The sequence below is a fragment of the Coregonus clupeaformis genome, chromosome 31 (assembly GCF_020615455.1).
Source record: "Coregonus clupeaformis isolate EN_2021a chromosome 31, ASM2061545v1, whole genome shotgun sequence".
Classification (NCBI taxonomy): Eukaryota; Metazoa; Chordata; class Actinopteri; order Salmoniformes; family Salmonidae; genus Coregonus; species Coregonus clupeaformis.
Window position 1 is genome coordinate 14,672,732 of NC_059222.1, and position 133,329 is coordinate 14,806,060.

The 133,329-nt window shown below is 43.1% G+C and overlaps 4 protein-coding genes and 2 long non-coding RNA genes across 7 annotated transcripts; 4 read left to right on the plus strand and 2 right to left on the minus strand.

Annotated features, from left to right (window-relative positions):
• The first annotated feature begins 40,308 nt into the window (after window positions 1-40,308).
• rab4a (RAB4a, member RAS oncogene family) lies at window positions 40,309-45,535 on the plus strand. Its single transcript, XM_041858963.2, has 8 exons — window positions 40,309-40,452; window positions 40,936-41,016; window positions 41,476-41,590; window positions 42,055-42,117; window positions 42,466-42,620; window positions 43,236-43,331; window positions 43,512-43,656; window positions 44,812-45,535. The coding sequence occupies exons 1-7, from the start codon at window positions 40,437-40,439 to the stop codon at window positions 43,625-43,627; spliced, it is 642 nt and encodes a 213-aa protein (XP_041714897.1). The 5' UTR covers window positions 40,309-40,436; the 3' UTR covers window positions 43,628-43,656; window positions 44,812-45,535.
• Window positions 45,536-55,117: 9,582 nt separating this feature from the next.
• On the plus strand, window positions 55,118-56,222 carry LOC121534083. Of its 2 annotated transcripts, XR_005994536.1 has the most exons (5): window positions 55,118-55,177; window positions 55,429-55,575; window positions 55,696-55,841; window positions 55,950-56,086; window positions 56,211-56,222. It is a non-coding gene; the product is annotated as an uncharacterized LOC121534083 (long non-coding RNA). The 2 variants fall into 2 exon arrangements; XR_005994535.1 differs by lacking the exon at window positions 56,211-56,222 and having other exon boundaries at window positions 55,950-56,204.
• Window positions 56,216-57,281, plus strand: LOC121547611. The gene is made up of 5 exons (XR_005996534.2): window positions 56,216-56,293; window positions 56,384-56,495; window positions 56,584-56,807; window positions 56,899-57,070; window positions 57,203-57,281. It is a non-coding gene; the product is annotated as an uncharacterized LOC121547611 (long non-coding RNA).
• A 7,750-nt stretch (window positions 57,282-65,031) lies between these two features.
• On the minus strand, window positions 65,032-67,911 carry LOC121547615 (actin, alpha cardiac muscle). The gene is made up of 7 exons (XM_041858964.2): window positions 67,819-67,911; window positions 66,891-67,027; window positions 66,404-66,728; window positions 66,158-66,319; window positions 65,830-66,021; window positions 65,550-65,731; window positions 65,032-65,401 (listed from the first exon to the last, which is right to left on the minus strand). The coding sequence occupies exons 2-7, from the start codon at window positions 67,017-67,019 to the stop codon at window positions 65,258-65,260; spliced, it is 1,134 nt and encodes a 377-aa protein (XP_041714898.1). The 5' UTR covers window positions 67,020-67,027; window positions 67,819-67,911; the 3' UTR covers window positions 65,032-65,257.
• Window positions 67,912-83,724: 15,813 nt separating this feature from the next.
• On the minus strand, window positions 83,725-89,145 carry abcb10 (ATP-binding cassette, sub-family B (MDR/TAP), member 10). The gene is made up of 13 exons (XM_041858965.2): window positions 88,183-89,145; window positions 87,749-87,949; window positions 87,395-87,597; window positions 86,735-86,869; window positions 86,420-86,566; window positions 86,054-86,189; window positions 85,798-85,893; window positions 85,436-85,645; window positions 85,246-85,325; window positions 84,953-85,133; window positions 84,698-84,741; window positions 84,576-84,610; window positions 83,725-84,407 (listed from the first exon to the last, which is right to left on the minus strand). The coding sequence occupies exons 1-13, from the start codon at window positions 88,625-88,627 to the stop codon at window positions 84,155-84,157; spliced, it is 2,166 nt and encodes a 721-aa protein (XP_041714899.1). The 5' UTR covers window positions 88,628-89,145; the 3' UTR covers window positions 83,725-84,154.
• Window positions 89,146-89,538: 393 nt separating this feature from the next.
• Window positions 89,539-120,780, plus strand: urb2 (URB2 ribosome biogenesis homolog). The gene is made up of 10 exons (XM_041858966.2): window positions 89,539-89,630; window positions 90,376-90,515; window positions 90,632-90,808; window positions 90,956-94,295; window positions 96,365-96,525; window positions 96,843-96,953; window positions 97,869-98,111; window positions 115,925-116,021; window positions 119,103-119,242; window positions 120,290-120,780. Exons 2-10 carry the CDS (start codon window positions 90,390-90,392, stop codon window positions 120,485-120,487), a joined length of 4,593 nt encoding a protein of 1,530 aa, XP_041714900.1. The 5' UTR covers window positions 89,539-89,630; window positions 90,376-90,389; the 3' UTR covers window positions 120,488-120,780.
• The last annotated feature ends 12,549 nt before the right edge of the window (window positions 120,781-133,329 follow it).

The window sequence follows — 133,329 nt, forward strand, 5'->3', positions numbered from 1 at the left end:
TGATGTATCTTTTACAGGTATGTGATACCATCCTGAGTCATGCCAAAGAGAGGTTCTCCTTCACCCAGCACCTCATCAGCGCAACACTATTGCACGGAGAGTTGTTCCCACAACACAGTGTGAAGTTCCCCGATACAGCGCTTGAAACAACCGTGGAGGCGTACCCCATGTTGAACAAGGCCAAGCTCAAAACCGAACTGTCCCTCATCTATGAGAACAGTGAGTTCAAGGCTTGTAGTGGTGCAGTGCCCCTGTACCAGTTCTTCATGGAAAACAACCTTCAGAGCACTTTCACAGAGACTGCCAGCCTCCTCAAGATCCTCATCACCACACCCATGACAACTGCTGAGTCAGAAAGGTGCTTCTCTACACTGAAAAGGATCAAGACCTTCCTGAGAAACAGCATGACACAGGATCGCCTGAACGCTCTGGCCATGCTCTCCATGGAGAAGAAACTTGTCAGGGACATTCCTGACTTTAATCAAAGGGTCATTGAGAGGTTTGCCACTCAGAAGGACAGACGGGCAAAATTCCTGTACAAATAAGATGACAGACACACACACACAGAGCAGCTCTGGCCGCATGTTTCTTTGTATATAGTTGACCTTAGCATAAAAAATCCAGTTATATATGGTACTCTAGAAAGTCTTAATAGTGTCTTTGCTAATATTACTGTATATATGTTGTTTTGTATCAATTAATTGTTGCAGTTCTGGAGCACATTAACAATTAGTCACATTTAGTATGATCATAAAATACTGTATGCTATTCTTCCAGTCAAAGGTTTGAGTTCATCCACTTGATATCCATTTCTATATTATACATCCTTTTATACAGTGTAAGATTTCCTATAAACTTTATAATAATTTCATGTTATTGTCCACTTTCCACTCTGTTCTGACAGCATGCCTGTTGCGTTGCCTGTTTACTACCAATGGTGAAAAGTTCACTTTAAATGCAAATGAAAGGCTTGGGTTTGTGTAATATGTTTTTGTGTAAGAATGCCTCAACTTTTTAATATTGGCATTAAATAATTACTGAATGTTTCACTGAGCACTGCTGTCCTGCAGTTTGTGTTAAAATATATCGCGATGGTTACAGGAAAAAAAAAGTATGGCACAGCCCCACCGAGAATATTTTTCACCAGCCGCCACTGAATTTAGATGTGTTTTCATGTACCGTCTGACCCCTTTTGAAACATGTTTATGATTTACAAGACATTGTTTATTACATTATCATCAAGACACAGTCTACATCTTGCTCACTCTTGTGTGTTTTGGAGTGAGAGTCAGAGAGCGGAAAAAGCCTAGGACATGACATAATCTGCCAAGCACGTCCACAACAGATCTGTTAGATGTTTTTATTTCCACATACTGTATCTTATCTCCCGTATCCAACACACACACCCTGCCATGCCCTGTACTCCCACCCAACCCCTCACCCCTCACCCCTCCCAGCCCAATACAATCAGGCTGATAAGTGGGACGGACATTCCAACAACACGACTCAGGATTTGTTCTCCCAACGGATTGGAGGTTGAAAAAACAACAGTGGCGCTCTTCAAAATGTCAGCCACTCAGTCAACACGCCATCTCTGCCTGAGGCTCTGCTCTCCAAGAAACCCAGCCTGGTCTCATAGACTAGACGTAACATAGTAAACATAAATCCAGGACACTCAAATTAGGGTGATATGTCACGTTTTGTGTGGTTACATAAGACAGATGGTTACTTAAGGCAAAAACTAAAGTAGGATGGTTGGTAGGGGTGGATGGGTATAATGCGAAAGTCTAGCAACCCAAAGGTTGCGAGTTCGAATCTCATCACGGATAGCTTTAGCATTTTAGCTAATTAGCAACTTTTCAACTGCTTACTACTTCTTAGCTCCTTTGCAACTACTTAGCATGTTAGCTAACCCTTCCCGTAACCCTTTTAGCAAATCCTTCCCCTTACCTTAAACCTTTAACCTAACTCCTAAACTTAAACCTAACCTTAACCCTAACCCCAGCCTAATTAACGTTATCCAGCTATCTAACGTTAGCCAATTAGCTAGCTAGAATTCGTAACATATTATATGTTTTGCAAAGTTGTAACATATTGTACATTTGGAGAATTTGTAACATATAATACGATTATGTAATTCGTAACATATGATATGAAATGGGTGATGGACATCCACAAATTAATACATACCATATGAAAGTAACATATCATGGTAAATTGAGTGTCGTATTTACATACAGAACAATACGAAATGCTCTGAGACCAGGTTGAGAAACCAGCTCCAGTTGCATGGTTAGACAAGAGGATGAGAAACACTGGGGGGAAAGCAGAAGACAACTGAGGTTCATGAAAAAAGCAGCAGTTTATAAAGACAGCATTTCAACAAATTATGAGTAAGAGCGTCTGCTAAATGACGTAAATGTAAATGTAATGAGTCACTTGTTCCAATGACTGATGAGTCTACTGCAGACTAGACACACATTTTCACATTCAATCCTATAAATGCTAGAGGTGAGGCTAACAACATACATCCTAACAGAGGCTAACAGAGTCCCATCCTCACACTCATCATGCATTCTTGTAATGGGAGGGTGGAGCCCGTAGCATGTGCCACATTGGGGACAGAGGATGGTTGGCCATGAATGGAGGGAAATGAAGGCAGGCTGTGATGTTGTAGACCCTCTAATCTCATCATCTTTGTTGTCTACTGTTTCCATGTCATCTTTATGCTCCGTTGACTCCACCAGGCTCTACCCTAATGCTCCCTCAACGTTTCCCTCGTAAGATTATAATTACAGCACAATGGTCCTGTTCCCCCAGCCTCACTCCCCCTAATGCTTAATGAAATCTGAAAGGTCAGTGCGTTCTGCAGTGTAACGCTCTTTAACGTGTTCGCATGAAAGTGGCGGCGAGGACTTTGTAGTCTCAACGGCAGAGCAGCACATCTGCTGTGCTTTAGGGGTGGCTTGAACCCAATGGAAGCCTCTGAGCCTCTTTCCCACTCTCTACAGATGTATTTGACAATTTAAAACACAATACAACCACACATTTGGATAATGCATTTACAATAATCGAGAACGACACAAAAAAGTTTGAAAACGTATTTCCATTGTGGTCCTCTTAAGTACATGGTAAAAAATTAACAAACATAAACAGAGTTGCCTAGGCCTAGGCTACACAGTAGACCTAGCCTACTAGGCATACTTTGGCTACACATATAACACATAACAAAACAAAGGACGACATTGTCATAGCCTAGAGCAGGGTTCTTCAATTCCGGTCCTGGAGGGCCGAAACACCTCTGTTTTTCATCCTCTCCTTCTAATCAGGGGCTAATTCAGACCTGGGACACCAGGTGAGTGCAATTAACTACCAGGTAGAAATAAAAAACAGAAGTGTTTCGGCCCTCCAGGACTGGAATTGAAGAACCCTGGCCTAGAGCATTACATACAGACATAAAAATAAAACAAATATATTGCTTGATCATTAGCCAGCTTTTTACATTCTTTTTAAATGAAGTTATGGTTGGTATGGCTTTGAGTTGCTGTGGTAGTTTGTTCCATTCAACAGCGCCGGTATATAAAAAAGGTGTTCTTACCAGATACACTCTTACATTTAAAACAGGCAATATCAGAGTCTCTGGCTCTGGTGTTGTATTGGTGAACATCTCTAATGTACGTAAATTAATTAATAATTACTTCTATCACTATTACTAATAATACAGTGGTATTCAAAGTCTGGGTCGGAACTGCAGTGGGGACACTCCAAAAAATAAATAAGAGTACATATTATTGTATAGGACAATATACAAACGTTTTTGAGAAATATCATTTGAAAAATACAATTTTATTGAGTAAATGTATTTATTGGTTTCTTTTCATTTTGAAAATGTAATGAATTAAAGGTTATTTGTTGATGTAAAAATCTAAATTGATCGATTTTAAGGTTGTGTCATTAGATTCGGGGTGGGGTGGGGTCGCGAGACATTCTTGCAAAAAAAAAAGGGGTCTCCACTGAAAAAGTTTGAATACCACTGCTCTACAGGAATGCTTTGAGAACCTCCTCAAGCAGACCAAGCGGCAGTTACACTGTTATACTAGATGTTACACGAAATGTTGAGGATCTGTACTACCAAATAAAGGGAAATGTTACAGTGAAGTTCTCTTTTGGATGGGAGGTAACTGGTAACTGTGGCCTGCTCAGACAGAAGCTTTGAGGAATGATAAATTGTTTTGGTCATCAGGTGGTCAACTCTCTTACGATCAGGTCTTTAATGTTTCCCATGGAAGTGTGTTGGTGGGTTGGGGGGGGGGGTTAATCTCAGCGAGGGCGACTCCTAAAGAGGACTCTCATTGATTTAGTAAACAAGAATTCAAAGCTTCTTCTCATTGAAATCAGCACATCTGATGATGAAGAGAGAATTACTGGTTGTATTGTTTTTCCAAGCACATTTTGTCTGTTTGAAGCCAGCTCACTAATACAGCACTTATACATCTTTAATCTGGCTATCGCTGAGTTATTCATTACCTTTTAATAAATCAATTTGAAGAGAGTCCTCATGGGGAAACTATTTCCATTGACTATCCTACCCCACTGATAGCACATACTTGTCCACAGTAGGGGAGAGTGGGGTAAGTTGAGCAACTTTTTACATTTAGCATCACTCCGTCAAGGGAAATATAGTATTCTTTCTAACAAAGATATCTACCTATATTTCAGGATGTTGTGTATCCCTGGAAATAATCAGAATTAATGTAAACATTACAGTTGTGAAAAAATTGCTTGTCCAAAAAAAGTGGTCTCTTGGCATGGGATATGGGGTAAATTGAGCCGTGGGACAGGGTAAGTTAAGCCGTCTACACATTTCTGTACTAAGTGAAATATTACCACTACCTTTTTAAAACCAAGTCTATCTTTATTTCCCAAACACAATTAAACACAATCACAATTGCTTTTTTTGTCATTTAATCATTTAAAAACACTTTTAACATAGGCCAGGCCCTGTTGTCACCTCATATCCCAGCGATAATGCCTTTCATTATGCCTGGGAAGAAAACACTTTAATTTGCTCAATTTGCCATTGGCTCAACTTACCCCAAGGCAAACATTTTGACTATATTAGCCCACACAGCTACAACAATGCACTTTCATGCTAGGTTTAGGACCTCATATTGAAGCTTATAAAGACCGCAACTGATGTATAGAGCAATTTTTAAATGATCTACTTTGGATTAGATACCAGCATCTAACACAAATTCATTTGACTTGGTGAAAATCAGTTTTTTGGGACCCAACTTGCTTACCACTTTTACCATGTGGTTTCTTCTTTCACACTCTTCCTAAATATTTTGTAAAATGATTAATTTTGTGTGTGGTTTCCTAGAAACAAGGGTGGCTCAACTTACCCCTTTGGCTCAAATTACCCCACTCTCTACTACCAACCTGGTCTCAGAGAATGTAGTATTATTCTGTACGAAAAATCCAAGACACTCCATTTAGTATGATACACTACATGACCAAAGTATGTGGACACCTGCTCGTCAAACATCATGGGCATTAATATGGAGTTGGTCCCCCCTTTGCTGCTATAACAGCCTCCACTCTTCTTGAAAGGCTTTCCACTAGATGTTGGAACATTGCTGCAGGGACTTGCTTCCATTCAGCCACAAGAGCATTAGTGAGGTTGGGCACTGATGTTGGGCGACTAGGCCTGGCTTGCAGTCGGCATTCCAATTCATCCCAAAGGTGTTCGATGGCAAGTTCTTCCACACCGATCTCGACAAACCATTTCTGTATGGACCTCACTTTGTGTACGGGGGCATTGTCATGCTGAAACAGGAAAGGGCCTTCTCCAAACTGTTGCCACAAAGTTGGAAGCACAGAATCATCTAGAAATGTATTGTATGCTGTAGCGTTAAGATTTCCCTTCTCTGGAACTAAGGGGCTTAGCCTGAACAATGAAAAACAGCCCCAGACCATTATTCCTCCTCCACCAAACTTTACAGTTGGTACTATGCGTTGGAGCAAGTAGCGTTCTCCTGGCATCCTCCGAACCCAGATTCGTCCGTCGGACTGCCAGATGGTGAAGCGTGATTCATCACTCCAGAGAACGCGTTTCCACTGCTCCAGAGTCCAATGGCAGCGAGCTTTACACCACTCCAGCCGACGCTTGGCATTGCGCATGGTGATCTTAGGCTTGTGTGCGGCTGCTCAGCCTTGGAAACCCATTTCATGAAGCTCCCGGCGAACACTACTTGTGTTGACGTTGCTTCCAGAGGCAGTTTGGAACTCGGTAGTGAGTGTTGAAACCGAGGACCGACGATTTTTACAAGCTACGCGCTTCAGCACACTGCAGTCCCGTTGTGTGCGCTTGTGTGGCCTACCAATTCGCGGCTGAGCCATTGTTGCTCCTAGACGTTTCCACTTCACAATAACAGCACTTACAGTTGGCTGGGGCAGCTCTAGCAGGGCAGACATTTTACGAATTTACTTGTTGGAAAGGTGGCATCCATTCTGTGACTGTGCCGCGTTGAAAGTCACTGAGCACTTCAGTAAGGCCATTCTACTGCCAATGTTTGTCTATGAAGATTGCATGGCTGTGTGCTCAATTTTATACACCTGTCAGCAACGGGTGTGGCTGAAATAGCCAAATCCACTAATTTTAAGGGGTATCCACATACTTTTGTATATATAGTGTATGTTACGTTTCGTATGTATTGGTATGTATTAGTTTGGTATGTATTAATTTGTGGATGTCCATCACCTATTTCGCATGATATGTTACGAATTACAATTCGTATTATATGTTACGAATTTGCAAAACCTACAATCTGTAATGAATTTGCAAAACGTAGGATATGTTACGAATTTGCAAAACTTAGGATATGTTACGAATTCTAGCTAGGTGCTAGGTGGCTAATGTTAGCTAGGCTAGGGGTTAGGGTTTAAGGTTACGTTTAGGAGTTAGGTTAAATAGTTAAGGTTAGGGTTAACTAAAAGGGTTAGGGGAAGGGTTAGCGAAAAGGGTTAAGGTTAGGGGACGGGGATGGGTTAGCTAACATGCTAAGGGATTGTAAAGTAGCTAAAAAGTAGTAAGTAGTTGAAAAGTTGCTAAAATGCTAAAGTTGTCCGTGATAAGATTTGAACTCGCAACCTTTGGGTTGTTAGACATTTGCGTTAAACAGACACTGATCCACTCCGAAGTAACCATCTGTCTTATGTAACCATACCAAATGTAAACATATCATACTAATTTGAGAGTCCCGGATTTACATTTACTATGTTACGTCTAGTCTATGAGACCAGGCTGCCTCTACGTAAGTCAGGCCCTTTTCACACTGCAGATCTCCCATTCTAAAAAAGGGTCTCAATAGGGACACCAGTGCAACAATTGACTTGTAGATCAGTAGGCTGACAGCTGCAGCTGCCCCATTTCGTATTCACATCTCAGATCAGGCAGCCCTTGCTTGGTCACCTTTTTTTGCGCAGTGACCGGGGTTAAACTTAATACACATTGTCCATTGCAGGGTGCAATTTATCATGGTGTCCTTGGTCCTCAGTGCCCCAACCATCAAACATTTACCAGCCAGTGTCACCCAGCTCAAAGCCACTGCCCTCTGCTCAAACAATGAACTAGAGAGGGTGGAAGAAGGGGGGGTGAGAGGTGAGGGGTTGGTGTGGTAGACAGAGAACGGAGAGGCCATTCCTGTTATTGTGGAACCCTCAACTGGACTTTGTAACGGGCTCGGTCTTGCTGATAATGATGACACACAAACTAGATATTCCGTCCCCCTGCCCCTTCAAACACAGGGTGTGACATGACAGTGACAGGATGGAAATCTACCCCGGCTGGCGGTTTACAAAACAGCTCACATGACAACTTCCTGTTTCCTGTCTGACCTCTTAGGATTAGCAGTGTCAGGGTTCCCATCAGGGCCCAGAATGCTCCCTGTGACCCACAGCAGACATGCCAAGTGATTCTTAGCTCTCTTTGTGTGTGTTTAGTGAACGCTGAAGCGATCAAAAAGAGCTAAGTCCCACCCCATTGCCCTCCTCCTCCATGGGTTAGTCTCTCGCTGCTCTCTGTCCACTGCCTCCCAGGCTGTCCGTCCCCCAATATTGATGTGAGGGGGAACAATGGCAAACTCTGTGTACCATGAAGGACTGTGGGGGCATCGCCGCCTGAAAGAAGGCATTCAACTTGGGGCTTACAGAGCAGTAGGAGGGAATGTTTCTTTGTCTCTTCATTTTCTTTCTGGTAATGTAACTCTGTGCCAATTTAATGGACATATTGTAGGAATTGATTAAAATGGCTATGTACTGTACAGTACATGCATAAATGCTAAAACGTAGTGTACTCGCAGTTTGCCCGAATGAACCTCTAAGCTACAAATCTACTGGTCATCATAGCACATCTAATCCGAGTGTTTATTTATATTACATAATACAAAATATCACACATCTCATAAGGTCTATGAAGCAGATAGTGTATTTTAATGGGGGGTCCACACATTGCAGTGACTATGCACATCAAGTCTTATTTGCTTTTATTTGTCTTGAGCATATTCAGCAGACTCTTACCTTCTAGCTGAGTGGCCTTGAGGAAAGCATTTCAGTCATAATTCTCTCTAAATCTGGACTGTTCTGGGCTTGAGAGGGGATGTACTTCCCTGACAAACTTGTTATCCAAATAGGTTTAAACAAAACGACAAACTACTGGTTTAGAGTGATCTTGACACCAAACCATTTCAAGTCATTGTAACATTATTAATGTCCAGGCATTACAAACTGTGCTAGGCCTCAGCTCCCCATCGGTTCCACAGGAGTCATTCTTCTGTAGGGTAAATATGGGTAAATACCATTAGAGTTGGCCAGTTTGCCTGTGGGAAACACAGTGGCCCAGTATATCCCAGAAGGGGTCAGCCATTTCTGCAGGCAGCTCAACTGAGAGCCATCATTGTTAATATACTGCCAGGAGTCTCAAGGTCTCCACCAGTTTAAGTAACAAGTACTGTTTTGTTCAATGTAGTATCGAATGACCATGAGTCATCTATCTTGTATGGATGGTGTCTTTCCTCAAATCAGTCTCAACTCTTAAACATCGCCAAACAACAATCATTCTTTAGTTAGTTTGGTTGTTTGGAATGTCTGTCACAATGCTGATACTGTATTGTTGACGGTCTGGTCCCTTGTGGCCATCTGTTGTTGAGAGCTGGTTGTTTTGGAGGGGCTATTTGTTTATTGTCACACAATTATTTCAAAAACATTTCTACAGTAACCTTAACTACAGATGGCTTACAGCACCCAAGTCTGTGTGGTGAATAAGAGAAAGTATCAAACATACTAACATATCATCTGAAGAATAAATTATATTAGTTAGTTATATTAGTTATATATACTGAACAAAAATATAAATGCAACTTGCAACAATTTCAAAAATTTTACTGAGTTACAGTTCATATAAGGAAATCAGTCATTAGGCCAGGCCCTAATCTATGGATTTCACATGACTTGGCAGGGGCGCAGCCATGGGTGGGCCTGAGAGGGCATAGGCCCACCCACGTGGGAGCCAGGCCCACCCACTGGGGAGCCAGGCCCAGCCAATCAATATGAGTTTTTCCACACAAAAGGGCTTTATTACAGACAGAAATACTCCTCAGTTTCATCAGCTGTCCGGGTGGCAGGTCTCAGACGATCCCGCAAGTGAAGAAGCCGGATGTAGAGGGCTGGCATGGTCTGCGGTTGTGAGGCTGGTTGGACGTACTGTCAAATTCTCTATAACGACGTTGGAGGTGGCTTATGGTAGAGAAACTAACATTCAATTCTCTGGCAACAGCTGTTGTGGACATTCCTACAGTCAGCATGCCATCTGCACACTCCCTCAACATCTGTGGCATTGTGTTGTGTGACAAAACTGCACATTTTAGAGTGGCCTTTTATTGTCCCCAGCACAAGGTGGACCTATGTAATGATCATGCTGTTTAATCAGCTTTTTGATATGCCACACCTGTCAGGTGGATGGATTATCTTGGCAAAGGAGAAATGCTCACTAACAGAGATGTAAACAAATTTGTGCACAAAATTTGAGAGAAATTAGCTTTTTGCGTGTATGGAAAATTTAGAGGATCTTTTTTTTCAGCTCATGAAACATGGGATCAACACTTTACATGTTGGTTTATATTTTTGTTCAGTATATAGTTACATAAATCGGCCCACACAGGTAAAGAAACATCATTTACACCTCCATCCCCTTTCTCTGTTGCTCTTTCTCCGTAGCTGGAATGTATTATCATATCCCAATTTAGATATTAGACCAGAAATAGATGTGACAAATAGGAGCATAGACATTGTCCACCGCCCAGTCATTACCATTGTCTACCCAGACCTTAGTTTTTCTGTGTGCTCTACCCCAGGGTCTGACCTGACACAGATGCTAGCCTCTCTAATCACTGATTCGCAGAAGAAAAAAAATCCCACATTTTGGAACAACATCCTGGCTCTGAGTGTGTGATGACATTTTTAGAATCCAAGGACAGTTCATTTCCCCTCTTCCTGGTTTCTATTGTTTTCTAGTGATGCCATTGGTCCTCAGGGAGGAGCACGTTCCATGGCGTTAAACCAGCTTACAAGTTGTAAAAGGGAAGGCCTCCGATCTGATTTTCTGAATCTACAGTAGGCCTTCTTCATAGGCTGTTCACTGTTGCCACAGTACGGCAGAAAGTAAGTAGTTTAATGTTACAACATGCTGGTTGCAATATGGCCGAACTGCAGCATGAAGTAGGAGTCAACATGATAAATTTTTCCACTAGAAATTGATCCCGTCAAACTATTTTCTGTTGCAATGAGAAACTATTTTAGTGAAAGGAGGTCAGGAGGTAGAACGAGCAGGAGGGAAAACGGTTGGTCATCAGGATAGAAAACTACTGACTGACTGAGGCCCTGCCTGGTGGGGTCCTACGCTAAGTCCTGGGAATAAAGGCTGTTGAATGGCTAATAAATAATGATTGGCGTGGCCTTAACCAATGAGAAAACTAAAAGCAGTTGGGTCTTGTGAGCTGGCCGTTTTTACAGCTGCCCCCAAATGTGTTGAACGGATTTGCTTAAACTGTTAGGCCAGCTAATGGTCGGTAGCTTCTTGAGGAAGGGCAGGCAGCTGGATAAGCCGAGCAACAGGCCTGACGTAGGTTCTGTCCTTGACTTGGATCACCACTGTTCTCACTTTCCCGTCTGTTCCAGGGATAACTGACTTGACAGTTCCAATTTGCCAGAGCGCCCTAGGAGACTGATCGTCCACGATCATCACAACAATCCCGACTGCAAGGTCCTCCTTATCCTTGTGCCACTTCTGACGGGCTTGAAGTGCAGGTAAGTAGATCCATGTGAAGGAGTGCCAGAAATGGTCGGCTAAAATCTGTCTGTGTCTCCATTTTCTTCGACTGAGCAGTTCGGACTCAGGGTAAACCACATGTGGTACACTCTTAGAAAAAAAGGGTTCCAAAAGGGTTCTTCGGCTGTCCCCATAGGAGAACACATTTTGGTTCCAAGTAGAACTCTTTTGGGTTCCATGTAGAACACTCTGGGGAAAGGGTTCTACATGGAACCCAATATGGTTCTACCTAGAACCAAAATGTTTCTACCTGGAACCAAAAAGGGTTCTTCAAAGGGTTCTCCTATGGGGACAGCAGAAGAACCCTTTTAGGTTCTAGATGGCACCTTATTTTCTAAAAGTGTAGTGACGAGTCTGGCCGCCCCATGAGAAGAGAGTTAGGAGCGATTGGATCTGGATCTGCGATGTCGGGGGACAGATATCGCCAGGGCTTGGAGTTCAAGATCCGTTCTATTTCGATTAGGACAGTCCTCAGCACTTCTTTGGAGTCTGTCTGCGCGCCGAGGGGGTTTGCAGGGCAGTCTTGATGGATGTAATCTCCCTCCCCCAGCATCCTCCAAAGTGTGGCTCACTTGGTGGGTTGAAGGCGAAGTGTGGGTGGAGAGCCGTGAAGGCCTCCTGTAGCTCTCGCTCTCTTCCCTTGATATTTGTTCCTTGATCGGACAAGATCTCAAATAACTTTCCTCTGCGAGCGATGAAGCATCTCTACGCCATCAGTAACGAATCCGTATCCATGTTCATCAGTAGATCCACGTGTACTGCCCGGGTGGTCATGCACTTAAAGATGATGCTCCATCTCTTTTCATTTATTCGGCAAATCTTGATAACAGTAGGGAGAGGTCTTCTAGGAAGCTCGCAGACTGGACATGTCTGAGAACTTTAAGTTCGGCTTGCTTGAAGTCGTCGGATGAGGGACTACTTGCCACCCGTAGTGACTGCACTGTTGCTTCCGCCAGCTCCTGAAAAGTGTTGGACTGGGCAACATCATGGAGAGACTACTTAGTGTTCGCTGACAGGAGTCCACAGAAAGTAGGCTTCAGCAGCTATTTTGCTTCGTCAGGTCTTCTCAGCCAGGATCACTGGGCCTACCACAGAAATGGAGGACCTTGACTCCAACGATTGCATTCTGAGAGCTGAGACAGTGTCTTGCCGCATGTGATATTGTCAGCTGGATTGCTCTCGGTGTCCACTTAACACCAGGCCTGGGGATCCGTGAACTCCTGTATTTCTGCGACTCTTGTGCCTACAAATGTTTTGTACCTGACTGGAGCCAGGTTAAGACTGTTATAGAATCCGACCAGTATGTGACGTCTTGGATCTCCAGGGTGAGTTCTCTTCTGAGGACCACGGCCAGCTGGGCACGGGTGAGTGCAGCGCAGAGCTTGAGTCTTGGCATCGACTCTTGCCGTTTTGGATCTTGCTAAAAGGAATGCCACCTGGATTTGTCCATTGGCATCTTCAGTGCGGAGGAACGCGACAGCACCTTACGCACACTCTGAGGAATCACTGAAGAAATGGACACTTCTTGTGCTGGCTGGGAGGTCCATGTTGGTGCTGATGTAACACCTTGGCAGTGTGACCTAAGGCAGCTGTGGAAGTTTGTTCTCCCAAGTAAGCCACGCTTGGAGAAGATCTTCAGGTAGGTCTGGGTCATCCCACCCTCTTTTCTTGTCCCAGAGCCTCTGGACCACAACCTTGGCCCGTGTGGTGTATGGGACAATGAAGCCGAGTGGATCGTACTGGCTGGCAAGGATCCGATATACACACCATCCTGGGTGAACCAGAGCTTACTGCTCTCCGACCTGGACTCTTGAGGTAGGTGTCCGATGACTGCTGGAAGGTTGCTGGCCCACTGGCGTAGATCGAATCCGCCCTCAGCAAGGAGGTGCTTCATCTTGTTCACCAGTTTCTTGGCTTCATCTGCAGAGGGGAGGCTTTGTAGACAGTTGTCTACATAGAAACCACGTTCTACAGAGAAGCACACATCTTCTTCGGGCTCACTGTGGTCGAACACATGTGTCTGAAGGGTGAATGTGGCGCAGCAGGGACTACATGTTGTCCCAAAGGGAAGCACCTGCCACTCGGTAGACATCAGGGTGATCATTGTGGTTCAGGTCTAACCACAGATGCTGGTCTTCGGGTAGCAGGCGGACTTGATGGAACATCCCTTTTATGTCGCTCCTGATGGCCACAGAGTGTTCCCGGAAGCGGAGAAGGACTCCTAGAAGAGTAGCTCCCAAGGTTGGTCCAGGAAGGAGTTGTTTGTTCAAGCTCTTGCCTCTGTAATTGAAGGAACAGTTGAAAACGACTCTGTTCTTCCCACTGTGGTGGACCATATGATGGGGAATCATGGCCGTAACTACATATGAGGACAAAAAAATTATAATAACAAATGAAGTAAGAAGTAAGAAGCTAACGTTAAAAGGAGCCTACCTCAGCAGGAGCAAAGAATACGCTACTAAGTTCTCATAATAACTTTCCTTAAAGAGAGTAGGCTACTGAGAGTCTGAGACAGACAGTGACGTGGCTCTCAGTGGTGAGGCTGAGCCAGGCTACAATTCATGCAGGAGGAAGCATAGGCGAGAAAGAGAGAGAGGAAGCAAGCAGAGAGAGATTCATACAGTGGTTCCCAAACTTTGGGTCGGGGACCAATGTGGGGTCTCCTTAGAAAATGTGTACTAATCTTATCAAACAAGTTAGGAACTTAAAAAAAAGAAGAAGATATGTTTCAATATTAACATCTCCACATGGCCCATCTTCCCTATAGGTACATTAAAATGCTATCAAAATGCAAACAATACAGTTCTAAAAATGTAATATGTTTTTGTTTCGTCGCTGATGCTAAGTGTCAGTGTGAATAATTTGTCATATTTCCCCCCTTCCAGGGGTATAACTTTACAATTGTATAGCTACTAGGTTGGGGTCATCTTTGCTTGTTTTTGCTGTTCTCCAAATAGCATTTTAAAGTTTGCTAATTTTATAGAAATGTAAATGTGCTTCAAATTTTAAAAAATATATATCCTGGCGACACATACAAACACATTCCGGACATCACTAAAACTCAAACCCTGGTTTGGCCCTGTGGGAAATGTACCAACCTTGGTACTCTTTGACTGCTGCTGGGGGTACCTTCTTGACGTGGCCAGACTTCACCAACTTGTAGACTGCTGCTTTCTCTGGATCCTCGGACAGGCACTTCTCTGTCCCTCTCAGATGAGCCAGTACTGCAGTACTTATTTTAAAATCAAATCAAATTGTATTGGTCACATATACATATTTAGCAGATGTTATTGAGGGTGTAGCGAAATGCTTGTGTTCCTAGCTCCAACAGTGCAGTAGTATCTAACAATTCACAACAATAAACACAAATCTAAAAGTAAAAGAATGGAATTAAGAAATATATAAATATTAGGACATGCAATGGCGGAGTGGCACTGACCTTTCCTCCGGAGACTGGTACTGTACAGAGGAAGGCCCAAAAAATGGTCAAAGACTACAGTCATCCAAGTCATAGCCTGTTCTATCTGCTACTGCACAGCAAGCGGTACCGGAGCGCCAAGTCTAGGTCCAAAAGGCTCCTTAACAGCTTCTACCCCCAAGCCATAAGACTGCTGAACAATTAATCAAATGGCCACTCAGACTATTTACATTGACACCCCCCCCTTTGTTTTTACACTGCTGCTACTCACTGTTTATTATCTATGCATAGTCACTTTACCCCTAACTACATGTACAAATTACCTCGACTAACCTGTACCCCCGCACATTGACTCGGTACCGGTACCCCCTATATATATCCTCACTATTGTTATTTTATTGTGTCACTTTCTATTTTATTTTTTACTTAAATATTTTCTTAACTCTATTTCTTGAACTGTATTGACGGTTAAGGGCTTATAAGTAAGCATTTCAGAGTAAGGTCTACACCTGTTGTAGTCGGCTCATGTGACAAATTAAATTTGATTTGATTTGATTTGAACCACACCTCAGTTCCGTCCATCCCTTGCTCCCTAGCTGATCCAACATGCCAACCAAGACGTGCACCCTCAGAGCGAATCTTCGGAATGCCTTGGTGTCCCCACTCTTGATGTTGGGGCTGTCCACCCCTTTCCTGCAGTCAAATGACCAAATCGCCCTCTAGTGGCCTCATGGGTGGAATGTTATTAATATTTCTCATAATTTCATAATTAACTTTTTTTTAATTGCGAAAATCTGGTGTTTCTATGTCAAACAATGTTGTTTTATGTGATGTATATAAAGTGTAATATTGGGATGCAAACTCAAAATGTAATAAAGTTCAAATCTATATCTGACATGGTACAGGTGTTTTCTTTTTTTTAGGACCATAACCATGTGTGTGAGGTGTATACTTTTGTTTCAAAGTGTCCAGTTTTCCGTTAGTTAGGGGAACATTCTATCTATATTAGCAAAAACCTTCAAAAAACTTTTTTTGCATGCTTTGGCGTTAAGAGTTAGGAGAACATTCCCTTAATGTCAAACGGAACATACCCAGAACGTGGTTACCATGTTCTCAGTACATAAGATATTTCATGGCAACATTGCATGAACATTTCTGTGTATCAGTTGTCAGGAAGTCTCCTGATGGTCCCAAAGAAACATTCTGCCCCCCATCCCCAATTATTTTTCATTACACATCACGCCTTGTTACTGTTGCCGAGCCAATCAAGACCCTGATTGGTGAACCACTGATCCATTCATAGCTCTCTCTGTTGACAAGGTTAGGGATAATTAAATTAATATGCCATTTAGCAGACGCTTTCATCCAAAGTGACTTACAGTCATGCGTGCATAATTATTTTTTTTTGTGTATGGGTGGTCCCGGGGATCGAACCCACTACCTTGGCGTTACAAGCGCCGTGCTCTACCAGCTGAACTACAGAGGACCACACATACACAGGGCTTTAAACATTGTTTTTTCAACTTACATATTTGACACACTTTGATGGTCATGATTACATTGCGCGTGTTCATTTATACAGTAATTTTTATTCAACCTGGAATTTGAACTCACAACATCTTGGTTCACGGTACTCCGATCTTCCTGCTAGGCCACCATGTCCGTGTCATGTATCGGTTAATTAGACTATTCTCATCAATTATTTGATTTAGGCCTAATTATTTCAGCTTTCAGTATAGTTCTCTAATGTTGGTGGGGCAAGTTAACCTGTTTTAATGATACTCCAGAATCACTATGATCAATATAAGTTTTTCTTGAGTGTACTTTTAACAGAGCTGAGATTTACTTCAAAGTGCATTCACCCTATTGCTTACAGCCTTACACCTATCAAGTTGTTTCAGATCTAGTAACCGAAAGGTTGCTGGTTCTAATCCCCGAGCCGACTAGGTGAAAAATCTGTCGATGTGCCCTTGAGCAAGACACTTAACCCTAATTGCTCATATAAGTCGCTCTGGATAAGAGCGTCTGCTAAATAATGTTATGTATTTTACACAAGTGCCTAGAGAGGAGGGGGTAGGGTTTCTTCTGGACAGATCAGGGAGTAACTATACTGGCCCAATAAGCAAATGTTCTAGAAATATCCTTTATTGGGACAGTGGTTAGGGTGTTCGTCATTGGTGCTGGTGGCCTGGGTTCGAGACCTACTAGGGCAGTCACCTTACTCTCACATTCTTAGCAAAATATGTTAATGCCATTCTTTTACAACAGTTACAACGCACCTATCTGATCAACTTAAAATGAGATTCTCATTGAAAGATGGGAATCTGTAGGATTTCCCCTTGAGCACGAATTATGACCACATTTCCACTACCTCACAAATTATCAGTATTTATTAATTCTATATAATATTGGCATGTGCAATATCCATATTGCAGAAGCATGCAATATTTTGAAACGCCACTCAGCGACCTGTAACGTCCATTTTTATAGTTTACTCCAGTTAAAGGGTTTTTAATGGACAGAAAGGATCCACACACGTCTGACCATTCTTGAAACTGACACAGATTGGTGTGTATTCATGGGTGCCCAGGGAAGCCAGGCTTCCCCAAAACATTTACCAAAAAAAAGAAGAAAAAAAACAACATAAAATAATGCATCTTTCGTCTCTCTGTTTCATAATTTTCCTTCAATTCGCAAGAGGCTGAATGTATGTCACCGGAGAAAGCATCCGAGCGAGTGAAACAGCGCCCCTCTGTCTCTGTATGTGGAGCCCATTTATCTGATGCTGTTGTGATGAGGTGGTGTTGAAGAAGTCAGGCGCAGGAGGGTAAATCACAGAATAACAGGCTTTAATCCGCAAAATACAGGTTTACGCAGAAATGCGTCAAACACACTCCAGGGCACAAAACAGGGGCACTGGAAAATACAAGGCACACGGGAAAAATACTCCCGTCGATACACAATACACGAGCTCGACCGAGCTACACAAACCTCCACAACAAACAATCACCCACACAGACAAGGAAGCAGAGGGAACACTAATGAGGGAAATAAGGACCAGGTGTGTGTGATTGAAGACAAGACAAATGGGAGTGATGATAAATGGATTGGCAGTAGCTAGTAAGCCGGTGACGCCGAATGCCGAAACCTGCCCGAACAAGGAGGGGAGGCAGCCTCGGCGGAAGTCGTGACAGTACCCACCCCCTTGACGCGCGGCTCCAGCAGTGCACCGACCCCGGCCTCGGGAACGGCCAGGAGGACACGGAGCAGGGCGAGACGGATGGCGACGGTGGAAATACATGGAGGGATCGAGGATATCCCTCACCGGAATCCAGCACCGTTCCTCCGGACCGTACCCCTCCCACTCCACGAGGTACTGAAGGCCCTCCACCCGACACCTCGAATCCAGGATGGAACGGACAGAGTATGCCGGGGCCCCCTCGATGTCCAGAGGAGGTGGAGGGACCTCCCGCACCTCAGCCTCCTGGAGCGGACCAGCTACCACCGGCCTGAGGAGAGACACATGAAATGAGGTGTTAATAACGGTGGCAAGGCATATGAACTAACAGGTTATAGAGCAAACAACGCAATTATCACAACACATAGGTTGTAATATGGCTATTTTTTCCTGGCTTGGCTTCCCCAGTTATTTTACCTACGCACCGCTATTGATGCTAGATGCACAAATAAACAATACAGCAATGTAAAATTATCTACATATTATTAAAAACAATGAGCATGAGCGATCTTAGGGATGTCCCCGACAAAATACATTTTGGTAGATGGAAAGTCGTCTGTTCTTTTTTGTGTATTTTTCCATATATAGACACACCCTATGTGTTTTAATGAAATCAACTCATCAATCTACACACATTACCCCATAATGACAAAGCAAAAATGACGCTACAAGCTTGGTACACCTGTATTTGGGGAGTTTCTCCCATTCTTCTCTGCAGATCCTGTCAAGCTCTGTCAGGTTGGATGGGCAGCATCGCCGCACAGCTATTTTCAAGTCTCTCCAGAGATGTTCGATCAGGTTCAAGTCCGGGCTCTGGCTGGGCCACTCAAGGACATTCAGAGACTTGTCCCGAAGCCACTCCTGCGTTGTCTTGGCTGTATGCTTAGGGTCGTTGTCCTGTTGGAAGGTGAACTTTCGCCCCAGTCTGAGGTCCTGTGCGCTCTGGAGCAGGTTTTCATCAAGGATCTCTCTGTACTTTGCTCCGTTCATCTTTCCCTCGATCCTGACTAGTTTCCCAGTCCCTGCCCCTGAAAAACATCCCCACAGCATGATGCTGGAACCACCATGCTTCACCGTAGGGATGGTGCCAGGTTTCCTCCAGATGTGACGCTTGGCATTCAGGCCAAAGAGTTCAATCTTGGTTTCATCAGACCAGAGAATCTTGTTTCTCATGGTCTAAGAGTTCTTTTGGTGCCTTTTTAGCAAACTCCAAGCAGGCTGTCATGTGCCTTAACTAAGGAGTGGCTTCCGTCTGGCCACTCTATCATGCAGGCCTGATTGGTGGAGTGCTACAGAGATGGTTGTCCTTCTGGAAGATTCTCCCATCTGCACAGAGGAACTCTGGAGCTCTGTCAGAGTGACTATCGGCTTCTTGGTCACCTCCCTGACCAAGGCCCTTCTCCCCCGATTGCTCAGTTTGGCCGTGCAGCCAGCTCTAGGAAGAGTCTTGGTGGTTCCAAACTTCTTCCATTTAAGAATGATGGAGGCCACTGTGTTCTCGTGGACCTTCAATGCTGCAGAAATGTTTTGGTACCCTTCCCCAGATCTGTGCCTCGACCCAATCCTGTCTCGGAACTCTACAGACAATTCCTTCGACCTCATGGCTTGGTTTTTGCTCTGACATGCACTGCCAACTGTGGGACCTTATATAGACAGGTGTGTGCCTTTCCATATCATGTCTAATCTCAAGGATGATCAATGGAAATAGGATGCACCTTAGCTCAATTTCGAGTCTCATAGCAAAGGTATCTGTTTTTTATTTTTAATAAAGTTGCAAAAATTTCTAAAAACCTCGATGAGGAAAACATTTTTTAAAATCAATTTTAGAATAAGACTGTAACGTAACAAAATGTGGGAAAAGGGAAGGGGTCTGAATACTTTCCGAATTCACTGTAGTTAGCAATGGCAATATAATTTACTTTTTAGGTTTGTATCATTTTCATTTAGATTTGGATAGAATTTTGATTAACCACATGACAATGATTTTGAGATATGAAGACGTTATTATAAATTAAATTAAACTGTTTCACGAAAATGTGCATTTGAAAACCATAACAGGCACGCACGCAGATCGGTAGAAATGGTAAGATAAATTCGTATTCCACATGAGAAAGGTTGCCGACTCCTCGTGTAGCTTATTACCGGCAACTTCAGGAGAGTAATGGCAGAATTTGCGAAAACCAGCAGGAGCGGGAGGAGAATAGTTGGGTCAGGTTACGTTTTTTTTCTTCTGGTTATCTAGATCTCTGGCGCCCTCTTTAGGCATTTGTCTTATTTCATCAAACCGTAGGCTTTAAGCATCAGACAAACGTAATGCTTATAGTTGATTTGATTAAAACACATAGGTTGTGTCTATATATGGAAAAATACACATTTAAAAATGTTGACCAATCGATTGGTTGAAACAACAGACGACTTTCGGTTGACCAATATTTTTTTCAGTCGGGGACAGCCCTAACATATATATACATTTGCTACTGCTGGACAAAAAAAATCTCAGTTGACCAACTGCCTATCGACCAAACAATCGACCAGTCGACTAATGGAGTTCAGCCCTAAGCAATCTACATTTACAACAAAGGAAATTGCCTAGCACCACAAATGATAAATGCTAACAAACGGCTAATTGCTACAAGGTATGCTAACATAGTAATGCATTCATAATGTAAATGCTAATGCTAGCGGGAGCGCGAGCTAGCTAACAAGCTCAACATAAATCCAAATACAACAGGCAATACTTAGCTCCAAAACCAACGCACAATAAAACACCAGAAAATAAAAGGTTTTTTTCCTCAGGAGGTAGAATGAGCAGGAGGGCAAAATAGTTGGACATCAGGATGGAAAACTACTGACTAACTGAGGCCCTGCCTGGTGGGGTCCTACACTATAGGTCCCGGGAATAAAGTCTGCTGATTGGCTAATAAATCATGATTGACGTGGCCTTAACCAATGAGAAATGAGAAAACTCAAAGGGTTGGGATTTGTGAATAGGAGATTATGAACTGGCCGTTTTTAGAAGTACAATATATAGACCTAGACCAATTTACTTGACCTCTACCTAGACTATTGATCTAGACCAACTAGACTTAAAGTGGAATGGACTACTTTGCAGATATGAAACAAACAGATAATAATAATATCAGCCAAAAATATAAAATTCACAGTTTATGCTTCAAAACCAACTTTATAAGATGTTTTAAAAATAGGTTATATTTTACTAAAAATTCCATGCATTGTTGGCAGAATAGATGTATGCTGTTCAATGCATGATTAATATAATTCACCAATATATTTCTTGGTAGTCCAAAAAATATTGCTATCAGTTTATAAATCACAGCTGGCCTGATACATTGTTTGCTGCCTCCACCCATTCCGGGTGCACTGTTTCAGTTTTAATGACTAAATATTTTGAACAAAAACGGACGACTGTAACTAAGGCTGCGAATGTCAATACAATCAAACTAGCAAGGGCAATGATCACAAGTCAGTCATAACATGGCTAATAGGCTAGCACACATATGTCAAACACAAGGCCCATGGGCTGAATAGGACACACAAGCAAGTATAAATGAGTCAACAGTTGAGTCATCTGCTGTATGAAATTATAGCCTGATGCGCTTGCATGGTGAATTCAACTTCAGTTGCGCTGCTGATTTCCTGTGTCCTGTTTACAGCAACTTCAATTGCTGCTTTCATGTGTCGAGTTTACAGTGTGCAGCAGAGGGAAAGTGTACAGACACATACCACAGTCCTAGCTAGGCTACTAAAATGTTGCAGTCTGGCTTCAGTTTTTAAAGCTTGCCAATGAATAATGAAAAACCAAAACCGGCAACAAAACACCATGCAAAGGAGAAACATGTAGGCCTATTACAGCAACATTTGAGCAGTAGCCTAGGCTGGCTACTCAACTACAATACATTTTGAGTGCACCATACAGCAATGCTGCATTCAACCGCACTGGTGATCCATGCTGTTCAAATTGTTTTTAAACATGTTTTAAGTTGAAATGTTACAACAAACATATAGCTACGTTTTTGTTATTTAGAGCTATTAAACCCCCCTAAGGTGAATGTCCGCGCCCCCGCGGTAAACCTAATTAGCACAATAAAAAAATCCCCATAAAAATCTGTCAGTTTAAACTAGAGATATCAGTTTTTTTGCATTGCATCTCAATTCACTGCATCGCACTTCCACATCTGCGGTGAAAGGTGACAGAGCTAGAGTAATGTTTGTCAGACCATGAGACATCCAGAAAATCGGTCTTCTCACAAAATCATATGTATCGTTTGGCCTACAAACTGTAGCCCCTCTATGGAAAGATGAGACTCTCATGAACACGATGGTGTTCCGTTTTCCTCTACAACCCCTACAAGCGTCTTGGGACTCGTCTAAAGTAAAGTTCTCTTTGCGTATTTGAGCTGTTCTTGCCATAATATGGACTTGGTCTTTTACCAAAGCTATCGTCTGTATACCTTGTCACAACACAACTGATTGGCAAGTCCATATTGAACGCATTAAGAAGGAAAGAAACTCCACAAATTAACTTTTAAGAAGGCACACCTGTTAATTGAAATGCATTCCAGGTGACTACCTCATGAAGCTGGTTGAGAGAATGCCAAGAGTGTGCAAAGCTGTCATCAAGGCAAAGGGTGGCAATATGAAGAATCTCAAATATAAAATATATTTTGATTTGTTTAACACTGTTTTGGTTACTACATGATTCCTTATGTGTTATTTCATAGTTTTGATGTCTTCACTATTATTCTACAATATAACCAAATAGTAAAAAATAAAGACAAACCCTTGAATGAGTAGGTGTGTCCACACTTTTGACTGGTAGTGTATATATGGACACTGTTTAGTGCCAAAAATAAGGGGTTAAATACATGTAAGAAATATGTTTCCTGATCTTTCTTATATCTTTTGGGGGACTATCTGTTGTTCCATGTAGTGAATATGTTATTCAATGCATTTGTATGGGCAAATGACAGGGCTTAGACTGTTTAGTGCCAAAAGATAAGGGGTTAAATACATGTAAAAACAAACATACATATTTTTCTGATCTTTCTTATTTCTCTCAGATATAGGACAGACACTTCAGAACAAACTTCCTTTAGATTTTTGGGGGGACTATGTGTTGTTCCATGTAGTGAATCTGTTATTAAATGCATTTGTATGGGCTAATAGCAGTAAGGGCCAACATTTTTTTTCATTACATCATAAAACATTTAAATACATGTTTTTATACTTCCAAAGGGTCTTAAATTATTTCAAAATCAAATAGCTAAATGATCCTTGGTATGACCTTCTTAAAACAATTCCATATTTTTTTGTAATAAAACAATGGCCAGTTTGCGTCGCAGTTGCACGTTTTTTGCTAAAATCAAATAGGCTATGTCTGACCCGCGAATTCGTTGTGTTTTATCAATATGGCCCATGCGCTGATTGAGTTTGACACCCCTGGGCTAGCGTATCTATTTATTTAGCTAGCTAAAACACAGAGCCTAACATTAGTTAGCTAGCTAGCTTCTAGGAGGAATGTCATGTCATTGGAGGAGTGGGTGAGTGACCAACTTTTTCCCTTCATATCGTTTTCCGGTGGCTACAGCTAGAGATGCAGGTGTCATTTGGTTAGCTAGCAAGAAATGTGAATTGCTTTGCTAGCTAGCTAGCTATGTTGAACTTGAACAACTTTTATCCACAGTTAGCATATCTCTTAGTTGTCAATTAAATGTATTTGGCATCGATCAAAATAGCAGGCAGGCAGGTTCCCATTCAGTTGTCAAAATGTAGGTTGGGACAAGCATGCATTGGCAGGCAAGCTGCAGAAATACGAGCAGCCTACTATTCCCTATCGTTTCAGTGCAATTTTGACGGCCAACTTGCTTAGATGGTTTGAGAGGGTTTATCTAACGTTACCATGTTAGATTTTAGCTTATCTCGCTCTGGCTAGCCTTAGTTGTTGTTGATATTGTTCCCTGTAGCTCAGTTGGTAGAGCATGGCGCTTACAACGCCAGGGTTGTGGGTTCGTTTCCCACGGGGGGCCAGTATGAAAATGTATGCACTCACTAACTGTAAGTCGCTCTGGATAAGAGCGTCTGCTAAATGACTAAAATGTAAAATGTAAATCTGCATATGCAATTGAGGGAGAGATAGCCTACCTTTCCTGTGGTATTTACATATTTGCAGAAATCCATTCAGATCGATTTTGTGGCTTTTGGTGAATGTGTTCTAATGATCTAAAGTCGTGTGGTTGCTACTGCCTGTAAACACACAGTCCAGTTCAAAGGGAATGATGACAGGCCCGTGTGGCAAATGGCTTATTTGCATATAGGCCTAGTGTAGCTCTGATTGGCTATGGCATGGCTTACAGGTCTGTGAAGACTCCAGTCCTGGACAAGACATATGTTTTTATTAGGTTTTATTTACTGCAGTGTCTATTAATTGTCCAAATGCGCGGCCACTTTCCCAATCTATGTTGCTACAGAATTTTCACAAATGCCTCCCACCTAACAAAATGTGGTTAAAAAGACATTGAAAATACGACTATGCCCGATGTCCAATCTACGTTCTGTTTTGGTTGAAAGTGAAAGTTGAAAATACTTATTTTTCAGGTTGTTGTTTCAATGATTTGAAAACAACGTCATTTAAACTTATTTTCATACACATGGACACAGTATAAAAAATTGGTCTATGAATAATTGTATTAACAATCATACATCACTCCAGTATTTACACATAGTATTTATTTAGAACATTCAAGTGCTAGTTGTCTTTATTCCACTACTGAAGAAGCATGACTCAAATCACCTACTCATATTTCAAACATCCAGCGTGACAAAATATGTTTTTATTATTCCATGCCTCACCATTAAGTGAATTATTGCCAATACATATTAAGAAAGGGGTTTCCATTCGGTTTTGATATTTCATATTTACATTTCATGTAACATTTAGTAATCATTGGGGCAGGTAGCGTTCTCTTGGCATCCGCCAAACCCAGATTCGTCCGTCGGACTGGCAGATGGTGACATCACTCCAGAGAACGCGTTTCCACTGCTCCAGAATCCAATGGCGGCGAGCTTTACACCACTCCAGCCGACGCTTGGCATTGCGCATGGTGATCTTAGGCTTGTGTGTGGCTGCTCGGCAGTGGAAACCCATTTCATGAAGCTCCCGACTAACAGTTATTGTGCAGACGTTGCTTCCAGAGGCAGTTTGGAACTCGGTAGTGAGTGTTGCAACCGAGGACAGATGATTTTTACGTGCTATGCGCTTCAGCACTCGGCGGTCCAGTTCTGTGAGCTTGTGTGGCCTACCACTTCGCCAGCACTTACAGTTGACCGGGGCAACTCTAGCAGGGCAGACATTTGACTTGTTGGAAAGGTGGCATCCTATGATGGTGCCACATTGAAAGTCACTGAGCTCTTCAGTAAGGCCATTCTACTGCCAATGTTTGTCTATGGAGATTGCATGGCTGTGTGCTCGAGTTTATACACCTGTCAGCAACGGGTGTGGCTGAAATAGCCTAATTCACTAATTTGAAGGGGTGTCCACATACCTTTGTATATCATTTATAATGTATTTGTACAATTATATTGTTTACAAATATTGGAGTACAAAAACAAGCTTATATTTTGGGTTGGGCATTGCATCCTATTCTTACTCTTTTAATCAATTGCATCAACATATTGGAAAAACAACCAATCAACCAACTCTTGCAAAACCAATGAACAAATATGTGAAAAGGCAACACATATCTTGGTCCATCTTAGTATAAAAAACAGCACAACATTGTGCATGATATGTACACTGAGTGTACAAAAAGTTATGGACACCTGCTCTTTCCATGACAGACTGACCAGGTGAATCCAGGTGAAAGCTATGATCCCTTATTGTTGTCACTTGTTAAATCCACTTCAATCAGTGTAGATGAAGGGGAGGAGACAGGTTAAAGAAGGATTTTGAGCAAGCCTTGAGACAATTGAGACATGGATTGTGTATGTGTGCCATTCAGATGGTGATGGTCAAGACAAAATATTTAAGTGCCTTTGAAAGGGGTATGGTAGTAGGTGCCAGGTGCACCAGTTTGTGTCAAGAACTGCAACACTGCTGGGTTTTCCTGTGTGTATCAAAAATGGTCCACCACCCAAAGGACATCCAGCCAACTTGACACAACTGTGGGTGGCATTGGATTCAACCTGGGCCTACAGCCCTGTAGAACGCTTTCAACACTTTGTAGAGTCTATACCCTGACGAATTGAGGCTGGAGTTACTTTGGAAGAAGTATATAAGCAACGCAGGTGTGAGATTTTAAATGCTCATGTTAATGTATATAATAAAAGGGATACTGTTGACTCTTCTTTGGATGATGATTTTACCATACATGAGATGCGTTCAGCCTTAATAGGCTGTGAATATACAGCCCCAGGTCATGATCAGTTGTGCTACGCAATGTTTAAGCATATACCTGATGAGGTCATATACAGTGCATTCGGAAAGTATTCAGACGCCTTAACTTTTTCCACATTTTGTTATATTACAGCCTTATTCTAAAATTGATTAAATCAATGTTTTTCCTCATCAATCTACACACAATACCCCATAATGACAAAGCCGAAAACAGGTTTTTATAAATGTTTGCAAATTTATAAAAGAAAATATTTTAAAAATACCTTATTTACATAAGTATTCAGACCCTGCTATGAGACTCGAAATTGAGCTCAGGTGCATCCTGTTTCCATTCGTCATCCTTGAGATGTTTCTACAACTTGATTGGAGTCCACCTGTGGTAAATTTAATTGATTGGGAAGGATTTGGAAAGACACACACCTGTCTATATAAGATCCCACAGTTGACAATGCATGTCAGAGCAAAAACCAAGCCATGAGGTCGAAGGAATTGTCCGTAGATCTCCGAGACAGGATTGTGTCGAGGCACAGATCTGGGGAAGGGTACCAAAACATTTCTGCAGCATTGAAGGTCCCCAAGAACACAGTGGCCTCCATCATTCTTAAATGGAAGAAGTTTGGCACCACCAAGACTCTTCCTAGAGCTGGCCGCCCGGCCAAACTGAGCGATGGGGGGAGAAGGGCCTTGGTCAGGGAGGTCCTTCCAGAAGGACAACCATCTCTACAGCACTCCACCAATCAGGCCTTTATGGTAGAGTGACCAGACGGAAGCCACTCCTCAGTAAAAGGCACATGACAGCCCATTTAGAGTTTGCCAAAAGGCACCAAAAGGACTCTCAGACCATGAGAAACAAGATTCTCTAATCTGATGAAACCAAGATTGAACTCTTTGGCCTGAATGCCAAGTGTCACGTCTGGAGGAAACCAGGCACCGCTCATCTCCTGGCCAATACCGTCCCTACGGTGAAGTGTGGTGGTGGCAGCATCATGCTATTTTTTTATTTAACCTTTATTTAACCAGGTAAGCCAGTTGAGAACAAGTTCTCATTTACAACTGCGACCTGGCCAAGATAAAGCAAAGCAGTGCGATAAAAACAACAACACAGAGATTATGTGCAAATAGAGATACTGGGGTGCAAATGAGCAAAATAAATAACAATATGGGGATGAGGTAGTTGAGTGGGCTAATTTCAGAAGGGCTGTGTACAGGTGCAGTGATCGGTAAGGTGCTCTGACAACTGATGCTTAAAGTTAGTGAGGGAGATAAGAGTCTCCAGCTTCAGAGATTTTTGCAGTTCGTTCCAGTCATTGGCAGCAGAGAACTGGAAGGAATGGCGGCCAAAGGAGGTGTGGCTTTGGGGATGACCAGTGAGATATACCTGTTGGAGCGCATACTACGGGTGGGTGTTGCTATGGTGACCAATGAGCTAAGATAAGGCGGAGATTTGCCTAGCAGTGATTTATAGATGGCCTGGAGCCAGTGGGTTTGGCGATGAATATGTAGTGAGGACCAGCCAACAAGAGTGTACAGGTCACAGTGGTGGGTAGTGAACGTTCTGCTGCCTGCAACATCCTCCAGCATGACCGGTTTGGCGGTGGGTTAGTCATGGTGTGGGGTGGCATTTCTTTGGGGGGCCGCACAGCCCTCCATGTGCTCGCCAGAGGTAGCCTGACTGCCATTAGGTACCGAGATGAGATCCTCAGACCCCTTGTGAGACCATATGCTGGTGCGGTTGGCCCTGGGTTCCTCCTAATGCAAGACAATGCTAGACCTCATGTAGCTGGAGTGTGTCAGCAGTTCCTACAAGAGGAAGGCATTGATGCTATGGACTGGCCCGCCCGTTCCCCAGACCTGAATCCAATTCAGCACATCTGGGACATCATGTCTCGCTCCATCCACCAACGCCACGTTGCACCACAGACTGTCCAGGAGTTGGCGGATGCGTTAGTCCAGGTCTGGGAGGACATCCCTCAGGAGACCATCCGCCACCTCATCAGGAGCATGCCCAGGCATTGTAGGGAGGTCATACAGGCACGTGGAGGCTACACACACTACTGAGCCTCATTTTGACTTGTTTTAAGGACATTACATCAAAGTTGGATCAGCCTGTAGTGTGGTTTTCCACTTTAATTTTGAGGGAGACTCCAAATCCAGACCTCCATGGGTTGATAAATTTGATTTCCATTGATCATTTTTGTGTAATTTTGTTGTCAGCACATTCAACTATGTAAAGAAAAAAGTATTTAATAAGATTATTTCATTCATTCAGATCTAGGATGTGTTATTTTAGTGTTCCCTTAATTTTTTTGAGCAGTGTATTTTGGTATTCCTTGTCTCCACGGTGTCTCCCTTTTTGTTACGAACTTTGAGCCGGTTCTTGACAAGTGGGGGCTCGTCCGTGATCTTGAACGTGTTGTGTTTGGGAGAAAACGTGGAGTTAATGTTAAATTCTGTAGGGGCTTTGTTTGTATATTTTGTTAGTTTGTTTGAGTTTGATAGGCCCAGTATTGGTTGCCTTTGGTTTTTTGGGTTGTGTACTGCGTTGGAGAGAGACATTGGTTAGTTTCCAGGCCCTGCCCAGCCTGGAAACTCTTTCTCTACTCACTGTTGGGACAACGGTCTGAGGAGGTGAGTACAATCGGCTGTGTACCTCAGTGGGAGATTTGGATAGGGTAGTGACATTTGCTACCCGGAGCTATAGCCTTTTCCCTTGATAGGCTTAGTGACGTGTTATGTTTTGGAATACGTTGGGCATGGTTAAATGTTTGTTATTTTTGTGTGGTGTCTGTGGACTGAGCAGTTGTCTCGGGGGCACATCCATGGCTTGGTGGAATCTACCAGCGTGCTGGGGGGTTTAATTCCTTGCCAGCGGGCTACAGTGCGTAATTACCGCACGAAGGGTTGAGTTATTGAAGGTTTAGGGGAAGCTCCATATCCCATCTCTCTTCTGTGGTGCTCGGTGTGATTGTCATTTCTCGTGTGGTGTCTGGTGTGCTCAGCAGAGGGGTTGAGCGAGATTATTATAATATATATATTATTTTCTCTCTTGATTATGGCGTCTAATGTAGACGAGTTTATTCGCTTTCCATCAGAGGAACTGTTAGAATTATGTACTAAAGAACAGCTTGAAGGTTGCTGAACACTACAAGGTTGAAATTAGTGATAAACGTCTAAAACATTATATTAGGTTAAAATTGAAGGCCAATTTGATGGAGAGTGGTATTCTTGAAGTTAACACTGGGGCAGCCTCTGCTGAGGACTCGTCGTCTCCCCGATATGTTACAGTGGCCGCTCCATTGGTTAGTCATAGTAGTCTTCTTTTTGAACAGCAGAAGGAACTGCTTCTGTTACAGCTAGAGCATGAACAAGCTAAAATGGGGCATGATCGTGTAAAATATGAAAGGGAATTGGAATTTAAACATGCTAAAATCAAGCTGCAACAAGAGTGATTAGAGTTGGTTAGGGAAGGAAAGCTCTCAAGGGAGAGTTTGCTCTGGGAAGGTGACCCAGAGTTACCTAGGGGTCGTTCCTCTTTTGGTCGTAACCCAGACACATTTGATATTGTTGGAAACTTACGGTTGTTGCCTCAGTTTAATGAAAAGGACCCTGAGACATTCTTTTCGTTGTTTGAGCGTGTTGCTGACGCTAGGAGTTGGCCTGATTCTGACCGCACTTTGATGTTGCAGTGTGTGCTGACTGGTAAAGCGCAAGAAGCATATTCAGCTCTTAGTGTAGCCGACAATGTCAGTTATGATAAGGTTAAAACGGCTGTGTTACAGAGTTACGAATTGGTCCCTGAGGCTTACCGCCAACGATTTAGAACTTTAAAAAGGGATGATCAGCAGACTCATGTTGAGTTTGCGCGAAAATTATCTTCACAGTTTAATCGCTGGTGTTCCGCCTCTGCAGTTATGACTTTCCAAGGGTGTGTCTGTGTGATCTGATTATGTTAGAGCAATTTAAGGAGACAATCCCTGATCGTATAGCGACGTACGTTAACGAACAAAAAATAAAGACTGTCGCTGAAGCTGCGGTTTTGGCAGATTAATATGTGTTGACTCACAAAAATGTTTTTGCAGAACCCCGTATTCGGAGTCAGTAGGGGCATTCGCAGAAATTTGGGCCTCGCTCGCCGAGATACTTCGGTTCACGGGTAGTGTTTCATTCAAATAGGGTTGAGCCCGATTCCCGTGGTAAAACTGACTTTGGTCAAGAGTGTCACTACTGTCAAGACTTAGGTCATTGGAAAAATGAATGTCTGGTTCTTAGGTCTAGGGGTAAATTCAGTACAGGTGCTTATGTTAAATCTAAGCCTATGGCGTTAGCTGCGCCTGTTCCACATCAGTTCACTCCTGACACATTGTCTCATGCACAGGGCCATGTGGAAGGCCATATTGACCTTTCATTATGAAGGGTTTTGTGTATATGTTAGGAAGTAAGAACCTAGTGCCCGTGAAGATCCTAAGAGACACAGGTGCCTCTGAATCGTTTGTGTTGGAATCTGTGTTACCCTTCTCTGCGGAGACTGATTAGGGGAATAGTGTTCTAATTAGGGGAATAGGTTTGAACACTGTCAGTTCCATTGCATAAACTGATGTTGGATTGAGGACTGGTGAAAGGTGAGGTTGTTGTGGGGGTGCGTCCTTCATTGTCTATTGAGGGTTTTGACGTGATCCTTGGAAATAACTTGGCTGGTGAGCGTGTGTGGCCTATCGTGTTTCCATCTTTAGTGGTTTCCACTAAGCCTTCAATGGTAGGGATTCCTGATGAGAGTGCGCAGAATTTCCCAGAGGTGTTCTCTGCGTGTGCAGTGACGCATTCTATGATCCATGATGACCTGGTCACGGAACTGGCTAACGAGAATACCACAAAGAAGTCAGTTACTGTTTTTCCTGTTATCCCGTTATCTGTATCCCACTCCGATTTAATCGAGGCGCAACGGACTGACCCCACATTAGAAGAGTTACGGGACCAAATTGTGCCTGTGGAACAGTTGGGCGATGTCGCACAGGGCTATTTTCTCCAAGAGGAGGTCCTGATGAGAAAGTGGATGTCTCATGGTAGTTGTTTTCTGGGGGAGGCGATTAGTCAGGTTGTGGGACCAGTTAAGCTTTGTGAGTTGGTGTTGACAACTTCTCACAACGACGTTGCTGGACATATGGGTGTGAGGAAAACCTACAATCGCATATTAAGACATTTCTTTTGGCCAAGATTAAAGAGGGATGTTTCTGATTTCATCAAAACTTGTCACACCTGTCAATTAACTGGTAAACCTAATCAAGCTATTAAGCCGGTACCACTGTTTCCTATTCCTGTACTCAGTAAACCTTTTGAATATCTGATTATTGACTGTGTTGGTCCTCTGCCTCGTTCTAAAAGGGTAGTAATTATTAGGTTTCCTGCTGCCTATCCTCTCCGGTCTATCACGACTAAGTCTGTGTTAAAAGCTTTGACTCATTTTCTCTCACTGTTTGGAATCCCTAAGGTCATTCAAAGTGATCAAGGATCTAATTTCACCTCTAATCTCTTTGGTCAGGTTCTCCAACAGCTCCATATTAAACACAACTTGTCTAGCGCCTATCATGCGCAAAGTCAAGGAGCACTGGAACGTTTCCATCAAACACTTAAGTCTTTGTTGAGAGCTTATTGTACTGAGATGGATAAGGATTGGGAGGAGGGGTTGCCTTGGTTAATGTTAAGCGCTAGGGAGGTTTCACAGGAGAGCACGGGTTTTAGCCCAAATGACCTTGTGTTTGGACATAGGGTGCGTGGGCTTTTATCTGTTCTCCAGGATGACTGGAAGTCTCCCGAGCCTCCTCAGTCCCTGTTATCATATGTGTGTGATTTTCGGCGACGCTTGTATGCCGCTGGTGAAATGGCTAAAGAGAAGCTATCATCTTCACAGGACAGGATGAAGAGCATATTTGATCGCCGGTTCTCATTTTCAAGCCAAGTTTCAAGGTCCATATACAGTGGTGCACCAGTACACTGAGCAAAATTACCTGGTTGCCACTCCAAAACGGAGGAAAGCACACCAACTGTGCCATGTAAATTTGTTAAAACCCTATTATGCACGTTCCTCTGAGACTGAACAGTGGGAGTCTACAGAGGATGGTAAAACTGTTATTTTGGCTGATTCTGTTATTTCCCTGGGTTCTGGTCCCGACGATTGCATACTGCAGGGTAGATTGAAAAATTCAGAGACACTGGAGATTTTAGATAGCCTTCTTACTCATCTACCTGTTGATGGGCGGAAAGAGATGGTTGGTTTGATTCTGAGATTTCCAGGTTTGTTTTCTGATTCACCTACACGTACAAACTTAATAGAACATGATATTGACATTGGAGATGCTGACCCCATTCGTCAACGGTTCTATAGAGTTTCTTCAGAGAAACTGCGTTGTCTGGATGCTGAGGTCAGGTACATGCTGGAGAGTAAAATAGCAGAGCCTTCTTTCTCCAGTTGGGCTTCTCCCTGTATCTTTGTCAGTAAATCGGATGGAACAAACAGATTTTGTACGGACTACCGTAGGGTAAACGTTGTCACTAAGCCGGATTCATTTCCTCTTCCTCGGATGGAGGACTGCGTTGATCAAGTCGGCGCAGCTAAGTTTGTGAGCAAATTTGACCTGTTAAAGGACTATTGGCAGGTGCCACTGACGCGTAGGGCACGTGAAATCTCTGCCTTTATTACACCTTTTGGTCTGTACTCGTATTCGGTTATGAGTTTCGGCCTGCGTAATGCACCTGCCACTTTTCAGCGACTAATGAACAGAGTTGTCTCTGGTCTGGCCGGGTGCGCTGTTTATCTGGACGATGTAGTGATATATGCAGATACTTGGGAGGAACATCTGTCCCGTATTCAAGCCTTGTTTGAACGTCTGGCTGCGGGTCACCTCACGATAAATTTGGCTAAATGTGAGTTTACTCAGGCGACTGTTACATACCTTGGAAAGGTGATGATAGGTATGATAAGCTGTAGACCACACTATTTACCAAGAGAGTTTTCATCTATATTTTTCATAGCTGTCTATTTACCACCACAGACCATTGCTGGCATTAAGATTGCACTGAATGAGCTGTATAAGGCCATAAGTCAACAGGAAAACGCTCATCCAGAGGCAGCGCTCCTAGTGGACGGGGACTTTAATGCAGGGAAACTTAAATCCGTTCTACCTAATTTCTACCAGCATGTTAAATGTGCAACCAGAGGAAAAAAAACTCTAGACCACCTTTACTCCACACACAGAGACGCATACAAAGCTCTCCCTCGCCCTCCATTTGGCAAATCTGACCATAACTCTATCCTCCTGATTCCTGCTTATAAGCAAAAACTAAAGCAGGAATCACCAGTGACTCGGTTAATAAAAAAGTGGTCAGATGACACAGATGCTAAGCTACAGGACTGTTTTGCTAGCACAGACTGGAACATGTTCCGGGATTCTTCAGATAGCATTGAGGAGTACACCACATCAGTCACTGGCTTCATCAATAAGTGCATCGATGATGTCGTCCCCACAGTGACCGTACTTACATACCCCAACCAGAAGCCATGGATTACAGGAAACATCCGCACTGAGCTAAAGGGTAGAGCAGCCGCTTTCAAGGAGCGGGACTCTAACCCGGACGCTTATAAGAAATCCCGCTATGCCCTCCGACGAACCATCAAACAGGCAAAGAGTCAATACAGGACTAAGATTGAATCGTACTACACCGGCCGTGACACAAGACTTCCAGACGAGCTAAACCACTTCTATGCTCGCTTCGAGGCAAGCAACACTGAAGCATGCATGAGAGCACCAGCTGTTCCGGATGACTATGTGATCACGCTCTCCGTAGCCGATGTGAGTAAGACTTTTAAGCAGGTCAACATTTACAAGGCCGCAGGGCCAGACGGATTACCAGGACGTGTACTCCGAGCATGTGCTGACCAACTGGCAAGTGTCTTCAAGCAGACCACCATAGTCCCCATGCCCAAGGACACTAAGATAACCTGCCTAAATGACTACCGACCCGTAGCACTGACGTCTGTAGCCATGAAGTGCTTTGAAAGGCTGGTCATGGCTCACATCAACACCATTATCCCAGAAACCATAGACCCACTCCAATGTACATACCGCCCCAACAGATCCACAGATGATGCAATCTCTATTGCACTCCACACTGCCCTTTCCCACCTGGACAAGAGGAACACCTACGTGAGAATGATATTCATTGACTACAGCTCAGCATTCAACACCATAGTGCCCTCAAAGCTCATCACTAAGCTAAGGATCCTGGGACTAAACACCTCCCTCTGCAACTGGATCCTGGACTTCCTGACGGGCCGCCCCCAGGTGGTAAGGGTAGGTAACAACACATCTGCCACACTGATCCTCAACACGGGGGCCCCTCAGGGGTGCGTGCTCATTCCCCTCCTGTACTCCCATGACTGCATGGCCAGGCACGACTCCAACACCATCATTAAGTTTGCCGACGACACAACAGTGGTAGGCCTGATCACTGACAATGATGAGACAGCCTATAGGGAGGAGGTCAGAGACCTGGCCGTGTGGTGCCAGGATAACAACCTCTCCCTCAACGTGACCAAGACAAAGGAGATGATTGTGGACTACAGGAAAAAAAAGAGGACTGAGCACGCCCCCATTCTCATCGACAGGGCTGTAGTGGAACAGGTTGAGAGCTTCAAGTTCCTTGGTGTCCACATCACCAACGAACTATCATGGTCCAAACACACCAAGATAGTCGTGAAGAGTGCACGACAAAGCCTATTCCCCCTCAGGAGACTGAAAAGATTTGGCATTTGTAATCAGATCCTCAAAATATTCTACAGCTGCACCATCGAGAGCATCCTGACTGGTTGCATCACCGCCTGGTATGGCAACTGCTTGGCCTCCGACCGCAAGGCACTACGGAGGGTAGTGCGTACGGCCCAGTACATCACTGGGGCCAAGCTTCCTGCCATCCAGGACCTCTATACCAGGCGGTGTCAGAGGAAGGTCCTCAAAATTGTCAAAGACTCCAGCCACCCTAGTCATAGACTGTTCTCTCTGCTACCGCACGGCAAGCGGTACCGGAGTGCCAAGTCTAGGTCCAAAAGACTTCTCAACAGCTTCTACCCCCAAGCCATATGACTCCTGAACAGCTAATCATGGCTACTCTGACTATTTGCACTGCCCTCCCACCCCCACCCCCCACCCCATCTTTTTACGCTGCTGCTACTCTGTTAATTATTTATGCATAGTCACTTTAACTCTACCCACATGTACATATTACTTCAACTACCTTAACTAGCCGGTGCCCCCTGCACATTGACTCTGCACCGGTACCCCCCTGTATATATAGCCTCCCTACTGTTATTTTATTTTACTTCTGCTCTTTTTTTCTCAACACTTTTTTGTTGTTGTTTTATTTTACTTTTTTATTAAAAATAAATGCACTGTTGGTTAAGGGCTGTAAGTAAGCATTTCACTGTAATGTCTGCACCTGTTGTATTCGGCGCATGTGGCCAATAAAATTTGATTTGGTTGGGCAGGGTGAAGTGCGTCCTGTTCGGGCTAAAGTGGTAGCTATTGATGCTTTTACATTTACATTACATTTCAGTTATTTAGCAGACGCTCATATCCAGAGCGACTTACAGGAGCAATTAGTGTTAAGTGCCTTGCTCAAGGGCACATTGACAGATTTTTCACCTAGTCGGCTTGGGGATTAGAACCAGCGACCTTTCGGTTACTGGCACAACGCTCTTAACCACTAAGCTACCTGCCGCCCCAACTACTAAAAAGGAACTGATGCGTTTCTTGGGAATGATTGGGTATTATCCTCTGTAGCTCAGCTGGTAGAGCACGGCGCTTGTAACGCCAAGGTAGTGGGTTCGATCCCCGGGACCACCCATACACAAAAAAAAAAAATGTATGCACGCATGATTGTAAGTCGCTTTGGATAAAAGCGTCTGCTAAATGGCTTATTATATTATATTATTATCGTGGTTTTTGTAGGAACTTCTCTACGGTGGTCACTCCCTTGACAGATTTTCTGAAAGCTAAGGCTGTGTACGTATGGTCTTCTCGTTGACCAACAGGATTTTGAAGATACAAAGAGGTTGCTTACCTCAACTCCGGTGCTGGCTGCTCCTCGTGTGGATTTGTCATTTACCTTGCAGGTGGATGCTAGTCATGTGGGGGCAGGTGCAGTTTTGCTGCAAGCAGATGTGTCTGGGGTTGAGAGGCCTGTTAGTTTCTTTTCCAAAAAGTTTAACCATTATCAGTTGAACTATTCGGTCATTGAAAAAGAAGCGTTAGCACTCATATGGGCGCTGCAACACTTCGAAATGTATGTCGGTTCGGGAGTAGTACCTATTGTGGTCTACACCGACCATAACCCTCTCACCTTTTTGAGGTCCATGATGTGTCCTAATCAGAGGATAATGAGATGGTGTTTATTTTTACAATCCTTCCATCTAGATGTGCGGCACATCCGGGGGACTGATAACGTGATTGCTGATGCGCTCTCTTGTGGCCCTGTTCCTGAATGTTTATGTGACTGACCATTGTTTGGTTTTGTCATGTTCTATCTTTCCTGTCTGTTCCCTCCTAGTCTTGTGTTCTTCTTTCCTCTTAAACGTTGCTTCCTGTGTGTAAAGGTTGCTGAGGTCTGGGGAGGAGGATGTTGGCTGGGGCAAGTGGAGGTGTGAACATGTAACAATTTGTCAATTTGGGACGCAGAGGCTGGTACGTTGTTCCGGGGTCCTTGTTGGTCCCCGGTTTTATTGGGGGGTGACGATCCTCCCACTCTGTCTGCCGTATTCTCTCTCTTTGCTCTTGTTTCCTTATTAGGATGCCGGTGGGCGGAGTTGGGAGGGTCGTCAGCTACATGGGAAACACCTGGGCCCGGGTGTGTACCAGGATAAATGGACCTCTTCTACATTCATTGGGGAGACTCTCTCCATGCAGACACCTTGATTGATTTTTGTTGCGGTAGTTTTGTGGTTTTTGGTTGTTTGCTTTGGCACCTTTCAACACCTTGCATTATTACATTTATGCATGCAAAACACTCACTTACACTACTGATTACTGATTACACACACCATTGTTAATTATACTTAGTCTACTTTAGTTAATAAATATATATTTTGGTATTCCTTGTCTCCACAGTGTCTCCCTTTTTGTTACGAACTTTGAGCCGGTTCGTGACACTAGTAAGGTTCGAATGTAGGTAGGGGTATTGGGGCTTCCCTATATGCTGATGATGGAGCTATTTGGAAGAGGGGAAGGAATGTCTCTCGTAACCAAATCTATTCAACAAGCTATAGTGGATGTTGAAAGATGGTCGATTGGGCCTCCCAAGTGGTGCAGCAGTCTAAGGCACTGCATCGCAGTGCTAGAGGCGTTACTACACACCCGGGTTCGATCCCGTGCTGTTTAACAAACCGCCCGTGATGGGGAGTCCCATAGGGCGACGCACAATTGGCCCAGCGTCGTCCGGGTTTTAAATTGTCAGTGGCGTAGTCTTGCTGTATGTTCTGATAATATACAGTTGTTTCTGTATGGACAGCCAATAGGGAGAGTTTCTAAGTACAAATATCTGGGCCTATGATTCAATGAGCGATATACATGGAAAGATCATGTCATAAATGTTTAAACAAAGTGTAAGAAGGTAGTGAATCTTATGCGCTCGGTCTCTGGTTATAAATGGGGTGCTGACAGACAATCGTTGATGGATATTTATAGAGCTCTGATCAGGACGACAATTGATTACGGGTGTATAGTTTATGGAACAGTAGCAAAGACTTGACTTCAGAGGCTGGACAGAATCCAGTATATAACTTTAAGGATATGTATTGGTGCATTTAAATCAAGATCTGTATGTGTGCATTAGGCAGGTGAAATGCCTTTGGATATACGGTGTAAAACATTTTCATTAGCTTATTGGGTTAGGCTGAAAGGGTGTGAGGTTGATCATCCCACTGCTATTGTTCTAGATGACTGGGGAATATACTAGTAGACAAGGCAGTGGTTTTGGTTGGACAGTTGGAAAGCTTGCTGATGAGAGTGGTTTGAGGAAGTTGGAGGTTGGCCCTTCTTTGGTGATAGGGGATGTTCGTCTGTGGTTACTCCAAGATCCTGTTGTTGATCTAACAACAACAGGAGAGAAAATAAAAGATTGGTCAGAAGTCAGTGATATAGGGAAACTGGTTGACAATTACATTGGTAAGTTTTTATGCATTTTTACCGCTTTTCACAGATGGATCCAAGGACCCAGATAGTGGGCGCACAGGAGCAGGCGTTTACGTTCCTGAATTTGATGTGCAGATATGTAGAAACTAACAGATGAACTGTCAGTATACTCAGTTGAGCTGTTGGCAATAGTAGTTGCCCTCCAGTGGGTGGAGGACTATCAACCTGTCAGAATTATAGTATGCTCAGATTCCCTGTCTGTATTGAATAGTTTATCATCTGGCAAATCCAATAAGAGTGACCTACTATTGGAGGTATTAATGTTATTATGGAGAATTTAGAGACTTGGTGTAGTAGTGAGATTCTTCTGGGTCCCAGCCCATTTGCGTGTGGAAGGTAATGAAATTGTAGACCAGATAGCTAAAAGAGCTTTAAAAACGAGATATAATGAATATTAATGTGCCGCTGGCTAGAGGTGAGGCCAAATGTAAGATCAGAGCCATTTTGATAGACGTGTGACAGAAGAGATGGGACTCTGAGCCCAAGGGCCAGCATTTATATGCCCTCCAAAGAAAGGTCAGTGGACCAAGATTCAAAGGTCAGATTAGGAAGGAAGAGGTGGTGTTTGCTCGATTGCATCTAGGACATTGTACATTGAACGCGTCATTACATCTGGTTGGTAAGCATGTGAAAGGTTTATGTCTGGAGTGTATGGTCGATGAAACAGTGGAGCATGTGTTGTTATTAATCAAATGGCCACCCGGACTATTTGCATTGACCCCCCCCCTCCCCCCTTTGTTTTTACACTGCTGCTACTCACTGTTTATTATCAATGCATAGTCACTTTACCCCTACCTACATGCACAAATTACCTCGACTAACCTGTACCCCCGCACATTGACTCGGTACCGGTACCCCCTGTATATAGCCTCATTATTGTTCTTTTATTGTTACTTTTTTTATAATTTATTTTTAACTTTAGTTTATTTAGTAAAATGTTTGTTTGCGGACCGCCATTATATCATAGCAGAAGAAGAAGACTAGATCGTAGAAAGCCAGAGTGCCAGTCTGTTTGTGCCATCATGCCAACCATGTACGGCTTGACAATGACAGCAATGGAGCTAAGAGCATAAACAGATCTGAGACCAGGCTAGCTCTGTGTCAATACTAAAGATTATCTATTACATTGACAAGATAGTCCAGATAGTCCAGTGACCGCTCAAACATTGGAAATACGTGTCCTCAAAGATGGAAGGCAGGCGGGAGGAGGCGAGATCAGGTGGGACCATTCTAGACAGTGAGAAGGCAGATACGCGTGTGAACAATAGGCACAACTCCAATACAAAGTAGTTTTTTACAAAGTTGCGGAAAGGCGACGTGCGTTCACTTATATCAGTGCATTCGTAACAACCTAACCAGTACGAAACTTCTATTCGATCAAGTAAGCCGCCCATTGCAAATTAGTAATTCCATTTTATGTTGACAAAACAAGCGCACACATTTTCTTCAGAAAATTTTAGTAATGCAAAAGTAACCCGATTTGTCTATTTGCTAAGTAAAAATGATATTTCAATATAACTATACATGCAATAATAATGTAATTATATTTAACTATATTATTGATACTCGATTTTTTTATGTTGATTGATGGAGCTTTTATTTTGAAAAAGCGTCCTACGGGAAGTGAGAGGGAAAATCCAGTAGGATTCACGGCTATTAGGGATTTTCCTTCAATTAATTTCGAAGCTGCAGTGCCTCAAGAAAAACAATAGGACATTGCTAGCTAATAAAACACAACCCTTGCCATGTCTGAGACATACGGTAAGAAATCTTGACTAGTCGGGTCGCGTTACACAATAGATAGCCAGAGGCGATGGAGCAGGTGTATTGCAATGCCATCTAAACAAATAGCCCATGCTATGCTTTCATGTTTACTCGTGGATGGGGGTATAGCTAGCTAACATTAGCTAGCTGGCTAACTTTACTTTCGCTAGATAGCTTGCATGTCCGTCAAATGGCATCATTAATTGGTTTCTTAGTTAGCTATCTAAATAGCCATCTGAATGTTTGACAACTAGCTAGCTAGCTAAATGTCGACGCAAATGTAACGTTATACATGAAGCAATAAATAGCTTCAGTTCTGCTAGCAAGCTGATGAACGTCTTCTGGATGCCTGTTGTGTGCGCCTGTTACTTAACTAACGTTAGCTAGCTATCTATCCAACTAGCCTAATGAATATGCATTCTCTAATGATGAGAATGATTATGAAATAAAATGAACTTAGTTTTTTTTCTCCTCTTCTAGATTTCCTGTTCAAATTCCTAGTGATTGGGAATGCAGGAACTGGAAAATCATGTCTTCTTCACCAGTTTATTGAGAAGATATGTAAGTTCTGTCCAATGGATTGTATTGACATGTAGCTTATTTTAGGGACAGGCTACAATTTATGATTAAATTAACTTTGAATAAATGAATAGGCATTGTTGTGGGTATGTGTTGTGATATTAAGGGGCGCAGTGGTCTAAGGCACTGCATCGCAGTGCTAACTGTGCCACTAGAGATCCTGGTTCGAATCCAGGCTCTGTTGCAGCCGGCCGCGACCGGGAGACTCATGGGCGGCGCACAATTGGCCCAGCGTCGTCCAGGGTAGGGGAGGGAATGGCCGGCAGGGATGTAGCTCAGTTGATAGAGCATGGCGTTTGCAACGCCAGGGTTGTGGGTTTGATTCCCACGGGGGGCCAGTATGAAAATGTATGCACTCACTAACTAAGTCGCTCTGGATAAGAGCGTCTGCTAAATGACTAAAATGTAAATTAACGTGGAATGATTTCATTTAAATCACAGTCAAAGACGATTCGAATCACACCATCGGAGTGGAGTTTGGCTCAAAGATAATCAACGTGGTAAACAAATATGTCAAACTCCAAATCTGGGACACTGCGGGACAAGAGAGATTCAGGTACTGTACAGTATGTGAGAGCATTTCACAGACCTACCCCTACTGTGGCAGGGCATTAGACATTTTTCTCAAACCAGCTTGGACCGTTTCATGCATGCCCATCTCCAGCTGATCATTAGAGAACGTGTGCCAGATCCTTGGAACAGCAAGTAAATGAATCATGGCCAGCTGTTGTGGGGGAGATAATAATGCGGAGCGCAGCAACAATTCTGAAGCACTACTACTGAGCACCATAGAGCATTTTGTTTTGCACATTGGCCAACTCCTTATCCAGCTTGGATGGCACCGGATCAGCTTTGGAGGACAGCACTAAATTATGTTATGTATAGCTAACTATAGATATAGTAGGAGATGGAGAATGTCAAATTTGAGAATGTTAATTTAATAAATGTAATTATGTGTCAAATTTTCAAATTGATGCAGTTATGTATTTTCAACTGATGTTAGTTGCTTTCCTCTCCCAGGTCTGTGACACGGAGTTACTACAGAGGCGCTGCAGGAGCGCTGCTTGTGTATGACATCACCAGGTAGGCTAAATGACCTACTCATAGGTGATCAGGAGAGTTGAGGAGAAATAATCCTTGCCTTATTATGGGTGGACCTTCAACGGGTATGCTGTTTTGGAGCTGTCGTCCATTTTTGTGAATAAACAAAACACAACTGTTTCTAAAAATACAAATATTGAATGTAGTACGTATCAATGGGACCTAGATATATGACTCATTGGTAGCACAGTGGCTTCCGATCGACTGTTTTGGAAAACACTGCTCTAACCTTCCTAAAGCCGAATGTGATTAAAGTGAACAGAACCATCAAGTCTGATTTGTATGTCTCCACTGCTCTCCCTCTCGCTCCATTGACCTGATCGTCCTCAGCCGGGAAACCTACAACGCCCTGACCAACTGGCTGACGGACGCCAGGATGCTGGCCAGCCAAAATATTGTCATCATCCTGTGTGGTAACAAGAAGGACTTGGACGCAGACCGGGAGGTCACCTTCCTGGAGGCGTCTCGCTTTGCTCAGGAAAATGGTGTGTTTAGTATGACTGATGATCCCTTTAACGCTAAATTCCAAGGGCTGTATGTATCAAGCATCTCAGACTGGGAGTGCTGATCTAGGAGCAGAACCTCTATGTAGTCTTATTAATTTTGTTCAAAAAAGGCAAAACTGATCCTAGATCAGCACTCCTACTCTGAGAAGCTTGATGCATACAGACCCAAATCTAGCCCCTACCCTCTGCTGTAGATCTGAACGACTTGGAATTCCACAGAAGCCAAGGTGAAGCAATTACCATAAAATCCTAATTTATGATTGTTTGCACTGCGAATACTCCACTAGAGGTCACTGTAGGACAACTCACTGGTGTGAACTAGTGCCCACAGAACCATTGCAATTCATGTCCTCCACAGCTAAATTTACATTTTAGTCATTTAGCAGACGTTCTTATCCAGAGCGACTTAGTTAGTGAGTGCATACATTTTCATACTGGCCCCCCGTGGGAATCAAACCCACAACACTGGCGTTGCAAACGCCATGCTCTACCAACTGAGCTACACGGGACTGACTTAGGCTTAGGTGTTCAAATGTTACCAACATTGATGATAATCAATGTTAATATTGTGTCCCGCTGTCTTGTCTGTTTCAGAGCTTATGTTTCTGGAGACCAGTGCTCTGACAGGGGAGAACGTGGAGGAGGCCTTTGTGCAGTGTGCCAGGAAAATCCTCAACAAGATAGAGTCAGGTATCTCTCTGCAATCAGTATCTTCTCACCTTAACCAACAGCAATGAAATTGTAGTTTACCAGCTGAACTCTACTGTTTCAGCTCAGGGACTTTATTTCTATCTCCCTCCCTCTCTCTTGCGCAACTCTCTTTCTCACTCTCCATCTCACTCTTTTCTCTCTCTCTCTGTTCTCTTCCAGGAGAGTTGGACCCGGAGCGGATGGGATCAGGGATCCAGTACGGAGACGCGGCGCTGCGCCAGCTGCGCTCCCCTCGCAGGGGACAGGCCGAGAGCGCCCAGGATTGTGGCTGTTAGTGAACACGCTCAGTGTGCTCAGATCCAAGGTGAGAGACTCCTCCCCCTCACAGCTGCCTACTGCAAAGGATTCTGCTCTGGGACTTGCCCTTGTGTTATCACACTAGTAACTCAATTAGTAGCTCAGTTTAGTGACATCCAAACAACTCCCTCTCAAAATAGCACGCACAAATACAGTTGTAATCGTAGATGGTGCTTTTCACATTCACATGTTATGTAAGAGGCCATTCAAAAGTCCTCTCCATTTTACAGTTGTCTGTGTTGCTTTGCATGGAGCAGGTAAAGCATTAATTTGTCATTTTGAGGAGCACCGCCGTGAGCTTTAAAGATTGGGCCATAATGAAACCAAATGCTGAAACGTGGCTAGTTTTATCAGCATTATTGGTGTCAGGATCATCACTTGCCCCCTCGGCAACGGGGGGTTCGAGCCCTGGCTCAGCCCACTGTCTGTACCCTTAACTACTTTCTGTACCCCTCTCTATCTGTACTTACATCTGTCCTGTCAAAACAAACAAACAATAAAATACATAAGGGGATTATCACAATGCTGATTGATCCTTGTTCTTCTCAAATGGTTTCCCTGAAGAGGTTTGCTAAAAGGTGATCTCTGACACTACTTTCACCAGTATCATCATACTTCAGGGTCATGTTAATGGTTGTGTCCCAAATGTAACTCCCTAAGTCCAGTGTTTTATTCTATCATACTGTATCTCTCCCTTGGGTGACTCCACCTCTTTTGTGAGAGGGGAAGCTAAAGGGGCTCAACCGTTTGAAAATGATCGAATGACCCTGCTCAGAAGCTGTCTGGATGTGGCTCCACACAACTGTTGTCAATACAGTGTTCTCTCTGGGCAGATATATTTAACCCGAGGTTCTGCTGACTCCTGTTGGGGCAAGGCATTAAGGGTCTCTGAAATGCCTTATTTGGGTATTGTAGTATTTCACAAAAAATGCCTGGCATAAATAGAGGGGTACAATGTCTACAAAAATAAATGCTCAATTATCTTGTCAATTACAGAGTGTAGAGTTGAGTACTTGCCAAATATTGCCAGCACGCAATTGTAACAAAATGTAACTATTAACTGCACGTTGACACAGAGGTTTCTTAGCTAAAGGGGCTAATTTACAAGATCCCCACTCACGTGTGTGTATGGATTCAAACCTCTCTCTGTCCTTGTTTTCAGGCATGTTGGTGAAGACTTTGAGGAAAGATGACAGATGTAGGGAACATGATACAGAGCTCATCATGGCGGAGCGACTCTTCCCTGACCTTCTTTTAACTTCCCAACTTCCGGATGTTCCGTCAGAGAGACCCACAGAGAATCCTGGATTCCTGGCCCCACACTGGAACGCTGAGCTTGTTCCTGGACCCCTCAGACACAGGCAGAGAGTCCTGTTTCATCTCCTCAAGCCCTTCAATCATCTGGGCTGTATTCATAAAGCGTCTCAGAGTAGGAGTACTGATATGATTAGTTTTTCCTTTTAGATAATAATGAACAAGATAACAGGGAGACCAAATCCTAGATCAGCACACTAAGTCTGAGATGCTATATTATTATGGGACCTGACATCTTACTTACACCCCTGTACTTCTACCCTACCCATTGCATCTTGCATTATGTACAGTATTATCTGTATAAAGAACACATCATACAGTCCCTCAAAGCAGTGGTTCCCAAACTGTGGGGCGCGCCCCCGTCGGAAGGGCCAATTATTTATTTATTTATTTATTTATTTATTTATTTATTGTTTAAGGAACTGTCAGGCTTTCAACTTACTCTTGAAAGTTGTAATAGCAGAATGCACAGGGTGCAGTTTCTAAATTGGTAGTATATCAGCAGTTTTCCTCTTGTCATTGCAGACCTTAGAGCTATTTATAACTTGTCAGAAATGTCCAGATCGGCCTCCCGAGTGGCGCAGCAGTCTAAGGCACTGCATCGCAGTGCTTGAAGCATCTCTACAGACCCGGGTTTGATCCCAGACTGTGTCACAGCCGGCCATGACCAGGAGACCCATGAGGCGGCGCACAATTGGCCCAGCATCGTCCATGTTAGGGAAGGGTTTGGCCAGCCAGGATTTCCTTGTCCCATCGCGTTCTAGCGACTCCTTGTGGCGGGCCGGGCGCCTGCAAGCTGACTTCTGTCGACAGCTGGACAGTGTTTCCTCCGACACATTGGTGCGGCTGGCTTCTGGGTTAAGCGAGCAGTGTGTCAAGAAGCATTGCGGCTTGGCAGGGTCGTATTTCGGAGGACGCATGGCTCTCGACCTGTAACTACCAATTGGATATCACGAAAATTGGGGAGAAAAAGGGGTAAACGTAAAAACAAATTATAAAATGTCCAGATAAACTAGCCTGTGTCAGCTAAAGTTTTTGATTTTGTTGGAATGTTTGAGTCACTCAGATATCACATGAACACACAAGACATGGCAAAATGTGTGGTATTGCAGGAAATTAGCTTTAGAACTGCAGAAATGTCTCTGCCAACGAGGGTTGTGAACTGTTTGTGTCATGGACGGTGCTTGTGCCCATAGAAATAGACGTGGTGCGCCAGGGGGGTCGTCGGATGTTCCCCAGTGATGGAAGAGGGGCCTGAGTGAAAGTTTGGGAACCACTGCCTCAAAGCATATTTTATGGACTGAATATCAGTATTTCATTATTAGCTGAAGAATAATCTATCAATTATGACATGTCATGTTACGGTGAGAATTATCAATCAGCACTGTCTCACGCCTGCTGGTTTCATTGACCCATTATTTGGGTTGTTCTTTGTGTTGATATTATTAGTTGTTTTTTGCCCCCTAATTGTTATGAGTCATGTCATGCCTTTTTAATTTATTCTCAATAATATAGAAGCTCTTTTTAAAATAAACTATTAAAAATGTATGTTTGTATATTTTTATAAGGTGATTCCTCTTTATTACTTAAGTGTGTCTGTAATATCCATTTAGAATACTTGGTAACACTTCACGTTAAATTGCTGTTATACCTGTGAAATAAAATGTAATTACTATAGTAACTTTCTAATAATTATTCATAGCTATGTAATAGTATAGTTATGGAGTTGTGCAGGTTTTGTTATTACACAGGTGGATAAGCTGGCTCACAGATGGAGCTAATGCAGGTTGAGCTACTTCCCTTTTGACACCTTGCACCAAAGTTAATATGATTGACGACAGTCATTTAATTCAATGACCATTTTCCTAATGCAGATCATGGGCTTTTCAGTGCACTCTGGCTATGTTTATATATTTTTATTAATTGGTCTTTTGACCAATCAGATCAGCTCTGAAAAAGATATGATGTGAAAAGATCTGATGTGATTGGTCAAAAGACCAGTTAGTGGGAAAAGGATCAGAATTGGGTTGCCTGTCTAAATGCAGCCTGTGTGAAATGGAAGGCTCCAGAATGTCATTGTCTGTCTGCTTAGATTGACCGTTTGCTGGAGCACGATTGCTGTATCATATTGATATGGTTCCTGAGACGAAAAACTTCTCCAGGCTCTGCCAGTTACAGTACCAAAAATGCCCATCAGTCCTCCTTTATGGTACTGTATGTCCTCTTCCCTCTTGTCCCATTTGTTACACTTGAGCATAGTACAGGATGGCATTGTCTGTATTTTTGTTAAATGACACTCCAACAGATTTTATTTTGAAGAATATCTGTGGTAGTGTTGAGGAATATGCCTTTCAATCTCATTACTATAGTAGATATTAACTGGTGTATGTTTTTCGACAGGCAGATCAATCAAATAAGTCAAACGATTTAGTAAAGAGTAGTTAATTCATTTTGTTAAGGCTAGCACACAGTGTCAAAAAATAAATATTTAAGTTTGATCATACAAAATAACAACACCTTAACAAAATAGTGGTGACATTTTTAATCAATTGGAGCTGGACATTTAATCCCTCCATACAAGTGTGCCATTCATGTTGACGGTGATCCACAACTCAACTCCTACAGGCTTTTTTCCAAGTAATTTATACTGAACAAAAATATAAATGCAACATGTAAAGTGTTGGTCCCATGTTTCATGAGCTGAAATAAAAGATCCCAGAAATGTTCCATATGCACAAAAATCTTATTTCTCTCAAATGTTGTGCACACATTTTACATCCCTGTTAGTGAGCATTTCTCCTTTGCCAAGATAATCCATCCACCTGACTGGTGTGGCATATCAAGAAGCTGATTAAACAGCATGATCATTAAACAGGTGCTACCTTGTGCTGGGGACAATAAAAGGCCACTAAAATGTGCAGTTTTGTCACACAACACATTGCCACGGATGTCTCGTTTTGAGGGAGCATGCAATTGTCATGCTGACTGCAGGAATGTCCGCCAGAGAATTGAATGTTAATTTCTCTACCATAGAGAATTTGGCAGTACGTCCAACTGGCCTCACAACCGCAGACCATGTGTAACCACATCAGCCCAGGACCTCCACATCCTGCTTCTTCACCTGCGGGATGGTCTGACACCAGCCACCCAGATAACTGATGAAACTGAGAATTATTTCTGTCTGTAATAAATCCCTTTTGTGGGGAAAACTAATTCTGATTGGCTGGGCCTGGCTCCCCAGTGGGTGGGCCTGGCTCCCAAGTGGGTGGGCCTATGCCCTCGCAGGCCCACCCATGGCTGTGCCCCTGCCCAGTCATGTGAAATCCATAGATTAGGGCCTAATGAATGTATTTCAATTGATTGATTTCCTTATATGAACTGTAACTCATTAAAATCATTGAAATTGTTGCATGTTGCTTTTCTATTTTTGTTCAGTATAGTTTTACATTAACATACTTTACTATAGCACCGACAAGCCATTACACTGACAGGAAGATCTTCCAAAGCTTTTAATGAATAAAGACCTTAATGTTATTGCTGCAGTAAAATTGGTATTGTGCCATACTTAACATTAACATTTTGTGTACGAGCAGCTTACTTTCACATATCAGTGAATCAATTGTTATCCATAGCTGGTAGCGTATTACATTTAATGCACACATCCCATGGCTATGATCACTGTAATTGAAAGCATTGGCCAGGTTGCAGCTATTTGAAACATAATATTGCACAAACTGTCAACAATGGCTTAAGTACAAGTTATCTACGACTTATTGCATCTATTTATTGCTAATTATTTAATAAAAATATGTACTAAATGTTGTTTTATGGTCTTAAATAGGTGGAAATAAAACTTGTGCTTGTTAAAACAATACTGACAAATAAAATTAATATATGATGACAACAGAAGACAAAATAACACATACTTGAAAACTCAACAAAATTCAACCAAACTAAACTCAACTAAACTAAATGTAGACCCTAAAAATGTACAGTATATACAGAACATAGGCAAATGTGCTGTTGAAGTCACTTGTGGAAAAATGTGTTCCTATTCCTCCAGAAAGTTTCCCTTGGCTGGGGCCTGGTGGTACAAAGTGCAATAAGCTGAGAACAGGACAATATAGTGAGTGCCAATGTTCCCTCTAAACTGCTCATTTTCTTTATTGGGACGTGTTTGTTAACAATACCACTGAAAATATCAAAAAAGAAGGTCCAAGCATCTTTGACAGAGGGGATCAAGCTGATTCTATTCCAATTTACAGAGGCCAGGTCACGAAGGAAGGCTTGCTCATAAAAAAATGCAAGCGTCTATGACAAATCAGGAGAGGTCGTTTCACTGAGCAGCCATTACGAACACAGGCTGTAAAACAGTGATCACTAAGGTCATTACAGAAAACACCAGACTGATACCTATCAGGATTATTTGTGAGGATAACATCAAGGAGAGTAGCCTTTCTGGGTGTTTGGAGTCATACCTTGTGAGATTGGTAATAATCTGAGAAAGATTTAGGACTTGGTCAAGTGGTTTAAGCATGTCCCAGTTTAGATCACCTAGCAGGACAAATTCAGAGGTAGTGTCAGGGGCCAGGAGAGAGCTTAGGGTACAGGCCGGTGCTGATGGTGGACGAGAACACCCAGCAACAGTCAACAAAGAGCTATTTGAAAGTTTAATGCTTAAAACCAGCAAATCAAATTGTTTGGGGACAGACTTGGTGGAGACAACCGAGCACTGAATGTGTTCCTTGGTAAAGATTGCCACTCCACCACCTTTGGAAGATCTGTCTTGCTGAAAAAGGTTATAACCAGAAAGGTTAACATCAGTGTTCAAAACACTCTTTCTTAACCACGTCTCAGTAATGACCAACACATCTGGATTGGAGCTTTTACGAGAGCAAAAATTCAGTGAAGCAGATATCAGAGCACAATCAGAATTGGGGCTAGCAACAGTAGATGGGCCAGGGTGTACATGCACATTTCCAGATATCATCAGCAGTAATACAATCAGGGCACGGCAGAGGACAGGGAGAGCTCTGCAGTGTTGATTTATGACATTTGAATGTGCATTAGATTGCAAAAATATCATATTGTACATCAATTTCATCAGGTAACATGAATACAAAGCCGGCGAGAGGTGGTTAGAATAGGATGGGAGGCCAAGAGTCTGTGTAACCAATCAGAGTTCCGAGTGTGGGAACAAACAGTCTGTCCCACGGTTGGGTAAACAAGCAAGTCCATAGTCAACAAAGCACGCAGGAGTCATGAGGCAAATAGCATAAAGCACAAGAAAAATATATAACGACTTAGGGCTAGCCATTGTAAGTTCAGAGTCACTTGCCCCAACTGTACACATGTAACAGTGCGTGTGTACAGTTTCATGTTGACGAAACAGTCTATCACTCTGTCATACAGTACACGCTTTTATTTTTTGTTGTCTTAGGCTACCTGGTTAAAATGCTTGTTCGCTAGCCTAACTTCCATTCATGGGCAACATTAACTAGTTAACATTAGCCTTCTACATCTAGCTACATATTGAACTTCCATCCTCTCAGGCCAGGGGCACAACAATGTATGAATTAATGGTTGGATCAGAATCGCCGTTATAATCTTTGGCCAGTACGGAGAATTAAGTAAAACCACAAGTCCAAATCCCTATCTCCATCCATGGCTAATTTAGGAAAGGGACAATTTTAGCTAGCTGGCAGAGGACTACAACAACACAATGTTTTCCGGTCAATGATGTATGCTCTCAATGGGATTTGATAGGAGTGACGCCAAATTCAAGCTGGCTTCCCTTGGCACTTTTGTTTGGTGCGCCAGGACCATTCACAGTTGAGCTCGCTCAGTTTAGCTCAACACTGATTGGCTAATTTGTATACTTTTTTTATCAAGGGAGGCCAGATGGTTGCTGGCTTCCCTTGCCTTCAATGCTACGGGCGGCAACAATGTCATACTCGTTGGGACAGTATCAGATACATGGCCTACACGTAGAGAGACAGAGGGGCGCTGTTTCGCTCGCTCGTTTGCTTTCTCCTGTGAGATACATTCAGCCTCTTGCAAATTGAAGGAACATTATGAAACACAGAGAGACAAAAGATACATAATTTTTTTATTGGTCAAGTTTTGGGGAAGCCTGGCTTCCCTTGGCACCCATGAATACACACCACTGGAGATCTCTCTCTCTCTCTCTCTCTCTCTCTCTCTCTCTCTCTCTCTCTCTCTCTCTCTCTCTCTCTCTCTCTCTCTCTCTCTCTCTCTCTCTCTCTCTCTCTCTCTCTCTCTCTCTCTCTCTCTCTTCCCCACACCTGCTGTCTCGACCTCTGAATGTTTCGGCTATGAAAAGCCAACTGACATTTACTCCTAGGTGCTGACCTGTTGCACCCTCTACAACCACTGTGATTATTATTTGACCCTGCTGGTCATCTATAAACGTTTCAACATCTTGAAGAACGATTTGGCCTTAATGGCCATGTACTCTTGAAATCTCCACCCGGCACAACCAGAAGAGGACTAGCCACCGCTCAGAGCCTGGTTCCTCTCTAGGTTTCTTCCTAGGTTCCTGCCTTTCTAGGGAGTTTTTCCCAGCCACCGTGCTTCTACATCTGCATTGCTTTCTGTTGGGGTTTTAGGCTTTTGGGGTTGTTGGGGTTTTAGGCTTTCTGTATAAGCACTTTGTGACATCTGCTGATGTAAAAAGGGCTTTATAAATAAATGTGATTGATTGATTGATTGATTGATGGACCCACATTGTGGGTCTTCTTGCTAGCCATCTCAGCTAGCCTATCACCCCCTCCATACATGGCAAATGGGTGCCTGTTTTCCTTGTCGGTTTCTTTGGTCTTCTGTAGCTGGCTCCTCGCCCTTGGGGGCTTTCTGGACTGTTTGGCTGTATTTTGAGCCTCTGGCTTCTTCCCTGGCTCAGAAGCAGTTAATCCTTTTCCCAGCTTCTCTTCCTCTGTCTCTCCACAGCCTCCGTCCACAGCACCCTGTACATCTAGGAAGGGATGAGGAACACTTATGAGTTCTATCATTTTATTAGTATACCTTATGCTTTTTATATGTGCAAGTGTTGTAGAAACTGTCAAGACATTTACATTTACATAATTTAGCAGACGCTAAATGGGGGGGTGGGGGAGGGGAGGGGGGGGTAGAAAGATTACTTTATACTATTCCAGGTATTCCTTAAAGAGGTAGGGTTTCAAGTGTCTCCGGAAGGTGGTCAGTGACTTCGCTGTCCTGGCGTCGTGGGGGAGCTTGTTCCAAGAGACAGTGGGAGTGATACAAAATATTTATATCATGTAATAACATTTTTATAGTATAAATATTTGTTTTATTTTATTAACTTTATTGGACCAGGGACAGTGTACAGCAAAATATAAGTCTCAGGGCCGGTCCTTGCCGTTCTGCCGCCATAGGCTCGACCAAATAATGCTGCCCCTGCAAACCTAGAATAGTCCCTGTAAGCAAAATGACTGAAAACAAGTCTGGTTCAATTTAGGTTCTGAATGAAAGGTGAAAAGGTATTTTCCGTATGTTTAAAATACATATTTTCCAGGACATTGAAAAGGCAAATTTTCCGGATGTTGAAAAATACTTATTTTCCGGACATTGAAATCAGGTTCATTTTCGGTTCTGATTGAAAGTTGAAAAGACTTATTTTCCTGATTTTCAAAATAAGTATTTTACAGATGTTGAAAATATGTATTTTACAGATGTTGAAATCAGTCTCATTTTTGGTTCTGAATGAAAGTTGAAAATAAGTCATTTATAGATGTCTATGTTTGGGCCAAATCAATGCTGGTCCAGAACTGCACCAAAAAAAGACGCCCTAAAGGCGTCAGCGTTGGTCCGTGCTTACTGAGATGCCTGAAATGGAATTTTATGAATGCCCTTCTATGTGGTAAGCCTACCGTTTGTAAAACAAGTCCGTACAGGACCAGAAAAAGACTTCCAAAAGACATTGGCTCATGCTTACTGGGGTGTAGCCTGCAATGTCGGCCCACAATGGAATTTTATGAATGGCCATCCATGTGGTAGGGCCACCTTTTGTAAAACAGGCTATTGTATTGGCTTTATTAGTCCTGATTCCTGTGACTAATCAATTTGGCTATTTAAACTCTGAATATCAGCTACCCAACTATATCAGGAGTTATTGTTAGCCTGTTTGCAATGTGTTTACTTTACACAGCCAGAAATACAGAATTATTTTATTTTTCGCTATGATCAGCTTGTCAAAAATGGAGGGATACAAACTTGAAACCACTGATCATGACAATGGGGTGAAACTCCTGGACAACAGTTGTGATTGTCCATTCCATATTGTCCATTTTACTTTGACCTGTCCTGTTTTTAGGATAAGTTGTTTGTTAACATGACAGCTCATTTTTTATTTGCTTGTGCGCCTTTTAGGTTAGGCTGTTTGATCTGAGAAACCTGCATGATGTAAAAATGGTTTGTCTCATTACATTGTCATTATCTCTAGCCTGTAGGCTACAGAAAAGGCCACATAGTATTTCTACCATCTATATCTGCTACAGGATTTTTGTTAGATTTTCTTTGTTGATGGAATGTTGGTGGAGTGCTGCAGAGATGTGTCTCTCCAACAGCACCCTGGAGGGGCATGCTGGGAACAGACAAGCAAAATATTTTGCACCCCCTGCATTTGACAAAGTGGGCACTGCTTATTGAAGGGCGGCATCAGCGCTCACCTAAAAAGCCCATATGCCACTAGTTGAAAGAAATTGTCATTGTTTTTGGGCAGAATTATGTGAGGTTTAATGTGTTGTTGTTGGAGGTGCCTCTTGGTCAGTTTAGCTGAGAAAATGCCTCCCTCCTCAATCTGCCGCCATAGGCGGCCGCCTAATCCTGCCTAATGAGCGGGCCGGCTGTGAGTCTCAGTACACAGTAAAAAATGGGGTGTTAATATTTCAGAGTAAAGTTATTTTAACCCAGATAGAGTATTTTCAACATTTTTGAGAGTAAAGTTGCTCTATCAGTGGAGTTAAAAGTGAGTGTAAAAATCTGCAGATACGCAGTGACAATTTCAACTCTACAGCAGTGATGAATACCCGCCACTCTGCTTTGCTGAAGTTTGGCACGACGTTGGTGGAGGAAGATTGCGAAGGAGTAGCTAGGCCACAGATATTGCTAGGTAAGTTACATCCCCGTTTTTCAACACCAAACCGGTATTTTTTAACTTTACATAATTTTAGAGTTGTGCTGATGTCAAGGTCATATTTTAAGTTACGAGTTCCATGCGGCGTTCCCCTTGCAGTGACCTCGTCATCAGCCAGCTAAATTAGCTTGTAAGTTCAGATGGTTGACAGTAATAACTGTTATATGATATACCCATGGAATATGTTTGATATTTTTGTGAATGGCTTGCTGTTTCATATGGCTAAAAATAGGTAACGTTAACTTAGCTAATCAGTTCGTTTGAAGGACACCACCGTTTGGCATGAGCGCAGATTGTGCTTGTCATGCGGTTAGCTAGCTTGCAATCAGTATCGGTAACTGTCTTTCTTTGTGTTGCAATATTTTCACGAATGAAGTTTGTCAGAATGGTAAATACGCAAAATAACGCTCGCTAACAACAAAACATTTATACAGATAGTATTGTTAGCTAACGTTATTGTATAGCTTCCCAGGCTTCCTTACACTAACGTTAACTGTTTTTTATAAAGCTATATATAACGGTAATGTTAGCATGCTTCTGATAGTTAGCCAGCTAATGTTGGTGTTATAAAACGATAACTTAGATCACTGATTTGCATGACGGGTTTGTTTAACATTGCTTAACCATTTTAATGGTTAGCTACTGTTCGAACTAAAATGGCTAATGAGCTAGCTAACTTTGACACATAGCTAGTTATTTGGTAGCTAATGGGACAATGTGCCTCTAAACTTGAACTAGCCTACACCCATTTGCTGCAGAAAATGGCAGCTTAACGTTATATTCAACCAGCACAACTTTGTCTACTTCAGCCTTTGTAATTGCAGTGTAACGCTCTAAGTAATGCATAGTGCATTGCGAGCTAGTACTACTGAGATAAATGGATAGTTAGCTAACGCTTAGTTGAACCAGCACTAAATGATGATTTTGAATATATATTTTCTTTGTTAACAGAGGCAAAATGCTGTTGCGTGTTCAGCTCGGGAAGAGCAGAAATACGTCAAGCTGTCTGAGCTGACATTCAATGCTTTCTTGAAAGAAGGTAGGTATAATAGGTTAAAGCAATACATATCACCCTAATGACAAAATAATACAGCATTAAGCTATTATCTTATGATATCTATTTAGGTCTATAGTCATTTCTGCTGTGCTTTATATTTTCAGTAACATAAAATCAGGTGCAGATCCTTGTCTTTCATCATTTTGTGAACACATGAGGCAACCTTAAGTATGAACTTGGATTCTTGTGAGAAGGGAATGCATGTTTTTCTTTTTTTTCTTCTTTTTTAACAGTGTGTCTAAAATTCAACATACCAGAAAGCAGAAAGCCAGACATTAAGGTGTATGACCAGTCTGACACAGAAGTTGACTCAGATGTTTTTGAAGAATTAGTAAAGGAGTCACCTGGAACTTTCAGAATCATGCTGGGCAATGGACTTGGTATTCATTCATTCAATTAGTTTTTTAGTTTAAAGGCCAGAATGAGAACCTTTATTGTCTTAAAAATAACAGTTTATTGTAATATGTTTCTATGTTTTGCACAAATTTCATAATGAACAGATACCTCTCATTCATCATCATGCTCGGGTACATCTGATGACACCATCATTCTGAATTTCACTGTGTGTGACGATGTTGAAGAAGTAGCGGCTGGCGAAGGAAGCCAGCCTAAAAGGCCATGCCACATAAACTATGAGGCAAAAGCAGTAAGTGGTGAACATTGCTGTTAAGTCCAATCTGAATGTTGTTTCATCATGTGACAGCATTACATATTGTTTTACAATTACGGAAAGCACATTTCTTTCCACCTATAGCTGATTGAAAAAATCCTAACATCAAAGCCTGGTGGTGAACGCATTATGCAAGAGTATGGAAAAACCAAATCTCTGACAGATGCCACCAGAAGACAGATGATCAACATACTTGCTGCTGAGATGACAGAAACACATGGGTAAGCATTAAGCATATAGATGGGCTGTAAAGAAACATTGTTATTATTTTCCGGTTATTAATTATGTAAAATGTGTTGTGCAATATCAATTCAGTGTGATGTTAACTTTGAATTCATATGCTAGGACATCCCCCCAAAAGTGTCAGAGCACAGGGGATAGTAGCTTTGTTTCCCTATCTAGAAGACCCATACTCACAACATGGATATGTAAGTAAATGGGTTATTGCAACATTATGCACATATTCACTCTATGAAATGGGAATAGTACTCCTTTATAATTTATTTATAATAATATAGGATCATTACTACGATCCGGAGAGTGGTTCCGGATACCTTGCATGGCGATTGAAGACCATACAAAGAAAAACAGCAGAGGAAAGAGGTGCCTCAGTCAGCAAATCTCCTAAAGGTATGTTTTCTGATCAGTGACATGTAATTATAATGGTGACCTGTGAATTGTACAGAAAGGATTTCTTAACACTGTATTTTGTCTTAAGTTGGTGGGCCAGGCCGTGATCGTCAGCCCTTCACCTATGACAGAGAGCCATCTGATGAGGATGTGGAAGCAGCTATTGCTGTTTTGAGACACTCTGCTGATGAAAACACTGTCCGTGAGAAGATGAAAATGACCTTCATATATCGGCAAGCAATGGTCAACGATGAAGCCAAATCATCAGATGTCTTCTCGGTCTTCCCAAGATTTCTGGACACACCAGGACTGGTATGACAACTTAATTCACTGCATCACCAAAAATATCCAATGAAGAATAAGGTAACACTCATTATTTCTGTCTTTGTGTGTTACATTGCAGATAGAACAAGATTTCAGACTTCTGTTTGGTGAGGCCACAGCCAACAAATTCTTGGAGAAGTGGCCAACCACTTTCAAAGCAAAAGTAATAAAGGAAAGCCATGGACTTGTATCCACCACAGAACTCTTGGATTTGATGCGCAATGCTGAGTCAGCTGCTGAAGTTGAGAATGGTATGAATGAACTGTTTTACTTTTATGTGGATAATGTAGGTGTGCATTATATGTCCATAATGGTGCAAGTTGTGAATAAGAATGTTATGCTACGGCACAATGTTAACCAGGTTTTTATTTACTTATTTGTAGGCTGGGACAGTGACATGTCTGCCATCTTGCTGCTGCTACATTTGCTACCACCATCTGCACAAGGTAGAAAGAGGCCGGAAAGATGTCTGCATATCAAGCTGTAGATCAGCTCATCAGATTTCAAAAGTTATGCTTAACAGTTGTTTAAAATATATATTCCATCATCTCAATCTTGTGCACAGTTTGAGGTGATCTTATCTATTGTCAGAGGTTAGTCACCAAAACAATTCTGTTGAATGTGTTTTTTTGTAGGTTGGAACCAGTGTGCAGCAGCATCTTGACAACATCACCCAAAGCAGTCAGCCCTACCTTCTCGCCCAGGGATCCACACAGAGCAGCATTCACTCCTACTTCATTGTGGTTGACAAGCATGCTCTTCCATGCAAGGCAACAGGTTCAGTAGGAGCTTTTGACGAAGTCTTTAAAGCCCATTACGTATTTGGTACGTCATACAGTTCTTCCTTGAGCAGCTTTTTCACTTTTGTGCAACCATCTATAACATCGACATGGGGGGAAACAAAGGAGACTCCTAGAGTTGCTGAGTTGCGAGCAAGAATGGTGCGTTAGTTGAGATAAAACTATGAAGTGTTTTCTTTGCAAAGTGACCATGGAAGTCCAAACAACCTTGTTAAGCACCTTAAGATAATTCATGGGCTATGTACAGGCAGGACTCTTTTTCTGAAATGTGGTCAAGAAGGATGCTCACGTTCTTTTGGTAGCTTTTCTGGTTTTAGAAAACATCTTAACAAGTGCCACGGAGAAAGTTTAGTAGATTCTATAGAAGATGATCTTTCAGACCCTCAAAGTACCGTCAACACCAGTAATATTTCTCATGTTGAAGTGTCGACTGAATGTTTAGAGGCTGAGTCAGAGTTATCTTCGCCATACATTGTAAATAGTTGTGCAGCTGTTATTTCTGATCTAAAGGCAGCAGGTGTTGGTCAAAGTACAGTAAATACTGTAGTGATTTCCATGGAAGAGATTGTTCAAGATATTCATCAGCATGCTAAAGAAACAGTGATAAAGCATGTATTTAGTAATGAAAGAGAAACAGAAATGTGCAAGAAAGTTGAGGCGTGTTTTGAGGGGTTAGAGAATCCTTTCACAGTTCTAAATTCGGAATACAAGCGATCAAAATTTATGACTGCCAAGTGGGAAATAGTAGAACCAGTTGAATGTGTGATTGGTTCAAGATTTGACACAAGACGAAATAAAAAGACTGGAACATATGATCAGGTAGTAGTTCAAGATAAATTCATGTATATTCCAATTTTATCTACACTGCAGTCAATATTTAAAAGTCAGTATTTTGCAGAAATGTTGCAAAGCTCAGCTACCAGCAACTCTAGACTGAGAGATATTTGTGATGGATCTTTTTTAAAAGTCACCCCCTGTTCTCAACTGAGAAGCAGACAATACAGGTCCAGATGTTCTATGATGATTTTGAGGTCGCCAACCCATTGGGTTCCAAGCGAGGTATTCATAAATTGGGTGGAGTATATTTTACTTTAAGAAACTTCTCTCCAAAATGGAATTCTTTTTGGCTAACATACACCTGTGCGCCTTATTTCATACTCAAGATGTTAAACGATATGGTTTTAGTGAAATTTTTGCTCCCATTGTTCGAGACATTAAAGTGTTAGAGAGCGATGGTATTGAGATTCCATTATACAGTGGTTATGTGCGTGGCACTGTAGTACAGGTAACAGGTGATAATTTGGGTTTGCATAGTTTGTTTGGTCTGGTGGAGTCTTTCAGTGCAAGGTACTGTTGCAGGTTCTGTTTAGCAGAAAAGGAGGACTTTCAAACAGAATTCTCTGAAGATTCTTCCAAAATAGTTTTACGCACCAAAGATATGCATACTGCTCACTGTCAAGAAATGGCTTGTAATCCATCCCTTCCGTATGTTTTTGGTGTGAAAAGGTCATGCATATTAAATTCATTGAGGTATTTTCACACAACTGAGAACTTCTCAGTTGATGTGATGCATGATGTGTTAGAAGGGGTTGGCCAGTACGAATTGAAGTTATTATTTCTGTATTTGAATGAAAAACATGTTACATCAGGAGAAATACATTCAAGAATACAAAGTTTTGATTATGGTTTCACAGAGAGAAATAACAGGCCTGTGACTGTTAATTTAAGTGAAGGATCTAATGATCTGGGACTGAATGCAATTCACTCCTGGTGCTTACTTAGGAATGTTCCTCTTATCTTTGGAGATTTGGTAACTTCTACTGACCAACACTGGGGCCTGCTTCTTTTATTATTGCAAATAATTAACATTATATTCTCGCCCATGTTATCTCAAGGTCTATGTGTATATTTAAAACATTTGATTGTTGATCACCATACACTGTTTAAGAAGTTGTATCCTCAGAAAAAACTTTTACCAAAGCACCATTTTCTTATCCACTATCCCCGCTGCATCCAGAAAATAGGGCCTGTACTTCATAGTTGGTGTATGAGGTATGAAGGCAAACATAAAAAAAAAAAAAAACAGCTTAAATCGTTTAAAAATATTACCAAAACGCTGGCAAAAAAGCATCAGAATCATATGGCATATAGTTGGCGAAGATCAACAACTTTTAGTCGGTTAGATATTGGTCCAGGAAAAATGGTGGCTTTAAATATGGTAAAAGGAGGTTCTGAAATTGCTTTGGCAATGCAAGTGCCCAGTAGCATTCAGGTTATGAAGGTTAATTGGGCTAAACATAATGGGTATGTTTATCGCCCACACTTGGTTATCTGTGGCGAAGTTGACTCTGAAGTGCCCTTGTTTTATCAGATTGAGTCAGTTCTGATAATGTGTGAAAAACTGTTACTACTCACAGTGCCTTTAGTTACAGTAACTTTTCAAGAACATTTCCATGCATATGAGGTGATATGATCAAAGCATGATTTAGTTTTTTTTCATGTCGACAACCTGCACTACCCTAGACCTTTTGACATACAAAGGTCATATGGAGGAAATGACACAGCTCTCCTTGTTGTGCCATATTGCTTTCTCTGGTGAACATTTTTATGATGTTATACTTCTGTCATAGACAAGGCAATGGGTGTACAATGTAAATTCACGGACATTGAAATTATACTTTTTTTTTCAATAAATGTGGGTGCTCTCATCTTGTATTATTGTGCTTTGTTTTATTTGATAGTATTGATATTTCTATAATTCAGTAACACTACATCATATGATTTAAATAAAATAAAAAAACACTGTAGAGAAATGAAAAGTAAATATCATTACACTTTAAAGTGTCATTTTTTGAAGTAAAATTGTAGTTGACTTAACTCTATACAGTGTAATCATATTACTCTCAACAGTGTGATTAAACTACAGTGTTAAATATTTTGACACATTTCATTGTTATTTTTTACACAATATGGAGTAGAATTAACTCTAAAAGTTTTACACTGACCAAAGAGTACATTTTACACTGATTTTGAGTGGGACCAAATGTTATCTGAAACAGAGTTAAATTCAACTCGATAGGAGTTAAATTAACACTTCTGTTTTTACTGTGTACTCTTGAGAAATGATGTCATACAAGATTTAGCTAACAGATAATTACTATCTGCATAAACATTGTTTTAAACATCTAAAATAAATTGGTGAAATTGTGTAAGACAATGTAAGAAAATTAGTGAGTAGAAATGCATAATGAAACAAACATTTTAATATTTATATTCTTACTGATTGATAATAAACTGTAAACATTAAACATTTACCTTAAAATTGCTTTCCCAATGGGTGGAGAGGTCTCTGGAGGTGCAACTTCGTGCAGTTCTTCTGAAATGGGGATCTTCTGTTCCAATGGTTCTTTAGGTGGAATCTTTCTCTCACGTTCTAGTTGTGATACTTCTTTTAGTACCAATGGCTCAACTTTATTATTTTGAGAAGTGGACCTGCTGGATTCCGAGTCACTGTCACAGTTCCAAAACCACACCACGGATTATGTGTTTGTTCCAAAAGCCTTGTCAGTCTTAACTTTACCATCTCCTCATAACACTTGGCGTAGGTTTCCCATTTCGTGTCCTTGAATCTTTTCATATGCTCCGTTCGCATCCTCTTTGTAAACATTCTTAATTTCAGTTTGTTAGACCTTTTTCAAAAAGAAAATGTGATTGAATCAATTTCTGCTCTGTTACATTGTAAAACTGTTACATAGTAGCGAGCAATACCATACTTTAGTAGCCTATACTCATCCCGCGCCAGGCATTTAAACCAAAACATAGGGGCTGTAGTACAAACTCTAGTGAAAAGACACTAATAGCTGAACAGCTGTGAGGGTGTGTCGCATAGGTGACACACGGGTTAATGCGTCGTCATACAGAGGGCGTTCTTCAAACAACTCTTCTATGCCGTAATATTTTCAGTGTAGGAGAAAATTGTGGTTTTGTCATTCATCCTTATTTGAAGCTATAGCCAATTAGTAATAACGCTCGTTGTAATTGAATTGCTTTAGTTATTCCTCTGTAGCTCAGCTGGTAGAGCACGGCGCTTGTAACGCCAAGGTAGTGGGTTCGATCCCCGGGACCACCCGTACACAAAAAAAAAATGTATGCACGCATGACTGTAAGTCGCTTTGGATAAAAGCGTCTGCTAAATGGCATATTATAATGTTGTAGGGGTATGCATGGGTGTCCGAGCTGTGTGCTAGTAGTTTAAACAGACACCAGTGCATTCAGCATGTCAACACTTCTTACAAAAACAAGTAGTGACGAAGTCAATCTCTCCTCCACTTTGAGCCATGAGAGATTTACATGCATACTATTAATGTTAGCTCTCCGTGTACATTTAAGGGCCAGCCGTGCTGCCCTGTTCTGAGGCTATTTTAATTTTCTGAGGTCTCTCTTTGTGGCACCTGACCACACATATGAACAGTAGTCCAGGTGCGACAAAGCTAGGGCCTGTAGGACCTGCCTTGTTGGCAGTGTTGTTAAAAAGGCAGAGCAGCGCTTTATTATGGACAGACTTCTCCCCATTTTAGCTACTGTTGTATCAACATGTTTTGACCCTGACAGTTTACAATCCAGGGTTACTCCAAGCAGTTTAGTCACCTTAACTTGCTTTAGTTGAGGTTTAGGGTTTAGTGAATTATTTGTCCCAAATACAATGCTTTTGTTTTAGAAATATTTAGGACTAACTTATTCCTTGCCACCCATTCTGAAACTAACTGCAGCTCAGTGTTGCAGTGATTTCACTCGCTGTAGTAGCTGACGTGTATAGTGTTGAGTTATCCGCATATATAGACACACTGGCTTTACTCAAAGCCAGTGGCATGACATTGAAAAAAGTAAGGGGGCTAGACAGTTGCCCTGGGCAATTCCTGATTCTACCTGGATTATGTTGGAGAGGCTTCCATTAAAGAAGATCCTCTGTGTTCTGTTAGACAGGTAACTATTTATCCACATTATAGCAGGGGGTGTAAAGCCATAACACATACGTTTTTCCATCAACAGACTATGATGATAATGTTGAAAGCAGCACTGAAGTCTAACAAAACAGCTCCCACAATCTTTTTATCATCAATTTCTCTCAGCCAATCATCAGTCATTTGTGTAAGTGCTGTGCTTGTTGAATGTCCTTCCCTATAAGCGTGCTGAAGATCTGTTGTCAATGTGTTTACATTAAAATAGCATTGTATCTGGTCAAACACCGTTTTTTCCTAAAGTTTACTAAGGGGTGGTAACAGGCTGATTGGTCGGCTATTTGAGCCAGTGAAGGGGGCTTTACTATTCCTGGGTAGTGGAATAACTTTTGCTTCCCTCCAGGCCTGAGGGCACACACTTTCTAGTAGGTTTAGATTGAAGATATGGCAAATAGGAGTGGCAAAATCGTCCGCTATTATCCTCAGTAATTTTCCATTCAAGTTGTCAGACCCCGGTGGCTTGTCATTGTTGATAGACAACAATATTTGTTTCACTTCTTCCACACTCACTTTACGGAATTCTAAATTACAATGCTTGTCTTTCATAATTTGATAAGTTATACTTGGATTTGTAGTGTCGATTGATTATTAGTTGATTATTAAACTGTTATGACATATTATATATTATTGTAAGATTAAGCTGCGCATAGGCCTGCTATTTAAGTGATAGCATATCAATCTCCAGATTCTATTGTCAGAATACACTATGTAAGAAAATCAAACGACTATGTAACCTAATGTCTACTGCAACGAATGCAAAATGTGCAAGAGAACCAGATTATGCACAGTGTAGCCTATATCCGATTTTATTCTGCACAGAACTAGAGAATGTGTGTCTGAAAATGTATTGCAAATCGTAGGTTTGAAAATTATAAAGTCTTATATTTACAGCATATAGATTTACTGGCTCGGATTTTACGGAAGCAAAACACAACAGATGGTGTTTCGTGTGCAGTAATCATAGTCAGGCTACGTTTTAGGCCCGCCCGTAGTTGAGATGCATTTAAAAGTCAATTTTCTTCCAACAGGTGTTCGAATAGATGATAATAGGGTGAGAATACACCGACCAAATGAAACATAGTACAAAATGAATCCGATTAGATCATCTTTTAAATACACTTTGTGTACAAAACATTAGGAACTCCTTCCTAATATTGAGTTGCACCCCCTTTTGCCCTCAGAACATGGAAGCTACAAGGTGTCGAAAGCGTTTCACAGGGATGCTGGCCCATGTTCACTCCAATGCTTGGCCCATGTTGACTCCAATGCTTCCCACAGTTGTGTCAAGTTGGCTGGATGTCCTTTAGGTGGTGGACCCATCAGCATTGCAGTTCTTGACGCACTCAAACCGGTGAGCCTGGCACCTACTACCATACCCCGTTCAGAGGCACTTAAATATTCTGTCTTGCCATTAACACTCTGAATGGCACACATACACAACCCATATCTCAACTCAAGGCTTAAAAATCCTTCTTTAAACTGTCTCCTCCCCTTCATCTACACTGATTGAAGTGGATTTAACAGATGACATCAATAAGGGATTATAGCTTTCACCTAGATTCACCTGGTCAGTCTATGTCATGGAAAGAGCAGGTGTTCCTAATGTTTTGTACACTCAGTGTAGATGGCTAGAATACAGGAATCTGTTTGTTAAAATTGATGTCAGAAGAATGCTCCAGCCCTGCTCTAACAAGGTCCTGGTGAACAGCTGCTATTACCCTAGACTCAGTGTGCTAGACTAGCTAGGGGAATGTTTGGTCAAAATCGGGGGTAGTTCTACCCATCTTTTCAAGAGGGATGGGGAAGGCGCTTTGGAGATGTTGAAATGTGTGAGAGAGATTTGCACTAAGGTGGTGGTCAATTATTTGCCCATGCAATACATTCTAAACAAGGCTTCCACAGTCTGTCCTTGGAATATGAGATTGGTATCAAAAGTCAAATCTGTGTTGTTGTGATGTTTAAAGTAGACGTGAAGGAGCAAGCATGGCACATTCCAGCGAAGTCATGCCTGACAGTCAGTCACCTTTCACTCTCGCCAAGCCAAATCAAGAGTCAAATCTCTTGTAGTAGACTCGAAGCAAATCAGGTTGCACTATAGCAGTAGCCTATTATAATCCTGCATTTGTGTAATTTGATGACAATGTTTGACTACTTTGATCGATAATTCCTTTGCATTTATTATAGCCTATTATCTCTAACATTATCTATTATCTCTAACATTATCCTACAGTGCCATACCATATTCAGCATGGAAATCCTAAACATACCATGCATTCGAGTGTCCACGAGTATTGGACTAGGTCTATTGGTTTATTGCGTGATGATCATGTTATGTGCTTTACTACATAGGCCTACATATTGCGGCTTGATGATTATAAAACAGACATATGAAAATACAAAATAATGGACTTTAATAACTTAGTATTTATGTACATTTACATTCACATGTTGAATAATAACATGTAATGTCTCGTTCTTATTGATGCTGGTTCACATTTGCAGATTTTCTTTCCAGATAACACACGGTTACAAAATAAAATTGTTACAAAAACAGTCCAGTGAGAACATTGTGTTGTTCCTCTTGGGGATCCAGAGCAAACAGACGCAGGAGATGATACATTTAGAAGCACTTGCGGTGGACAATGCTGGGGCCTGCCTCATCGTATTCCTGCTTGCTGATCCACATGGCCTGGAAAGTGGACAGGGAAGCCAGGATGGAGCCACCGATCCAGACGGAGTATTTACGCTCAGGTGGGGCAATGATCTATAGAGAAAGAAGTTGACTATGAGTAAAAACCATGACATATTTTATTAAATTGTTGAGATCTAAATGTTTTTTTTTTTTGTTTGTTTTTTTACAAAAACTGGAAGGTATAAATAAGAATATTGTTATTGGGTTGTCATATAATTACCTTGATTTTCATGGTGCTGGGAGCCAGGGCGGTGATCTCCTTCTGCATACGGTCAGCAATACCAGGGTACATGGTGGTACCACCGGACAGGACGTTGTTGGCGTACAGGTCCTTACGGATGTCAATGTCACACTTCATGATGCTGTTGTAGGCGGTCTCGTGAATACCGGCAGACTCCATACCTGTTCAGATTATACCGTATTAGAAACAGCACGTCTCTATTTTGACCAACATAATAGGCATATAAATTAGCCTTACTCGTTATATGATGATTACATACCAATGAAGGAAGGCTGGAAGAGGGTCTCTGGGCAACGGAAACGCTCGTTACCGATGGTGATGACCTGACCATCGGGAAGCTCATAGCTCTTCTCCAGGGAGGAGGAGGAGGCGGCGGTGGCCATCTCGTTCTCGAAGTCCAGAGCCACATAGCACAGCTTCTCCTTGATGTCACGCACGATCTCACGCTCGGCTGTAATGAACAAGTATTTTTGCTCAGAACATGGAACAAATCATTGCAATTACGTACATCTTGAGCGTTTTAGCGCTTTTTACAGATTAAGCATGTCATTCTGCTGGTGCGTAAAACAATGCAAACGAAATCTCACCAGTTGTGACGAAAGAGTAGCCACGCTCAGTGAGGATCTTCATGAGGTAGTCAGTCAGATCGCGACCAGCCAGATCCAGACGCATGATGGCGTGGGGAAGAGCATAACCTTCATAGATGGGCACGTTGTGGGTCACACCATCACCGGAGTCCAGCACGATACCTTTAACACAAACGAAAACGTCAATATTCAGTTGACTGAACTCATTGTATAGACACATTGTAGGCCACACGCTACATTCCTTACCAGTGGTACGACCGGAGGCGTACAGGGACAGCACAGCCTGGATGGCAACATACATGGCGGGGACATTGAAGGTCTCAAACATGATCTGGGTCATCTTTTCACGGTTAGCCTTGGGGTTCAGGGGGGCCTCAGTGAGCAGGGTGGGGTGCTCCTCGGGGGCCACACGCAGCTCGTTGTAGAAGGTGTGGTGCCAGATCTTCTCCATATCGTCCCAGTTAGTGATGATACCGTGCTCGATGGGGTACTTAAGAGTGAGGATTCCTCTCTTGCTCTGAGCTTCATCTCCTACGTAGGAGTCCTTCTGACCCATACCGACCATGACACCCTGGAAGAAAGACGAGACTCTTTGGCCTATATGGTGGCATAGCCTAATTGCAGTCAAAACATTACGTGGGAACGCATAGATAGATAATGGATAATAAAGAATTTACGGGGCAAATTGCGTAATATGGGCCTGTTGCAGGCGTCTTCGGAGAGCCGATCATACCTGGTGACGAGGGCGACCAACGATGGAGGGGAAGACAGCCCTGGGGGCGTCATCACCGGCGAAGCCAGCCTTCACAAGGCCAGAGCCGTTGTCGCACACAAGAGCGGTAGTCTCGTCGTCGTCACACATCTTGGGTTCTTAATAATTCACATACAAAAATAACTGTCATATTTCTGCAGGGCGCATGCACACACGCCGGAGCTGAGCAACACATCAGGACAACATAACGCACGATGCGCACCTAAACGTTGTCTAACAAATTATATATTGTACAAGCCACAGATGACAGCTTAAGACACAGGCCTTGTTGAGTGAGAAAATCATTACATTTGCTCAGAAACGTGTTATGTTGAATTGAGTTTAGGCACAAGTCATTTGAGTTGTGTCTACATTTAGTTAGAATTACGCATTGATATTGTCGCCTGCTGAATAGCCTACTGGAAATGTTCTCATCGTATACACGTTATACACTCATTTGTTGTATGAGTGAAATGATCTCTCCAATTATGATGCATTGTTTCTCAACTCCATGAAACCACTCCAATTTATTTCAATAACACAATGTCAATGGGCTGTTAAATCATTAGGTAACCAAGCCTAGGCTATTTGGCCAGTTGTTTGTTTCAATAAAGTCTACAAACAAGGCCAAGGGTTTACCAAGTAATCTGACAGAAAGGAAAATTTGTATTTTATCTTTGTTCTACCCTTCCCCATTTTAAAATTGTTTATGTAGCCTATACAATGATTCCATGCGTAATTGGAATGCGCAATTCCTTCAGGTGAAGAGCCTGTGACATCACTATATGTATATTTTGTAATATTAATTGGCCCCGCAATGTAAAATAAAAAATAAGGGTATATCCTTTGAGATCAGTCCATGAATATTAGATCCAGCCTTTGAGGTTTGGGTTGATTCCATGTTCCTTACCTTTGGTGGTGTCTGTCTCAGATGAAGCTCAGAACGCGGAAAGCAACTGCTGTTGGATCGAGCTATAGTGGCACTTCCAACCTTATATACTCACCGCGTTCGGCCTATTTCCCTTACCCACCATTGAGAATGTCTACGTATTCCATTGGACATTTTCCCAGCCGTCATCCATATTAGGTTCTTCGGTGTGACGGGGGAACTTTTCAGGCAGGCTACAGGGCTCCCCGGTTTCGAAGTGAGCAGGGCTCTCCATGTATGGGACTGTGGTGCTGATTCCAAGCCACGGCGCCAGGGCCGTATATGGAGAGCCAGTGATTTGTAAGACACCCTCGTGGCATAGCAAACTACAACTGCAAACAGGATCGCGGTTGGAAAGCCCTTATCGAGGAGCGCAACTTTATAGCCATATAGGAATGACAACACGAAGGAAAGAAGGTAGTTTAAATGATTGTTCTGTCATACTACTGCAGGTTGATTACAAACATTGTAATGTTTCTTTGAGCTTGGAATTGCAATTGCACAGCCGTGTTAACAATGGGTTGGTCTGTAATGCCATTGTGCTCTGTAATCGTTGCTGCTTGGGTCTTTGGGTTTTGCTCAGTTTAGAGCTCTAGAACCCGGTGCATACCTACTGTGGAATAGCCGTAGGTTATCCAAACAATAACAGATGCCGCATTGATTCAGGCATTGCATAGGCTGCGTTTAACACAACTATTTACATGGTGCTATTTGCTAATTGCATGCTAAGTTAACATTTTGAAACGTTAATTTTGTGACGAGACCAAATAAAGATTTCATTATTATTATTAGCCTACATCATTGTGCAGCCATAGCCTGTCCTCTTTTCAATCACCATATGGCCAGCACCCGACATATTCTCTGAAACAGCTGATAACAGCTAGCCTAGTAGTTTATTCATTGTTGGTATTGTCACTTAGGCTATACCTAAAATTAGGGTTGTTAAAAAAAGTTCCAGTAGGTCAAATACATTGAGAATGTGACTTTCTACTTCTCATATACTTGAGACATTTCAAGACGTAGTGGCCAGGTCATCTGCTCACAGCAACACCCAAGACAAATAATTTGTTGACAGAGACCACAGGAGCCCAGGGTTAACTCAGTGTTGGCATGACGACCATGTCTCAAACATTCAGCTGTGTATCCTGAACATATGACATAATAAGCTATCCAAGAACCTCATATCCAACCTTATAATGCTGTGTTCAATGAAAATGAAAAGCTGCACAGCAATCTTTTCCATTGAAATTCTGTGTAAATCACAGTACTTCCATGAGCTCGATCTAATGTATTGTGTTGTACAAAATACAGTACATAAAGCATTTATTTTAGTAGGTCTTCATCTGAGGCTCGTTTGGTTTGAAAGGGTCTGTGATCCCAGCTGCTGCCACTCCACTGTCAGGCATGTGTCAGTTTGGTAGGAGGGGAGGCAGTAAGAGGGACAACTGCCACTACGCCTCCCCCTGTCACCAAGGGAAAATATACAGCTTAGCCGCTCAGAGGACCACTCCAGCCTGGGCTGGAGAACCCTACACTCTTAGAACCCTTTTTGGTTATATATTATCATATATTATGGCACGCTTAAAGGTTCTATATAGAACCCCAATTAACCATTTTCTTGAATAGCCTAGAACCTTTAGGGGTGGCATATATGAAGCAAGCAATAGATACCTTTTACAGCCTTTTTTCTAAGAGTGTAATAGGACAAGGATAGACTAGGGCTGGGATTCAATCCGATCACCTCATGAGTACCCCATCAGAACCCAAAATATAAGCTTGTTTTACTCCAATGTTAGTAAACAATGTAAACGTAAACAAACAGCCTCAAAACATGGTTAAAACTATACTTTTGATATCATGGATGGTCAGTCCTTGCATCCATAGCACTGTCTATGAATTTGAGTGGTTACATTTCTCCAAGCCCATCCCTCAGCGTTTTACCAAAACAGAGGCAGGTTGCCCACTTTGTTATTGTTTCAATTAAGGATTCTAGCTTTAATGAGGTTCAGAGGCCTCTTCTAGTCACCCTCCCTAAAATAAAACAAAATCGAATATGTCAGCCAGACAGCCACTCACCAAGTTTAGACCACTGATTGGTGTCCATGGTGCTGAAATTGTGACATGTCTGTGCAGCTGCCTCTCAAATCGATGATAGGCTTTGTGTGGTGCCAGGGCATGTAGCATATAGCTTTGCTTTAGCTGATGGATAAATGTTTATTAACAAAAACTATAACTGTCCTGTATAGCCTACCGGAACCTGCATGCCATGAGCACTGTGCCCAGGTTAATGAGGTCACACTGTTGATAAAAAAAATGACCTCAAAAAAAGTTAATGAATACATACAATCAAATAATAATTCATAATAGATCAAAAATGTATTTCCCGACATATACAGTACCAGTCAAAAGTTTAGACACACCTACTCATTCAATGGGTTTTTCTTTATTTTTACTATTTTCTACATTGTAGAATAATAGTGAAGACATCGAAACTATGAAATAACACATATGGAATCATGTAGTAACCAAAAACATGTTAAACAAATCAAAATATATTTTATATTTGAGATTCTTCAAATAGCCACCCTTTGCCTTGATGACAGCTTTGCACACTCTTGGCATTCTCTCAACCAGCTTCATGAGGAATGCATTTCAATTAACAGGTGTGCCTTCTTAAAAGTTAATTTATGGAATTTATTTCCTTCTTAATGCATTTGAGCCAATCAGTTGTGTTGTGAGAAGGTAGGGGGGGTATACAGAAGAAAGCCCTATTTGGTAAAAGACCAAGTCCATATTATGGCAAGAACAGCTTAAATAAGCAAAGAGAAATGACAGTCCATCATTACTTTAAAACATGAAGGTCAGTCAATCCGGAAAATGTCAAGAACTTTGCAAGTTTCTTCGTGCAGTTGCAAAAACCATCAAGCGCTATGATGAAACTGGCTCTCATGAGGACCGCCACAGGAAAGGAAGACACAGAGTTACCTCTGCTGCAGAGGATATTAGAGTTACTAGCCTCAGAAATCGGCAATTAACTGCACCTCAGATTGCAGCCCAAATAAATGCTTCACAGAGTGCTGAGCACTTGTTGGCTGCTGAGCACTTGTTGGCTGCTTTTCCTTCACTCTGTGGTCCAACTCATCTCAAACCATCTCAATTGGGTTGAGGTCGGGTGATTGTGGAAGCCAGGTCATCTGATGCAGCACTCCATCACTGATCCCCCCCAAAAAACATCTGCCTCAATCTACACACAATACCCCATAATGACAAAGTTAAAACAGGTTTTTAGAAATGTTTGCTAATTTATAAAAATGCTCAGGTGCATTCTGTTTCCATTGATCATCCTTGAGATGTTTCTACAACTTGATTGGAGTCCACCTGTGGTAAATTCAATTGATTGGACATTATTTGGAAAGGCACACACCTGTCCAGGATTGGGTAGGTTACTTTCTTAATGTAGTCCGTTACTAGTTACCTGTCCAAAATTGTAATCAGTAACGTAACTTTTGGATTACCCAAACTCAGTAATGTAATCTGATTACATTCAGTTACTTTTAGATTACTTTCCCCTTGAGGCATTAGAAGAAGACAAAAATGTATGTTAACAATTGAACGACATCTATTGCAGGATAAATCAATGTTAAAGTTTACATAGCTGGTGTCACGTTTACTCCCGCTCCTCCCCTCCTGCATTCGACGTTGCCCGTTTACTAACCACCGGTCCTGGCAACCATCATTACGCACACCTGGCTTCAATCATTACACGCACCTGCACTTCATCATGAGGCACACCTGGACTCCGTTACCTCACTTATTACCTCCCCTTTATCTGGCACTCCCGTAGGTTCATTCCCCAGGCAGTATTGTTTCTGTGTTTCATGTCAAGACGCCACTCCTTTGTTGTATTGTTCCATGTTGTATTAAACTTACCAACTGCACTTGCTTCCCGACTCCCAGCACCTTCGTTACGGAATACTGCCTCAACAAATGGAAGCAGCAGGAAATCAGGACATCTCCCAGATGATCGACGAACAGGGACACCTACTTCGTCCCACCACGATATTCTTTGGGAGTGTCTGTACCCACATCACTTCTCTCCCTCCCTCAGTGAACACTCTGTATCAGAGCCTGAACCTATGGAGGTAGGGATCACACGCCTCTTCGCGACAGACGGAGACCGCTGGGGCTCTCTCTATTGTGGTCAAGGGGGGCTTCAGCAGTGTCCGGTACGTCCAGACTCGGGATCCACGAGAGCAGAGGGACAGTCACGTGATCCTAAACCTCCTGGGGCAGGTGTGAGTATCCCCTCTATATAATTTTCTGTCAAACCCTTTTTAGTGTCGCTCACACTAGCTGGCTGTCCCTCATGTACCGTTTCTACAGCGCTAGTGGATTCCGGTGCCGCAGGGAACTTTACTGACTAGACCCTTGCCTCCTCTCTGAACATCACCTCATACCCGCTCTCGTCTCTGTTTCCGGTTCAAGCCTTGGCTAATCGGCCTCTAGGATCCGGAACCATCACACACATCAACACACCACTCACCCTCACCGTGGAGTCCATTCATCAGGAGAACATTCCCTTCATCATTAGTGCACCAGCGCACAATATCATCATCGGCCTCCCATGGCTCCAACGCCATAACCCCACCATCTCATGGTTGAGGATGATAATCACGGACTGGTCACCCGAATGCCGGAGGACCTGCACTCGAGTCGTATCCCCTGTGGTCTGGGACGTAAATGTGGACATTCGCCAGGGAACCCTCACCTAATACCTGTCCTCCTGAGCGCATCTACGTTCCCACGGGTATGAGGGAGCGGCTGTTGACCTGGGCACACACAGCTGTCATCACTGGACATCCTGGGATCACCCGTACTATTCAATCTCTCTCCGAAAAGTATTGGTGGCCCACTTTGGCGCAGGACGTTGTTCGCCACGTCAACTCCTGTCTGTGTGTGCCCAAACTAAGTCCCCCGGCACGCTCCTGCAGGGAAACACCTTCCCGTGCCTCAACGTCCCTGGTCTCATCTATCCATTGATTTTTGTCACTGATGTCCCCTCTGACGGTTTCACCACCATTTTGGTGGTTGTGGATAGATTCTCTAAAACCTGTCTTATCCCTCTCTCTGGTCTCCCTACTGCTCTCCAGGTCACTGAGGCAGTTCCAGCAGGATAGGATAAAGTAATCCTTCTACCCCCCCCTTACCCCCCCCCAAAAAACAATGAATGTTCCCACTGGCGATCATAAGGTAAATTACGAAAATGTAAATGTCTTCCGGCACTATGGCCTTCCAGAGGACATCGTCTCCGACCGTGTCCCCCAATTCACGCCACGGGTATGGGAGGCTTTCATGGAGAAACTGGGGGTCACGGTCAGCCTCACTTCAGGGTACCGGCTTCAGTCCAACGGGCAGGTGGAGAGGATGAACCAGGAGCTGGGGAGGTTCCTGAGGAGCCACTGAATTAATTATGTCACTCCTCCACCGGGCTTACTCCCTTCCAGTGTGTCCTAGGTTATCAGCCGGCCCTGGCTCCGTGGCCAGACTGAAGCTCCTGCGGTGGATGAGTGGTTCAGGCGCGCAGAAGTGCGGAGCAATGCTCACGTGAGACATCAAATGTTATTGGTCACATACACGTGTATTATAGTTTTATTGCGGGTGTAGCGAAATGCTTGTGTTTCTAGCTCCGACAGTGCAGTAATATCCAACAATTTCACAACATATACCCAATACACCCAAATCTAAGTAAAGCAATGGAATTAAGAATATATAAATAAAATATAATATGGACGAGCAATATCTGAGCGGCATAGAATAAGAGACAGTAGAATAGTTTAAAATACAGTATATACATGAGATGAGTAATGCAAGATATGTAAACATTATTAAAGTGACTAATCTATGTATATAGGCAGCAGTCTCTAATGTGCTAGTGAAGGCTATTTAACAGTATGATGGCCTTGAGATAGAAGCTGTTTTTCGGTCCCAGCTTTGATGCACCTGTACTGATCTCGCCTTCTGGATGATAGCGGGGTGAACAGGCAGTGGCTCAGGTGGTTGTTGTCCTTGATCTTTTTGGCCTTCCTGCGACATCAGGTGCTGTAAGTGTCTTGGAGGACTGGTAGTTTGCCCCCAGTGATGCGTTGGGCAGACCGCACCACCATCTGGAGAGCCCTGCGGTTGCGAGCGGTGCAGTTGCCGTCCCAGGCAGTGATACAGCCCGACAGGATGCTCTCAACTGTGCATCTGCAAAAGTTTGAGGGTTTTAGGTGCCAAGCCAAATTTCTTCAGCCTCCTGGTTGAAGAGGCTCTGTTGCGCCTTCTTCTCCACACTATCTGTGTGGGTGGACCATTTGAGATCGTCAGTGACGTGTACACAGAGGAACTTGAAGCTTTCCACCTTCTCCACTATGGTCCCGTCGATGTGAATAGGGGCATGCTCCCTCTGCTGTTTCCTGAAGTCCATGATCAGCTGTTTTGTTGAGTGAGAGGTTATTTTCCTGGCACCTAACTCCCAGGGTTTCATAATTGTTGGTAATCAGGCCTACTACTGTTGTCGTCTGCAAACTTGATGATTGAGTTGGAGGCGTGCATGGCCACGCAGTCATGGTTAAACAGGGAGTACAGGATGGGGCTGTGCACGGAACCCTTGTGGGGCCCCTGTGTTGAGGATCGGCAGCGCCGTGGAGGTGTTTCCTACCTTCACCACCTGGGGGGGCGGCCCGTCAGGAAGTCCAGGACCCAGTTGCACAAGGCGGGGTTCAGGGCCACAAGCTTTAATGATGAGCTTGGCGGGTACTATGGTGTTGAATGCTGCGCTATAGTCAATGAACAGCATTCTTACATAGGTATTCCTCTTGTCCAGATGGGATAGGGCAGTGCGATTGCATCGTCTGTGGATCTATTGGGGCGGTAAGCAAATTGAAGTGGGTCTAGGGAGTCAGGTAGAGGTGATATGATCCTTAACTAGCCTCTCAAAGCACTTCATGATGCTTGCTCTTCCAGAGTCACAAAGAGACCAGTACATGTACCTACTACAGAACATGAGTGTGTTTAAGTGATGATGCAGAATTGTGGACAGAGGCCCCGTCTGTCAAAAAGGGCCATAACAGATCAGTGTTACCCAGTCCCTCGCCGATTTAGTGACAACTATGAAAAACGGGGAAAAAATTACACGGACATGGCTTGTGTATTCAAGTATATCTGATGCGGTTTTGGAAAAGGAGACTCATTTGAGCAGTGACTGTTTTCGTTAGTGGAAGAATATCAGGACCAATTTGAAAGCACATGACCATTTACAAAACATTGAGAGTTGGCTCCACCTTGCGGAAAGATCGAAAACCGCCATCCTGACAGTCTGAAGAAGTGCTGGCTTGGTTGCTCTGGGTGTTGCCTACTTCAAAGGGACTAGAGGGCTGGGGTTCAAGTCCTTATTTCATCTCCTGTAGTTGTTGTCACCTTTAGACTATCAGCTCTTATTTGCTTGTGTGTGTAGATGGATAACTCAGTTCAAAGAGAGGGATGGAGGACTTTCAGCCAGATGGGGAGGCGCTCACCCACATTGCCATGATGGACCATTAACCAGTGAAATTGGGTGTCAACTCAGAACTGGGCTGCACAGTAAGTACACAGCCTGGTATAAAAAGTTATTCTTATTGTTCATCAACTTATTTTCCAATTGATCTGATCTCTCCCCTTCTATTTTCTCCCTGCCTCTTTCTCTTTCCCTCACTCTCTACATGCAGGATGATGTCAGTATGTTTGTTCCTCCCTGATGAGGTCACTGCCAACATGACCCTGGTGGAGGAGAGCCTGACAGCTGAGTTTGTCCAGGACCTCTCCATGACCCTTCAGCCTGTGAAGGTGGCCCTCACACTGCCTTCCTAGAGTTCAGCTACTCCACAGACCTGCTGCCTCTGCTCACTGACCAAGGTGAGTACTTCTTCATCCTACCTTATCCTGTCTTTAAATGGTTGTCTCCCTCCTCCTCTACCCCTCTCTTCTCAACACTTAGGACCAATAACACTTAATTTTCATTTTTTTCACCTAATCGGTTCAGGGATTTAAACCAAGGACCTTTCGGTTACTGGCCCAACACTCTTATCTGCTAGGCTACCTGCCACCCTGTATCTCTCTCTCTGTATATCTTGCTCTGTATCTCACAACTTTAGAGTAAAGTAACTATCTTTTTTTTTTTATTACGAGGGAAGATAAGTGTAATGTGTGTGTGTGTATGTATATATATATATACATACACACACAGTGCTATGAAAAAGTATTTGCCCCCTTATTCATTTTCTCTACTTTTGCATATTTGTGATACTGAATGTTATCAGATCTTCAACCAAAACCTAATATTAGATAAAGGGAACATAAGTGAACAAATAACACAACAATTACATATTTATTTCATAAACAAAGTTATGCAACACCCAATTCCCCTGTGTGAAAAAGTAATTGCCCCCTTTACATTCAATAACTGGTTGTGCCACCTTTAGCTGCAATGACTCCAACCAAATGCTTCCTGTAGTTGTTGATCAGTCTCTCACATCGCTGTGGAGGAATTTTGGCCCACTCTTCCATGCAGAACTTCTTTAACTCAGTGACGTGTGGGTTTTCAAGCATGAACTGCTCGTTTCAAGTCCTGCCACAACATCTCAATTGGGATTAGGTCTGGACTTTGACTAGGCCATTCCAAAATTTCAAATGTGTTGCTTTTTAGCAATTTTCATGTAGCATCCCCAAACCATCACACCACCACCATGCTTGACCTTTGGTATGATGTTCTTACTGTGGAATGCAGAGTTTGGTTTTCGCCAGGCATTACTGGAACCATGTTGTCCAAAAAGTTATACTTTTGAATCATCTGTCCATAGAACGTTCTCCCAAGAGTCTTGATGATCATCCAGGTGCTTTTTGGCAAACTTGCGTCAACTCTTTGGACGAGATGGGTCCCATTATGCCTGGCGAAAACCCAACACTGCATTCCACAGTAAGAACGTCATACCAAAGGTCAAGCATGGTGATGGTTTGGGGATGCTTTGCTGCCTCAGGACCTGGACGACTTTCCTTAATAGAAGGAACCATGAATTCTGCTCTGTATCAGAGAATTCTACAGGAGAATGTCAGACCATCCGTCTGTGAGCTGAAGCTGAAGCGCAGCAAGACAATGATCCAAAACACACAATCAAGTGTACATGAAAATTGCTAAAAAGCAACACATTTGAAGTTTTGGAATGGCCTAGTCAAAGTCCAGACCTAATCCCAATTGAGATGTTGTGGCAGGACTTGAAACGAGCAGTTCATGCTTGAAAACCCACACGTCACTGAGTTAAAGCAGTTCTGCATGGAAGAGTGGGCCAAATTTCCTCCACAGTGACGTGAGAGACTGATCAACAACTACAGGAAGCATTTGGTTGGAGTCATTGCAGCTAAAGGTGGCACAACTAGTTATTGAGTAAGGGGGCAATTACTTTTTCACACAGGAGAATTGGGTGTTGCATAACTTTGTTTATGAAATAAATATGTAATTGTTGTGTTATTTGTTCACTTATGTTCCCTTTATCTAATATTAGGTTTTAGTTGACAATCTGAAAACATTCAGTATCACAAATATGCAAAAGTAGAAAGAATTAGAAAGGGGGCAAATACTTTTTCATAGCACTGTATATATGGGTAAATATCAAAAGTGGAGGGAATTATCGCAGTTTCTAACCTGTCAAGTACCTTCTTCCCCCTCACTCTCCAGGTCTCTTGATTGGTTGCAGGCCACAGACTTGATGAAGATCACCACTCAGGCAGCAAAGCTCAGCAGCCTCAATCACAAGGTGGCGCGCACACACACCAAGCAGCACTTAAGAAGATCCTAAGAGGGGAGCCGCCAATAAATATAATACGTATTAATGTTATTAACCATATCAAATAAATCTAATGAATTCAAAAGAGTAGTCTGTCTCATCTATTTTCCTGAGTCCTTTTCTATGTGGTGATTTAAAGACCTTTACTAGTGAAGGGAGGGCTTCACTAGTAAAGGGGGGATCGCATCTGCCAATCTGTTTGCATCTACGATGAACCTGTCCCAGAGCTTCCTATAGGCTACCGTTAATCACTTTCCATAATGTTTTGAGGCTGGCAATTAAGGAGGATGTGCGGCTCAGTTAAAGATGTTGCAGAACTGCTGTATTTGAATCACCACTCCCTTCTGCACAGTTTCCTTGATGTTGCTACTGCAATGACACGGTTTTTAACCATCCCTGTAACTGTCGCTTCTGCGGCGAGATCGTCTTCTAAACTAAAACTCCTGAAGAACTACCTAAGAATGAAGCATTAGGCTCATGGTCTGATATGCACTTTTGAACACCTGAGTCTGCTCCACTCTGCACTGGCGCCATCGTAGCCTTGACCACGGCATTTCTTCACCGAAATCCACTTACTTTCCATCAGTTCAATTATTAATTTTTCAAGGCCTGAGCAGTGGCGATTTTAGCATGTAAATCTTGGTGGGGCATACTCGTTTTTGTTTAGATGTATGCCAGCAAAGCCACAACACTAAACAATACATTAATTGCACTAACGGTGCCCACAATCTGTTAGGGCCTACATAAAGCTGTCCCAACAGCAGAGCTGTCTTTTCAGCACCATGGCATGAATCCTTACCACCACTACACCTGGCTATCAGCGGAGCCTTGTCTGGCAGCAAAAGTTAATTCAGCCTCATTTACTGCCTTTTTAAAAAACATGGCTGACTTGCTTAAACAAATGGGGTTTCTACTGACAATTGAGATGTACAAACTATGGCATACGGGGACGACAAGTGGATAAGAGGCAATCCGTAATTTCGATTAAGACATTAATGAGCGAGCTAGGACGTACGTAGTCAATACAATTTGTTTAGCACTTTTGAAATGTATAGAATTCAGAACATGGGCCGTTCTTACAGTATTCTCCCTGTAGACCAAGTCAGAACCGCAGGATAAATAAATGGGGCATATAAGCAGACAATGAAAGCTCTTAAAATATTTGAAGATTACATTTCTCTAAAACAGGCTACATGTGCACCACTAAGTCAGAACAGTAGGCTAAGTTATGAGGGGGGAAAGGGACCAAATTATTGGGGTGAGGCACATGGGCTACTAACAGCGTACTACACAACATACACTTAGTATTACTTTCTTAGCTACAGTATCTGTATCTCCCTGGCATATTACATCATTTATGTAACAGCATACAATACATTTTTGGACTAACCTTGTTGTGCTCACTTGAACAGGAAGGTGGTGCGGCGGTCCTTCTTGTGGGCAAACTTTGTCATCAAAGTCTGGCATTCTCTGGATTTATGCTGCTTTCAAGACAACTGCGAACTCTGGAGGAAAAAAAAAACAAGGTCGACTCATGACATCCGTGATCTTCAGGTCGGAGCTCTAGAAAGAGGCCTGAGTTCACCGACTTGGAATTCCGAGTTGGATGACCGTTCAAAACTTTTTTTTCTCAGAGTTCCCAGTTGTCTTGAACTCACTGACGTCTGAGATTTCCCAGTTCTGAGTTTCCAGTTGTTTTGAACGCGGCAGACGTCACGCTGAATTGACAGCATGGCCAATGTACTCAACCTTTTCTGTCCCATGGTGTTGCATGTGAATGTTTATCCTTTTAAACTTGGAAAAGAGACACTTAAACCCAGAATTGGACCACACACTCTCTCCACTGAATAGCAGGCTAGTGATTGCTTTGCAACCCTTGCAGTTAGCCACTGATTCCTTCCAAACCACTCATTGTTGAATTTGCGATTTCCAACTTGTTGTGTAACTTTATGTCCAATGGCCGATGAGCACCCATACGTTTTATCTATAATTTCTCTTCATATGACAAGGATTGAAAATAATTTGCCAGTAGATTGTCGACTTGATTCATGATGTTGACTGCTTGTCTAGCTTGTTAGCTAAGATCATGAAAGTATGATGTTGACATGATCAGTCCAATCAAAGCTACGGTAGATATAACGTGATTTGACATCATTTTATCTGTGGCCAATGACCTTGAGCCTTCTTGGATGGGCACTTCTAATGTAACTCTATGGCAGCACCCAAGGGACTTGAATTTTCGAGCTCTCCTGTAGATTTTGTGGCGATGTAGTGTGTCCCCATGAGTGACAGAACACCGAGCCAATCACGGCGCAACTAGAGAACATTACCAACCCCTATGCTCTGTATTTTCCGCTGGCTGCCCCACCACCACAGAAAGCACTGCGCTAGGCTGAGACACCTGCATTTTGGAGCTGCCTTACTCAAGAAAGCAAAAAAAGAGACCATGTTTGTATGCGGCTTTATTAACTCAATGATTATTTTTTAAATGTTGTTTGCAAACTGATATGTGACATATATTAATGCCAAAATAACATGCAAAACAGGCAACAAAAACAAATATATGTAGGACGGGTCGCCACTGGGCCTGAGGCACTTTGATCAGTCACATTATTGAAGCCCAAGAAACAAATACTTTGTTTCCTTGTACATATTGAAATGAAAAGCTCAAGGACTTCCCCCTTCTCTCAACCTTTCCCTTCAAGTCCACCCTCTTCATATGATCTGCCATATTACAAACCACTCCGCTTTACTCTTTATTTTCATAATTTGTTTTTAACAAATCTGTGTTTCTTTTCACTCTCAAACCCACATCCTTCCATACATTCACTGTAACAGTTTAAGTTCCAATTGCTTTGGTCCGGGGCGGCAGGTAGCTTAGTGGGTAAGAGCGTTGTGCCAGTAACTGAAAGGTTGCTGGTTCTAATCCCCGAGCCGACTAGGTGAAAAATCTGTCGATGTGCCCTTAAGCAAGGCACTTAACCCTAATTGCTCCTATAAGTTGCTCTGGATAAGAGCGTCTGCTAAATGACGTAAATGTAAAAGGGTTACCGCCTTGCGGGGGCTGCGAGGGTGTCCGGTACGCAACGCCAGTGCATGTCATGGGCTCTGAGCTGATCTATTTGATCACTGAAAGAGGTGTATGAATAGAATGGATGAGGCAAAAATCCAAGGAATTGATTTGGATGGTCCAGATTTGTCTGGTTTGAACATTTAGAAATGTGTTCAGTGGATACAGTTGAAGTCGAAAGTTTACATAAACCTTAGCCAAATACATTTAAACTCAGTTTTTCACAATTCCTGACATTTAATCCTAGTAAAAATATATACTTGCGTACTATTGTTTGTACAGATGAACGTGGTACCTTCAGGCGTTTTGAAATTGCTCCCAAGGATGAACCAGACTTGTGGAGGTCTACAATTTTGTTTTCTGAGGTCTTGGCTGATTTCTTTTCATTTTCCCATGATGTCAAGCAAAGAGGCACTGAGTTTGAAGGTAGGCCCTGAAATACATCCACAGGTACACCTCCAATTGACTCAAATGATGTCAATTAGCCTATCAGAAGCTTCTAAAGCCATGACATCATTTTCTGGAATTTTCCAAGCTGTTTAAAGGCACAGTCAACTTAGTGTATGTAAACTTCTGACCCACTGGAATTGTGATACAGTGAATTATAAGTGAAATAATCTGTCTGTAAACAATTGTTGGAAAAATTACTTGTCATACACAAAGTAGATGTCCTAACCGACTTGCCAAACCTATAGTTTGTTAACAACACATTTGTGGAGTGGATTTTTAATGACTCCAACCTAAGTGTATGTAAACTTCCGACTTCAACTGTATAACTTTTCTAAACACACACAGAGAGAAAAAAAGGCAATAGGTTAATAGCACCCTCTTTTGTTAAAAGGTCATCTCGGTTACCCAGAAGTAAAATTCTTGTGAAAGTTAGTAATTTCCTCTTTTTTCTGGCCGTTTCATCTGTCCACGAGAGATTAGGTTAGAATAAATATTTTCTGAGAAAATATGACTGAGTATGAGATAATATAGAACACAACATTTTACATGTAATGTAACTTCTCCTGTATAGTAAGGCTCTGTATTAGTAGGTTTATATTTGAAAAAGAAATCACAGAATATCAATAAGATTTTTATTTTTCACAAAGTCCTAATAATTTAGCAGACAAAATCATTAAAATATATTTGAATACATTATTACAACATACTGATTTTACCCAGGAGCCTTCTGTAGAGAACATTTATATAGGACTTACAAACAAAAACATCAGAATGGCATTGGTTGAAGCTCAATGTTAATTCAAATCTCCCTACCATTCTTGTTCTTGCCTTTCTATTGCACAAGGGTGACTACTGAATCCAAGATTCAAATGTGAGGAGAAAAATGGCACGAAACAGCATGAAGTTAATGTTTCTTTGCAGTACAATCCAGGCACAGTCCATCCAGTGTCAAAGGTAAGCGAGAAATTAATCAGATAATAAAATAAACATTATTTGATACTGTGCCACACACTTAAATATCTACATATCCCATTAGTATAAAGGACTGCTGATTGTGCTGAACTCCAAATACTAAAAAGTCTGCAAGCTAGGTCTTTCTTTCAGTCATACTGTCAAGTTTACATAGATTTGGTCAAATTCTACCTACTGAATGTTAGATTGTTTAGAAATGTACCCCATATTGGTACCAAAGGAAGACCCAAAAGCACCTTTGAAGATTAATTCTGTGATTGCATCTTATGTAAATCAAATATCCAGCATACATTCCATCAATGAAACAATAGCCAATGGTCAAACAGGTGAAATAGCAGAACATTTGCATGGATATGCACATAATTTTCATAACCGATCAGTGGTGGTTTGTTTGCTTTATCAACTGGAATGTAAGATATTTGATTATCGTCCACATTTGTCAATGTAGCTTGTATATCAATGCTCTGTATGCTTGCCAATGTCTTTGAAACAAGCCTACGTAATTGACAATGCTAGCTTCACATTTTGGATAACTTGTAACAAATAAATGCACTGTTGCAAGTTTTTTTTAGGTACACCCCTTTGCCTCCAGAACAGTCTGAATTCTTCAGGGCATGGAAACTTTTCACAATTGATATCAAGTGACCTAACATTCCCCAAACCACCGCCATCATCCTCTACCGTTGACACCAGGCAGGATGGGGCCATGGACTCACGCTGCTTACGCTAAATCCTGACTCTGCCATGATGCAACAGGAACCGGGATTCGTTGGACCAGGCAATGTTTTTTCACTCAATTGTCCAGTGTTGGTGAACACATGCCCACTGGAGCTGCTTTTGTTTTAAGCTGATAGGAGTGGAACCCGGTGTGGTCGTCTGCTGCAATAGCCCACCCGTGACAAGGACCGATGAGTTGTGCGTTCACAGATGCCGTTCTGGACAAAACTATTGTACGGCGCTGTTATTTGCCTGTTTGTGGCCCGCCTGTTAGTTTGCACGATTCTTGCCATTCTCCTTCGACCTCTCATCAACGAGCTGTTTTCGCCCACAGGACTGCCGCTGACTGGATGTTTTTGTTTGTCTCACCATTCTCTGTAAACCCTAGACACTGTTGTGTGTGAAAAGCCCAGGAGGCCGGCAATTTCTGAGATACTGGAACCAACGCTCCAAGTCGTTTTACCCATTCTAACGTTCAATCGAACATTAACTGAATGCCTCTATATAAAAGACAGCTTTTGCTTTCTTGAAAAAGCATAGTGACACTAATTTATCATATTTACGTGACAGGCCGTACTTCAAAGTTTGTGTCCATATTTTCAGCATACACTAACCTCTTAAAGATGCACTATGCAAAGATCCCTCCTCCATTTCCAGGTTGCTGAAACTAATAGTTTGCCTAATTTCAGTTTGTAACAAAACTAGCAAGTACAGTTTAGAGAACCATTGTACCATCTAAACCGCTGTGAAATATATTTTTCACAACCAAAAATATCAGATTTTCAGCTGTTGTACAAAACCGAAAGTAAAAGATGCATAAACAAAACTTAACGGGAAGCATAGAAATAGTACACATAGAACAGATTTACCGCTTCTTAGACTTGCTTTCAATGAGTGACAGACCTATAACACATTTCTGTGAATTTGGTCAGGTTGCCCAAAAAGTTACATATTGCAGCTTTAAGAAGGATCCTCGTTGGGTGTCCTAAAGAAGAAAATCCAACCCTACTGGCCATCTCAAAATGAATCCCCATCAGCGCTACGAGATGTCTCTGCAATATTAAAATTAAACACGTCAAATCAGTCATGTTCCAGTTGATATTCAAATGCTCCCTTCCAAATAGCTTAATCTGATTCACACACACCACTGACAGACTGAGGAGTGTAGCAGAGCGCAGCGTGATTAGCACGTCACCACACAGCTAAAGGCAGTTCCCTTACATTTAAGGCCCCCCCCACCCCACCGCTCTTATCAACGCAATGCTTGCTTTTGCCCCTCTTGAAGGAAGGCTTGTTTCTCCATCAGCTTCCTGAAGAGGCCTTGGCGGTTGCCCAGGAGCTGTGCGTGCTGACCACACTCCACCACGCGCCGCTGGTCCAGCACCGCCACGGCGTCAGCGTTCTGGATGGTGGAGAGGCGGTGGGCGATAATCAGCACTGTGCGCCCATCCATGAGCCGCTCTAGAGCCTCCTGGACCAGGAACTCATTCTCTGCATCCAGGGCACTGAGGAAAAGGGGAATGGAGAAGAGGGTGAAAGAAAGTGAATAGAGGTCCATGAGTTATAGGGTTGTTTGACCCTGCATCACCCAGCTGATTGACCTTGCTTAACTGTCTAAAATGGAGGAAGAGTGACTAATGTAAAATGTGATTAGACCATGCACAATGTCTTACCTTGTAGCCTCATCAAGTAGAAGTATCTTGGGGTTCTGAGGGAAAGCATACATTATAACATTTGCCCATATGACTAAAACTTACAATTGTTGATGCATGTAATCGGGTGTAATTAAAATTACCTTAAGCAGAGCCCTTGCAATAGCAATTCTCTGTTTCTGACCACCTGTTGGTTAAAGCAAAATAAGTAATGACATTACAGCTGTTAAAGAAGCTTGGTTTCTAGTTATGAAAAATAACTCTGTAGTCAGATCATTCAGGTTTGAGAATGCCCAGTGAAGTCCAACACCATTACAATTTTTTTATGAACACCTATCAACTATGTAATCACATCACAAAATCAAAGGACATTCCTGATGTGCATGCATTCGTCTCACCTGACAGTAGAACACCCTTCTCTCCCACCACAGTGTCAAAGCCTTTTGGGAAACCTCGGACAAACTCATAAGCGTTGGCGATCTGTGCAGCCCGGTGGATTTCCTGAACTGTGACCGTGCCAGAGTCTGGCGCTCCATAGGCAATGTTCTCAGCAATGGAACAGGAGAAGAGCACAGGCTCCTGCAGACCCACAGAAGGAGAATAGTACAGGGTTAGACCACATGTCAAAGCACAGCTTAGCCACAATGGGAACATGTGGCCAACTAATAATAATGTAATTGTGACCAATTACCTGACTAACAGTTCCAATGTGACTCCTCAGCCAATAAGGATTCAAATCTCTCACATCATGCCCGTCGATAGTGATCACACCTATACAGCAAAAAAGGGATCTCTAAATCAGAAGACTGTATGTTTCTTCCATTTCATTAACAGTGACATGAAGCTGCTGTAAGAGATGACCTCCGAGCTGTAGTCCTCACCTGCATCTGGGTCGTAGAGCCTGAGCAGCAGGGAGACCAGGGTGGATTTGCCCGATCCGCTGGGGCCTACCACGGCCATGACGGAGCCAGCAGGCACGGACAGACTCAGGTCCTGGAAGATGGGGGCGTCTTTGCGGGTTGGGTAGGCAAAGGAGACATTCTGAAACTCCAGTTGACCCTTCAGCTGCTCCGGCCTCAGCACAATACCCTCTACAGAGAAATGAGGAGGAACATGGACATGTAAGTTTACATGTCAGTTTAGATGCAGAGGACTACTAGACAAGTGTGATGTGTGCTGTAATTAAGGTGTTTTGCACAATGCTTTCTCAGTGTGGTCAAGAATGGAGGGGCATGATGCTGACCATTGAGGGGGAACTCGGGCTTCCTGTCCAGTAGCTCCCAAAGCCGTGCCCCTGCTCCAAAGCCCTTCATCAGTTCAGAGTAGAACGAGCTCATACCTGTTCAACGAAACAGACATTTAAACAGATGCTCAGCCAGACTAGGGAAGAGAGAATCAGTTTTCTAAAATTGAAATTCTAACAGTGTGATTTGTTCATTGATTAATGAGCGGGGGTTTTCCTCAGAATGCATAGGCAATGAGAATTACATACACCCTACCTGCAATGCTAATGCCCACCCAGAAGGCGTACATGAGGAAGGAAGAGAGCTCTCCCACAGTCATGTGTTCACTGGCCATCAATAGCCCTCCCTTATACAGCACTGACAGGATGATGATGTTGCCACTGAGTCCAGTCTAAAAAAAGACTCATACAAAACCAGTTACAACCCAATGACCCCCGAAGAAACACACAGGTCATAAAAGCAGAAGCTTCCACCACTGATCGCACAACTCTGTGGTTCCAGTCTTTCAAAAGACCAAAAGGGCTTGAGTACATTCAACTGACGTTGATTGAGAAAATGTCAACCAACCACGCCATTTCTCTTTAGGGAATATTGGGCAACATTGAATTGTTGAATGCTCACCGCGCCAAAGAACCCGGCCCGCAAAACGGCTTCCTGTTTGGCCAGGTGGAGAACATAGTTGGCCTTCTCCATATACTTGGCCACCTCTGTCAGCTCCTTACCAAATGCCCGAACTGTCCTCATGTTGCTGATACGCTCTTCTGCCAACTACAAGAGGACAACACAACGGAGTATCAGTCTGACAATTGGTTTCAATTGACATTTTAAGATTAAGAGACCTGAGGTCTTTGTACTCTGCTTGGAGAATAATCTATGGCGAAAAACACTGCTTCAGTAATGACTAATGATGTGCCGTTAGAATGGGCCTTGTCTTACCTGTGTGGCCTCGGCCAGAGAGTCCTGTGTGCGTTTGGATATGGAGCGCAGGTATCTCCCATATATGACAGCCAGGCCAGCCATAGGAGGCACGATCATCAGCACAAAGGCTGCTAAACTGGGTGACACGTAAAACTGTTGGCAGAGAGAGGGAGAAGCCAGAAAATGGGAAGAGGCAATTCAGCTCAAGTCTTTTAAGCCTGCACTATTACCTTTTTATAAAGGGCTTTTGAACCTGTAAAGCCGCTAATGACCGGAGAGGGTGTGAACATATTTATCATGAATGTATTCAACTGTACCATATTTACTATGATAAATGAGTTATGGATATTTTGCTACACGTCATCAGTTTTAGAAATGACATCCTAGGAATATACAGTAATCAAGGAGGAAACTCGATAAATTCGAAATGTCGTTGTTGTAACAGGAAGAACTTTGGTCAAACCAGAACAATGAACCAGAACAGCTAAGGAAAGCTATACATGAAAGGATGAAAAATCACATCTTCTTCCTCAAGTCAAGCCAGTTTCACCTCTGAATACACTAACTTGCATTCCCATGTGACTCAAAATCTTAGAACTGACCCCAGTACTGAGTAGAATGGACTTTAACACTCTAACACACCCTTTACAAACATGTGGGCAGAGGGCTGTTTCTCACCATCATGCTGACCCCAGCTGTTGCCTGGGCAACAGCGCGGAGCCCATCTGAAAGGTTGTCTGTGACGGAGCGGCCGATGATCGCTGTGTCCGCAGATAGGCGGTTAATGAGCTCCCCGGTACGGGTCTTATCAAAGAAACCCACCTCCTGCCTCAGAATGGAGGAGAATAGGGATACACGTAGATTTCTCACAATCTGTTGCCCTGCAAGAGTCACAGATGTTTAAAATGTTTTATTAGTTCCTCTGTATGGCATTGAAATCACAACAGTCATCACAAAAAAAATTCAGAGATGGCCATCTGTTTAATATGTACACCCACTCTGCATGCACTGAAAGCAAACGGTGACGCTCACCTGAGATTTGCATGAGGTAGACACGGGCAGCATTGGCGGCGCCCCCACAAAGGAATACCCCTGAGAGCATGATACACAGAGAGCGGAGAGAGGCACTGAAGTCCTCTGAGGAGCTGGTGTAGATGGTGTCAATGACCTGGCCCAGGAAGAAGGGCGCCGACATGGTGACAGCACTGGAGACCATCAGGAAGCCCACAGCCGCTGAGGAGGATGGCATAGATAACAAAATATAAGAATCAAAACAAGTAACGTTACTGTATTATTGTTTAAAAAATTGAAACTTTCATGACAACAAATAGGGCCTAAGTAAGGAATAAACTATGTAATTTACTCAACCCTACACTGGCACAAGTTAGTGATTACACAGTTATTTCAGTGTCATGTTTGTCATTTTCGAAGTTGTCCCTGTGGTGACCTTAAATGACATGGCCTACCGGACAGTCGCAAGCGCTCAGGGTGGGCAAGTTGTAATATCCTTTTGACATCCTCAGTGGGTAACCGAGTTGGGTTTTGTTTTGTTTCCGTTGATTGCAGATCTTTGCTGGCAACTTCTTGTTGTGTTGCTTGTTTTGAGTCTGTTGAGGAGCTGTAGTTGGCAAAGTTTACCGTGGTTGTCCATGATGAGCTCCTCAACAAATGGCGAGGTATGGTTCCCTGTCTAAGTGGAACACAGGGGACGAGAGAGTTGCATCTCCTCAGGTGTAAAAGCGAAGAGTGTGCCACAGGTTCGAACCTTCTCACACTCACCTCTCGCCCCTTTCGTTGTCCCCTGGACGTCTGGCATTCTAACCAAAATAGTATATGTACACGGGAGTGAACCTTGCGCTTCAAAATATTTACGCCTGGACATTTTGACAATTGCAACAGCAACAGTCCCATTATGCAAGACAGCTAGCGAGCGACTCAGACACATAAAAGCAAGAAAAACGAAAACTAAAGTGCGTTGTCTAACGAGTTAACTACCAAATTACAAAAACATAGTGAGAAAGTGCGAACGAGCATGCTACATTTCAAATACGAGGAGGCCAGCGAAATTCAACATGAGAACACATTTAGTAAGGTCAACGTCCTGCTTCGTGTCCAGCCAACACTACAGACAAAGGATAATGGCTGTTACATTGTGGGTTCCTGGCGGTTATTCTTCATTATCTGTTCGTGACAGCCACATTTAGGCGAAGTTATCTTTATCGCGCTGGGAGCGCCCTGTCACAACAATATGTCTGTCGATAGGAGTGGCATGTCTACACAATCTGCAGGCGACAAGGCAGCCTAACGGTTACCGACTGTCAGAAGTACACAAAACTCCACGAAAAGAAAGACAGCTCTCTTCAATGGAAAAGGTGACCCCGGCAAACAACCTAGCTGCTTCTTGTTGAAGTCCTCGACAAAAATCAATGGCCGATGATATAATAAAAACTTTGAAAGACATGGCTAAGAGAACTCGATTCATCGATGTCATTATCTTATCAAGCAGGTGTTTCTATTTTCCACAGAAACATATATTATTAATAGTGGAAAATGTAACCAAATTATTTATGTAAATTATATAAACTCATTTATCCATAATTTCCCTCTTTATTTTATTTTTTTAACCTTGCACTGGCATGTGAAAATTAAATATTTCTCAGAATGTCCCACTTTTAAGTGACTTTAAATATGGTAATTTCTCAAATGTATATGGACATAATGGAATAATTTGTTTTCTTGGATCAGTATCAACTCTGTAAGCAAAGATGTTCTCCTGTCTGCTGTACGTGAGCAACATAGACTGTGTGCAATCATCAGCACTCGATTGTTTTTGTCTGGAGACAGTGGAGTTCATAGGGTAAAGGTTAACGTTTGTCTGTGAAAACACACCGGCACACGTGTTGGTGTTAAAACAGTAAGTAACATCTAACACAATTTGCTAACAAAATCGTTTTATAATTTTGAATTTTATTAAAATGAGCAGCGTTTGAGTTGTTCAGACATTTCCTCATGTTTTCTTAGTTAAATGCACAGCGGGAAGACCCATGATTAGCTTAACTTGATTTAGCTTATCCCTGCATGCTAGCGGTTGATCGAGTAGGTTCATGTGATTCTCGTTTGTTATTTCTAGCTTTCCTTCAATTTTGTTACTACCTCATGATCCACTAAATATGAATGACTTTCACTTGTATTTATTTACTTCTTTCGACGACAGGTCATTTTTGACAGATGTCAGCATTGCAGAAACAACCTTAGCGAGCTAGTAGTTAACTTAAGCTAGTACCAAAGATGTGTATATCTGTACTAGTATAGTACTAGTTCATCATGTAACGTTAGTAGGCCTATGTCAATGCTATTAACTACTTGCTATAAAACAAAATCTGATTACACGTTTGTTTGACCAGTGTACTCCAGGCATAGTACATTTAGCATTTCACGGTAAGGTCTACCTACACCTGTTGTATTTGGCGCATGTGACATACAATTTTATTTTATTTCACAACCATGAGGATACTTGCGATTTCAAGTCCATTCACTAGCTAGCTCCATTATTCTAAGCGGTCAGAGTTTAACTTTAAGGAAACATCTCCCTCTTCTGGCCAAATAAGATAAATCCTTCAGTCTCAGAACTGTATTGACTCAGGTCAATCTCTCCACAGGCCAGGCTTCAGATATGGCTGCCATGTACTCTGGGATTCACTTGAAGCTCAAAAACCCCAAGACAACCTGGGTGGACAAACTGAAGCTTGCCCGTTTTGCATGGATTTCATCACAGTGCTTACTTCCTAACAAAGAACAGGTAACACATCTGCCCGTCATCAGATATTAGGTGAAATATACCAGCATGTTTATCCTAATTTCTCTGTAAACCTTATTTGTTTTATTTGAAGTGCTGTGTCCTATCTCTCCTTACAGGTACTCTTTGATTGGACAAGTCATGCATTGACAGGCTTTTACAGTAAGAAAGTGGAGTTGCCACAGGAGGTGGTGGAAGGCTTGTGGACCTACCTTGATGATATTTTGCACAGCAAAAAGTTACACAATGTGTTCAGCCAAGGAAAAACCATCAGCCTTCGTTTGGCAGTAGCGCAAGTAAGTGGGTCATAAGTGCCGATGATCAGTATGTAATCGCTACACTTTTAGCAGCTTAAGTTAGTTTGATGCTTTTCCAGATAAGGACATTGATGGTATGTGTTTTATTGAATGTATTGATTTCTGACAGTTCATTTTTCTTTCCAGGTTATAATTGAAAGGATTCAGGAGTTTGCCTCAGGGACCTCCTCAGTGTCTCTCTCCACCGTGTTGAGCTGCTGTCAGGGCATCCTTTCCTCCTCAGTCCTCTCTGTCACATTCACCACTAAGTACGAGCTACTGGTGGAGCTGCTGGCCAAGCTGTGTGCCCTGGCCTGCTTCAAGCTCAGTCAGCAGCAAACCGCAGACCCCCTGACACCCCAGGTGTTCGAGGTCCTTCTCCTTACCCTGAGTAGCTACTTCACGGTCCAGAGGCAGCAGGCCAACGCCAACCGCGTGTTTGCCCAAGTCACAACACACCTGCTCCAGCACCTCCTCCTGCTGAGACACCTACTGACCTCCAGGGCCTGGACGGCCGAGGATGACCCCCGTGTCCGCCAGCACCTGAGTCGGGACATCCGTGGTAAAGTGGACACCATCCTGCAGTCTGCCCTCTTCCTGCCAGACCACCTCCAGGCCTATAAGGAGGAGCTCCTCTCAAAGGAGGAGCCAGGGATGAAAAAAGGGGCAGCGGGGAAGAGCCTACTCTCTCCAGTCAACTCGATACTCACAAAGCTTTGTGCACAAGGTTACTGTGACACTGATCTCCATTATGCGGTCAGGTCGAGTTCCCTCCCGCTGCTCTTCAAGTTCTCTCTGGACGCCTTCTGTAAAGGAGGAGATAATAAAGTACTCTGCTTTCACATGTTGACACAGGTAATCACTGCCTTGGATTTCACAAACGAGGTGACTCTCAAAGACCCGTTTGATGGTGAAAACTGGAGCTTAGCTCTGCTGGCTTTGGAGAACCTCTTGAATTTATGCTTGACGGCAGACATTTACAATGTTGCGGCTGACAGGATAAAGTACGAGGAGGTTCAGTTGATTTTCTACAGGAAGGTGGTGAGGCTGTTGTTCGACAATGCCCAGCCCAGCATATCAGCATGGTACCGCTGTCTAAAAGCCCTGCTCAGTCTCAACCACCTGATCATAGAGCCAGACCTGGACGAGCTGCTGTCGGCAGGATGGATTGACTCTGACTGCACAGAGCCACGGGTTAGGAAGGCACGCGAGGCCCTCATCTCCTCTGTTCTCCAGATCTATGCCAAGCTGAGGCAGCTCCCAAGGCTCTTCGAGGAGCTTCTGGCTGTCATCTGCCGCCCAGCAATGGATGAGCTCCGACAGCCCGTTCTCCCTGAGGCAGTGCATACAACGCTCAGCACATGCCTGCTGGACAACCCCACCAGCCAGAGTCTGGAAATATGCTGCCTCATTTTAGAGAACTTAACAAGCTATGTACTCCCGGATCTGGAGGGAAATAGAGACATGTCCCTGAAGCTGTTCTCCCTGAGTGTGCTCTTATACTCTGTGTTGTTCAGTCTGAAAACTTTGGACAACAGCACACCAGTTCCTGTTGTGAGGCAAACCCAGGCTATGATGGAAAAGATGCTCCAGGTGGTGAAGCCAGTGCTGCAGCTGGCTCAAGGCCAGGCCCCAGAATGCCCTGGGTGTCAGAAAGTCCAAGATGCAGGCCTCCTGCTGAAGTACACTTGGGTGGAGGTGGACACCCTCTTTCAGATTCACTGTACGAAATACACATCTCCAGCGGACCCAGCTAGCGCTAACATACTAGACGACATAGATATTCTCCTCTCTGGTGTGATGGTGACAGGTGAAGATCAGGCCTCTCCCATCGGCCAGCACTGTAGCCACATGACCCACCTCCTTCAAAAACTGCTCACTCTCCAACAAATGAAGAAAGTTCTCCTAAGCAACGAGCTTTTGGCACAGACTAGAGCTTCAGATGTCCTCCGCAGAGCAGCCCAGTACATTGTGGGGAGAGAAGATCCTCAACTCTGCCAGCAGAGTGACCAGCTATGGGACCGTCAGGTCAGTAGTGTGGATGGCAGCACGTACCCAGTGGCACATTGGTACCTCATTACCACAAACCTACCAATGATCTCGCCATACCTCACTGAGGAAAAAGTGTGTCATATAGCTGACCTTCTCCTCAGCTCCCTACTTCAGAAGACACCAGATGACACCACTGAGAGGCTGTCTGTCTCTCTCATTTCCAAACATCTGCTTGAGAGCCTTGTTCTTGTCGAATTACCCACTATTTACTCTGCTGTGGTCAGATGTGTCACTCAAAGGATTGTGGGGATTCTCAGCAGCACCCCAGACATGGCCTCGGTCTGTCCAGCACTCATTAAGTTGGGTGAAGTAAGCTTTTCAACAGCTGGAGACAAAGGAAGTGCAGTAACTCAGTCAGACGGTGATGTCAGTGAAGCCCTTTCTGCTTTGAAGAGACTGGAGTCCATAGCCCAACACATACTGAGCTCTAGTACGACCGGAGCCTCTATAACCCTATCTCAAAGTCAAGCCGATAACCTTTTAAGCTTACTTCAAGTCACCAATGATCTTAACCCAGATGGAATGTCCTCTGAAGACTTTTCAGGGCTCTTTTTGCTCATATTCCTCATGGTCACAGACACACAGCTACATAATGATGTGAAGCCTGCAGTAACAATACATCTGCTGAATCAGCTCTTCAGTCTCATGGGGTTGCTTCTGGCAGGGAATAATTCCCATCATGTTTTAAAGATCGTGCATGGGAGTAGCCTCTTGGAGGCAGCTTTGACAGCTCTCTTTTCACACAGCAATAAGGGCCTCTTTCAAACTGTGGACAGCTCCGCTTGGCTGACTTTCCTAAAAACCGTCCAGGATTTCATCCAGTCCCTGATCCTATTGATAATCCACAGAAAGAGCAGTGTCCGCCTTAACCTGGAGAAATTCACCACCTACTTGGTCAATAGCGAGGTGGCTGTTATGGCTTTGTCTTCTCTCCCAGGAAACATTGAAACAGGGGGCCTGTTCTCCGTACAGCTTCTGCTTGCGTCTATGAACACACTGTGCCAGGCCATGACATCCAGCCTCAGGAAAACCAAGCAGCTAGATGAGACCCTGAGTCAATTGCTGGGGAAGACCACTGCTGTCATGGGCCCTGCCATCCAGGCCAGCCTGAGGGCTCAGACAGGCAGTCTCCTAGGCCAGGCCTTCTCTGTGGATGTGGTGACCGGGATGGTGAGGAGCGAGCTGGCCTGTGCTTGCCCACAAGATGAGCCTAGCGAGGGCATCACCCAGGAGAGTCTAAGCCACATGGGCATGTACAGGAGCTTCAGCCAGCAGATCCTCAGAGAGCTGTGCCCATCCCAGCGCCCCATGGACTTCCTTGTCTCATCGCTCCACTTCCTCTCAGCGTACTACGCTGCTGCAGAGATGACCAAAGCACCAGGTCAGGAGGAGCTCTTTGTGGCAATCCTGCAGAATGTCCATAAACTGCTTGCAGGTACAGTGCGCTCTCTTATTCCACAACGATGCATGTTTGTTTCATATTTTTTTGTCAGACTTGTTACAGTGTATTCTGAGATGCTCACCTGTATGTGCGTTATGTGTGATTTCCTGCTGCTCATAATATCTGTAAAATAGCCCGCAAGTAAATGTCAAAGTAAATGTCTGTACCATCGCTGACAGACATGGATGACTAAAACAGACAGACATTAAGAATTTGCACAGAATTTCTCTTGAACACAAAATAATAATACAGATTATTATAAAAAAATATTATAACAAATAATTGTTCATTTAAAAAACGTAGAATATCGCAATTCCCCAGTAATGGATAATTATAATGATAGCTTTATGGATAGATACCGTGCCTTGCAAAAGTATTCATCTCCCTTGGCGTTTTTACTATTTTGTTGCATTACAACCTGTAATTTAAATGGATTTTTATTTGGATTTCATGTAATGGACATACACAAAATAGTCCAAATTGGTGAAGTGAAATTAAAAAAATAACTTTGTTTAAAAAAATTCAAAAATAATAATAATGGAAAAGCATATGTATTCACTCACTTTGCTATGAAGCCCCTAAATAAGATCTGGTGCAACCAATTACCTTCAGAAGTCACATAATTAGTTAAATAAAGTCCACCTGTGTGCAATCTAAGTGTCACATGATCTGTCACATGATCTCAGTATATATACACCTGTTCTGAAAGGCCCCAGAGTCTGCAACACCACTAAGCAAGGGGCACCACCAAGCAAGAGGCACCATGAAGACCAAGGAGCTCTCCAAACAGGTCATGGACAAAGTTGTGGAGAAAAAAGACAGATCAGGGTTGTGTTATAAAAACATATCCGAAACTTTGTACATCCCACGGAGCACCATTACATCCATTATTAAAAAATTGAAAGAATATGGCACCACAACAAACCTGCCAAGAGATGGCCGCCCACCAAAACTCGCGGACCAGGTAAGGAGGGCATTAATCAGAGAGGCAACAAAGAGACCAAAGATAACCCTGAAGGAGCTGCAAAGCTCCACAGCAGAGATTGGAGTGTCTGTCCATAGGACCACTTTAAGCCGTACACTCCACAGAGCTGGGCTTTATGGAAGAGTGGCCAGAAAAAAGCCATTGCTTAAAGAAAAAAATAAGCAAACACGTTTGGTGTTCGCCAAAAGGCATGTGGGAGACTCCCCAAACATATGGAAGAAGGTACTCTGGTCAGATGAGACTAAAATTGAGCTTTTTGGCCATCAAGGAAAACGCTATGTCTGGTGCAAACCCAACACCTTTCATCACCCCGAGAACACCATCCCCATAGTGAAGCATGGTGGTAGCAGCATCATGCTGTGGGGATGTTTTTCATCGGCAGGGACTGGGAAACTGGTCAGAATTGAAGGAATGATGGATGGCGCTAAATACAGGGAAATTCTTGAGGGAAACCTGTTTCAGTCTTCCAGAGTTTGAGACTGAGACAGACGTTCACCTTCCAGCAGGACAATGACCCTAAGCATACTGCTAAAGCAACACTCAAGTTGTTTAAGGGGAAACATTTTAAATGTCTTGGAATGGCCTAGTCAAAGCCCAGACCTCAATCCAATTGAGAATCTGTTGTATGACTTAAAGATTGCTGTACACCAGTGGAACCCATCCAACTTGAAGGAGCTGGAGCAGTTTTGCCATGAAGAATGGGCAAAAATCCCAGTGGCTAGATGTGCCAAGCTTATAGAGACATACCCCAAGAGACTTGCAGCTGTAATTGCTACATAAGGTGGCTCTACAAAGTATTGACTTTGGGGGGGTGAATAGTTATGCACGCTCAAGTTTTCTTTTCTTTTTTTTTCTTATTTCTTGTTTGTTTCACCCAAAAAATATTTGGATCTTCAAAGTGGTAGGCATGTTGTGTAAATCAAATGATACAAACCCCCCAAAAATCAATTTTAATTCCAGGTTGTAAGGCAACAAAATAGGAAAAATGCCAAGGGGGGTGAATACTTTCGCAAGCCACTGTACTTCATAAAAAGTATATCCCTATTATTTAATGTTAACCATAACTCTAATATGTCAGCCCCATGGCTGTCAGTATCAGAGGTGCGGTCCCTGGAGGAGCCCGTAAAGGAGCTTCTGGACCAGCTGCTGGTCAGGAGTACCCCAGAACAGTTCCACCTTCTCCTGCTGCTGCTCAGAGACGGACTGGATACCTCCAAGATCAGGAGCGGCTGTCATAGGGTAAGTGTTATATTTAATGTAAGTGTTACTGTAAGAGTTGTGATATTACTAGCTACTATAAAATTATGCTATCTGAGTTAGAAGCTACTGTATTTGGTGTCCTGAATACTTAAACACTGAAGTCTGGATAACATTTCCTATATGGGCTACTAGTTAACGCCACCTTCAAAACCTAGCCATATATTTTTCCTAATAAATACTTCAGGACAGGATTCCCTCAATTTTCCCTCTTCTCAGTTCTTTACAGAGATTTTCCCTAAAAAATGTTTCTGTGGGCTTTTGTTGACACACTACAAAAAGCACACTGTATTTTACAGGAAGTCCTTTCAACTGTGACGATAACGAAGTTGCTTGCCAGCTGCCTGCTTCCAGAAACCTGCTTAAAGGCATTCTGGCTCATTGCACCTCAGATCATTTCTGCCTTAGTAGTAAGTATTCACTGTGACATTTGATGTGCTGCACTTTATTGAGGATCATTTATCCAAATCAATTGATGCCACTGCAAAATATTATTTGAGCTAGAATCACTCAAAATCCAGTTATGGTGAAGGTACAATGTGTCCTTTTCACTTAAAACTGGCATCCATGCGTCAAGAGGGACAAAGCAAAGCATTGGATTGGCTTTGGCATAGACTTAACATCGACTTGAAGGGTAAATGTGTTTCCTATCTAACGTAGAAACCCCCTTTGGGCATTGCAGAGAGCACTGTAATTAGAACCACAGTCTGGCTGTCCGTTACAAAGCATGTCACGCTTCTCCTCCGCTGCACTGTCTCCTGTGTCTTGGATCTGATATGGGGGGAAGTATTGGTTTAGCTGGGGAAAGCCAATTTTGGCCTGCAGCAGTAAGTGTCTCTCCCTCCCTGTTGCTGTCACAGTCATAGTGTGCAGCAGGAAGAGTGACTACCTGTCCCATTTAATAAAGCTTAATCTGGTTTCATTTATCAATATGGCCCCCTCGCACCTCATTGCAACTCTGCAGAAAGAACGTTAGGTGTTACAACACACAACTACAATCCCTCACTGTGTTCTTACAAACAGGAATGTTGCCTCATACCTCAATTGGTCTACCGGTATTTCATTTTTTCTCTGTTCTCTCTCTGGGTTACTTAGCCCTATCGCCAAATCTAAATATAAACTTTCATCACTTATTAGACACATTAACTTATTTATTGTTTTCAACAACCAAAGTATACCATTGAGACATGACATTTTGAGAACCCACACAGGATGTAGTACTTTTCTCCTTGCTATTCTCTCTTTCTGTCCTTCATCTTAAATCCATATTCCTCATTAGCTTCATCTCTGGTTCAACTCCCATGGTCCTCTCTGCTCTCTCTCAGTTTCTAGTGAAGGAGGCTGGCAAGGAGACAACCCTGACCGCTGCTCTGACTGTGCCAGTGTTGGACACTCTGACAGCCATGCTCCGTCAGGGGGAGGGGATGCTCTCCAACCCCCACCACGTGACCATGGTGCTGGGGGCCCTGCAGTTTGTCCCCCTTGAACACCTGACCATGGAAGTCTACCACGCTACCTTTGAGGCCATTCACGAGGCTCTGTTTGCAGTAATCCAGTGTCACCCGCAGGTTAGTGGCCTGTGTTTGATAAATGTCACTTCATGCATCTTTTATGTTTTTACTTCAACCTTGGGCAAACGGATGGTCAGTGGTGGAAAATGTACCCAATTGTCATACTTGAGTAAAAGTAAAGATACATTAATAGAAACCGACTCAAGTAAAATTGAAAGTCACCCAGTAAAATACTACTTGAGTAAAAGTCTAAAAGTATTTGGTTTTAAATATACTTAAGTATCAAAAGTACTGTAAATGTAATTTCTAAAATATGCTTAAGGATCAAAAGTAAAAGTATAAATAATTTCAAATTACTTACAGTGGGGAGAACAAGTATTTGATACACTGCCGATTTTGCAGGTTTTCCTACTTACAAAGCATGTAGAGGTCTGTAATTTTTATCATTGGTACACTTCAACTGTGAGAGACAGAATCTAAAACAAAAATCCAGAAAATCACATTGTATGATTTTTAAGTAATTAATTTGCATTTTATTGCATGACATAAGTATTTGATCACAGACCAACCAGTAAGAATTCCGGCTCTCACAGACCTGTTAGTTTTTCTTTAAGAAGCCCTCCTGTTCTCCACTCATTACCTGTATTAACTGCACCTGTTTGAACTCGTTACTGTACTCGTTACTGTATAAAAGACACCTGTCCACACACTCAATCAAACAGACTCCAACCTCTCCACAATGGCCAAGACCAGAGAGCTGTGTAAGGACATCAGGGATAAAATTGTAGACCTGCACAAGGCTGGGATGGGCTACAGGACAATAGGCAAGCAGCTTGGTGAGAAGGCAACAACTGTTGGCGCAATTATTAGAAAATGGAAGAAGTTCAAGATGATGGTCAATCACCCTCAGTCTGGGGCTCAATGCAAGATCTCACCTCGTGGGGCATCAATGATCATGAGGAAGGTGAGGGATCAGCCCAGAACTACACGGCAGGACCTGGTCAATGACCTGAAGAGAGCTGGGACCAGAGTCTCAAAGAAAACCATTAGTAACACACTACACCGCCATGGATTAAAATCCTGCAGCGCACGCAAGGTCCCCCTGCTCAAGCCAGCGCATGTCCAGGCCCGTCTGAAGTTTGCTAATGACCATCTGGATGATCCAGAGGAGGAATGGGAGAAGGTCATGTGGTCTGATGAGACAAAAATAGAGCTTTTTGGTCTAAACTCCACTCGCCGTGTTTGGAGGAAGAAGAAGGATGAGTACAACCAAGAACACCATCCCAACCATGAAGCATGGAGGTGGAAACATCATTCTTTGGGGATGCTTTTTTGCAAAGGGGACAGGACGACTGCACCGTATTGAGGGGAGGATGGATGGGGCCATGTATCGCGAGATCTTGGCCAACAACCTCCTTCCCTCAGTAAGAGCATTGAAGATGGGTCGTGGCTGGGTCTTCCAGTATGACAACGACTCGAAACACACAGCCAGGGCAACTAAGGAGTGGCTCCGTAAGAAGCATCTCACGGTCCTGGAGTGGCCTAGCCAGTCTCCAGACCTGAACCCAATAGAAAATCTTTGGAGGGAGCTGAAAGTCCGTATCGCCCAGCGACAGCCCCGAAACCTGAAGGATCTGGAGAAGGTCTGTATGGAGGAGTGGGCCAAAATCCCTGCTGCAGTGTGTGCAAACCTGGTCAAGACCTACAGGAAACGTATGATCTCTGTAATTGCAAACAAAGGTTTCTGTACCAAATATTAAGTTCTGCTTTTCTGATGTATCAAATACTTATGTCATGCAATGAAATGCAAATTATTTACTTAAAAATAATACAATGTGATTTTCTGGATTTTTGTTTTAGATTCCGTCTCTCACAGTTGAAGTGTACCTATGATAAAAATTACAGACCTCTACATGCTTTGTAAGTAGGACAACCTGCAAAATCGGCAGTGTATCAAATACTTGTTCTCCCCACTGTATATTAAACCAACCGGACGGCACAGTTTTCTGTTTTTTTTAATTTACAGATAGCCAGGAGCACACTCCAACACTCAGACATAATTTACAAACGAAGCGTTTGTGTTTAGTGAGTTCGCCAGATCAGAGGCAGTAGGGATGACCAGGAATGTTCACTTGATAGGTGTGTGAATTGGACCATTTTCCTGTCCTGCTAAGCATACTTTTGGGTGTCAGGGATTATGTATGGAGTAAAAAGTACATTATTTTCTATATGTAGTGAAGTAAAAGTTGTCAAAAATATAAATGGTAAAGTACAGATACCCAAAAAAACTACTTAACAGTGGTGGTCAGTGCCGTTTAAGATGAGGGAGGACAATTTTATTTAATTTTTCATGAGCATGGCCTTATTTCTATTACAGCATAAAATAAAATAAATAAAATAAATATTGGATGACTGTCATTCATATTCCATTCACCCAGTTCAATGTAACATCGATAGGTTTAGGCTACTACATGGTACTCGAATTTTCCCTATACCCATCATGAGGTTGCTACAACCTAGCCTGTGAATTAAAGTTTACAGCGTAGGTGCACACAGGTCGAGAATCTTTTGAGGTGACACAGTGACACATGGACAGACAGTGACACATTCAGTACCGCCTTGCACACTCTTGCCTGCATCTTGCTGATCTAGGGTGTAATCATCAGTCCAACCGTTGCAAACGAGAGTTTCTATTGGGTAAATTCAGGTATGTGACCCCGTTTCATTCAGTTTGCTTCCGTTTTAAGAAACGTTTTTCAACAGAATCAGCGGAATGAATACACCCCTGATCACACGTAAACACAGTTCACTTTCATAGCAGCCACGTTGTATTCCTTCTCGCATCTAAGCGCTCTCCTACTCTCACCTTTTCCGTTCGTCCTCTGGAAGTTGTCATAATTACTGTGTAAGTCTATGGAAGGGGGTGAGAACCATGAGCCTCCTAGGTTTTGTATTGAAGTCAATGTACCCAGAGGAGGACGGAAGCTTGCTGTCCTCTGGCTACACCATGGTGCTACCCTACAGAGTGCTGTTGAGGCTACTGTAGTCCTTCATTGCAAAACAGTGTGATTTAATCAATTATTTGGTGACGTGAACATATTTAGTATAGTTTTATCTAAAAAATATAACTTTTTTAATGTTTTACTATTTTTATGTAATTCACTGAGGAGGATGGTCCGCCCCTTAATCTGAGGAGCCTCCACTGCTACTTAAGTAGTACTTTAAAGTATTTTTACTTAAGTTCTTTAAATTACTGCGGATGGTTCCTTTTGCCTGGGGTTTGCATCACATGTACAACACAAGTGGCCCTGTTTTGTGCTCTTGTAATCTCTCGTTGTGGATTAGTTTCATATTCACAAATATGGCCTTGTGATTTTTCCCTTTTATCCAGACACCCTCAGGGTGTGAGTATGAATCATTGTCAGTGCTGGGGATTGCTCCATCTCCCTCCTTCCCCTATGCCAAAAACTCAAGCCTGGCTTCTCGGTAATCGAAAGCCTGAATACTTTAAAATGTCCATGTACCGACTGCCTGATTTGTTTCATTTGCTGTTCATGTCGGATAAAACAGCACTTCCTTTATTGTGTCATAAACAATTTGAATGCAAGGCTTAGACATGTAGATAGATCCCACGGTCGTATGCTAGTGCAGATGTGCACTGCAGCAATGGGAATATTAGTTTCTCTCCTGGCAAGCGAAAAGTTTGGCAACTTGGCATGCCAAGTGTTTTTAGCTACGCACATGCCCCGTCCACCTGAGGATCTGTCTTTTTCAGCCATCTATTTCCTGTGTTCGAGGAGTGCAAAATCCACTTGTCACTTAATTCGCGTTTGATTGATTGCTTTAATTTTACTCCTGCGACTTTCATATTCTTGCTTGTTCCTGTCGTTTCTTCCCCGTTAACGTTACAACCGCGGAAACGTGTGTAGTGACCTGCCAAACATACTCCGGTAATTGCTGAAATGGTCTTAATGGAATACGTTGTCTTTCCGTTGAATCTATAAGAACGCTAAAGCTTCGTCTGGGATTTTACGTACTATCTCAACACTTTCATCACAAGAAAAAGAAGAAAGATAACTTTATTTTGATGGGTGTTCATTTTTTGTGGAATTGAAAAAAGTTATAATTTAATACAATTGAAATGTTTACAAATTAGATGCGCTGGAATGAAAGCAACTTCCGAAAATGAACACTTGGATTATAATGATATTATGTTTTGAACTTGCAAACAATGTAAAGTATGTTTTAGATAGGTGTAATTTTATTAGGGACATATCTTAATTTACTGGGGGGAGGGGTGGTCCAAAATTGGGGAGGGTTGTCAAACTTTTGTTTTGCTTTGCCGAAGGTTGTGTGTTTTTTGGGGGGGGCACAGGGGAGGGTATTGTGTTTTTCCCCTGGTTGACATTTGCTCTTTTGCTCATATATTCCCTAAAAATAATGACTTAATTTTGATATTACCCTAATAAAGTTTAGAAACGTTTGTGAAGGTTTGGTGTGGTGTGGCTATTATTAAGCTTTAGCTACTGCAGGCCTATGATATGAAGGCAGTGCGACCCGGCGCTCCAACTGACTCCAACAGTTGAACTTAAGGTGAGGAAGACTTTCAGGCCTACCAGAGTTAAAACTATAATCTAACAATATAATGCTTATCTTTATACAAAATATTCAGATCGAAAATCTGTACGTCTATCTGTATAGCAGACGCAGTAGCCATCTGACATAAAGAAATGCATGTCGGTGTGGTAGCATGCCACCGGCATATCTATCTCTCTGGGGTTAGGCTTAAGCTTCTCTTCCTTTTATATATTTATTTATTTATTTATTATAAAGAAAATATGAATGTCATACATTGGACACCTAAGCCTATAGGCCTTTGCATGCAATGCCCTGATACATTTAATGGTCAAATCTCTGACAGCTGAACTGTGAGGTGGACAATTATTGTTTTAGGAAAGTAGCCTAAACAATACTTTTGCTTATGTTACCAATTGAAACACAAGGAGTAGTGTTTTTGTAATTTGTTATAGGCTGTTTTGAAGGACACGTAAATGTGGCTCATTTGGCCAACATCCCTCATTTATTGATGGCGCTAGGTGCGCCAGGTTGGATCTGAAAGCATATGGATGTCCATTACATTTCTCAAATATCCAGTAAATTAAAATCTTCCCTGTCATGTTAGAATATTGACATGAAAATCTGTCGTCAAATGGATGGAAACCTAGCAATTGACACCTGAGTGTCACTTTGATTATGCCTGCACATCATGGTTCACCAGCAGCCCCAAACATCTAAAGAATAAGCTACCATCCAAACAAGCTTGTAAGAATTGTACTTAAACTCACCCCTCATACTTATCTGGTATCTTTTTTAGTCTCTATCTCTGTAATGTCTGTACCTACAGTGCCTTCGGAAAGTATTCAGAACCCTTGACTTTTTCCACATTTTGTTATGTTACAGCCTTATTCTAAAATCGATAAAATTGTTTTTTTCCCTCATCAATCTACACACAATACCTCATAATGACAAAGCAAAAACAGTTTTTTAGATAAACGAATATGACATTTACATAAGTATTCAGACCCTTTACGCAGTACTTTGTTGAAGCACCTTTGGCAGCGATTACAGCCTTGAGTCTTCTTGGGTATGACGCTACAAGGTTGGCACACCTGTATTTGGAGAGTTTCTCCCATTCTTCTCCGCATATCCTCTCAAGCTCTGTCAGGTTGGATGGGGAAGCGTTGCTGCACAGCTATTTTTCAAGTCTGGGCTCTGGCTGGGCAACTCAAGGACATTCAGTGACTTGTCCCGAAGTAAGTGGCTTCAACAAAGTACTGAGTAAAGGGTCTGAATACCCTTTGTGATATTTCATTTATTTTGTTTTTTTTTAGATCTGCAAAAATGTCTAAAAACCGTTTTTTGCTTCGTCATTATCGGGTATTGTGTGTAGATTGATGAGGGGAGGAAAAAAACTATTTAATCCATTTTAGAATAAGGCTGTAACATAACAAAATGTGGAAAAAGTAAAGGGGTCTGAATACTTTCCGAATGCACTGTATTTGGTGCAAAATTGAAAAACAATGTAACTGGGAATCAAAATGGCATGCCATACTCCAATATCTCACAATAATACCTTGCGATCTGGAGGGCGGCCTTTTGCATTCCCCCCCAACAGTCCAAATGTGGAATCTGTACCCTTGCTGATGTCATGGACAGTAATGGTTTGAGAACATTCCAAGATTTGAAAGATGTGTGTACAGTTGAAGTTGGAAGTTTACATACACCTTAGCCAAATACATTAAAACTCAGTTTTTCACTATTTCTGACATTTAATCCTAGTAAAAATGCCCTGTCTTAGGTCAGTTAGGATCACCACTTTATTTTAAGAATGTGAAATGTCAGAATAATTTATTTCAGCTGTTATTTCTTTCATCACATTCCCAGTGGGTCAGACGTTTACATACACTCAATTAGTATTTGGTAGCATTGCCTTTAAATTGTTTAATTTGGGTCAAATGTTCCGGGTAGCCTTCCACAATAAGTTGGGTGAATTTTGGCCCATTCCTCCTGACAGAGCTGGTGTAACTGAGTCAGGTTTGTAGACCTCCTTGCGCGCAAATGTTCTATAGGATTGAGGTCAGGGCTTTGTGATGGCCACTCCAATACCTTGACTTTGTTGTCCTTAAGCCATTTTGCCACAACTTTGGAAGTATGCTTGGGGTCATTGTCCATTTGGAAGACCCATTTGCGACCAAGCTTTAACCTCCTGACTGATGTCTTGAGATGTTGCTTCAATATATCCACACAATTTTCCTTCCTCATGATGCCATCTATTTTATGAAGTGCACCAGTCCCTCCTGCAGCCTTGAAATACATCCACAGATACACCTCCAACTGACACAAATTATGTCAATTAGCCTATCAGAAGCTTCTAAAGCCATGACATACTTTTCTGGAATTTTCCAAGCTGTTTAAAGGCACAGTCAACTTAGTGTTTGTAAACTTCTGATCCACTGGAATTGTGATACAGTGAATTATAAGTGAAATAATCTGTCTGTAAACAAGTGTTGGAAAAATTACTTGTCATGCACAAAGTAGATGTCCTAACCGACTTGCCAAAACTATAGTTTGTTAACAAGAAATTTGTGGAGTGGTTGAAAAACAAGTTTTAATGACTCCAACCTAAGTGTATGTAAACTTCCGACTTCAACTGTATATGTGTGTGTGTGTATATGTTACCAGGCAACTCCTTTTTTCTAGATTTGCAATTTGTCAGCAATGCTGGCTTATGGAGTAGCTTGGGAAACGCAACTACCGAACCATCCAATGATTGGATTTATAAATAAAAAAATTGACCTTGGCATCACGTAATCTGAACCATCAATTGATACATTTTAAGTTTGTTCACAGACTGTATTTAACACCAAGGAAATGTTTTACGGTGAAATTGGGCCCCAACTCCCAACTGTTGACGTGTCCCCTAAATCAGGTAGGCACATTCCTTCATATGATGTGGGAGTACCTTGCAGTTAAATGCTTCTGGGGCAAAGTTACAAAATTCATTTAGAAGTGCATGAATGTAAATATTCAATGCATTGCATCTATTATGTTACTTAACGATGATAGCTCCTTGAATCTCTCAATCAATCAGAGATGATTACTGCTGGCAGACAGCACTGCCGCAAAAGATGATGTTGGCTCTTAGTTGGCAATCACCTCACTCTCTCCCAATTCACCAGTGGATACAGTTAATATTAGAAGTTAAAACATTAGAATTATGGACAGCGAGAATTACTGGTGCTAGTCAAGGAACAATTGAGGCCTGGACAAATATACTTGACTCTGTAAAGAATAATCTCAGCTACAGCCCAACACAAATAACGACGCAGTACAACAGTGGTGTGCAGAACGGCATCTTGGAACGCACAACGCCGTTTGTCCTTGTCACGGATGGGCTATTGCAGCAGACGACCACATTGGGCTCCACTCCTATCAGCTAAAAACGAGAAGCGGCTCCATTGGGCATGCGATCACCAACACTGGACAATTGGGGAGTGGAAAAACAGCCTAAATCCCGGTTCCTGTTGCATCATACTGATGGCAAAGTCAAGATTTAGCGTAAGCAGCATGAATCCATGGCCCCATCCTGCCTGGTGTCAACGGTACAGGCTGGTGGTGGTGTGGTGTGGGGAATGTTTTCCTGGCACATGTTAGGTCCCTTGATACCAATTGAGCAATGTTTCCATGCCCTGAAGAATTCATGCTGCTCTAGAGGCCAAGGGGGGTCCGACCTGGTACTAGATGGGTGTACCTAATAAACCCTTTTGCCCTCGGAACAGCCTAAATTCGGGCATGGACTCTACAAGGTGTCCACAGGGATGCTGGCCCATGTGGACTCCAATGCTTCCCACAGTTGTGTCAAGTTGGCTGGATGTCCTTTGGGTGGTGGACCATTCTTGATACACACAGGAAACTGTTGAGCGTGAAAAACCCAGCAGCGTTGCAGTTCTTGACACAATCAAACCGGTGCGCCTGGCACCTACTACAATACCCCGTTCACAAGGCACTCTTTTGTTTTGGACATTCACCCTCTGAATGGAGACGTGGGGTTGGGGGAATGGGATAGGACGTTGTTTGTTTTCTTTTCCTGTTTTATACGGAATGAATTATTCTTACTGTTATTTTTCTTTTGAGTGGCAGCCTATGGGTACGTTGTATGAACATAGAATTTGAAATTAATAATGTACCTGTAAAGATGGCTGTAATCTACATTTACATTTAGCAGACGCTCTTATCCAGAGCGACTTACAATTAGTGAGTGCATACACTGGCCCCCCGTGTTGATTTTCAATCCGAGGGTATCCTGCTATTGACTCTTGCTGAATTATGCAAGAGAACGTGACAACAGTAATTAATGAGGTAGTCTAGACGGCACAGGTGAATACAGGTAGGGTAGACGGACAAGTGTTTGGTGGTTACAACACTGCTCCACAGTTTTATGTTAATTTTATCATATAAACTCAGCAAAAAAAGAAATGTCCCTTTTTCAGGACACTGTCTTTCAAAGATAATTTGTAAAAATCCAAATAACTTCACAGATCTTCATTGTAAAGGGTTTAAACACTGTTTCCCATGCTTGTTCAATGAACCATAAACAATTAAGTCCATTTGTAGCTTGTTTTTGGACACAGGTCCAGGAATGGCTAAAGGATTGCAATATTTACCTGGAACTAACCTTGCAGATGGCATTACTGGGTGATCTGAAAAGTCATAGTCAATCAATCAATAATATAATAATACTTTTAGCAAAAATGTTTATTTTTAATTCACAATCTGTAGAAGCAATGAGAATAGAAAGGTTCAGAACTTTTGTAAAACATCACAGTACGGTTGAAATATATATGGCAAATAGAAATCCTATATGGATGGTGTTAAGAGATAGATGGGAGGTATTGAATAGAGTTGAAGGATGGGACTAATAACAAATAACAACAAATAATAACAAAGATAGCTAATAATGTAAGCATACTGTGTCCATAATAAGTATATAGGTTGTATGTTGGGAGCTTTTGGGAAAGAGCACAGTTAGAAAGATATGGCATATAGAATCAAACCGGATGGACATCATGAAAATGATCGGAGAGGTTGAGAGTAGAAGAAGTTCAGGAGCACAAAAAAAATATATATATATAATAGAATTATTGTAAAATTAACTCTGTCCATAAGGTGTAGATAGTAAGTATAGACCGGAAGTAGAGGCCTGGGCATTGTTGTTCACTAATTTACTCCAAGTAGGGAAAGGATGGTGGGGTTGAAAAGTAATAAAGGGGAGTATATATATAAAAAAAATATATAAAAAAAACATGGGGGATTGGAAGTGATGCAGACAATTACATTGATAGAAGATACAATCTATCTGCAATATTAAGCTGATCCATTCCCCCAGAGAAAAATAAAATAAAAAATAAATTAACATGAACCTGTAATTTTATAACTGCGACCTTAACCAGCAATTAAGGTCGCAGTTATAAAAACTTAGGACACTAGAGGCCTTTCTACTGACTCTGAAAAACACCGAAAGAAAGATGCCCATGGTCCCTGCTCATCTGCGTGAACGTGCCTTAGGCATGCTGCAAGGAGGCATGAGGACTGCAGATGTGGCCAGGGCAATACTTTGCAATGTCTGTACTGTGAGACGCCTAAGACAGCGCTACAGGGAGACAGGACGGACAGCTGATCGTCCTCGCAGTGGCAGACCACGTGTAACAACACCTGCACAGGATTGGTACATCCAAACATCACACCTGCGGGACAGGTACAGGATGGCAACAACAACTGCCCGAGTTACACCAGGAACGCACAATCCCTCCATCAGTGCTCAGACGGTCCGCAATAGGCTGAGAGAGGCTGGACTGAGGGCTTGTAGGCCTGTTGTAAGGCAGGTCCTCACCAGACATCACCGGCAACAACGTCGACTATCGGCACAAACCCACCATCGCTGGACCAGACAGGACTGGCAAAAAGTGCTCTTCACTGACGAGTCGTGGTTTTGTCTCACCAGGGGTGATGGTCAGATTCGCGTTTATCGTCGAAGGAATGAGCGTTACACTGAGGCCTGTACTCTGGAGCGGGATCGATTTGGAGGTGGAGGGTCCGTCATGGTCTGGGGCGGTGTGTCACAGCATCATCGGACTGAGCTTGTTGTCATTGCAGGCAATCTCAACGCTGTGCGTTACAGGGAAGACATCCTCCTCCCTCATGTAGTATCCTTCCTGCAGGCTCATCCTGACATGACCCTCCAGCATGACAATGCCATCAGCCATACTGCTCGTTCTGTGTGTGATTTCCTGCAAGACAGGAATGTCAGTGTTCTGCCATGGCCAGCGAAGAGCCCGGATCTCAATCCCATTGAGCACGTCTGGGACCTGTTGGATCGGAGGGTGAGGGCTAGGGCCATTCCCCACAGAAATGTCTGGGAACTTGCAGGTGCCATGGTGGAAGAGTGGGGTAACATCTCACAGCAAGAACTGGCAAATCTGGTGCAGTCCATGAGGAGGAGATGCACTGCAGTACTTAATGCAGCTGGTTGCCACACCAGATACTGAATGTTACTTTTTTTTTTTTTACCCCCCTTTGTTCAGGGACACATTATTCAATTTCTGTTAGTCACATGTCTGTGGAAGTTGTTCAGTTTGTGTCTCAGTTGTTGAATCTTATGTTCATACAAATATTTACACGTTAAGTTTGCTGAAAATAAACGCAGTTGACAGTGAGAGGGCGTTTCTTTTTTTGCTGAGTTTATGTAAATACACCTGGTGTATTTATGCAAATGTGGCACATACTGTATAATTGTCTTTATTTTAACACACACACAAAAAAAATAACTGATACAATAAGAAAATATAGGAGTACATTCTAAGCGAAAAATGTTACATTTTACAATAAATATAATACCTGAATTCCCACAAAAATCCCTGAACTCCATTATTTGTCCATGCCAGTAAAAAATGTTCTGTGCTATAGTTCAGTCAATATCTGATGGATTATACAATTTTTTTTAAAAAATCTTTGCCCATTGTCCAACTGTTACATTTATTAGAATTGTTTATAACAATTTCGATGACCGTTGCTAGTGTTTTGTCATTTACCCAGGAAATCATATTGTGATATCAGTGTCCACCTATCTATGGACTGACCCGTAGAAAGATTTAGTCTGGTAACTCGGGTTCATAATAACAATTCTCGCTGTGCCTCCTGTAGCCAGTATGAAAAATGTATGCACTCACTAACTGTAAGTCACTCTGGATAAGAGCGTCTGCTAAATGACTAAAATGTTAAAAAATAAAATGCAAATGTACCAGAATTTGAATCATACATTTCACCTCCAAATTCACAATAACATTATTCTATTTGCAATACTGTCAGGGCGACGTGTATGCTGTGAGCGAAGTCAAGCGCAGGACACCGAGCTACTGGCAGACAAACTTTACTAGCACAGTAATCAAAATGCAAGCAAAACCTCCAAACAGGGAGGAACAAAATACACATACACCCGAACACTGCCGACCTCACAGAAAACAATCACACACAATAACCAATGAGAGACAGAGGGTTATAAAGGGAATACAATGTAACATAATGGGAAACAGGTGAAAACAATCAGGACAAACTAGACAAACACCGAAACATAGATCGGTGGCAGCTAGTACTCCAGGGACGGTCTCGGCTGATTCCGTGACAGTACCCCCTTGACGCGCGGCACCAGCCGTGCGCCGACCCCGGCGTCGGGGACGGCCAGGAGGATGCGGAGCAGGGCGAGTCGGATGACTCCGGTGGAAGTGCCTCAACATGGAGGGATCTAGGATGTCCCTCCTAGGGACCCAGCACCGTTCCTCCGGACCGTACCCTCCCACTCCACGAGATACTGCAGGCCCCCATCCGACGCCTCAAATCCAAGATGGAACGGACTGAGTACACCGGAGCCCCCTCGATGTCCAACGGGGGCGGAGGAGCCTCTCGTACCTTACTCTCCTGGAGTGGACCAGCCACCACCGGCCTGAGGAGAGACACATGGAACGAGGGGTTAATGCTGTAATTAATGGACAGTTGTAACCTATAGCATACCTAGTTCAATCTCCTCAGGACTTTAAATGGCCCCACAAACTGCCGACCCAGCTTCCGGCAGGGCAGGCGAAGGGGCAGGTTTCGGGTCGAGAGCCAGACCCGATCTCCCAGTGCATACACCGGAGCCTCACTGCGGTGGCGATCGGCGCTCGCCTTTTGCCGCCTGATAGCCCGCTGCAGATGGACATGCACAGCATTCCAGGTTTCTTCTGAGCGCCGAAACCACTTGTCCACCGCAGGGGCTTCGATCTGGCTCTGATGCCAAGGTGCCAGGACCGGCTGATAACCTAGCACACACTGGAAAGGCGTAAGGTTAGTGGAGGAGTGGCGGAGTGAGTTTTGGGCTATCTCTGCCCAGGGAATATATCCTGACCACTCCTCCTGCCGGTCCTGGCAATAGGACCTCAGAAACCTACCCACATCCTGGTTCACTCTCTCCACCTGCCCATTACTCTCGGGGTGAAAACCTGAGGTAAGGCTATCGAGACCCCAGACGTTCCATAAACGCCCTCCAGACTCTAGAGGTGAACTGGGGACCCCGATCAGACACTATATCCTCAGGCACCCCGTAGTGCCGGAAGACGTGTGTGAACAGGGCGTCAGCAGTTTGTAGGGCAGTAGGGAGACCTGGCATAGGAATGAGACGGCAGGCCTTCGAAAACCGATCCACAACGACCAAGATCGTCGTGTTCCCCTGGGAGGGGGGGAAGGTCCGTGACAAAATCCACCGTTAGGTGAGACCACGGCCGTTGTGGAACGGGTAGGGGTTGTAACTTCCCTCTGGGCAGGTGTCTAGGTGCCTTACACTGGGCGCACACCGAGCAGGAGGAAACATAAACCCTCACGTCCTTAGCTAAAGTGGGCCACCAGTACTTCCCACTAAGGCAGTGCACTGTCCGACCAATACCAGGATGACCAGAGGAGGGTGACGTGAGCCCAGTATATAAATCGATCGCGAACCTCGAGCGGCACGTACTTCCGACCCTCTGGACACTGTGGGGAGTAGGATCGGTACGTAACGCCCGCTCGATGTCCGCATCAACCTCCCACGCCACCAGACAAGACTCCGGGAGTATGGGAGTGGGCTCAATGGACCTCTCCTCTGTGTCATATAGTCGGGACAGGGCTTCTGCCTTAGCGTTCTGTGACCCTGGTCTATAGGTGAGCTTAAATACAAATCGGGAGAAAAACATAGCCCACCTCGCCTGGCGAGGGTTCAGCCTCCTCGCTGCCCGGAAGTACTCCAGGTTACGATGGTCAGTCAGAATGAGAAAAGGGTGTTTAGCCCCCTCAAGCCAATGCCTCCACACCTTCAGTGCTTGAACCACAGCCAACAGCTCCCTGTCCCCCACGTCATAATTGCGCTCCGCCGGACTGAGCTTCTTAGAATAGAAAGCACAGGGGCAGAGTTTTGGTGGCGTACCCGAGCGCTGAGACAGCACAGCACCGATCCCAGCCTCGGACGCATCCACCTCAACTTGGAACGCCAAAGAGGGATCCGGATGTGCCAGCACCGGAACCGAGGTAAACAGGTCCTTCAGATGTCTAAACGCCCTGTCCGCCTCAGCCGACCACTGCAGACGCACCGGACCCCCCTTTAGCAGGGAGGTAATGGGAGCTGCTACCTGTCCAAAGCCCTGGATAAACCTCCGGTAGTAATTGGCAAAACCCAAGAACCGCTGCACTTCCTTCACCGTGGTGGGAGTCTGACCGCGTTTCTGCCGTGCGTAAATGGCAATCTCCATCTCCACCGCTGACGCGGACAACCGATGTCTCAGGAAGGAGATGGACTCCTGGAAGAACAGACATTTCTCCGCCTTCGCATACAGGTCATGCTCTAACAGTCTACCAAGCACTCAACGCACCAGGGACACATGCTCGGCTCGTGTAGCGGAGTAAATTAGAATGTCATCAATATACACCACTACACCCTGTCCATGCAAGTCCCGGAAAATCTCGTCCACAAATGCTTGGAAGACTGAAGGAGCATTCATTAAACCGTATGGCATGACGAGGTACTCATAGAGACCCGAGGTGGTACTGAATGCTGTCTTCCACTCATCTCCCTCCCTAATGCGCACCAGGTTGTACGCGCTCCTGAGATCCAATTTTGTGAAGAATCGCGCCCCGTGTAATGACTCCGTCATACTAGCAATCAGAGGGAGAGGATAGCTGTATTTGATTGTGATCTGATTGAGACCACGGTAATCAATACACGGGCGTAAACCCCCATCCTTCTTCACAAAAAAGAAACTTGAGGACGCAGGGGAAGTGGACGGCCGTATGTATCCCTGTCTCAGAGATTCGGTGACGTATGTCTCCATAGCCGCCGTCTCCTCCTGAGACAGAGGATACACATGACTACGCGGAAGTGCAGCGCCTACTTGGAGGTCTATCGCACAATCCCCCTGTCGATGAGGTGGTAATTGAGTCGCCTTCTTTTTACAGAAGGCGAGTGCCAAATCGGCATACTCAGGTGGAATGTGCATGGTGGGAACTTGGTTCGGGCTTTCCACCGTCGTTGCCCCTACGGAAACACCTACACACCGCCCGAAACACTGATCAGACCATCCCTTGAGAGCCCTCTGTTGCCATGAAATGTTGGGGTCATGAGATGTTAACCAGGGAAGCCCCAACACCACGGGAAACGCAGGAGAATCAATCAAATACAAACGTAGTATCTCCTCATGGCCCTCCTGCGTTTTCATCCTGAGAGGCGCTGTGACTTCCCTAATCAATCCTGACCCCAAAGGGCGGCTATCTAGGGCATGGATGGGGAAGGGCACATCAACAGGTACAATAGGAATCCCTAACTTATAGGTGAATTAGCGATCAATAACATTCCCAGCTGCGCCTGAATCTACTAGCGCCTTATGCTGGGAGTGAGGAGAAACCTCGGGAAACACAACTTTAATACACATATGCGCAACAGAGAGCTCTGGGTGAGTTGGGTGCCTACTCACCTGGAATGACTCATCAGTGCGCTGCCTACTGCCTCGATTCCTAGGAGACCCTCCCCAGCACCGACCAGCAGTGTGTCCTCTGCGGCCACAGTAGGTGCAGGGGACGGCCTCCCTCCTGGTCTCTCTCCTGGTCTCCCTAGCACCAGCACCTCCGAGCTCCATAGGGGTCGGCTCGGAAGTGCTGGGGGATGGAATGGACGGCCCTGAATCCGGACGTCCGCGGGTAGCCAACAGGGTATCCAGGCGAATGGACATGTCCACCAGTTGGTCGAAGCTGAGGTTGGTGTCCCTGCAGGCCAATTCCCGACGCACATCCTCCCTCAGGCTACATCTGTAGTGGTCGATGAGGGCCCTCTCATTCCATCCCGCGTTGGCAGCCAGCGTCCGGAAGTCCAGTGCGAACTCCTGTGCGCTCCTCCTTCCCTGTCTAAGGTGGAATAGACGCTCACCCGCCGCTTTACCCTCTGGTGGATGATCGAATACTGCCCTGAAGCGGCGGGTGACCTCCGCATAGTTGACAGTAGCGGCGTCTATTCCCCCCCCACTCAGCGTTGGCCCACTCCAGCGCCTTGCCGGACAGACAGGAGATGAGGGCGGACACGCTCTCGTATCCCGAGGGCACCGGGTGGATGGTTGCTAGGTAGAGTTCAACCTGGAGCAGGAAACCCTGACACCCGGCCGCTGTGCCATCATAAGCCCTTCGGGAGCGAGAGTCGAATCCCACTGGACCCCGGAGGTGAAGCGATGGGCATCGCCGATGGTGGTGGTATCGTTGGAGGAGGCGTAGGCAGACCCCCTCTTTCCCATCGCTCAATAGTGCTCACCACCCGTTCCATGGCGATGCCGAGAGCCTGGATCATGGCCGCTTGGTGTTCGACGCGTTCCTCCATTGATCCAGCTGGCACCGCCGCTCCTGCTGACTCCATGAGTGGTGTGTGATTCTGTCAGGGCGACGTGTATGCTGTGAGCGAAGTCAAGCGCAGGACACCGAGCTACTGGCAGACGAACTTTACTAGCACAGTAATCAAAATGCAAGCAAAACCTCCAAACAGGGAGGAACAAAATACGCATACACCCGAACACTGCCGACATCACGGAAAATAATCACACACAATAACCAATGAGAGACAGGGGGTTATAAAGGGAATACAATGTAACATAATGGGAAACAGGTGAAAACAATCAGGACAAACTAGACAAACACCGAAACATAGATCGGTGGCAGCTAGTACTCCGGGGACGACGAACGCCGAAGCCTGCCCGAGCAAGGAGGAGGGGCAGCCTCGGCTGATTCCGTGACAAGTACTTTGACAACAACTATGCTGCATGGTTTTTCAGTGTCAATCCCCTCAAAATAATTCCCCTTCTCCCTGTAATTATGCGTCTCCTGAAGGCTTTTGACACAATATGTAGGTGTATGAAAAATATATGCATTCACAAAACTGTAAATCGCTCTGGACAAGAGCGTCTGCTAAATGACAAAAATGTAAATGTAAATGTATTCCCGGGGAAGTCTTATACTTGCATAACAACACCTACCACACAGGTTTACCTTAATATGATTAATATGAAGGTTGTGTTTCCCTGCTCAGACGTTGCATGCATCAGATTACTATAACATATGTTAGCTGATACATAAAATACCTATCCAGACGTTGTAAGATCTGGAATGCGTCAGCAACGTCTGAGCAGAGGAACACAACCAGAATATTTCCCTGGCTTGATTCAGACTTTCACACAAGCACCCAAGGGAGTGACTAGCTTACCCCTTCCCAATTCGCCTTGACTATTATGCTCAGTCAACCTTGGATCCAGGCCAGCACCTAAGTTAGCCCATTACAACCTGACATTGAACATATTTTGAGGGTGGTAACCAGGGAAAACATCCCACTGCCTCCCGCTGTAGGCAATGAAGCTGTTTATTTCCCCCGCTGTAGGCAATGAAGCAGTTTCTCTTCTCAGAGACAAACTTCAGAATCAATTTCTGGAAAGGGCTGTTGGTCTGTGCCAGAGGGGCGCTTAAGTGGAGGCAGATGTGCTCTGGAGAGGGGCACGTCTTTGGCGTGAACACTGGAGGGTGCATGGAAACGATTACCTCGCTGACTGATGACTCATAGGAACATCGCAGCGCCCGAGCCTGAGAATTGTGGGCCTGTTTTTTTTCTCTTTCTCTCTTGTTTGGAGACTGATGACACGTGGCTAATCAAATCTAAATGTCTCGCAAATGCAATGTTGTCAAAGTTTAACTTTTTGTAACGTGGCCCTATTTTGGTATGTGCCCAGGTGATGCTGAAAGCGGCGCCGTCCTTCCTCAACTGTTTCTACCGCCTGGTGGTCTCCATCATGCATGAGGGGAGACAGAAGGGCGAGGCCGAGAGAGGTAAGGCCATCATTTCATGCATTCAATCATTTATTCACTCACATTACCGTATGAAGTGGTGGATGGGTAAGTATTCACCCATTAACTCATAACCTCAAGTGATAGGAATAATAAATAAAAATAAATTGGTCATTTAGCAGACGCTCTTATCCAGAGCGACTTACAGGAGCAATTAGGGTTAAGTGCCTTGCTCAAGGGCACATCGACAGATTTTTCACCTAGTCTGCTCGGGGATTAGAACCAGCGACCTTTCGGTTACTAGTACAACGCTCTTTTGGCATTTACAGGAAGTGTGCTTCGAAAAAGTTATTCAGCAGTTTCTATTTTCCTGCTGGTTCCCATTTAAAGAGCAACCACCCATCGTCATGTGTACTAAATGTATTTTCCAGCATTTAATCATCACACTCCTTGACAAATTTGACACTGCCTGTTGTTTTAGAAGTTGACAAGATATTTAGCCTGGGGTCCTCCCAAGGGAGTCCTCTGTATATACAGTGGGGAAAGAAAGTATTTAGTCAGCCACCAATTGTGCAAGTTCTCCCACTTAAAAAGATGAGAGAGGCCTGTAATTTTCATCATAGGTACACGTCAACTATGACAGACAAATTGAGAAAAACAAATCCAGAAAATCACATTGTAGGATTTTTTATGAATTTATTTGCAAATTATGGTGGAAAATAAGTATTTGGTCACCTACAAACAGGCAAGATTTCTGGCTCTCACAGACCTGTAACTTCTTCTTTAAGAGGCTCCTCTGTCCTCCACTCGTTACCTGTATTAATGGCACCTGTTTGAACTTGTTATCAGTATAAAAGACACCTGTCCACAACCTCAAACAGTCACACTCCAAACTCCACTATGGCCAAGACCAAAGAGCTGTCAAAGGACACCAGAAACAAAATTGTAGACCTGCACCAGGCTGGGAAGACTGAATCTGCAATAGGTAAGCAGCTTGGTTTGAAGAAATCAACTGTGGGAGCAATTATTAGGAAATGGAAGACATACAAGACCACTGATAATCTCCCTCGATCTGGGGCTCCACGCAAGATCTCACCCCGTGGAGTCAAAATGATCACAAGAACGGTGAGAAAAATTCCAGAACCACACGGGGGGACCTAGTGAATGACCTGCAGAGAGCTGGGACCAAAGTAACAAAGCCTACCATCAGTAACACACTATGCCGCCAGGGACTCAAATCCTGCAGTGCCAGACGTGTCCCCCTGCTTAAGCCAGTACATGTCCAGGCCCATCTGAAGTTTGCTAGAGTGCATTTGGATGATCCAGAAGAGGATTGGGAGAATGTCATATGGTCAGATGAAACCAAAATAGAACTTTTTGGTACAAACTCAACTCGTCGTGTTTGGAGGACAAAGAATGCTGAGTTGCATCCAAAGAACACTATACCTACTGTGAAGCATGGGGGTGGAAACATCATGCTTTGGGGCTGTTTTTCTGCAAAGGGACCAGGACGACTGATCCGTGTAAAGGAAAGAATGAATGGGGCCATGTATCGTGAGATTTTGAGTGAAAACCTCCTTCCATCAGCAAGGGCATTGAAGATGAAACGTGGCTGGGTCTTTCAGCATGACAATGATCCCAAACACACCGCCCGGGCAACGAAGGAGTGGCTTCGTAAGAAGCATTTCAAGGTCCTGGAGTGGCCTAGCCAGTCTCCAGATCTCAACCCCATAGAAAATCTTTGGAGGGAGTTGAAAGTCTGTGTTGCCCAGCGACAGCCCCAAAACATCACTGCTCTAGAGGAGATCTGCATGGAGGAATGGGCCAAAATACCAGCAACAGTGTGTGAAAACCTTGTGAAGACTTACAGAAAACGTTTGACCTGTGTCATTGCCAACAAAGGGTATATAACAAAGTATTGAGAAACTTTTGTTATTGACCAAATACTTATTTTCCACCATAATTTGCAAATAAATTCATTAAAAGTCCTACAATGTGATTTTCTGGATTTTTTTTTCTCATTTTGTCTGTCATAGTTGACGTGTACCTATGATGAAAATTACAGGCCTCTCTCATCTTTTTAAGTGGGAGAACTTGCACAATTGGTGGCTGACTAAATACTTTTTTCCCCCACTGTATGTGCTGTCAGTGTCAAACGACTCCAGCATGCTGTCACCAGGCTAACCAGTCCTGTTAATCGGGCAAGAGTATTTCAGGGCATTGAAGTATGTTATAGGTGAGTCGTATCATGTTATACTATGTAAAAGGTGGTCGTGCCCGCTCCACATTCCCAAGGAGACTCCACATGAAACTGGGCCTATTTTAATCAATGGAGCTCACCCAGTGGAAAGAGAGAAAGAAGAAGAATGCTTTCTCCTTCAGTAATGTTACATTTCTGTTGCTGGTTGTATGCCCTGCTGTCCCTGTGGACTGGATCAAAAACAACATGAGGGAAATCAAAAATTCCCATTGAGGATGACAGAACTTTCGAAGGAGACATGAAAAGCACAGTGCACAGCTGGAGTCCCAGCCAAGCTCGTGGATGGACACCTTTTAAAATCATGTACTGCTAAATGCATCCCTCATGAGTTGAATCAGTGTTGAGGAGCTGTATTCAGCTATGTGATCAGCATATTCAGTGATACATTATGTTTTCCTGTTTATAAAAGGAACAACATAAGACTGCCTTTGTGTTCTCTAATGGGCTAAACTGTTTGTTTTATGCAGACTGTGAGCATAAACATTAGTCTATACACAATTAGAATGGTTAAATGGCTTTTGTTGCTTCATATTCTGCTCTTAGCTATCATGATGGAAGTCTCAGCTTATACAAAACCCTATTCTTATTGTACTGCTCTGTCACAATGCATTCACAATATATTCATTCTCAGCCGCACCCTTGGGATTTGATTCAAATGCTGTGCTTTCATCAGCAATAACCAGCCCACGTCTGTTTCAGTGCACTCTGAACAGTGCACTCTGAACACACACTGTGTTGCATCACTCAAAAGTCACAATTTTTTGAAGTTGTCCCACTTCTGGAGTTCTGGCTGAAATAAATGTTTAGCCCTCAGCGTTTGGCATGGTCTAGTTTTCAAAAAGCTTTCCTCTTCTATTCCCCAGCCCCTGAGACCGATGCGGAGGTGCTTTTGAAGTGTGCTCGTCTAGTGGAACGCATGTACTCCCACATCGCCACCACAGCCGAGGGCTTCACTATCCTCTCCTCCTTCATGGTAGCACAGTACGTCAGCGAGCTACAGAAGGTAAGAACTCTGTTTTTTTCTCATCATCAAGGAAGATGGCCGCGACTTTCGCTCACAGTTTTAAAAGGCGATTAGGCTATTTTATTATTCTTTTGCAGGTTGAAAACATAATGTTTCACTTAAATGGCCTCCAAATCTCCCTTCTCTCCTTTCTCATCCCTCACAAGCCCTTACATCTGAAGGAAATTCCCTATCTGCAAATTGAATACCAGGATTTTAATTTGATCCATTGCTGTTTGTTATTGTGGAGTTACACCATGCTTGGTATTGCATTTAGAGCTGCTAAGGCAAGTCCTCTGGACTTCTCAGATTTGAAGGAAAGAGAAGTCAACATTTCATTTCCGCCATAATCTTGTGTCCCTCCCTGCGCCAACTTGTCCTCTAAAGGACTGTACTTACTGTAGACTCTTTTTCTGTCTGTCTCATTATGTGATGCCGCCTGAGCATATCTGGTACTGTCTCAAACCCACATTTGTTCCTAGGGTCTACGAGACTGCATTCACGTTAAATGACTCATGTGTCAGCATTTTCCATGGAACAGGCAGAGAAAGGGAAGAAAATGTATGCCCTCACTACTGTAAGTCGCTCTGGATAAGAGCGTCTGCTAAATGACTAACATGTCATTTAGCAAACTCTAAGATGCATGAGGATTGATTTGTAATGTAAGAGTCCATGGGAAACTCTTTTAGTAAGGATTAAACAAAGGATTGGTTAAAGCAATAGTTCAACACTACCATGGTTCTTTCCAGGTAAACTAAGCCAAGAAACACACCTCAGTATGTGCCTTGGCATCTCTCTGAGAGGTTTTGTTGAGGCACTGTCTAGTTTCCAGCTGGCAGTACATTATGTTCCTACCAGGCTTTCAGAACTGCCGCAGCTGCGTTCACAAATAAAGGTGTAAGAAAGAGGCAAAACACTGATCAGCCATCTCACTCCTCACACCAACAATATGACGTTTCTGAGTCCATTTTAATACCCCTTGCCCAGCCTCACTCTCAGTCAAATTGAAACCCTCGCCTCCCTTCTTCTCCTTTCCACGCCCTCAAGGTTACTCTACAACCAGACATCAAGACACACCTGACAGAGGGAGTTTACAGGATCCTGGACCTCTGTGTTGAGCAGGACGTGAAGTTTTTGAACACCACCCTCCAGATGGGTGTCAGAGAGGTGTTCAACGAGCTCCATGGCAGTTATACTCATTACCATAAAACCCAGCGGCAAGGAGAGGAGAAATACACTGCCTGACACACTCCTCTACCAGCTTGCTTTCCAGAAATACCTTTTCTTTACAAAACAACTGTTTAAACATGTAAATTATGTTTGTATGTTTGTTTAGTAGTGAGAAGGGGGAAAAAAAAGTAATTGACAACAAATCATGTCTCAAGTGTGTTTATTTGAATACCTTGTTTGGTCTTTCTTGTATTGATGGCTAATGTACTGTAACTTTAGACTGTCCAATTTTTGAGATTTGATTAACAGTGCCTTAAAGTATTCATACCCCTTGACTTATTAAAAATTGTTACAGCCTCAATTCAAAATTGATTAAAATGATTATTTTTTTCACCCATCTACACACAATACCCCATAATGACAAAGTGAAAACATGTTTTTTGAAAATAATTCAAATTTTGTAAAAATGAAATGCAGATATGTAATTTACATACAGTGGGGAGAACAAGTATTTGATACACTGCCGATTTTGCAGGTTTTCCTACTTACAAAGCACGTAGAGGTCTGTAATTTTTTATCATATGTACACATAAACTGTGAGAGATGGAATCTAAAACAAAAATCCAGAAAATCACATTGTATGATTTTTAAGTAATTAATTTGCATTTTATTGCATGACATAAGTATTTGATACATCAGAAAAGCAGAACTTAATATTTGGTACAGAAACCTTTGTTTGCAATTACAGAGATCGTACGTTTCCTGTAGGTCTTGACCAGGTTTGCACACACTGCAGCAGGGATTTTGGCCCACTCCTCCATACAGACCTTCTCCAGATCCTTCAGGTTTCGGGGCTGTCGCTGGGAAATACGGACTTTCAGCTCCCTCCAAAGATTTTCTATTGGGTTCAGGTCTGGAGATTGGCTAGGCCACTCCAGGACCTTGAGATGCTTGTTACGGAGCCACTCCTTAGTTGCCCTGGCTGTGTGTTTCGGGTCGTTGTCATGCTGGAAGACCCAGCCACGACCCATCTTCAATGCTCTTACTGAGGGAAGGAGGTTGTTGGCCAAGATCTCGCGATACATGGCCCCATCCATCCTCCCCTCAATACGGTGCAGTCGTCCTGTCCCCTTTGCAGAAAAGCATCCCCAAATAATGATGTTTCCACCTCCATGCTTCACGGTTGGGATGGTGTTCTTGAGGTTGTACTCATCCTTCTTCCTCCAAACACGGCGAGTGGAGTGTAGACCAAAAACCTCTATTTTTGTCTCATCAGACCACATGACCCTCTCCCATTCCTCCTCTGGATCATTCAGATGGTCATTAGCAAACTTCAGACGGGCCTGGACATGCGCTGGCTTGAGCAGGGGGACCTTGCGTGCGCTGCAGGATTTTAATCCATGATGGCGTAGTGTGTTACTAATGGTTTTCTTTGAGACTGTGGTCCCAGCTCTCTTCAGGTCATTGACCAGGTCCTGCTGTGTAGTTCTGGGCTGATCCCTCACCTAATTGTGCCAACAGTTGTTGCCTTCTCACCAAGCTGCTTGCCTATTGTCCTGTAGCCCATCCCAGCCTTGTGCAGGTCTACAATTTTATCCCTGATGTCCTTACACAGCTCTCTGGTCTTGGCCATTGTGGAGAGGTTGGAGTCTGTTTGATTGAGTGTGTGGACAGGTGCAGTTAATACAGTTAATGAGTGGAGAACAGGAGGGCTTCTTAAAGAAAAACTAACAGGTCTGTGAGAGCCGGAATTCTTACTGGTTGGTAGGTGATCAAATACTTATGTCATGGAATAAAATGCAAATGAATTACTTAAAAATCATACAATGTGATTTTCTGGATTTTTGTTTTAGATTCCGTCTCTCACAGTTGAAGTGTACCTATGATAAAAATTACAGACCTCTACATGCTTTGTAAGTAGGAAAACCTGCAAAATCGGCAGTGTATCAAATACTTGTTCTCCCCACTGTAAGTATTCACACCCCTGAGTCAATAAATGTTAGAATCACCTTTGGCAGTGATTACAGCTGCGAGTCTTTCTGGGTAAGTCTCTAAGCGCTTTGCACTCCTGGATTGTACAATATATTTAAATTCTTCAAGCTCTGTGAAGTTGGTTGTTGATCATTGCTAGGCAGCCATTTCCAAGTCCAGCCATAGATTTTCAAGCCGATTTAAGTCAAATCTGTAACTAGGTCACTCAGGAACATTCAATGTCGTCTTTGTAAGCAACTTGAGTGTATATTTGGGCTTGTGGTTTAGGTTATTGTCCTGCTGAAAGGTGAATTTGTCTCCCAGTGTCTGTTGGAAAGAAGACTGAACCAGGTTTTCCTCTAGGATTTTGCCTGTGCTTAGCTCAATTCCGTTTCTTTTTATCCTAAAAAACTCACTAGTCCTTGCTGATGACAAGCATACCCATTACATGATGCAGCCTCCACCATGCTTGAAAATATGAAGAGTGGTACTCAGTGACGTGTTGTGTTGGATTTGCCCCAAACATAATGCTTTGTATTCAGGACATAAAGTTTATTTATTTGCCACATTTGTTTGCAGTTTTACTTTAGTGCCTTGTTGCAAACAGGATGCATGTTTTGGAATGTTTTTAGTATGTACAGGCTTCCTTCTTTTCGCTCTCTTTTAGGTTAGCATTGTGGAGTAACTACAATGTTGTTGAGCTATCCTCTGTTTTCTTCCATCACAGCCATTCAACTCTGTAACTGTGTTAAAGTCATTGGCCTCATGGTGAAATCCCTGAGCGGTTTCCTTCCTCTCCGGCAACTGAGCTAGGAAGGACGCCTGCATCCTTGTAGTGACTGGGTGTGTTGATACACCATCCAACGTGTAATTAATTACTTTACCATGCTCAAAGGGATATTCAATGTCTGCTTTTCTTTTTTTTACCCATCTACCAATAGGTTTTCTTCTTTGCAAGGCATTGGAAAACCTCCCTGGTCTTTGTGGTTGAATCTGTGTTTGAAATGCACTGCTCGACTGAGGGACCTTACAGATAATTGTATATGTGTGGGGTACAGAGATGAGGTAGTCATTCAAAAATCATGTTAAACACTATTATTGTCAATGCCACTTATTATGTGACTTGTTAACCCATAAGAGACTAAGCCCTGTCTAAAAAAAATCTAAAGGAAGTTTGTTCTGAATTGTCTGTCCTATATCTGAGAGATCGGGAAACATAAAAAATACATGTATTTAACCCCTTCTTTTTGGCACTAAACTGTCTCCATATATACTTCCATTCATTTTTTCAACTGGTACCTATAGCAAAACAACTGACGCTACAGACGATTGTGTGAGAAGACCGATTCTCGTGATGTCTCATGGTCTGACAACACTACTCTAGCTCTGTCACCTTTCACCGCAGATGCAGAAGTGCGACATAGGCGGATGCGGTGGATTGAGACGCATCCAATGCTAATTAGATTTCCGCGGGGCGCGGACATCAACCTTTTTTTAAAGCACATTTTTACCCCTGAACTTGTTTAAGCATGATATAAAAGGGATTTAATACTTATTGACTCAAGACATTTCAGCTTTTTATTTTAATTCATTTCTGGAAAGAGAATTCCACTTTGACATTATGGGGTATTGTGTGTAGGCCAGTGACACAAAATCTCAATTTAATCCATTTTAAATTCAGGCTGTAACACAACAAAATGTGGAAAAAGTCAAGGGGTGTGAATACTCTGTATGCTTTATCTGGAAACTATGTTTCATATATGAAGAAAAATGAGTAAATTATGACTATACCATTACAATACCAAAAGCAAATTGTGGAAGTGATTTTGTAATGCTTCTAGCTAATTCTGGAAATGGTTTAAACCAGCATATAGAGTGTACAAAACATTAGGAACACCTTCCTTGTATTGAGTTGCACTCCCTTTTGCCCTCAGAACAGCTTCAATTTGTTGGTGTCGAAAGCATTACACAGGGATGCTGGCCCATGTTGATTCCAATGCTTCCCACAGCCATTCTTGACACACACAGGAAACTGTTGAGCGTGAAAAACCTTATCCAGAGCGACTTACAGGAGCAATTAGCATTAAGTGCTTTGCTCAAGGGCACAACAACAGATTTTCACCTTGCTAGCTCGAGGATTCGATCCACCGACCTTTCAGTTACCTATAGCAAAATATATGCTCTTAACCACTAGGCTACCTGCCGCCCATACACAATCCATGTCTCAATTGTCTCAGGGCTTAAAATCCTTCTTTAACCTGTCTCCTCCCCTTAATCTACACTGATTTGAAGTGGATTTAACAACTTAAGGGACTGACCAGGTGAAAGCTATATCATGGAAAAAGCAGGTGTTCCTAATGTTTTGTACACTTAGAATGTCATTAACATAGCTTTAACACATGCATTCCTTATGAAACCTTGTGCCTAAAACTTTCCCTTGTGATTTGCCATACATTTGTTATTAACTACCAGATGAGGAAACCTTAGGAGATATCTGTATTATATTTGGGGTGGGCTTTCGCAGACGAATAAAGAAAATTTATAATTTCACAAATAATGAGCAGTATGACGTAGACAGGGGAATGTCATTATGGAACTACAGTTTTTGAACGTTATCGTTTTCCAAAAGGGCTCCTCAAGCAAGTGTAAATTCTCCAGTAAGACTCAATATATTCATTTTGCAAGTGTTGTTTTCTTTATTTTCTCTTGCCTCTAAGTATTTGTTCCCTCGTGTAATATATGGGACGTTTCTAAGTTTCTCAGGTGTGTGTTATCCACTACTTAAATCCCCTTGAGGTTTCATTTTACATTTTAGTCATTTTAGCAGACGCTCTTATCCAGAGCGCCTTACAGTTAGTGCATTCATCTAAAAATAGCTAGATTGGACAACCACATATCAAAGGCATAGAAAGTACATTTTTCCTCAATAAAGTAGGCATCAGTAGAGTCAGAGCTAGAAAGGGGGGGGGGGGTCAAGGTGAGGAGGAGGATTATTTAAGATACTGTTTGAAGATACTGTTTTCGGAAGATGGGCAGGGAGGGACTCTGCTGTCCTAGCTTCAGGGGGAAGCTGGTTCCACCATTGGGGTGCCAGGACAGCGGAGAGCTTGGACTGGGCTGAGCGGGAGCTGCCCTCCCATAGGTGTGGGAGGGCCAAGAGACCTGAGGTGGCAGAATGGAGTGCTCGGGTTGGGATGTAGGGTTTGAGCATAGCCTGAAAGTTCCTCTTGCTGTTCCATAGGTAAGCACCATGGTCATGTAGTTTCCATTTTTATTACTCTTAAATCTCATAAACACATTTACCTTATAAAGTCATTACACAAACACGGATTGTTTTAGTCTTAGACTGTTTTGTTTAGCCAGAGGTTTTACCTAGCCAGGTCAGATATCTGGCAGGACTGCCATTTCTCCCTGCAGTTTTCTGCAACTGTCATGATTTACAATGCCTGAATCTACCAACTTGCCTGGCAAGGTTTCCTATAAGATTCACTGAAGCTGATTCATTTAATTAAACTGGTTATTTAATTAGAGTGAATGGCCACTGCAATCACTGCCAGTTGGCCAAAGGTTTTTATATAAAACTTGCTGGCCAGTGACGTCGAGACGAAGGCAAAGTGGAAAGACTTCTGCTTGAAATAATGAAGCAGGGGATTTCTGGCTTCCTTACACATTCTGCTGGCATCTTTCCCATTCTCAGTTCTCCCTAAGTCATAACCCTGACATTGCCTCACAACACAAAGAAATTAGAACAATTACTGTCTGCCTATTCTCACAGGGTTGCTGTGTGTCAACAGGGTGCCGTTTATGGGCCTAATTGTGTGAGTGAATATCCCTTATGGCCTTCACATGACCAGACCGGGTAAACAGACAACTTGTACCCATGGTATGGCTATATAAAATGGATGGTCATTATGTAATTCTATCATACTTCCTGTCTGGGTAGTAGGCCTGGGATTGGGGAGAAGGGACTCACATTCCTTTCAATCTTTTACCTAGATTTTAGCAGAGATGCAGAGAAGCATATCATATTTAGTTTCTCAAAAAAAATAACCACCAGTCAGGATACAGACAGCTCAAGATGTATGCTTAGATTTGCAGAAAAATACCAAATAAAATAAAATATACACTACCAGTCAAAAGTTTGGACACACCTACTCATTCAAGGGTTTTTCTTTATTTTTACTATTTTTTACATTGTAGAATAATAGTGAAGACATCAAAACTATGAAATAACACATGGAATCATGTAGTAACCAAAAAAGTGTTTCATATTTGAGATTCTTCAAATAGCCACCCTTTGCCTTGATGACAGCTTTGCACACTCTTGGCATTCTCTCAACCAGCTTCATGAGGTAGTCACCTGGAATGCATTTCAATTAACAGATGTGCCTTCTTAAAAGTTAATTTGTGGAATTTCTTTCCTTCTTAAGGCGTTTTAGCCAATCAGTTGTGTTGTGACAAGGTAGGGGAGATATACAGAAGATAGCCCTATTTGGTAAAAGACCAAGTCCATATTATGGCAAGAACAGCTCAAATAAGCAAAGAGAAACGACAGTCCATCATTACTTTAAGAGATGGTCAGTCAATCCGAAAACTTAGAACGTTTCTTCAAGTGCAGTCGCAAAAACCATCAAGCGCTATGATGAAACTGGCTCTCATGAGGACCCAGAGTTACCTCTGCTGCAGAGGATAAGTTCATTAGAGTTACCAGCCTCAGAGATTGCAGGCCAAATAAATTCTTCACAGAGTTCAAGTAACAGACACATCTCAACATGTTCAGAGGAGACTGTGCTGCAAAGAAACCACTACTAAAGGACACCAATTAGAAGAAGCGACTTGCTTGGGCCAAGAAACTTGAGCAATGGACATTAGACCGGTGGAAATTTGTCCTTTGGTCTGGAGTCCAAATTGGAGATTTTTGGTTCCAACCGCCGTGTCTTTGTGAGACGTGGTGTGGGTGAACGGATGATCTCCGCATGTGTATTTCCCACCGTAAAGCATAGAGGAGGAGGTGTTATGGTGTGGGGGTGTTTTCTGGTGACACTGTCTGTGATTTATTTAGAATTCAAGGCACACTTAACCAGCATAGCTACCACAGCATTCTGCAGCGATACGCCATCCCATCTGGTTTGGGCTTACTGGGACTATCATTTGTTTTTCAACAGGACAATGACCCAACACACCTCCAGGCTGTGTAAGGGCTATTTTACCAAGAAGAAGAGTGATGGAGTGCTGCATCAGATGACCTGGCCTCCACAATCCCCCGACCTCAACCCAATTGAGATGGTTTGGGATGAGTCGGACGGCAGAGTGAAGGAAAAGCAGCCAACAAGTGCTCAGCATATGTGGGAACTCCTTCAAGACTGTTGGAAAAGCATTCCAGGTGAAGCTGGTTGAGAGAATGCCAAGAGTGTGCAAAGCTGTCATCAAGGCAAAGGGTGGCTATTTGAAGAATCTCACATATTTTTTGATTTGTTTAACACCTTTTTGGCTACTACATGATTCTATATGTGTTATTTCATAGTTTTGATGTCTTCACTATTATTCTACAATATAGAAAATAGTACAAATAAAGAAAAACCCTTGAATGAGTAGCTGTGTCCAAACTTTTGACTGGTACTGTATATATACAGTGGGGGAAAAAAGTATTTAGTCAGCCACCAATTGTGCAAGTTCTCCCACTTAAAAAGACGAGAGAGGCCTGTAATTTTCATCATAGGTACACATCAACTATGACAGACAAAATGAGAAGAAAAAATCCAGAAAATCACATTGTAGGATTTTTAATGATTTTATTTGCAAATTATGGTGGAAAATAAGTATTTGGTCAATAACAAAAGTTTCTCAATACTTTGTTATATACCCTTTGTTGGCAATGACACAGGTCAAACGTTTTCTGTAAGTCTTCACAAGGTTTTCACACACTGTTGCTGGTATTTTGGCCCATTCCTCCATGCAGATCTCCTCTAGAGCAGTGATGTTTTGGGGCTGTCGCTGGGCAACACGGACTTTCAACTCCCTCCAAAGATTTTCAATGGGGTTGAGATCTGGAGACTGGCTAGGCCACTCCAGGACCTTGAAATGCTTCTTATGAAGCCACTCCTTCGTTGCCCGGGCGGTGTGTTTGGGATCATTGTAATGCTGAAAGACCCAGCCACGTTTCATCTTCAATGCCCTTGCTGATGGAAGGAGGTTTTCACTCAAAATCTCACGATACATGGCCCCATTCATTCTTTCCTTTACACGGATCAGTCGTCCTGGTCCCTTTGCAGAAAAACAGCCCCAAAGCATGATGTTTCCACCCCCATGCTTCACAGTAGGTATGGTGTTCTTTGGATGCAACTCAGCATTCTTTGTCCTCCAAACACGACGAGTTGAGTTTTTACCAAAAAGTTATATTTTGGTTTCATCTGACCATATCACATTCTCCCAATCCTCTTCTGGATCATCCAAATGCACTCTAGCAAACTTCAGACGGGCCTGGACATGTACTGGCTTAAGCAGGGGGACACGTCTTGCACTGCAGGATTTGAGTCCCTGGCGGCGTAGTGTGTTACTGATGGTAGGCTTTGTTACTTTGGTCCCAGCTCTCTGCAGGTCATTCACAAGGTCCCCCCGTGTTGGTTCTGGCATTTTTGCTCACCGTCCTTGTGATCATTTTGACCCCACGGGGTGAGATCTTGCATGGAGCCCCAGATCGAGGGAGATTATCAGTGGTCTTGTATGTCTTCCATTTCCTAATAATTGCTCCCACAGTTGATTTCTTCAAACCAAGCTGCTTACCTATTGCAGATTCAGTCTTCCCAGCCTGGTGCAGGTCTACAATTTTGTTTCTGGTGTCCTTTGACAGCTCTTTGGTCTTGGCCATAGTGGAGTTTGGAGTGTGACTGTTTGAGGTTGTGGACAGGTGTCTTTTATACTGATAACAAGTTCAAACAGGTGCCATTAATACAGGTAATGAGTGGAGGACAGAGGAGCCTCTTAAAGAAGAAGTTACAGGTCTGTGAGAGCCAGAAATCTTGCTTGTTTGTAGGTGACCAAATACTTATTTTCCACCATAATTTGCAAATAAATTCATTAAAAATCCTACAATGTGACTTTCTGGATTTTTTTTCTCAATTTGTCTGTCATAGTTGACGTGTACCTATGATGAAAATTACAGGCCTCTATCATCTTTTTAAGTGGGAGAACTTGCACAATTGGTGGCTGACTAAATACTTTTTTCCCCCACTGTATATATATTTTTTTTTACATAGAATTAAGCATAATGATTATGGCTCTAGATTGCAGGAATATTTTTCAGGTGTTTAAAAAATGCTAAATTCTCCAACTTCACCACCCCCCAGCCATCCTTACATACTTTGTGCCCCCTCAGATTTTTGGGGTGCATGACGCCCCTGAGAAGGGGAGCAGTGTGTGCTGGTCCAGTGAGAGCTCAGAGCCCTTTCCTATATTTCCTGCAGCTGCACAAACTCTGGGGGCTCTGATCTCACTGGTAGACCCCTCGAAGCAGCATGGTGATGTGTGATTGGGTATGAGTGTGTTAGCCATAACATTTCAGATGTCAGGGGATTGGTGGGTGGAGAACCAGGGAGAAGCTAAAGGCTCCATACAATGAGGCAGGCCTTATACAGCCAGGCTGGGGGAATGACATGCATCATTATTACTGTACAGTAAAAATAGTTGGTACTGCCTCCCAACTATAAGTACTACAAATAAAGACGAGGCCTTTCTGAGCAGCGCACTGTCTGAGCAAGGAATGAAGTGCAGTGTTTGTTGGGGTATAGACAGTGTATTGGTGTGGTGTACAGGTACTAGTATTGGCTTGGTGGAATTGACAACGGGTGAGATGGAAAAATGTCAGGAACGATTTCACAATGTGCAACTATGGCCTTTAATAAAGGTGACTCAGGTGTTTTGTATTCTAAAGGAGAGAGAAGTCTTTCACTGAAATATGTTTAACAAAACGCATGGTATTCAGTGAATGCACTAACCTTCCAAGATCTTATTGCATCACTGAAAACCTGTAATTCCTGTCAGTTAAGTATTGAAAAGTTCAGCAGAATAGAATGGCTTGTTGTAGGATGTGAATCACTGAGAACTAACACGTTCAATTAATTCAACTCCATAAGGTAAAGCTAAGTAAACTAATCTATCAACTAATATATAATGAGTTGATTTGATTCTGTCCAACTAACAATGTATATCAAGATTGTTTAGGGAGGTCCCAGAAGAAGCTACAATGGCTACCATTTATGCATGCATTTGTTATAATGATGTTTGCTCAGGGTGGGAAAGTAATGTAGAATTATGGGGCGTATTTCTGTAGAGTTATTGTATGGGGGTAAAAATGTTATATAGTTATGATAATACACCAGCCTGCCGTTGTACAGCAGGTCAATCAAGATCTGCATTATTGTGTTTGTCACGCATATGCTGTTATAGGAATAGGAAATTGCTTCAAAATACAGTGCCTTCAGGAAGTATTCACACCCCTTGACTTTTTCCACATTTTGTTGTTACAGCCTGAATTTAAAATTGATTAAATTGAGATTTTTTTGGTCACTGGCCTACAGAGAAAACCCCATAAAATCAAAGTGGAATTATGTTTTACAAATGAAAAGCTGAAATGTCTTGAGTCAAGAAGTATTAAACCCCTTTGTTAAGGCAAGCCTAAATAAGTTCAGGGGTAAAGATTTGCTTAAAAAGTCACATATTAAGTTGCATGGACTCACTCTGTGTGCAATAATAGTGTTTAACATGATTTTTGAATGACTACCTAATTTCTGCTGTACCCCACAAAAACAATTGTCTGTAAGGTCCCTCAGTTGAGCAGTGAATTTCAAACACAGATTCAACCACAAAGACCAGGGAGGTTTTCCAATGCCTCACAAAGAAGGGCACCTATTGGTAGATGGGTAAAAATAAAAGAGCAGACATTGAATATCCCTTGGAGCATGGTGAAGGTATTACACTTTGGATGGTGTATAAATTCACCCAGTCACTACAAAGATAAAGGCATCCTTCCTAACCCAGTTGCATGGGATTTCACCATGAGGCCAATGGTGACTTTTTGTAATTTTTTATCCCCTTTTTTTCATGATATCCAATTGCGATCCAATTAGGTCTTGTCTCATCGCTGCAACTCCCCAACGGGCTCGGGAGAGGCGAAGGTCGAGTCATGCGTCCTCCGAAACATGACCGCCAAACCACGCTTTTTAACACCCACCTGCTTAACCCGGAAGCCAGCCGCACCAATGTGTCGGAGGAAACACCATTCAACTGACGACTGAAGTCAGCCTGCAGGCGCCCGGCCCACCACAAGGAGTCACTAAAGCGCGATGAGCCAAGTAAAGCCCCCCCCCCGGCAAAACTCTCACGACACTGGGCTAATTGTGCGCCGGCCTATCGGACTCCCGGTCACGGCCGGTTGTGACACAGCCCGGGATCGAACCCGGGTCTGTAGTGACGCCTCAAGCACTGTGATGCGCCACTCGGGAGAGGCCAATGGTGACTTTAAAACAGTTAGAGTTTAATGGCTGTGATAGGAGAAAACAGAGGATGATCAACAGTATTATAGTTACTCTACAATACTAACCTAATTGACAAGAAGGAAGCCTGTACAGAATAAAAATATTCCAAAACATGCATCCTGTTTGCAACAAGGCACTAAAGTAATACTGCAAGAAATGTGTCAAAGCAATTAAGTTTTTGTCCTTAATACAAAGTGTTATGTTTGGGGCAAATCCAATACGACACATTACTAAGTACCACACTCCATATTTTCAAGCATAGTGGTGGCTACATCATGTTATGGGTATGCTCGTAATTGTGAATGACTGAGGAGTAAAAAAGAAACGGAATGGAGCTTAGCACAGGCAAAATCCTGGTCCAGGGAAACCTGGTTCAGTCTGCTTTCCACCAGACACTGGGAGATAAATTCACCTTTCAGCAGGACAATAACTTAAAACACAAGGCCAAATCTATGCTGGTATTCAGACCCTTTACTCAGTACTTTGTTGAAGCACCTTTGGCAGCGATTACAGCCTTGAGTCTTCTTGGGTATGACGCTACAAGCTTGGCACACCTGTATTTGGGGAGTTTCTCCAATTCTTCTCTGCAGATCCTCTCAAGCTCTGTCAGGTTGGATGGGGAGCGTCGCTGCACAGCTATTTTCAGATCTCTTCAGAGATGTTCGATCGGGTTCAAGTCCGGGCTCTGGCTGGGCCACTATAGGACATTCAGAGACTTATCCCGAAGCCACTCCTGCATTGTCTTGGCAGTGTGCTTAGGGTCATTGTCCTGTTGGAAGGTGAACCTTCGACCCCTGTCAGGTCCTGAGTGCTCTGGAGCAGGTTTTCATCAAGGATCTCTCTGTTCTTTGCTCCGTTCATCTTTCCCTTGATCCTGACTAGTCTCCCAGTTCCTGCCACTGAAAAACATCCCCACAGCATGATGCTGCCACCTCGCTTCACCGTAGGGACGGTGCCAGGTTTCCTCCAGACGTGACGCTTGGCATTCAGGCCAAAGAGTTCAATCTTGGTTTCATCAGATCAGAGAATCTTGTTTCTCATGGTCTGAGTCCTTTAGGTGCCTTTTGGCAAACTCCAAGTGGGCTGTCATGTTCCTTTTACTGAGGAGTGGCTTCCATCTGGCCACTCTACCATAAAGGCCTGATTGGTGGAGTGGTGCAGAGATGGTTGTCCTTCTGGAAGGTTCTCCCATCTCCACAGAGGAACTCTGGAGCGCTGTCAGAGTGACCATCGGGTTCTTGGTCACCTCCCTGACCAAGGCCCTTCTCCCCCAATTGCTCAGTTTGGCTGGGCGGCCAGCTTTAGGAAGTCTTGGTGGTTCCAAACTTCTTCCATTTAAGAATGATGGAGGCCACTGTGTTCTTGGGGACCTTCAAAGCTGCAGACATTTTTTGGTACTCTTCCCAAGATCTG

Bases quoted from the DNA above. Each gene is read 5' to 3' on its own strand.
- rab4a (XM_041858963.2), top strand. The intron at 41,591-42,054 runs GTACTGTACAGT...TTCCTCTCCCAG, and splicing joins GCGGGACAAGAGAGATTCAG to GTCTGTGACACGGAGTTACT. The intron at 43,332-43,511 runs GTATCTCTCTGC...GTTCTCTTCCAG, and splicing joins CCTCAACAAGATAGAGTCAG to GAGAGTTGGACCCGGAGCGG.
- LOC121547615 (XM_041858964.2), bottom strand. From the start codon at position 67,019: ATGTGTGACGACGACGAGACTACCGCTCTTGTGTGCGACAACGGCTCT. The intron at 66,729-66,890 runs GTATGATCGGCT...TCTTTCTTCCAG, and splicing joins TTGGTCGCCCTCGTCACCAG to GGTGTCATGGTCGGTATGGG. The intron at 65,732-65,829 runs GTATGTAATCAT...TAATCTGAACAG, and splicing joins CTTCCAGCCTTCCTTCATTG to GTATGGAGTCTGCCGGTATT.
- abcb10 (XM_041858965.2), bottom strand. From the start codon at position 88,627: ATGGGACTGTTGCTGTTGCAATTGTCAAAATGTCCAGGCGTAAATATT. The intron at 86,190-86,419 runs GTGAGCATTCAA...GTCTTTTTTTAG, and splicing joins GGGCCGGGTTCTTTGGCGCG to ACTGGACTCAGTGGCAACAT. The intron at 84,611-84,697 runs GTAATTTTAATT...GCTTTCCCTCAG, and splicing joins TTGCAAGGGCTCTGCTTAAG to AACCCCAAGATACTTCTACT.
- urb2 (XM_041858966.2), top strand. From the start codon at position 90,390: ATGGCTGCCATGTACTCTGGGATTCACTTGAAGCTCAAAAACCCCAAG. The intron at 90,516-90,631 runs GTAACACATCTG...CTCTCCTTACAG, and splicing joins TACTTCCTAACAAAGAACAG to GTACTCTTTGATTGGACAAG. The intron at 96,954-97,868 runs GTAAGTATTCAC...GCTCTCTCTCAG, and splicing joins AGATCATTTCTGCCTTAGTA to TTTCTAGTGAAGGAGGCTGG.